Source organism: Phalangium opilio, unplaced genomic scaffold (genome assembly GCF_054372755.1).
Source record: "Phalangium opilio isolate 3A_F unplaced genomic scaffold, DU_Popi_V2 ptg001675l_1, whole genome shotgun sequence".
Taxonomy (NCBI): Eukaryota; Metazoa; Arthropoda; class Arachnida; order Opiliones; family Phalangiidae; genus Phalangium; species Phalangium opilio.
In genome coordinates this window covers 2111167-2233062 of record NW_028324261.1, presented here as the reverse complement: position 1 = coordinate 2233062, position 121896 = coordinate 2111167, and the positions used below count along the sequence as shown (strand labels likewise).

Here is a 121896-nt window from a genome sequence, read left to right as displayed (position 1 = left end):
AGATACGGAGATGTCGTTAGGATATGTTATAGTCCAAATTGTCCCCCATCTAACCATACTAAAAACTTTGGGCTACGACAAACAGGGGCCGAGTACTAAAGCAAAACGTAACGAAACAAACCCCCTCCATAGGAAATGCATTAGACTATACTTTGCAGGCTCGTAACTCTGTTTCTACTGGAGATACGGGGATGTCCTTTGAGTATGTTATAGTCCAATTTGTCCCGCATCTAACCATACTAAAAACATTGAGCTACGACAAACAGGGGCCGAGTAATTAAGCTAAACGTAAACAAACAACCCGTCCATAGGAAATGCATTAGACTATATTTTGCAGGCCCATAACTCTGTGTCTACTAGAGATACGGAGATGTCCTTAGGATATGATATAGTCCAAATTGTGCCCCATCTAACCATACTAAAAACATTGAGCTACGACAAACAGTAGTCGAGTAATTAAGCTAATCGTAAACAAACAAACCCCTCCATAGGAAATGCATTAGACTATACTTTGCAGGCCCATAACTCTGTGTCTACTAGAGATACGGGGATGTCGTTAGGATATGTTATAGTCCAAATTGTCCCCCATCTAACCATACTAAAAACTTTGGGCTACGACAAACAGGGGCCGAGTACTAAAGCAAAACGTAACGAAACAAACCCCCTCCATAGGAAATGCATTAGACTATACTTTGCAGGCTCGTAACTCTGTTTCTACTGGAGATACGGGGATGTCCTTTGAGTATGTTATAGTCCAATTTGTCCCCCATCTAACCATACTAAAAATATTGAGCTACGACAAACAGGGGCCGAGTAATTAAGCTAAACGTAAACAAACAACCCGTCCATAGGAAATGCATTAGACTATATTTTGCAGGCCCATAACTCTGTGTCTACTAGAGATACGGAGGTGTCCTTAGGATATGATAAAGTCCAAATTGTGCCCCATCTAACCATAATAAAAACATTGAGCTACGACAAACAGGGGCCGAGATATTAAGCAAAATGTTCGTCAACTTTGGTATCGTCTCACTTATTTTTATTATGTTACTTATGATTTTTGCACTAAACTTTGGAGGCTCATAACTCTTGTTCTACAAGAGGTACTGGGATCTCCTTTGGATATGTTATAGTATTCTTTGCTCCCCATACAAGGATACTTTAAACTTGAGGCTACCTCAATATCGTCGTCAACTTATTTTTTGTCTCACTTATTGTTAGAAGGTTACTTTTGATTTTTGAAAATAAACTTTGCAGGCTCGTAACTCTGGTTCTACCAGAGATACGGGGATGTAAATAATGTGACCTTGACACAAATGTTCGGATAATTATAAAGGTCTTTGCATGTTCCATGCAAAAAAAAAAAGCTTCGCGGTTTCGAACCTGTGGCCTTCCGGGAGTGAGGCGGATGCGATAACCGCTACACTAAAGATATGTTATTATTTTTAATCGAAAGAACAGGGTCAAGTAATTAAGCAATACGTGAACAAACAAACCCCTCCATAGAAAATGCATTAGACTATACTTTGCAAGGCCCATAACTCTGTGTCTACTAGACATACCGGGATGTCCTTAGGATATGTTATAGTCCAATTTGTCATTCATCTAACCATACTAAAAACTTTGGGCTACGACAAACAGGGGCCGAGTACTTAAGCGAAACGTAAAGAAACAAACCCCCTCCATAGGAAATGAGTTAGACTATACTTTGCAGGCTCGTAACTCTGTTTCCACTGGAGATACGGGGATGTCCTTTGAGTATGTTATAGTCCAATTTGTCCCGCATCTAACCATACTAAAAACATTGAGCTACGACAAACAGTAGTCGAGTAATTAAGCTAATCGTAAACAAACAAACCCCTCCATAGGAAATGCATTAGACTATACTTTGCAGGCCCATAACTCTGTGTCTACTAGAGATACGGGGATGTCGTTAGGATATGTTATAGTCCAAATTGTCCCCCATCTAACCATACTAAAAACTTTGGGCTACGACAAACAGGGGCCGAGTACTAAAGCAAAACGTAACGAAACAAACCCCCTCCATAGGAAATGCATTAGACTATACTTTGCAGGCTCGTAACTCTGTTTCTACTGGAGATACGGGGATGTCCTTTGAGTATGTTATAGTCCAATTTGTCCCGCATCTAACCATACTAAAAACATTGAGCTACGACAAACAGGGGCCGAGTAATTAAGCTAAACGTAAACAAACAACCCGTCCATAGGAAATGCATTAGACTATATTTTGCAGGCCCATAACTCTGTGTCTACTAGAGATACGGAGATGTCCTTAGGATATGATATAGTCCAAATTGTGCCCCATCTAACCATACTAAAAACATTGAGCTACGACAAACAGTAGTCGAGTAATTAAGCTAATCGTAAACAAACAAACCCCTCCATAGGAAATGCATTAGACTATACTTTGCAGGCCCATAACTCTGTGTCTACTAGAGATACGGGGATGTCGTTAGGATATGTTATAGTCCAAATTGTCCCCCATCTAACCATACTAAAAACTTTGGGCTACGACAAACAGGGGCCGAGTACTAAAGCAAAACGTAACGAAACAAACCCCCTCCATAGGAAATGCATTAGACTATACTTTGCAGGCTCGTAACTCTGTTTCTACTGGAGATACGGGGATGTCCTTTGAGTATGTTATAGTCCAATTTGTCCCCCATCTAACCATACTAAAAATATTGAGCTACGACAAACAGGGGCCGAGTAATTAAGCTAAACGTAAACAAACAACCCCTCCATAGGAAATGCATTAGATTATACTTTGCAGGCCCATAACTCTGTGTCTACTAGAGATACGGAGATGTCGTTAGGATATGTTATAGTCCAAATTGTCCCCCATCTAACCATACTAAAAACTTTGGGCTACGACAAACAGGGGCCGAGTACTAAAGCAAAACGTAACGAAACAAACCCCCTCCATAGGAAATGCATTAGACTATACTTTGCAGGCTCGTAACTCTGTTTCTACTGGAGATACGGGGATGTCCTTTGAGTATGTTATAGTCCAATTTGTCCCGCATCTAACCATACTAAAAACATTGAGCTACGACAAACAGGGGCCGAGTAATTAAGCTAAACGTAAACAAACAACCCGTCCATAGGAAATGCATTAGACTATATTTTGCAGGCCCATAACTCTGTGTCTACTAGAGATACGGAGATGTCCTTAGGATATGATATAGTCCAAATTGTGCCCCATCTAACCATACTAAAAACATTGAGCTACGACAAACAGTAGTCGAGTAATTAAGCTAATCGTAAACAAACAAACCCCTCCATAGGAAATGCATTAGACTATACTTTGCAGGCCCATAACTCTGTGTCTACTAGAGATACGGGGATGTCGTTAGGATATGTTATAGTCCAAATTGTCCCCCATCTAACCATACTAAAAACTTTGGGCTACGACAAACAGGGGCCGAGTACTAAAGCAAAACGTAACGAAACAAACCCCCTCCATAGGAAATGCATTAGACTATACTTTGCAGGCTCGTAACTCTGTTTCTACTGGAGATACGGGGATGTTCTTTGAGTATGTTATAGTCCAATTTGTCCCCCATCTAACCATACTAAAAATATTGAGCTACGACAAACAGGGGCCGAGTAATTAAGCTAAACGTAAACAAACAACCCGTCCATAGGAAATGCATTAGACTATATTTTGCAGGCCCATAACTCTGTGTCTACTAGAGATACGGAGGTGTCCTTAGGATATGATAAAGTCCAAATTGTGCCCCATCTAACCATACTAAAAACATTGAGCTACGACAAACAGGGGCCGAGATATTAAGCAAAATGTTCGTCAACTTTGGTATCGTCTCACTTATTTTTATTATGTTACTTATGATTTTTGCACTAAACTTTGGAGGCTCATAACTCTTGTTCTACAAGAGGTACTGGGATCTCCTTTGGATATGTTATAGTATTCTTTGCTCCCCATACAAGGATACTTTAAACTTGAGGCTACCTCAATATCGTCGTCAACTTATTTTTTGTCTCACTTATTGTTAGAAGGTTACTTTTGATTTTTGAAAATAAACTTTGCAGGCTCGTAACTCTGGTTCTACCAGAGATACGGGGATGTAAATAATGTGACCTTGACACAAATGTTCGGATAATTATAAAGGTCTTTGCATGTTCCATGCAAAAAAAAAAGCTTCGCGGTTTCGAACCTGTGGCCTTCCGGGAGTGAGGCGGATGCGATAACCGCTACACTAAAGATATGTTATTATTTTTAATCGAAAGAACAGGGTCAAGTAATTAAGCAATACGTGAACAAACAAACCCCTCCATAGAAAATGCATTAGACTATACTTTGCAAGGCCCATAACTCTGTGTCTACTAGACATACCGGGATGTCCTTAGGATATGTTATAGTCCAATTTGTCATTCATCTAACCATACTAAAAACTTTGGGCTACGACAAACAGGGGCCGAGTACTTAAGCGAAACGTAAAGAAACAAACCCCCTCCATAGGAAATGAGTTAGACTATACTTTGCAGGCTCGTAACTCTGTTTCCACTGGAGATACGGGGATGTCCTTTGAGTATGTTATAGTCCAATTTGTCCCGCATCTAACCATACTAAAAACATTGAGCTACGACAAACAGTAGTCGAGTAATTAAGCTAATCGTAAACAAACAAACCCCTCCATAGGAAATGCATTAGACTATACTTTGCAGGCCCATAACTCTGTGTCTACTAGAGATACGGGGATGTCGTTAGGATATGTTATAGTCCAAATTGTCCCCCATCTAACCATACTAAAAACTTTGGGCTACGACAAACAGGGGCCGAGTACTAAAGCAAAACGTAACGAAACAAACCCCCTCCATAGGAAATGCATTAGACTATACTTTGCAGGCTCGTAACTCTGTTTCTACTGGAGATACGGGGATGTCCTTTGAGTATGTTATAGTCCAATTTGTCCCGCATCTAACCATACTAAAAACATTGAGCTACGACAAACAGGGGCCGAGTAATTAAGCTAAACGTAAACAAACAACCCGTCCATAGGAAATGCATTAGACTATATTTTGCAGGCCCATAACTCTGTGTCTACTAGAGATACGGAGATGTCCTTAGGATATGATATAGTCCAAATTGTGCCCCATCTAACCATACTAAAAACATTGAGCTACGACAAACAGTAGTCGAGTAATTAAGCTAATCGTAAACAAACAAACCCCTCCATAGGAAATGCATTAGACTATACTTTGCAGGCCCATAACTCTGTGTCTACTAGAGATACGGGGATGTCGTTAGGATATGTTATAGTCCAAATTGTCCCCCATCTAACCATACTAAAAACTTTGGGCTACGACAAACAGGGGCCGAGTACTAAAGCAAAACGTAACGAAACAAACCCCCTCCATAGGAAATGCATTAGACTATACTTTGCAGGCTCGTAACTCTGTTTCTACTGGAGATACGGGGATGTCCTTTGAGTATGTTATAGTCCAATTTGTCCCCCATCTAACCATACTAAAAATATTGAGCTACGACAAACAGGGGCCGAGTAATTAAGCTAAACGTAAACAAACAACCCCTCCATAGGAAATGCATTAGATTATACTTTGCAGGCCCATAACTCTGTGTCTACTAGAGATACGGAGATGTCGTTAGGATATGTTATAGTCCAAATTGTCCCCCATCTAACCATACTAAAAACTTTGGGCTACGACAAACAGGGGCCGAGTACTAAAGCAAAACGTAACGAAACAAACCCCCTCCATAGGAAATGCATTAGACTATACTTTGCAGGCTCGTAACTCTGTTTCTACTGGAGATACGGGGATGTCCTTTGAGTATGTTATAGTCCAATTTGTCCCCCATCTAACCATACTAAAAACATTGAGCTACGACAAACAGGGGCCGAGTAATTAAGCTAAACGTAAACAAACAACCCGTCCATAGGAAATGCATTAGACTATATTTTGCAGGCCCATAACTCTGTGTCTACTAGAGATACGGAGATGTCCTTAGGATATGTTATAGTCTAAATTGTCCCTCATCTAACCATACTAAAAACATTGAGCTACGACAAACAGGGGCCGAGATATTAAGCAAAATGTTCGTCCACTTTGGTATCGTCTCACTTATTTTTATTATGTTACTTATGATTTTTGCACTAAACTTTGGAGGCTCATAACTCTTGTTCTACAAGAGATACTGGGATCTCCTTTGGATATGTTATAGTACTCTTTGCTCCCCATACAAGGATACTTTAAACTTGAGGCTACCTCAATATCGTCGTCAACTTATTTTTTGTCTCACTTATTGTTAGAAGGTTACTTTTGATTTTTGAAAATAAAGTTTGCAGGCTCGTAACTCTGGCTCTACCAGAGATACGGGGATGTAAATAATGTGACCTTGACACAAATGTTCGGATAATTATAAAGGTCTTTGCATGTTCCAAGCAAAAAAAAAAAGCTTCGCGGTTTCGAACCTGTGGCCTTCCGGGAGTGAGGCGGATGCGATAACCGCTACACTAAAGATATGTTATTATTTTTAATCGAAAGAACAGGGTCAAGTAATTAAGCAATACGTGAACAAACAAACCCCTCCATAGAAAATGCATTAGACTATATTTTGCAGGCCCATAACTCTGTGTCTATTAGAGATACCGGGATGTCCTTAGGATATGTTATAGTCCAATTTGTCCTTCATCTAAATATACTAAAAACTTTGGGCTACGACAAACAGGGGCCGAGTACTTAAGCAAAACGTAAAGAAACAAACCCCCTCCATAGGAAATGAGTTAGACTATACTTTGCAGGCTCGTAACTCTGTTTCCACTGGAGATACGGGGATGTCCTTTGAGTATGTTATAGTCCAATTTGTCCCCCATCTAACCATACTAAAAACATTGAGCTACGAAAAACAAGGGCCGAGTAATTAAGCTAAACGTAAACAAACAACCCGTCCAAAGGAAATGCATTAGACTATGCTTTGCAGGCCCATAACTCTGTGTTTACTAGAGATACGGGGATGTCCTTAGGATTGGTTATAGTCTAAATTGTCCCTTATCTAACCATACTAAAAACATTGAGCTACGACAAACAGGGGCCGAGATATTAAGCAAAATGTTCGTCAACTTTGGTATCGTCTCACTTATTTTTATTATGTTACTTATGATTTTTGCACTAAACTTTGGAGGCTCATAACTCTTGTTCTACAAGAGATACTGGGATCTCCTTTGGATATGTTATAGTACTCTTTGCTCCCCATACAAGGATACTTTAAACTTGAGGCTACCTCAATATCGTCGTCAACTTATTTTTTGTCTCACTTATTGTTAGAAGGTTACTTTTGATTTTTGAAAATAAAGTTTGCAGGCTCGTAACTCTGGCTCTACCAGAGATACGGGGATGTAAATAATGTGACCTTGACACAAATGTTCGGATAATTATAAAGGTCTTTGCATGTTCCAAGCAAAAAAAAAAAGCTTCGCGGTTTCGAACCTGTGGCCTTCCGGGAGTGAGGCGGATGCGATAACCGCTACACTAAAGATATGTTATTATTTTTAATCGAAAGAACAGGTCAAGTAATTAAGCAATACGTGAACAAACAAACCCCTCCATAGAAAATGCATTAGACTATATTTTGCAGGCCCATAACTCTGTGTCTATTAGAGATACCGGGATGTCCTTAGGATATGTTATAGTCCAATTTGTCCTTCATCTAAATATACTAAAAACTTTGGGCTACGACAAACAGGGGCCGAGTACTTAAGCAAAACGTAAAGAAACAAACCCCCTCCATAGGAAATGAGTTAGACTATACTTTGCAGGCTCGTAACTCTGTTTCTACTGGAGATACGAGGATGTCCTTTGAGTATTTTATAGTCCAATTTGTCCACCATCTAACCATACTAAAAACATTGAGCTACGAAAAACAGGGGCCGAGTAATTAAGCTAAACGTAAACAAACAACCCGTCCAAAGGAAATGCATTAGACTATGCTTTGCAGGCCCATAACTCTGTGTTTACTAGAGATACGGGGATGTCCTTAGGATATGTTATAGTCCAAATTGTCCCCCATCTAACCATACTAAAAACATTGAGCTACGACAAACAGGGGCCTAGATATTAAGCAAAATGTTCGTCAACTTTGGTATCGTCTCACTTACTTTTATTATGTTACTTATGATTTTTGCACTAAACTTTGGAGGCTCATAACTCTTGTTCTACAAGAGATACTGGGACCCCACAAAACCTCTCTCGTTTGGGCTCGAACCACCAAACTTTCGGTTAACAGCTGAACGCGCTGACCATTGCGCCACTGAAGCCCAAAAATTAAATTTTCGTCAGGTATTGAGGTAAAACTTTGACTTTTTACTTCACATCTGAGGCCTCACAACACCGCTCCCGGATGGGCTCGAACCACCAACCTTTCGGTTAACAGCCGAATGCGCTAACCATTCGCCACGGACGCCCAAAAATTAAATGGTCGTCAGGTATTGTGGAAAAATTTTGGCTATTTACGTTACATTTGAGATCCAAAAACACCGCTCCCGGGTGGGCTCGAACCACCAACCTATTGGTTAACAGCCGAACGCGCTAACCATTGAGCCACGAAAGCTCAGAAAATAAATGGTTGTCACGTATTGTGGAAAAGTTTTGACTTTTTACGCTACATATGAGACCCAACAACACCTCTCCCGGGTGGGCTCGAACCACCAACCTTTCGATTAACAGCTGAACGCGCTAACCATTGCGCCACGCAAGCCCAAAAATTAAATGTTCGTCAGGTATTGTGGAAAAACTCTGACATTTTACGTTACATCTGAGACGTCACAACACTTCTCCCGGATAGGCTCGAACCACCAACCAATTGGTTAACAGCCGAACGCGCTAACCATTGAGCCACAGAAGCTAAGAAATTAAATGGTTGTTAGGTTTTGTGGATAAGTTATGACTTTTTACGTTACATCTTAGACCCTACAACACCTCTCCCAGGTGGGCTCGAACCACCATCCTTTCGGTTAACAGCCGAACGCGCTAACCATTGCGCCAAGGAAGCCCAAAAATTAAATGGTTGTCACGTATTGTGGAAAAGTTTTGACTTTTAACGCTACATCTGAGACCCCACAACACCTCTTCCGGGTGGGCTCGAACCACCAACCTTTCGATTAAGAGCTGGACGCGCTAATTAATGCGCCACGGAAGCCCAAAAATTAAATGTTCGTCAGGTATTGTGGAAAAACTCTGACATTTTACGTAACATCTGAGACGTCACAACACCGCTCCCGGATGGGCTCGAACCACCAACCTTTCGGTTAACAGCCGAACGCGCTAGCCATTGCGCCACGGATGCCCAAAAATTAAATGGTTGTCAGGTATTTTTGAAAAGTTACGACTTTTCACGCTTCATCTGAGACCCCACAAATCCTCTCTCGTTTGGGCTCGAACCACCAACCTTTCGGTTAACAGCTGAACGCACTAACCATTGCGCCACGGAAGCCCAAAAATTGAATGGTCATCAGGTATTGTAGAAAAACTTTGGCTATTTACGTTACATTTGAGATCCAAAAACACCGCTCCCGGGTGGGCTCGAACCACCAAGCTATTGGTTAACAGCCTAACGCGCTAACCATTGAGCCACGAAAGATCAGAAAATAAATGGTTATCACGTATTATGGAAAAATTTTGACTTTTCACGCTACATCTGAGACCTAACAACACCTCTCCCGGGTGGGCTCGAACCACCAACCTTTCGGTTAACAGCTGAACGCGCTGACCATTGCGCCACTGAAGCCCAAAAATTAAATTTTCGTCAGGTATTGAGGTAAAACTTTGACTTTTTACTTCACATCCGAGACCTCACAACACCGCTCCCGGATGGGATCGAACCACCAACCTTTCGATTGACAGCCGAACGCGCTAACCATTGTGCCACGGAAGCTCAGAAATTAAATGGTTGTCAGGTATTGTGGAAAAACTCTGACATTTTACGTTACATCTGAGACATCACAACACCGCTCCCGGATGGGCTAGAAACTCCAACCTATAGGTTAACAGCCGAACGCGCTAACCATTGAGCCACGGAAGCCCAAAAATTAAATGCTCGTCAGGTATTGTGGAAAAACTCTCACATTTTACGTTACATCTGAGACGTCACAACACCGCTCCCGGGAGGGCTCGAACCACCAACCTTTCGGTTAACAGCTGAACGCGCTGACCATTGCGCCACTGAAGCCCAAAAATTAAATTTTCTTCATTTATTGAGGTAAAACTTTGACTTTTTACTTCACATCCGAGACCTCACAACTCCGCTCCCGGATGGGATCGAACCACCAACCTTTCGATTGACAGCCGAACGCGCTAACCATTGAGCCACGGAAGATCAGAAATTAAATGGTTGTCACGTATTGTGGAAAAGTTTTGACTTTTAACGCTACATCTGAGACCCCACAACACCTCTTCCGGGTGGGCTCAAACCACCAACCTTTCGATTAAGAGCTGGACGCGCTAATTACTGCGCCACGGAAGCCCAAAAATTAAATGTTCGTCAGGTATTGTGGAAAAACTCTGACATTTTACGTAACATCTGAGACGTCACAACACCGCTCCCGGATGGGCTCGAACCACCAACCTTTCGGTTAACAGCTGAACGCACTAACCATTGCGCCACGGAAGCCCAAAAATTAAATGGTCGTCAGGTATTGTAGAAAAACTTTGGCTATTTACGTTACATTTGAGATCCAAAAACACCGCTCCCGGGTGGGCTCGAACCACGTAGCTATTGGTTAACAGCCGAACGCGCTAACCATTGAGCCACGAAAGATCAGAAAATAAATGGTTATCACGTATTATGGAAAAAGTTTGACTTTTCACGCTACATCTGAGACCTCACAACACCTCTCACGGGTGGGCTCGAACAACCAACCTTTCGATTAACAGCTGAACGCGCTAACCATTGCGCCACGGAAGCCCAAAAATTAAATGCTCGTCAGGTATTGTGGAAAAATTCTCACATTTTACGTTACATCTGAGACGTCACAACACCGCTCCCGGGTGGGCTCGAACCACCAACCTTTCGGTTAACAGCTGAACGCGCTGACCATTGCGCCACTGAAGCCCAAAAATTAAATTTTCGTCAGGTATTGAGGTAAAACTTTGACTTTTTACTTCACATCCGAGACCTCACAACACCGCTCCCGGATGGGATCGAACCACCAACCTATCGATTGACAGCCGAACGCGCTAACCATTGAGCCACGGAAGCTCAGAAATTAAATGGTTGTCAGGTATTGTGGAAAAGTTACGACTTTTCAAGCTACATCTGAGACCCCACAAAACCTCTCTCGTTTGGGCTCGAACCACCAACCTTTCGGTTAACAGCTGAACGCGCTGACCATTGCGCCACTGAAGCCCAAAAATTAAATGTTCGTCAGGTATTGTGGAAAAACTCCGACATTTTACGTTACATCTGAGACGTCACAACACTTCTCCCGGATGGGCTCGAACCACCAACCTATTGGTTAATAGCCGAACGCGCTAACCATTGCGCCACTGAAGCCCAGAAATTAAATGGTTGTCAGGTATTGTTGAAAAGTTACGACTTTTCAAGCTACATCTGAGACCCCACAAAACCTCTCTCGTTTGGGCTCGAACCACCAACCTTTCGATTAACAGCTGAACGCGCTGACCATTGCGCCACTGAAGCCCAAAAATTAAATGTTCGTCAGGTATTGTGGAAAAACTCCGACATTTTACGTTACATCTGAGACGTCACAACACCGCTCCTGGATGGGCTCGAACCACCAACCTTTCGGTTAACAGCCGAACGCGCTAGCCATTGCGCCACGGACGCCCAAAAATTAAATGGTTGTCAGGTATTGTTGAAAAGTTACGACTTTTCACGCTACATCTGAGACCCCACAAATCCTCTCTCGTTTGGGCTCGAACCACCAACCTTTCGGTTAACAGCTGAACGCACTAACCATTGCGCCACGGAAGCCCAAAAATTAAATGGTCGTCAGGTATTGTAGAAAAACTTTGGCTATTTACGTTACATTTGAGATCCAAAAACACCGCTCCCGGGTGGGCTCGAACCACCAAGCTATTGGTTAACAGCCGAACGCGCTAACCATTGAGCCACGAAAGATCAGAAAATAAATGGTTATCACGTATTATGGAAAAAGTTTGACTTTTCACGCTACATCTGAGACCTCACAACACCTCTCCCGGGTGGGCTCGAACCACCAACCTTTCGATTAACAGCTGAACGCGCTAACCATTGCGCCACGGAAGCCCAAAAATTAAATGCTCGTCAGGTATTGTGGAAAAACTCTCACATTTTACGTTACATCTGAGACGTCACAACACCGCTCCCGGGTGGGCTCGAACCACCAACCTTTCGGTTAACAGCTGAACGCGCTGACCATTGCGCCACTGAAGCCCAAAAATTAAATTTTCGTCAGGTATTGAGGTAAAACTTTGACTTTTTACTTCACATCCGAGACCTCACAACACCGCTCCCGGATGGGATCGAACCACCAACCTTTCGATTGACAGCCGAACGCGCTAACCATTGAGCCACGGAAGCTCAGAAATTAAATGGTTGTCAGGTATTGTGGAAAAGTTACGACTTTTCAAGCTACATCTGAGACCCCACAAAACCTCTCTCGTTTGGGCTCGAACCACCAACCTTTCGGTTAACAGCTGAACGCGCTGACCATTGCGCCACTGAAGCCCAAAAATTAAATGTTCGTCAGGTATTGTGGAAAAACTCCGACATTTTACGTTACATCTGAGACGTCACAACACTTCTCCCGGATGGGCTCGAACCACCAACCTATTGGTTAATAGCCGAACGCGCTAACCATTGCGCCACTGAAGCCCAGAAATTAAATGGTTGTCAGGTATTGTTGAAAAGTTACGACTTTTCAAGCTACATCTGAGACCCCACAAAACCTCTCTCGTTTGGGCTCGAACCACCAACCTTTCGGTTAACAGCTGAACGCGCTGACCATTGCGCCACTGAAGCCCAAAAATTAAATGTTCGTCAGGTATTGTGGAAAAACTCCGACATTTTACGTTACATCTGAGACGTCACAACACTTCTCCCGGATGGGCTCGAACCACCAACCTATTGGTTAATAGCCGAACGCGCTAACCATTGCGCCACTGAAGCCCAAAAATTAAATTTTCGTCAGGTATTGAGGTAAAACTTTGACTTTTTACTTCACATCTGAGGCCTCACAACACCGCTCCCGGATGGGCTCGAACCACCAACCTTTCGGTTAACAGCCGAATGCGCTAACCATTCGCCACGGACGCCCAAAAATTAAATGGTCGTCAGGTATTGTGGAAAAATTTTGGCTATTTACGTTACATTTGAGATCCAAAAACACCGCTCCCGGGTGGGCTCGAACCACCAACCTATTGGTTAACAGCCGAACGCGCTAACCATTGAGCCACGAAAGCTCAGAAAATAAATGGTTGTCACGTATTGTGGAAAAGTTTTGACTTTTTACGCTACATATGAGACCCAACAACACCTCTCCCGGGTGGGCTCGAACCACCAACCTTTCGATTAACAGCTGAACGCGCTAACCATTGCGCCACGCAAGCCCAAAAATTAAATGTTCGTCAGGTATTGTGGAAAAACTCTGACATTTTACGTTACATCTGAGACGTCACAACACTTCTCCCGGATAGGCTCGAACCACCAACCAATTGGTTAACAGCCGAACGCGCTAACCATTGAGCCACAGAAGCTAAGAAATTAAATGGTTGTTAGGTTTTGTGGATAAGTTATGACTTTTTACGTTACATCTTAGACCCTACAACACCTCTCCCAGGTGGGCTCGAACCACCATCCTTTCGGTTAACAGCCGAACGCGCTAACCATTGCGCCAAGGAAGCCCAAAAATTAAATGGTTGTCACGTATTGTGGAAAAGTTTTGACTTTTAACGCTACATCTGAGACCCCACAACACCTCTTCCGGGTGGGCTCGAACCACCAACCTTTCGATTAAGAGCTGGACGCGCTAATTAATGCGCCACGGAAGCCCAAAAATTAAATGTTCGTCAGGTATTGTGGAAAAACTCTGACATTTTACGTAACATCTGAGACGTCACAACACCGCTCCCGGATGGGCTCGAACCACCAACCTTTCGGTTAACAGCCGAACGCGCTAGCCATTGCGCCACGGATGCCCAAAAATTAAATGGTTGTCAGGTATTTTTGAAAAGTTACGACTTTTCACGCTTCATCTGAGACCCCACAAATCCTCTCTCGTTTGGGCTCGAACCACCAACCTTTCGGTTAACAGCTGAACGCACTAACCATTGCGCCACGGAAGCCCAAAAATTGAATGGTCATCAGGTATTGTAGAAAAACTTTGGCTATTTACGTTACATTTGAGATCCAAAAACACCGCTCCCGGGTGGGCTCGAACCACCAAGCTATTGGTTAACAGCCTAACGCGCTAACCATTGAGCCACGAAAGATCAGAAAATAAATGGTTATCACGTATTATGGAAAAATTTTGACTTTTCACGCTACATCTGAGACCTAACAACACCTCTCCCGGGTGGGCTCGAACCACCAACCTTTCGGTTAACAGCTGAACGCGCTGACCATTGCGCCACTGAAGCCCAAAAATTAAATTTTCGTCAGGTATTGAGGTAAAACTTTGACTTTTTACTTCACATCCGAGACCTCACAACACCGCTCCCGGATGGGATCGAACCACCAACCTTTCGATTGACAGCCGAACGCGCTAACCATTGTGCCACGGAAGCTCAGAAATTAAATGGTTGTCAGGTATTGTGGAAAAACTCTGACATTTTACGTTACATCTGAGACATCACAACACCGCTCCCGGATGGGCTAGAAACTCCAACCTATAGGTTAACAGCCGAACGCGCTAACCATTGAGCCACGGAAGCCCAAAAATTAAATGCTCGTCAGGTATTGTGGAAAAACTCTCACATTTTACGTTACATCTGAGACGTCACAACACCGCTCCCGGGAGGGCTCGAACCACCAACCTTTCGGTTAACAGCTGAACGCGCTGACCATTGCGCCACTGAAGCCCAAAAATTAAATTTTCTTCAGGTATTGAGGTAAAACTTTGACTTTTTACTTCACATCCGAGACCTCACAACTCCGCTCCCGGATGGGATCGAACCACCAACCTTTCGATTGACAGCCGAACGCGCTAACCATTGAGCCACGGAAGATCAGAAATTAAATGGTTGTCACGTATTGTGGAAAAGTTTTGACTTTTAACGCTACATCTGAGACCCCACAACACCTCTTCCGGGTGGGCTCAAACCACCAACCTTTCGATTAAGAGCTGGACGCGCTAATTACTGCGCCACGGAAGCCCAAAAATTAAATGTTCGTCAGGTATTGTGGAAAAACTCTGACATTTTACGTAACATCTGAGACGTCACAACACCGCTCCCGGATGGGCTCGAACCACCAACCTTTCGGTTAACAGCTGAACGCACTAACCATTGCGCCACGGAAGCCCAAAAATTAAATGGTCGTCAGGTATTGTAGAAAAACTTTGGCTATTTACGTTACATTTGAGATCCAAAAACACCGCTCCCGGGTGGGCTCGAACCACGTAGCTATTGGTTAACAGCCGAACGCGCTAACCATTGAGCCACGAAAGATCAGAAAATAAATGGTTATCACGTATTATGGAAAAAGTTTGACTTTTCACGCTACATCTGAGACCTCACAACACCTCTCACGGGTGGGCTCGAACAACCAACCTTTCGATTAACAGCTGAACGCGCTAACCATTGCGCCACGGAAGCCCAAAAATTAAATGCTCGTCAGGTATTGTGGAAAAACTCTCACATTTTACGTTACATCTGAGACGTCACAACACCGCTCCCGGGTGGGCTCGAACCACCAACCTTTCGGTTAACAGCTGAACGCGCTGACCATTGCGCCACTGAAGCCCAAAAATTAAATTTTCGTCAGGTATTGAGGTAAAACTTTGACTTTTTACTTCACATCCGAGACCTCACAACACCGCTCCCGGATGGGATCGAACCACCAACCTATCGATTGACAGCCGAACGCGCTAACCATTGAGCCACGGAAGCTCAGAAATTAAATGGTTGTCAGGTATTGTGGAAAAGTTACGACTTTTCAAGCTACATCTGAGACCCCACAAAACCTCTCTCGTTTGGGCTCGAACCACCAACCTTTCGGTTAACAGCTGAACGCGCTGACCATTGCGCCACTGAAGCCCAAAAATTAAATGTTCGTCAGGTATTGTGGAAAAACTCCGACATTTTACGTTACATCTGAGACGTCACAACACTTCTCCCGGATGGGCTCGAACCACCAACCTATTGGTTAATAGCCGAACGCGCTAACCATTGCGCCACTGAAGCCCAGAAATTAAATGGTTGTCAGGTATTGTTGAAAAGTTACGACTTTTCAAGCTACATCTGAGACCCCACAAAACCTCTCTCGTTTGGGCTCGAACCACCAACCTTTCGATTAACAGCTGAACGCGCTGACCATTGCGCCACTGAAGCCCAAAAATTAAATGTTCGTCAGGTATTGTGGAAAAACTCCGACATTTTACGTTACATCTGAGACGTCACAACACCGCTCCTGGATGGGCTCGAACCACCAACCTTTCGGTTAACAGCCGAACGCGCTAGCCATTGCGCCACGGACGCCCAAAAATTAAATGGTTGTCAGGTATTGTTGAAAAGTTACGACTTTTCACGCTACATCTGAGACCCCACAAATCCTCTCTCGTTTGGGCTCGAACCACCAACCTTTCGGTTAACAGCTGAACGCACTAACCATTGCGCCACGGAAGCCCAAAAATTAAATGTTCGTCAGGTATTGTGGAAAAACTCCGACATTTTACGTTACATCTGAGACGTCACAACACTTCTCCCGGATGGGCTCGAACCACCAACCTATTGGTTAATAGCCGAACGCGCTAACCATTGCGCCACTGAAGCCCAAAAATTAAATTTTCGTCAGGTATTGAGGTAAAACTTTGACTTTTTACTTCACATCTGAGGCCTCACAACACCGCTCCCGGATGGGCTAGAACCTCCAACCTGTAGGTTAACAGCCGAACGCGCTAACCATTGAGCCACGGAAGCCCAGAAATTAAATGGTTGTCAGGTATTGTTGAAAAGTTACGACTTTTCAAGCTACATCTGAGACCCCACAAAACCTCTCTCGTTTGGGCTCGAACCACCAACCTTTCAGTTAACAGCTGAACGCGCTGACCATTGCGCCACTGAAGCCCAAAAATTAAATGTTCGTCAGGTATTGTGGAAAAACTCCGACATTTTACGTTACATCTGAGACGTCACAACACCGCTCCCGGATGGGCTCGAACCACCAACCTTTCGGTTAACAGCCGAACGCGCTAGCCATTGCGCCACGGACGCCCAAAAATTAAATGGTTGTCAGGTATTGTTGAAAAGTTACGACTTTTCACGCTACATCTGAGGAGGTATTCCAAGAGTCAAATATCGACCACAATGATCATTCTCGTAATGCACTGCCAAAGGCTGGCTGTTCTTTAGGCGGGTTATACTCCCCAACTTCCTGTTTAAATAAATAAAAAAGATGGCTGCCTTCGAATCGTACTCGTAGTAGCTCGTAGAATTAATTTAGATGCAGTTTGAAGATTTTATATTTAATTCTATGCGACTAATGTTTTTCAGAACTATATGTTTCAACCTTCTATAGTTTAATTTATTTGTTTTAACATCACCGAAGCGAGAGAAACGTAAGTATTTTGAATAACAATTGTTTTTCATGATAATCGACTAAGGCTTAGGATTGTTTTCCTTGCGGTTTCGCGTTATTAAATACATATTTTGCATTTTTAATTAAGGGGAATCATTCTTAAATGCATAGTTCCATTGTTAATTTAATTAAAATTGAAAAAAACTACATAATTTCAGATTTTTCTTAACTACGGAGCACTGAAAGCCGTTGCTTATTGCAGTTTCAAGGAACATCAAGAAGATTAGGAGTTAATCATTACACCCCCCCCGCCTTAATCAAGTCAAATTAACTCAAATAACGGTAAATAAACGTCATAGTAATTGAAACTAATCTCATTTTTATCTGAAACTCCCGTCAGAACATACTAACCTTGCATGTTTTTTTTAGGCTAAAAGATCTTCATCCCGTTCCGTTTCCACTGAAAATTTGTAAATAATTGTTATTAATTGGAGCATATCGGTAGCGGCAATATGTAACATGATTGATAGCCACCATTGTCATTATGACTTGATGATAAGGGGTGGGGCGAGAGCCTTTCGCCGCAAAAACGTCTCTCAATGGCGTAGGCTGTCTATTTAGCGCAAGTAGACATGGTAGTTTCCTATTTGATGATAGACAAAGCCCCGCCCATACCTTACCTTTTGTAGTTGTAAATAGACCATGCCCCGCCCTTACCTTACCTTTTGTAGTTGTAAATAGACCATGCCCCGCCCTTACCTTACCTTTTGTAGTTGTAAATAGACCATGCCCCGCCCTTACCTTACCTTTTGTAGTTGTAAATAGACCATGCCCCGCCCTTACCTTACCTTTTGTAGTTGTAAATAGACCACGCCCCGGCCATACCTTACCTTTTGTAGTTGTAAATAGACGAAGCCCCGCCCATACCTTACCTTTTGTAGCTGTAAATAGACCACGCCCCGCCCATACCGTCTGTAGTTTTAAATGCTCCACGCCCCCATGACTTCAACCCTCTTTAATTGGAAATGATGAAGCGCAATTAGTACTATCGTGGGCTTTAGCTATTTAGTTCAAGGATGCACGGGAGGTTCTTATTTTCTGTTAGACGATGAAGCCCCGCCCATAGCTTCTGTAGTTAGTACTAGACCACGCCCCTAGATTTCGAGCCACTTTAATTGGAAACGATGAAGCGTTGTTAACGATTATTGTTTAAAAGTTCCCTATTTCCCTCTTAAAGGGACACGAAATTTGAGTATGACACAGTCAATTAGAATAACGTCACAGACTTTTGCGAAATCATTATACTCATTTAATTCCAATTCTTGCTCTATAGACTAAAATTGCAACCTCAAATTTTCAGAAAAGTGGCCAACTTATTGCGTTTCTCATCATTGGTATATTGCAAAAGAGAGCCGAGTGTAGTTGAAGGAACACTCTAGACGAAGCTGAAAACTCTTTGAAAGGAGGTAACGCGGTCGAAAAGGTTGGTATTTAAAGGGACACGAAATAGAATAAGAATTAATGTTCAAATGTTGGAAATTAATTGGAACCAAAAAGAAGCAAATCATATTTTATTTCCTGCAGTTTCTTTTGCAAAGAAGGCTTCACCGGTGAATAAGAATTCTTTGGAATATGTCAAAGGCACCACGTGACTCCATGATACAAAGACTACCCAAGGAGTGAGATGGACAACAAAGTCCTTGTTATTCACGAGATTGCAACGCCGATTCTCCGAAGTATTAGTTTTTCGAAATAAAACTAACCAAGCTTCTTTGAACCAAGACTTTCTTTCGTCACGTCCTTATCATTATTTTCAACTCGCTGATGTCTTCTTTTCAGACCATTTAATACAACTACGGTGAGGTTTTTATTATTTTTAAAGTGTACATAATAGCTTAACCGTTAATTTGAATAATCTTAAATTGTTTTAGGTTTCCTTTTACAAAGGGTTTCACCGCAACACAATCCCAACCAGAAAATCCAGTTTTTCCCACTAATCTTGTGATTGATAAAAATTTATGGAACATTAATCGTTATTTTTAATTCTGTTTGTTTCAACCCCTTATGAGCCTGATTAAATGAATTTATTATAAGATTAAAATTAAAGAAATTTTAAAATAGTAGAAATTTTCCGTTTTCTTGCAAAATAATGAATCTAGAGTTTTCAATAAAATATTTAGAGTGAAAAGAGAACGCTGTAATTGTTTCGAGGTAATAAAAATCTTTATTTTCTATTTAATTACAGGATTTGCTTCAATTAAAAATGAGAAATCAACATTAGCGACTTGGGGGAATTAGGCAACGGAAAACGAGTCTGTGAATAGGAGACGTCTTCATGGGGGACATGGACGTCTCGTTGATTATATCTATCAAAATAGTTATTATGAGAGGCTAAAAAACCATTTCCGCACTAAATCAAGGTAGATTTCAAGTTTTAAAAGAGTTAAAACAGCCATAATTGCATCCTGAAGCAGTACAGTAAGCAGACGACAAGACAAGAACAGCTGAGCTAGCCCTAGCAGCGATGAAAAACTTATTTACAGCCCGCCTTAATTACAATCTGTAATCGCTGTCTGCAACGTCGCCTGCTAGCGTGGAGATTCCTGAAAAACACTTTAGTTTACTTATTTATCTATTTTAAATTAAACTGGATTTGCGAATTGAACTATTACACTCGCGCTAGTTAATTACTTACGTCTTTAATGTTTAATTTTTATATTACGTCAAATCAGACTTAGAAATAGCACACGTCCACTGGTCCAAAACCAAGCCTTGACTAGTTTTTTAATTCAAAAAGTGGGGGTTACTGGTCCTCGGGACCAGTTTATTAATTACAAATCTATAGGAGAACAAAGGCTGGGACCACTCCGGAGACCGGTTTATTATTTAGGACAATAGGGGGGTCACTGGTCCCAAGGACTAGTTTAAAAATTATCCTTATTTCTAAGTCTGCGTCAAATATCTTCAAAATCATTTGCCGGTTACTGTTAGTCTGCAACGTCGTCTGCTAGCGTGGAGATTCCTTAAAGACACTTTAATATACTTGTTTATCTATTTAAAATTAAACTGGATTTGCCAATTAAACTAATTACACACGCGCTAGTTAATTCCTTGCGTATTTAATGTTTAATTTTTTTTATATTGCCTCAAATTTCAATAAAATCAATTGCCTGTTGAAAATAATTTTGATTTATTTACAGCCCGCCTTAATTACAATCTGTAATCGCAGTCTGCAACGTCGTCTGCTAGCGTGGAGATTCCTGAAAGACACTTAAATTTACTTGTTTACCTATCTTAAATTAAACTGGATTTGCCAATTAAACTAATTACACACGCGCTAGTTAATTCCTTGCGTATTTAATGTTTAATTTTTATATTACGTCAAATATCTTCTAAACATTTGCTTGTTAGTCTGCAACGTCGTCTGCTAGCGTGGAGATTCCTTAAAGACACTTTAATTTACTTGTTTACCTATCTTAAATTAAACTGGATTTGCCAATTAAACTAATTACACACGCGCTAGTTAATTCCTTGCGTTTTTAATGTTTAATTTTTATATTACGTCAAATATCTTCAAAATCATTTGCCTGTTGAAAATCATTTTGATTTATTTACAGCCCTCTTAACTTCGGGGTTTAAAAATAAATTACGCGATGTCTGAATCGTCGTCTGCTAGGAAAGTGATTCCCGAAAAACGTTTAATTTTTTAATTAAGAAATTAAAGTTAAAATAAAAGAAATATTTCAGATTTCTAAAGTGAATTCGTTGATTATTAACAGATTTAGGTTTTATATTTCATCTATATTGTACAAAGGTTCTCAACGCCCTAAACCCTGTCTATCCAATAAGCGATAGACTGAATATTCTTTATAGAAGTGCACTAACTAAAGTTAATATATTTTGTCTTGTTTTTTACCTACTTTCTAATTGCAATTTTCCCCTTTAATTTACTGTAGCCGTTCATAGTATTTATGTTCAGACTATTTCGAGTGAAATATATTTAATTTATTTAGTGAAATAGCTCAACAAGCGCTTGTCTTATGATCCTGGGACTACTTCCATTGGATTCCTCTTAGGCTTTTTAAGACAGATTAGACTAAACAAATTTAATTTAATTGCTGTTTTAATGCTAAATATACGTTGAAAACATGAATGTTATACAAATCCCGCTTTAGTTTTGGACATTTAGTATAATAATTAATTAACGCTTAGTTGTAGAGGGGTGAAATTGGCTCCATTGGAACTGTGAGGTCCGATTCATCCAGATTTCATGTAATTCAATAACTATCGAAGCTAATTACTATGACAACAAAATAAAATAACCGTAAAGCTACATTATGAAAAGTTCTCCCAAAAATACTCTTCGATCGAGATTTTATTCCAGTGTTGTAGCCCTAGAGGTTTCATGCATTTGGAAAGTTAAGGTTTTTATGGATTTATTTTGCGTTTCTTTCTTAATTACGGCTCGTATTTAGGGTCATTTAACAAGAAAAAGATTTTTCCTGATTAAATTCAGGCTCAGGAATCCGAAAAAAATGGTTTTAATTGCGTACGGTTTTTTCACGTACTTTTTTTGCATAAACTCGCGTGTTACAGTTCAATAACTTGCTCCAATATACCCAAAAACACATCACTTTAATTAAGATAAAACTAATTAAAGTCATTAAAGAAGAAACACCATATCAGGCGTTCAAGGGGCTAACCAACACAAATCAAACTCCATTGTAAGATATAAAACATAACTAACATTATTCTACCTAAAAAATCGTTGTGAAAATTAATTAAACTAATTTTAGACAGCAAATAATGTGTTTGAATTTTCCATCATTTCGAGCATTGGCAGCGTATGTTATTTTCCAATAGATATTAATACTTCTTTGCCACAGCCATGCTACTACTCGCATTCTGTTAAAAAAAAAGATATATGTATATTTTTCTTTCTCCGTACCCCCGTTGCGACTTCCAACTGGTTTTTTCCAGTTCAACAACCAACCCTAGTTGACAGTAAACACATTAGGTTTATAATTCCCTCCTTCCTTTCCTAGGACTCCCAGGATGAATACTTTACTACCCTTCAGAGGCAAAAATATTTCTCGAAAGAGAAAAAATATCAGAGTTACGAACCTGCAAAGTTTAGTGTGAAAATTATAAGTAACAGTCTAACCCCAAGTTGAGCATTTTCCTTAATTAAGGCGTCTAATTACGGTATATTAACAAGGAAAATATATTACCTGATAAATGTTAAGTCGAGGAATAGGAAAAAAATGCTTTCAGAACCGAATTAAAAAATTTCACCGAGTTTTCCTTCAATTTTATTAAAAAAATACAAATTTGAATGAGTTTTCATAGACTTTCATCCGCGAGTATTTTTGAAACTTCATAGACTTTCCCTTGGTGAGTAGTTTTGAAACTGGCCTTCTTAGACTGCCCCGTTGGACTATAGGATAGAAACAGAGTTACGAGCCTGCAAAGTATAATCTAACGCTATTTCTATTGCTCACGTTTTTTGCTTAATTACTCGGCCCCTGTTTGTCTCTAGCCTTAAGTTTATAGTACGCTTAGATGGGGACAAATTGGACTCAAAGGGCATCCCCGTATCTCTTGTAGAACAAGAGTTACGAGCCATAAAACCTAAGCCTAACGTAAACCATTTGGAGTTAGTTCAAGGTAGGATTGCACTTTACGTGACCCACCCAACTAACAATGGTTTCTAGTTAATTAGACTGTGGGGAGTCCGAAAAAAATAGTTAAAAAATTATTTGGCCGCCGCAAGTTAGTTAAAAATTTTTTTGAAAATTTCAAAATCCACTCACTTACCCTCATTGAAGCCGCTATCCGCTTAACGCATTCTGCACTCAATCTTGCAAAATAAGCCAGAGGGGACTGTGAAAAGTTGCCGGACTCGCGCCGGAAACATTTACGTACTCGCGCCGGAGATATAGCTATGGAATTTTTTAAGCTTACTGAAACTGTTCATTTCTGATAAAAGGACGGAAATATAATGCGAGAAAAACTGCGATGTTTTGGGAAAATCGTTGAATTTTTGGGGAATTCGATAAATGATAACGGTAAATTTTGGTAAATGCCGTCAAATTATTCTTGAATTTGATAAATCTGAAGGACAATATTTTGGAAAAGGTGTCAAATTATTCGGGAATTTGATAAATGTGAAGGACGATATCATGGAAAAAAGTGTCAAATTAATCTGAATTTGATAAATCTGGCGGACGTTATTTTGGAAAAGGTGTCAAATTATTTGGGTGTTTGATAAATGTGAAGGATGATATTTTGGAAAAGGTGTCAAATTATTTGGGAATTTGATAAATGTGAATGACGATATTTTGGAAAAGGTGTCAAATTATTTGGGAATTTGATAAATGTGAAGGATGATATTTTGGAATAGGTGTCAAATTATTTGGGAATTTGATAAATGTGAATGACGATATTTTGGAAAAGGTGTCAAATTATTTGGGAATTTGATAAATGTGAATGACGATATTTTGGAAAAGGTGTCAAATTATTTGGGAATTTGATAAATGTGAATGACGATATTTTGGAAAAGGTGTCAAATTATTTGGGAATTTGATAAATGTAAGGGACGATATTTTGGAAAATGTGCCAAATTATTCGGGAATTTGATAAATGTGAAGGACGATACTTTGGAAAAGGCATCAAATTATTCGGGAATTTGATAAATGTGAAGGACGATACTTTGGAAAAGGCATCAAATTATTCCCGAATTTGGTAAATGTAAAGGACGATATTTTGGAAAAGGTGTTTACATTTATCAAATTGCCGAAAAATAGGCACTCTTTCCAAAATATAGTTGCAATGACTTCCAAAATATTGCTGAAATAACTAGACGCCTTTTCCAAAATATTGCTGAAATAACTAGACGCCTTTTCCAAAATATTGAAATAAATTGACGCCTTTTCCAAAATATTGAAATAAATTGACGCCTTTCCAAAATATTGAAATAAATTGACGCCTTTTTCAAAATATAGTTGAAATAAATTGACGCCTTTTCCAAAATATGGTTGAAATAAATTGACGCCTTTTCCAAAATATAGTTGAAATAAATTGACGCCTTTTCCAAAACATAGTTGAAATAAATTGGCGCCTTTTCCGAAATATAGTTGAAATAAATTGACGCCTTTTCCGAAATAATGTTGAAATAAATTGACGTCTTTTCCAAAATATAGTTGAAATAAATTGACCAAAATATAGTTGAAATAAATTGACCAAAATATAGTTGAAATAAATTGACCAAAATATAGTTGAAATAAATTGACCAAATTTAGTTGAAATAAATTGGCGCCTTTTCCGAAATATAGTTGAAATAAATTGACGCCTTTTCCGAAATATAGTTGAAATAAATTGACGCCTTTTCCGAAATATAGTTGAAATAAATTGACGCCTTTTCCGAAATATAGTTGAAATAAATTGACGCCTTTTCCGAAATGTAGTTGAAATAAATTGACGCCTTTTCCAAAATATAGTTGAAATAAATTGACGCCTTTTCCAAAATATAGTTGAAATAAATTGACGCCTTTTCCAAAACATAGTTGAAATAAATTGGCGCCTTTTCCGAAATATAGTTGAAATAAATTGACGCCTTTTCCGAAATAATGTTGAAATAAATTGACGTCTTTTCCAAAATATAGTTGAAATAAATTGACCAAAATATAGTTGAAATAAATTGACCAAAATATAGTTGAAATAAATTGACCAAAATATAGTTGAAATAAATTGACCAAATTTAGTTGAAATAAATTGGCGCCTTTTCCGAAATATAGTTGAAATAAATTGACGCCTTTTCCGAAATATAGTTGAAATAAATTGACGCCTTTTCCGAAATATAGTTGAAATAAATTGACGCCTTTTCCGAAATATAGTTGAAATAAATTGACGCCTTTTCCGAAATGTAGTTGAAATAAATTGACGCCTTTTCCAAAATACAGGGTGATTCTAAAATGGTGGTATAACCGAACTACTGCGGGTTCTATGAGCGATTTTAAGTCGAAAATGTTCTATGGCATTTTGTCATCCAGGCCACCGTTTAAAAGTTATGATAAGAATCATTTACGGATGACCCCTTTAAAATTAATTAAATTAATCAAAAGCCCAGCGGGTTGAATACATTTTTTTAAGGGGACTCACGTGTTTAGTAATCGCGCTCGCGATTTACTTCCCCGTGAACTCCATAAAGAAGTCCTCCACCAATGTAAGCTTGAAAATGGGTTCAAATGGGAAGATTCATGCCGAATTGAGAAAAACCTAACCCAATGGGGAAATGCATTGAAAATTTAATAAAAAAGGACCAAATGGAAAGATTCTTGCCGGATTGAGAAAAAACTAACAAACAATCAACAAAGGTTCAATGTTTTATTTCCACTCTCTACTGAGAATCGCAAAAAGAAGTGAAGCTTTTCAAGCAAAATTACACGTATTTTTGTTTAAAGCGGATCAAAACTTAATTTTAACAATTTGATCGTCAATGGAGTAAGAAGTTACGGATCACATGGGCTCTACTGCAATGTAACGTAAAAATTGTAAAGTCAGAAGCCAAATTAAGAAATCAACTAAATGTCAGTTTTTGGCGGTGTACCGTGTTTTGCCTCATGGAATGAGAGTCTGTTTAGATGTTCTCACATTCGATTCTCAAAACTTGATGAATCGCTGGCTTTTGATTGCTATCGTGTCTGTAAAGTCAGTTGGAATTTGGAAGGGTTTTAAAGCTGCAAAACGCGCAAGAGTTCAAATTGTAGTGGTTTTCTTTCATCTTTGGCGGTAATTTGGAAATGTTTATGAATTTGGAAAGTTTATGAAGAGTGGACGTAATAACCCGCCAATGCTTTTCTGTGATGAATCCAAGAGTGGCCATTATCAGAGCCCTCGAATCGCTTTTTACTCTCTGTCCATCGGGCGCAATACAGCAGTCTCATATGGTTCCAGTAATGTAACCGCGGCAATCAGAAGTAATGCAGGAAGCTAGGAATGAACCAAAGCATTTCCCAGGCGAGGGCGAAGTGGTCGAGCATACCTATCGTTCTAGGCTCAAAAAGCGGTTTTCTAAAACTTGGTTTTTAAAAAGCGGGTTGGTTTCGTTCACTGTCTGCGCTGTTTAAATCTAATTTGAAATAGGCTTAAGAATTGTTGGGAAGATGGTAGTCACGAGACTTTAGCACAGTAAAAGGCTGCACGTGCCATTACAAAATTTACAAATGTTGGCGCGCGACTCAGTTTTAAATTTCAAGAAAACCAAGGCTTTCTAAACACGTGAGTCCCCTGGGCTTTCGATTAATTTAATTAATTTTAAGGGGTCATCAGTAAATGATCCTTATCATAACTTTTAAACGGTGGCCTGGATGACAAAATGCCATAGAACATTTTCGTCTTAAAATCGCTCATAGAACCCGCAGTAGTTCGGTTATACCACCATTTTAGAATCACCCTGTATAGTTGAAATAAATTGACCAAAATATAGTTGAAATAAATTGACGCCTTTTCCAAAATATAGTTGAAATAAATTGACGCCTTTTCCAAAATATAGTTGAAATAAATTGACGCCTTTTCCAAAATATAGTTGAAATAAATTGACGCCTTTTACAAAATATAGTTGAAATAAATTGACGCCTTTTCCAAAATATAGTTGAAATAAATTGACGCCTTTTCCAAAATATAGTTGAAATAAATTGACGCCTTATCCAAAATATAGTTGAAATAAATTGACGCATTTTCCAAAATATAGTTGAAATAAATTGACGCCTTTTCCAAAATCTAGTTGAAATAAATTGACGCCTTTTCCAAAATATAGTTGAAATAAATTGACGCCTTTTCCAAAATATAGTTGAAATAAATTGACGCCTTTTCCAAAATATAGTTGAAATAAATTGACGCCTTTTCCAAAATATAGTTGAAATAAATTGACGCCTTTTCCAAAATCTAGTTGAAATAAATTGACGCCTTTTCCAAAATATAGTTGAAATAAATTGACGCCTTTTCCAAAATATAGTTGATATAAATTGACGCCTTTTCCAAAATATAGTTGAAATAAATTGACGCCTTTTCCAAAATATAGTTGAAATAAATTGACGCCTTTTCCAAAATAAAGTTGAAATAAATTGACGCCTCATATATATTGATGTTGACATTTGCTAACTGCCCAATAATTTGCCGCCTTTTCCGAAATATTGTTGAAATAAATTGACGCCTTTTCCAAAATATTGATGTTGACATTTGGTTCTTTCTCAATAATTTGTCGCCTTTCCCAAAATATAGTTGCAAAAAAACTAGACTCCTTTTCTGAAATATTGACGTTGACATTTGCTAATTTCCCTATATTTTGACACCTTTTCTCTACGCCTTTTATTTAAATTTTTTTTTTTACAAAAAATCATGTTTACCAAGGATTTGACACATTTTCCCAAAAATAATGTTGAGTGAATTAAAAAAAATCCCGAATAATTTGACGGTTTTTTTTCAAAATTTACCGTTATCAATTATTGAATTCCCAAAAAATTCAACGATTTTCCCAAAACATTTCAGTTTTTCTCGCATTTATATTTCCCTCCTTTTATCAGAAATAAATGTTTCCGTAAGCTTAAAAAAATCCATAGCTATAAAACTCCGGCGCGAGTCCGGCAACTTTTCACAGTCCCCTCTGGCTTATTTTGCAAGATTGAGTGCAGAATGCGTTAAGGGGATAGCGGCTTCAATGGCGGTAAGTGCATGGATTTTAAAATTTTCAAAAATTATTTTGACCAACTTGCGGCGGCCAAATAATTTTTTAACTATTTTTTTCGGACTCCTCATGGTCCAATTAACTAGAAACCATTGTTAGTTGGGTGGGTCACGTAAAGTGCAATCCTACCTTAGTTCAATTTTAATGCTATAATAATTGGACACCATAATTAATTAAAGAGGTACTTACCAGGCATTAAGCGAACAGTTTCTCGAGTTTCTTAAAACTGCGTGAGCCCCCACCAAGTTATCTTTCAGCAGAGAAAGCTGTACAGCTCCTTGCCAAGTGCCAACTCGCCACGCATGTCTCTCGAGTTTGACTGAAGATAACAGCTTCTACTCGCATAACACGACGCCCCAAGCACTTCCGAGGGGTTGTTTACATCCATTATAGCAGCGGGTTGCCCCTAATATTAAATTAAAATGTCTTAATTACACTTAAATAGGCCTATCTTCCGTTCTAACTAAGCCTTGGCCCTACTGTCATTGCTTAAACCTTGGTCCTTCTTTTCCTTAATCATTGCTTTTTCGATTACCTTTGGTCTATAGATCTGAATAAAACACGAGAGTTTCTTTCACGGAATCGTGGTTTGTACACTTCTTAACCATTTTTAATTGCAATTAACGCGAGAACTTGGTTAAATTAAACTAAATACAAGCGCAAACACGTAAGGAACATGACCTTAATACCACAGCGTACGACAGGCTGCCAGGCAGGCAGCTCGGCCGCGGATAAGACCGGAAATAAGCACAGAGCATAAAGCGTCGTATTAATTAATTTTTAATGTCCAATAATGCTTTTTAAAACTAAAGGGGTGTCACTGGACATTTTAACTAATAAATGTTTTTAGTTTTTATAGGTTACCACGTCACGACGACAGTTACGATACAATGAAGGCGATTCCGGTGATGTAGTTTTCCATTCTCGCTCAAGCTATACTTGTGGCGGTATTTTTGAATTTGAGATTTCTGTAATTTTTTTATTTTCTATTTTAAACCCTAATTAAACTTACATTATGGCTCAAATTTGATTGCATTAACTAAACAGAGGTCGAGAAATCCGAAAATGTTGGTTTTGAGTTCGTACATCTGATATGTTTTGAAATATTGACCTCCGAACTTGTAACATTAAAAGTTAAATTATGCAAATTCTATAAACAATTTTTAAACTTTCTCTACGTCATTTTGTAGATATTTTGATGCTGAATTCAACTCGAGTAACCCCGTACAGATCGGGTTAGTAGTTTAGGCCCTATCTCACTCACTAGTTTCCCGCCATTTTGAAAAATGGCGGCAAAAGCACAAAGAGGCTGTAAATGGATAAATCAGTCGAAATGAGTAAATAATCGCAATCAGTTTCATCGAAATCGGCGGAATTTAAATCAGGAACATTAATAATCAGTTTTAAACCTCGTTTCTAACGCCATTAATCTGATTTTTCAATATGACACTCTAAACGGGTCACGTGACAATACGCGATAAAAATATTCCGTTAAAAATCAAGATAATTAAGGTTTAAACTCTATTTAACGAATATCAACGTAACTCGATACCAAGGATCTACTGCCAGACCTTAGGCTATAGCGTTTATAGTCGCAACACAGTTAGGTTGAAACCAAAAACGGACATGGCCTTAATTAGCGCAATAACGAATGAACCGCTAGTCGCACGATATTTGGACCACTTTCATTCGATTCCTCACAGTTTTCTACGTCAGAATCGGTTAATTAAGATTAAAGTAATGTTAATTAGAAACGCAAAAAGACGTTGGAAAGAAAAAAAACTGAAAAAACCGGCTGCGTTTCGAGACGTTTAATGGCGTAGTTAATTAACGCTTAGTCGTAGAGAGACGCGATTAGCACCATCGGAATCAGGAGGTTTTAATCATTCAGATTAAGTGTATTTAATTTAATTAATTAAGTTAATTTCGATGGGAAATTAAAAATAACCGAAAATTGAAATTGCGAAAAATTCTCTCTCACCTAGCGTTTCAACCGAGTCTGTCATCCATAGACTTCTGATGCGTTTGCATAGGCTTAAATTTGGAGTTTTAAAAATTGGTTTTTCCCTTAATTAAGGCGTCTAATTAAGGTATATTAACAAGGAAAATATATTTCCTGATTAACTTTAAGGCGAGGAATCGGAAAAAAATGGTTTCAGAACTGTACAGCCACGTTTTTGGCCACCTCGTTCATTGTAGGCCAATTCGCGTATCACCAATCGATTCGTCGGCTAAAACTACCCCGAACTCGATATCGGAATAATTAATATAGGCCTAATTACAGCCATAAAACGAGAAAAACCCTCCTTATCCGCCCTTCTAAGGTTCAAAATGTCTCTAAATGAACCCTATCCTACGCTGGACTTCGTAACTAACGGTAATCAGTAAAAAATTGCGGTTAAAATTAATTAAAATGATTTTTTAAGCCCAAATAACGAATTTCGTTCGATTTCGTTTTCGAGTAATGGCACCCAGTTTTACTTTGCTGTAAGGTTAACGCTAGTAAGTCACGGCGCTGCCACTACCGCTGGACGAAGTAAAAAAAAGATTATTTTTCCAACTTTTTCCTCTCTAGTCTAGGACGCGACTAAGCAGATAGCGCCAGCAAGCGCAGGGAGGAATAAGAGAGGCTAACGCGTTCACTTTTAAGTTGAGTTGGTATCGTACGTCTGTGTTCTTAAAGTTTGCGTAAAAAGAGGGGGGCAGACAGCGGTAACGGGAGGGATAAGCAGTGTTGAAAAAACTGAGGTCAATAATCGCGAGACCCTCCGTAAAACAAGTCGTACCACCGCGAGAAAACCGAAGCGAAGTTTGTCTGTCCGATTTGGGACGAGGGGTTTTCAAATTATTCATATCACCTGCTATTTACTTCTGATATCACACGAATCACTTCCCGAATCTAGCAAATCACTTAAATCGCTATGAAATCAATCAAATCGTTCAACTCGCGGCACGTATCAGTGAAATAGATAGTAAATCATTCAAATCACTATAAAAACCAGTGAAATTACTATACAAAGCAGGCAAATCAAGAAATCATCAATTCAATCAAATTATTATTAAAATCACTAGCAAATCCATCAAATCCTCGTTTAGTCCCAGCCATTATAATTCAAATCAATTCCAAATACTTAAAATCACATAAATCACACCGAAGAAGACGCATTTGACTCGATTAAACACCATTTATTTCATAAAATACAAATAATTTTAAGGGACAAATTAATTTTCAATTTGTTCTATCCTTTATTACTTACCGTTCACTAATTAACAGCCTCGTAAGTTATTAAAGGGCAAGTTTGAAGCCAGCCAGACAAGAAATTGACGTTAAAGGAGAGATCTAATTTCCAGAGCTAAAACTAATTTATTTAACTTTATCTTTTGAAAATAATTTTCTAAAAATACTAAACTTAGAGCAATTAATTTTAAACTTTTCCACATTAATTTAAATGTATCAGCTCAAGTTTCAGGCTAATCGAATTTCTGGTTCCGAAGATACCTTTCAGATGAGATGGTTCACTATTTTCAAAGGAGAGAAAAAATATTTTGTTAGTATTATATCTTTCTTTCTCCGTACCCCCGTTGCGACTTCCAACTGGTTTTTTCCAGTTCAACAACCAACCCTAGTTGAATTTTACGCTTTTAGCTCGATATTTAGAGTTAAAAGGCTCGTTATAAAAATTGAGGACGCTTCCCCTCATCTGGTTTGTATTGTGGTGTGGGAACCAATGTAAAATGAAGTTCGGAGCAATGTTATTTTTTACTTTAAACATAAATGTCAGAATATCTAGGTAATAACCATATTCTACATTTGCCGTAATTCTTGCAGCCGTGGCTGATTCATATTTATGGGACCAAGCTATTACTTTTGCACACCGGTTATGCAGTTTTCCTAATCTGGTCTGATTTTCCTTGCTGGAGTTCCCTCCTTCCTTTCCTAGGACTCCCAGGATGAATACTTTAGTACCCTTCAGAGGCAAAAATATTTCTCGAAAGAGAAAAAATATCTTTTTTTTTTAACAGAATGCGAGTAGTAGCATGGCTGTGGCAAAGAAGTATTAATATCTATTGGAAAATAACATACGCTGCCAATGCTCGAAATGATGGAAAATTCAAACACATTATTTGCTGTCTAAAATTAGTTTAATTAATTTTCACAACGATTTTTTAGGTAGAATAATGTTAGTTATGTTTTATATCTTACAATGGAGTTTGATTTGTGTTGGTTAGCCCCTTGAACGCCTGATATGGTGTTTCTTCTTTAATGACTTTAATTAGTTTTATCTTAATTAAAGTGATGTGTTTTTGGGTATATTGGAGCAAGTTATTGAACTGTAACACGCGAGTTTATGCAAAAAAAGTACGTGAAAAAACCGTACGCAATTAAAACCATTTTTTTCGGATTCCTGAGCCTGAATTTAATCAGGAAAAATCTTTTTCTTGTTAAATGACCCTAAATACGAGCCGTAATTAAGAAAGAAACGCAAAATAAATCCATAAAAACCTTAACTTTCCAAATGCATGAAACCTCTAGGGCTACAACACTGGAATAAAATCTCGATCGAAGAGTATTTTTGGGAGAACTTTTCATAATGTAGCTTTACGGTTATTTTATTTTGTTGTCATAGTAATTAGCTTCGATAGTTATTGAATTACATGAAATCTGGATGAATCGGACCTCACAGTTCCAATGGAGCCAATTTCACCCCTCTACAACTAAGCGTTAATTAATTATTATACTAAATGTCCAAAACTAAAGCGGGATTTGTATAACATTCATGTTTTCAACGTATATTTAGCATTAAAACAGCAATTAAATTAAATTTGTTTAGTCTAATCTGTCTTAAAAAGCCTAAGAGGAATCCAATGGAAGTAGTCCCAGGATCATAAGACAAGCGCTTGTTGAGCTATTTCACTAAATAAATTAAATATATTTCACTCGAAATAGTCTGAACATAAATACTATGAACGGCTACAGTAAATTAAAGGGGAAAATTGCAATTAGAAAGTAGGTAAAAAACAAGACAAAATATATTAACTTTAGTTAGTGCACTTCTATAAAGAATATTCAGTCTATCGCTTATTGGATAGACAGGGTTTAGGGCGTTGAGAACCTTTGTACAATATAGATGAAATATAAAACCTAAATCTGTTAATAATCAACGAATTCACTTTAGAAATCTGAAATATTTCTTTTATTTTAACTTTAATTTCTTAATTTAAAAATTAAACGTTTTTCGGAAATCACTTTCCTAGCAGACGACGATTCAGACATCGCGTAATTTATTTTTAAACCCCGAAGTTAAGAGGGCTGTAAATAAATCAAAATGATTTTCAACAGGCAAATGATTTTGAAGATATTTGACGTAATATAAAAATTAAACATTAAATACGCAAGGAATTAACTAGCGCGTGTGTAATTAGTTTAATTGGCAAATCCAGTTTAATTTAAGATAGGTAAACAAGTAAATTAAAGTGTCTTTAAGGAATCTCCACGCTAGCAGACGACGTTGCAGACTAACAAGCAAATGTTTAGAAGATATTTGACGTAATATAAAAATTAAACATTAAATACGCAAGGAATTAACTAGCGCGTGTGTAATTAGTTTAATTGGCAAATCCAGTTTAATTTAAGATAGGTAAACAAGTAAATTTAAGTGTCTTTCAGGAATCTCCACGCTAGCAGACGACGTTGCAGACTGCGATTACAGATTGTAATTAAGGCGGGCTGTAAATAAATCAAAATTATTTTCAACAGGCAATTGATTTTATTGAAATTTGAGGCAATATAAAAAAAATTAAACATTAAATACGCAAGGAATTAACTAGCGCGTGTGTAATTAGTTTAATTGGCAAATCCAGTTTAATTTTAAATAGATAAACAAGTATATTAAAGTGTCTTTAAGGAATCTCCACGCTAGCAGACGACGTTGCAGACTAACAGTAACCGGCAAATGATTTTGAAGATATTTGACGCAGACTTAGAAATAAGGATAATTTTTAAACTAGTCCTTGGGACCAGTGACCCCCCTATTGTCCTAAATAATAAACCGGTCTCCGGAGTGGTCCCAGCCTTTGTTCTCCTATAGATTTGTAATTAATAAACTGGTCCCGAGGACCAGTAACCCCCACTTTTTGAATTAAAAAACTAGTCAAGGCTTGGTTTTGGACCAGTGGACGTGTGCTATTTCTAAGTCTGATTTGACGTAATATAAAAATTAAACATTAAAGACGTAAGTAATTAACTAGCGCGAGTGTAATAGTTCAATTCGCAAATCCAGTTTAATTTAAAATAGATAAATAAGTAAACTAAAGTGTTTTTCAGGAATCTCCACGCTAGCAGGCGACGTTGCAGACAGCGATTACAGATTGTAATTAAGGCGGGCTGTAAATAAGTTTTTCATCGCTGCTAGGGCTAGCTCAGCTGTTCTTGTCTTGTCGTCTGCTTACTGTACTGCTTCAGGATGCAATTATGGCTGTTTTAACTCTTTTAAAACTTGAAATCTACCTTGATTTAGTGCGGAAATGGTTTTTTAGCCTCTCATAATAACTATTTTGATAGATATAATCAACGAGACGTCCATGTCCCCCATGAAGACGTCTCCAATTCACAGACTCGTTTTCCGTTGCCTAATTCCCCCAAGTCGCTAATGTTGATTTCTCATTTTTAATTGAAGCAAATCCTGTAATTAAATAGAAAATAAAGATTTTTATTACCTCGAAACAATTACAGCGTTCTCTTTTCACTCTAAATATTTTATTGAAAACTCTAGATTCATTATTTTGCAAGAAAACGGAAAATTTCTACTATTTTAAAATTTCTTTAATTTTAATCTTATAATAAATTCATTTAATCAGGCTCATAAGGGGTTGAAACAAACAGAATTAAAAATAACGATTAATGTTCCATAAATTTTTATCAATCACAAGATTAGTGGGAAAAACTGGATTTTCTGGTTGGGATTGTGTTGCGGTGAAACCCTTTGTAAAAGGAAACCTAAAACAATTTAAGATTATTCAAATTAACGGTTAAGCTATTATGTACACTTTAAAAATAATAAAAACCTCACCGTAGTTGTATTAAATGGTCTGAAAAGAAGACATCAGCGAGTTGAAAATAATGATAAGGACGTGACGAAAGAAAGTCTTGGTTCAAAGAAGCTTGGTTAGTTTTATTTCGAAAAACTAATACTTCGGAGAATCGGCGTTGCAATCTCGTGAATAACAAGGACTTTGTTGTCCATCTCACTCCTTGGGTAGTCTTTGTATCATGGAGTCACGTGGTGCCTTTGACATATTCCAAAGAATTCTTATTCACCGGTGAAGCCTTCTTTGCAAAAGAAACTGCAGGAAATAAAATATGATTTGCTTCTTTTTGGTTCCAATTAATTTCCAACATTTGAACATTAATTCTTATTCTATTTCGTGTCCCTTTAAATACCAACCTTTTCGACCGCGTTACCTCCTTTCAAAGAGTTTTCAGCTTCGTCTAGAGTGTTCCTTCAACTACACTCGGCTCTCTTTTGCAATATACCAATGATGAGAAACGCAATAAGTTGGCCACTTTTCTGAAAATTTGAGGTTGCAATTTTAGTCTATAGAGCAAGAATTGGAATTAAATGAGTATAATGATTTCGCAAAAGTCTGTGACGTTATTCTAATTGACTGTGTCATACTCAAATTTCGTGTCCCTTTAAGAGGGAAATAGGGAACTTTTAAACAATAATCGTTAACAACGCTTCATCGTTTCCAATTAAAGTGGCTCGAAATCTAGGGGCGTGGTCTAGTACTAACTACAGAAGCTATGGGCGGGGCTTCATCGTCTAACAGAAAATAAGAACCTCCCGTGCATCCTTGAACTAAATAGCTAAAGCCCACGATAGTACTAATTGCGCTTCATCATTTCCAATTAAAGAGGGTTGAAGTCATGGGGGCGTGGAGCATTTAAAACTACAGACGGTATGGGCGGGGCGTGGTCTATTTACAGCTACAAAAGGTAAGGTATGGGCGGGGCTTCGTCTATTTACAACTACAAAAGGTAAGGTATGGCCGGGGCGTGGTCTATTTACAACTACAAAAGGTAAGGTAAGGGCGGGGCATGGTCTATTTACAACTACAAAAGGTAAGGTAAGGGCGGGGCATGGTCTATTTACAACTACAAAAGGTAAGGTAAGGGCGGGGCATGGTCTATTTACAACTACAAAAGGTAAGGTAAGGGCGGGGCATGGTCTATTTACAACTACAAAAGGTAAGGTATGGGCGGGGCTTTGTCTATCATCAAATAGGAAACTACCATGTCTACTTGCGCTAAATAGACAGCCTACGCCATTGAGAGACGTTTTTGCGGCGAAAGGCTCTCGCCCCACCCCTTATCATCAAGTCATAATGACAATGGTGGCTATCAATCATGTTACATATTGCCGCTACCGATATGCTCCAATTAATAACAATTATTTACAAATTTTCAGTGGAAACGGAACGGGATGAAGATCTTTTAGCCTAAAAAAAACATGCAAGGTTAGTATGTTCTGACGGGAGTTTCAGATAAAAATGAGATTAGTTTCAATTACTATGACGTTTATTTACCGTTATTTGAGTTAATTTGACTTGATTAAGGCGGGGGGGGGGTGTAATGATTAACTCCTAATCTTCTTGATGTTCGTTGAAACTGCAATAAGCAACGGCTTTCAGTGCTCCGTAGTTAAGAAAAATCTGAAATTATGTAGTTTTTTTCAATTTTAATTAAATTAACAATGGAACTATGCATTTAAGAATGATTCCCCTTAATTAAAAATGCAAAATATGTATTTAATAACGCGAAACCGCAAGGAAAACAATCCTAAGCCTTAGTCGATTATCATGAAAAACAATTGTTATTCAAAATACTTACGTTTCTCTCGCTTCGGTGATGTTAAAACAAATAAATTAAACTATAGAAGGTTGAAACATATAGTTCTGAAAAACATTAGTCGCATAGAATTAAATATAAAATCTTCAAACTGCATCTAAATTAATTCTACGAGCTACTACGAGTACGATTCGAAGGCAGCCATCTTTTTTATTTATTTAAACAGGAAGTTGGGGAGTATAACCCGCCTAAAGAACAGCCAGCCTTTGGCAGTGCATTACGAGAATGATCATTGTGGTCGATATTTGACTCTTGGAATACCTCATCTGAGACCCCACAAATCCTCTCTCGTTTGGGCTCGAACCACCAACCTTTCGGTTAACAGCTGAACGCACTAACCATTGCGCCACGGAAGCCCAAAAATTAAATGGTCGTCAGGTATTGTAGAAAAACTTTGGCTATTTACGTTACATTTGAGATCCAAAAACACCGCTCCCGGGTGGGCTCGAACCACCAAGCTATTGGTTAACAGCCGAACGCGCTAACCATTGAGCCACGAAAGATCAGAAAATAAATGGTTATCACGTATTATGGAAAAAGTTTGACTTTTCACGCTACATCTGAGACCTCACAACACCTCTCACGGGTGGGCTCGAACCACCAACCTTTCGATTAACAGCTGAACGCGCTAACCATTGCGCCACGGAAGCCCAAAAATTAAATGCTCGTCAGGTATTGTGGAAAAACTCTCACATTTTACGTTACATCTGAGACGTCATAACACCGCTCCCGGGTGGGCTCGAACCACCAACCTTTCGGTTAACAGCTGAACGCGCTGACCATTGCGCCACTGAAGCCCAAAAATTAAATTTTCGTCAGGTATTGAGGTAAAACCTTGACTTTTTACTTCACATCCGAGACCTCACAACACCGCTCCCGGATGGGATCGAACCACCAACCTTTCGATTGACAGCCGAACGCGCTAACCATTGAGCCACGGAAGCTCAGAAATTAAATGGTTGTCAGGTATTGTGGAAAAGTTACGACTTTTCAAGCTACATCTGAGACCCCACAAAACCTCTCTCGTTTGGGCTCGAACCACCAACCTTTCGGTTAACAGCTGAACGCGCTGACCATTGCGCCACTGAAGCCCAAAAATTAAATGTTCGTCAGGTATTGTGGAAAAACTCCGACATTTTACGTTACATCTGAGACGTCACAACACTTCTCCCGGATGGGCTCGAACCACCAACCTATTGGTTAATAGCCGAACGCGCTAACCATTGCGCCACTGAAGCCCAGAAATTAAATGGTTGTCAGGTATTGTTGAAAAGTTACGACTTTTCAAGCTACATCTGAGACCCCACAAAACCTCTCTCGTTTGGGCTCGAACCACCAACCTTTCGGTTAACAGCTGAACGCGCTGACCATTGCGCCACTGAAGCCCAAAAATTAAATGTTCGTCAGGTATTGTGGAAAAACTCCGACATTTTACGTTACATCTGAGACGTCACAACACCGCTCCTGGATGGGCTCGAACCACCAACCTTTCGGTTAACAGCCGAACGCGCTAGCCATTGCGCCACGGACGCCCAAAAATTAAATGGTTGTCAGGTATTGTTGAAAAGTTACGACTTTTTACGCTACATCTGAGACCCCACAAATCCTCTCTCGTTTGGGCTCGAACCACCAACCTTTCGGTTAACAGCTGAACGCACTAACCATTGCGCCACGGAAGCCCAAAAATTAAATGGTCGTCAGGTATTGTAGAAAAACTTTGGCTATTTACGTTACATTTGAGATCCAAAAACACCGCTCCTGGGTGGGCTCGAACCACCAAGCTATTGGTTAACAGCCGAACGCGCTAACCATTGAGCCACGAAAGATCAGAAAATAAATGGTTATCACGTATTATGGAAAAAGTTTGACTTTTCACGCTACATCTGAGACCTCACAACACCTCTCCCGGGTGGGCTCGAACCACCAACCTTTCGATTAACAGCTGAACGCGCTAACCATTGCGCCACGGAAGCCCAAAAATTAAATGCTCGTCAGGTATTGTGGAAAAACTCTCACATTTTACGTTACATCTGAGACGTCACAACACCGCTCCCGGGTGGGCTCGAACCACCAACCTTTCGGTTAACAGCTGAACGCGCTGACCATTGCGCCACTGAAGCCCAAAAATTAAATGTTCGTCAGGTATTGTGGAAAAACTCCGACATTTTACGTTACATCTGAGACGTCACAACACTTCTCCCGGATGGGCTCGAACCACCAACCTATTGGTTAATAGCCGAACGCGCTAACCATTGCGCCACTGAAGCCCAGAAATTAAATGGTTGTCAGGTATTGTTGAAAAGTTACGACTTTTCAAGCTACATCTGAGACCCCACAAAACCTCTCTCGTTTGGGCTCGAACCACCAACCTTTCGGTTAACAGCTGAACGCGCTGACCATTGCGCCACTGAAGCCCAAAAATTAAATGTTCGTCAGGTATTGTGGAAAAACTCCGACATTTTACGTTACATCTGAGACGTCACAACACCGCTCCTGGATGGGCTCGAACCACCAACCTTTCGGTTAACAGCCGAACGCGCTAGCCATTGCGCCACGGACGCCCAAAAATTAAATGGTTGTCAGGTATTGTTGAAAAGTTACGACTTTTTACGCTACATCTGAGACCCCACAAATCCTCTCTCGTTTGGGCTCGAACCACCAACCTTTCGGTTAACAGCTGAACGCACTAACCATTGCGCCACGGAAGCCCAAAAATTAAATGGTCGTCAGGTATTGTAGAAAAACTTTGGCTATTTACGTTACATTTGAGATCCAAAAACACCGCTCCCGGGTGGGCTCGAACCACCAAGCTATTGGTTAACAGCCGAACGCGCTAACCATTGAGCCACGAAAGATCAGAAAATAAATGGTTATCACGTATTATGGAAAAAGTTTGACTTTTCACGCTACATCTGAGACCTCACAACACCTCTCCCGGGTGGGCTCGAACCACCAACCTTTCGATTAACAGCTGAACGCGCTAACCATTGCGCCACGGAAGCCCAAAAATTAAATGCTCGTCAGGTATTGTGGAAAAACTCTCACATTTTACGTTACATCTGAGACGTCACAACACCGCTCCCGGGTGGGCTCGAACCACCAACCTTTCGGTTAACAGCTGAACGCGCTGACCATTGCGCCACTGAAGCCCAAAAATTAAATTTTCGTCATGTATTGAGGTAAAACTTTGACTTTTTACTTCACATCCGAGACCTCACAACACCGCTCCCGGATGGGATCGAACCACCAACCTTTCGATTGACAGCCGAACGCGCTAACCATTGAGCCACGGAAGCTCAGAAATTAAATGGTTGTCAGGTATTGTGGAAAAGTTACGACTTTTCAAGCTACATCTGAGACCCCACAAAACCTCTCTCGTTTGGGCTCGAACCACCAACCTTTCGGTTAACAGCTGAACGCGCTGACCATTGCGCCACTGAAGCCCAAAAATTAAATGTTCGTCAGGTATTGTGGAAAAACTCCGACATTTTACGTTACATCTGAGACGTCACAACACTTCTCCCGGATGGGCTCGAACCACCAACCTATTGGTTAATAGCCGAACGCGCTAACCATTGCGCCACTGAAGCCCAGAAATTAAATGGTTGTCAGGTATTGTTGAAAAGTTACGACTTTTCAAGCTACATCTGAGACCCCACAAAACCTCTCTCGTTTGGGCTCGAACCACCAACCTTTCGGTTAACAGCTGAACGCGCTGACCATTGCGCCACTGAAGCCCAAAAATTAAATGTTCGTCAGGTATTGTGGAAAAACTCCGACATTTTACGTTACATCTGAGACGTCACAACACCGCTCCTGGATGGGCTCGAACCACCAACCTTTCGGTTAACAGCCGAACGCGCTAGCCATTGCGCCACGGACGCCCAAAAATTAAATGGTTGTCAGGTATTGTTGAAAAGTTACGACTTTTTACGCTACATCTGAGACCCCACAAATCCTCTCTCGTTTGGGCTCGAACCACCAACCTTTCGGTTAACAGCTGAACGCACTAACCATTGCGCCACGGAAGCCCAAAAATTAAATGGTCGTCAGGTATTGTAGAAAAACTTTGGCTATTTACGTTACATTTGAGATCCAAAAACACCGCTCCTGGGTGGGCTCGAACCACCAAGCTATTGGTTAACAGCCGAACGCGCTAACCATTGAGCCACGAAAGATCAGAAAATAAATGGTTATCACGTATTATGGAAAAAGTTTGACTTTTCACGCTACATCTGAGACCTCACAACACCTCTCCCGGGTGGGCTCGAACCACCAACCTTTCGATTAACAGCTGAACGCGCTAACCATTGCGCCACGGAAGCCCAAAAATTAAATGCTCGTCAGGTATTGTGGAAAAACTCTCACATTTTACGTTACATCTGAGACGTCACAACACCGCTCCCGGGTGGGCTCGAACCACCAACCTTTCGGTTAACAGCTGAACGCGCTGACCATTGCGCCACTGAAGCCCAAAAATTAAATGTTCGTCAGGTATTGTGGAAAAACTCCGACATTTTACGTTACATCTGAGACGTCACAACACTTCTCCCGGATGGGCTCGAACCACCAACCTATTGGTTAATAGCCGAACGCGCTAACCATTGCGCCACTGAAGCCCAGAAATTAAATGGTTGTCAGGTATTGTTGAAAAGTTACGACTTTTCAAGCTACATCTGAGACCCCACAAAACCTCTCTCGTTTGGGCTCGAACCACCAACCTTTCGGTTAACAGCTGAACGCGCTGACCATTGCGCCACTGAAGCCCAAAAATTAAATGTTCGTCAGGTATTGTGGAAAAACTCCGACATTTTACGTTACATCTGAGACGTCACAACACCGCTCCTGGATGGGCTCGAACCACCAACCTTTCGGTTAACAGCCGAACGCGCTAGCCATTGCGCCACGGACGCCCAAAAATTAAATGGTTGTCAGGTATTGTTGAAAAGTTACGACTTTTTACGCTACATCTGAGACCCCACAAATCCTCTCTCGTTTGGGCTCGAACCACCAACCTTTCGGTTAACAGCTGAACGCACTAACCATTGCGCCACGGAAGCCCAAAAATTAAATGGTCGTCAGGTATTGTAGAAAAACTTTGGCTATTTACGTTACATTTGAGATCCAAAAACACCGCTCCCGGGTGGGCTCGAACCACCAAGCTATTGGTTAACAGCCGAACGCGCTAACCATTGAGCCACGAAAGATCAGAAAATAAATGGTTATCACGTATTATGGAAAAAGTTTGACTTTTCACGCTACATCTGAGACCTCACAACACCTCTCCCGGGTGGGCTCGAACCACCAACCTTTCGATTAACAGCTGAACGCGCTAACCATTGCGCCACGGAAGCCCAAAAATTAAATGCTCGTCAGGTATTGTGGAAAAACTCTCACATTTTACGTTACATCTGAGACGTCACAACACCGCTCCCGGGTGGGCTCGAACCACCAACCTTTCGGTTAACAGCTGAACGCGCTGACCATTGCGCCACTGAAGCCCAAAAATTAAATTTTCGTCATGTATTGAGGTAAAACTTTGACTTTTTACTTCACATCCGAGACCTCACAACACCGCTCCCGGATGGGATCGAACCACCAACCTTTCGATTGACAGCCGAACGCGCTAACCATTGAGCCACGGAAGCTCAGAAATTAAATGGTTGTCAGGTATTGTGGAAAAGTTACGACTTTTCAAGCTACATCTGAGACCCCACAAAACCTCTCTCGTTTGGGCTCGAACCACCAACCTTTCGGTTAACAGCTGAACGCGCTGACCATTGCGCCACTGAAGCCCAAAAATTAAATGTTCGTCAGGTATTGTGGAAAAACTCCGACATTTTACGTTACATCTGAGACGTCACAACACTTCTCCCGGATGGGCTCGAACCACCAACCTATTGGTTAATAGCCGAACGCGCTAACCATTGCGCCACTGAAGCCCAAAAATTAAATTTTCGTCAGGTATTGAGGTAAAACTTTGACTTTTTACTTCACATCTGAGGCCTCACAACACCGCTCCCGGATGGGCTAGAACCTCCAACCTATAGGTTAACAGCCGAACGCGCTAACCATTGAGCCACGGAAGCTCAGAAATTAAATGGTTGTCAGGTATTGTGGAAAAGTTACGACTTTTCAAGCTACATCTGAGACCCCACAAAACCTCTCTCGTTTGGGCTCGAACCACCAACCTTTCGGTTAACAGCTGAACGCGCTGACCATTGCGCCACTGAAGCCCAAAAATTAAATGTTCGTCAGGTATTGTGGAAAAACTCCGACATTTTACGTTACATCTGAGACGTCACAACACTTCTCCCGGATGGGCTCGAACCACCAACCTATTGGTTAATAGCCGAACGCGCTAACCATTGCGCCACTGAAGCCCAGAAATTAAATGGTTGTCAGGTATTGTTGAAAAGTTACGACTTTTCAAGCTACATCTGAGACCCCACAAAACCTCTCTCGTTTGGGCTCGAACCACCAACCTTTCGGTTAACAGCTGAACGCGCTGACCATTGCGCCACTGAAGCCCAAAAATTAAATGTTCGTCAGGTATTGTGGAAAAACTCCGACATTTTACGTTACATCTGAGACGTCACAACACCGCTCCTGGATGGGCTCGAACCACCAACCTTTCGGTTAACAGCCGAACGCGCTAGCCATTGCGCCACGGACGCCCAAAAATTAAATGGTTGTCAGGTATTGTTGAAAAGTTACGACTTTTCACGCTACATCTGAGACCCCACAAATCCTCTCTCGTTTGGGCTCGAACCACCAACCTTTCGGTTAACAGCTGAACGCACTAACCATTGCGCCACGGAAGCCCAAAAATTAAATGGTCGTCAGGTATTGTAGAAAAACTTTGGCTATTTACGTTACATTTGAGATCCAAAAACACCGCTCCCGGGTGGGCTCGAACCACCAAGCTATTGGTTAACAGCCGAACGCGCTAACCATTGAGCCACGAAAGATCAGAAAATAAATGGTTATCACGTATTATGGAAAAAGTTTGACTTTTCACGCTACATCTGAGACCTCACAACACCTCTCCCGGGTGGGCTCGAACCACCAACCTTTCGATTAACAGCTGAACGCGCTAACCATTGCGCCACGGAAGCCCAAAAATTAAATGCTCGTCAGGTATTGTGGAAAAACTCTCACATTTTACGTTACATCTGAGACGTCACAACACCGCTCCCGGGTGGGCTCGAACCACCAACCTTTCGGTTAACAGCTGAACGCGCTGACCATTGCGCCACTGAAGCCCAAAAATTAAATTTTCGTCAGGTATTGAGGTAAAACTTTGACTTTTTACTTCACATCCGAGACCTCACAACACCGCTCCCGGATGGGATCGAACCACCAACCTTTCGATTGACCGCCGAACGCGCTAACCATTGAGCCACGGAAGCTCAGAAATTAAATGGTTGTCAGGTATTGTGGAAAAGTTACGACTTTTCAAGCTACATCTGAGACCCCACAAAACCTCTCTCGTTTGGGCTCGAACCACCAACCTTTCGGTTAACAGCTGAACGCGCTGACCATTGCGCCACTGAAGCCCAAAAATTAAATGTTCGTCAGGTATTGTGGAAAAACTCCGACATTTTACGTTACATCTGAGACGTCACAACACTTCTCCCGGATGGGCTCGAACCACCAACCTATTGGTTAATAGCCGAACGCGCTAACCATTGCGCCACTGAAGCCCAGAAATTAAATGGTTGTCAGGTATTGTTGAAAAGTTACGACTTTTCAAGCTACATCTGAGACCCCACAAAACCTCTCTCGTTTGGGCTCGAACCACCAACCTTTCGGTTAACAGCTGAACGCGCTGACCATTGCGCCACTGAAGCCCAAAAATTAAATGTTCGTCAGGTATTGTGGAAAAACTCCGACATTTTACGTTACATCTGAGACGTCACAACACTTCTCCCGGATGGGCTCGAACCACCAACCTATTGGTTAATAGCCGAACGCGCTAACCATTGCGCCACTGAAGCCCAAAAATTAAATTTTCGTCAGGTATTGAGGTAAAACTTTGACTTTTTACTTCACATCTGAGGCCTCACAACACCGCTCCCGGATGGGCTAGAACCTCCAACCTATAGGTTAACAGCCGAACGCGCTAACCATTGAGCCACGGAAGCTCAGAAATTAAATGGTTGTCAGGTATTGTGGAAAAGTTACGACTTTTCAAGCTACATCTGAGACCCCACAAAACCTCTCTCGTTTGGGCTCGAACCACCAACCTTTCGGTTAACAGCTGAACGCGCTGACCATTGCGCCACTGAAGCCCAAAAATTAAATGTTCGTCAGGTATTGTGGAAAAACTCCGACATTTTACGTTACATCTGAGACGTCACAACACCGCTCCTGGATGGGCTCGAACCACCAACCTTTCGGTTAACAGCCGAACGCGCTAGCCATTGCGCCACGGACGCCCAAAAATTAAATGGTTGTCAGGTATTGTTGAAAAGTTACGACTTTTCACGCTACATCTGAGACCCCACAAATCCTCTCTCGTTTGGGCTCGAACCACCAACCTTTCGGTTAACAGCTGAACGCACTAACCATTGCGCCACGGAAGCCCAAAAATTAAATGGTCGTCAGGTATTGTAGAAAAACTTTGGCTATTTACGTTACATTTGAGATCCAAAAACACCGCTCCCGGGTGGGCTCGAACCACCAAGCTATTGGTTAACAGCCGAACGCGCTAACCATTGAGCCACGAAAGATCAGAAAATAAATGGTTATCACGTATTATGGAAAAAGTTTGACTTTTCACGCTACATCTGAGACCTCACAACACCTCTCCCGGGTGGGCTCGAACCACCAACCTTTCGATTAACAGCTGAACGCGCTAACCATTGCGCCACGGAAGCCCAAAAATTAAATGCTCGTCAGGTATTGTGGAAAAACTCTCACATTTTACGTTACATCTGAGACGTCACAACACCGCTCCCGGGTGGGCTCGAACCACCAACCTTTCGGTTAACAGCTGAACGCGCTGACCATTGCGCCACTGAAGCCCAAAAATTAAATTTTCGTCAGGTATTGAGGTAAAACTTTGACTTTTTACTTCACATCCGAGACCTCACAACACCGCTCCCGGATGGGATCGAACCACCAACCTTTCGATTGACAGCCGAACGCGCTAACCATTGAGCCACGGAAGCTCAGAAATTAAAAGGTTGTCAGGTATTGTGGAAAAGTTACGACTTTTCAAGCTACATCTGAGACCCCACAAAACCTCTCTCGTTTGGGCTCGAACCACCAACCTTTCGGTTAACAGCTGAACGCGCTGACCATTGCGCCACTGAAGCCCAAAAATTAAATGTTCGTCAGGTATTGTGGAAAAACTCCGACATTTTACGTTACATCTGAGACGTCACAACACTTCTCCCGGATGGGCTCGAACCACCAACCTATTGGTTAATAGCCGAACGCGCTAACCATTGCGCCACTGAAGCCCAGAAATTAAATGGTTGTCAGGTATTGTTGAAAAGTTACGACTTTTCAAGCTACATCTGAGACCCCACAAAACCTCTCTCGTTTGGGCTCGAACCACCAACCTTTCGGTTAACAGCTGAACGCGCTGACCATTGCGCCACTGAAGCCCAAAAATTAAATGTTCGTCAGGTATTGTGGAAAAACTCCGACATTTTACGTTACATCTGAGACGTCACAACACTTCTCCCGGATGGGCTCGAACCACCAACCTATTGGTTAATAGCCGAACGCGCTAACCATTGCGCCACTGAAGCCCAAGAATTAAATTTTCGTCAGGTATTGAGGTAAAACTTTGACTTTTTACTTCACATCTGAGGCCTCACAACACCGCTCCCGGATGGGCTAGAACCTCCAACCTATAGGTTAACAGCCGAACGCGCTAACCATTGAGCCACGGAAGCTCAGAAATTAAATGGTTGTCAGGTATTGTGGAAAAGTTACGACTTTTCAAGCTACATCTGAGACCCCACAAAACCTCTCTCGTTTGGGCTCGAACCACCAACCTTTCGGTTAACAGCTGAACGCGCTGACCATTGCGCCACTGAAGCCCAAAAATTAAATGTTTGTCAGGTATTGTGGAAAAACTCCGACATTTTACGTTACATCTGAGACGTCACAACACTTCTCCCGGATGGGCTCGAACCACCAACCTATTGGTTAATAGCCGAACGCGCTAACCATTGCGCCACTGAAGCCCAGAAATTAAATGGTTGTCAGGTATTGTTGAAAAGTTACGACTTTTCAAGCTACATCTGAGACCCCACAAAACCTCTCTCGTTTGGGCTCGAACCACCAACCTTTCGGTTAACAGCTGAACGCGCTGACCATTGCGCCACTGAAGCCCAAAAATTAAATGTTCGTCAGGTATTGTGGAAAAACTCCGACATTTTACGTTACATCTGAGACGTCACAACACCGCTCCTGGATGGGCTCGAACCACCAACCTTTCGGTTAACAGCCGAACGCGCTAGCCATTGCGCCACGGACGCCCAAAAATTAAATGGTTGTCAGGTATTGTTGAAAAGTTACGACTTTTCACGCTACATCTGAGACCCCACAAATCCTCTCTCGTTTGGGCTCGAACCACCAACCTTTCGGTTAACAGCTGAACGCACTAACCATTGCGCCACGGAAGCCCAAAAATTAAATGGTCGTCAGGTATTGTAGAAAAACTTTGGCTATTTACGTTACATTTGAGATCCAAAAACACCGCTCCCGGGTGGGCTCGAACCACCAAGCTATTGGTTAACAGCCGAACGCGCTAACCATTGAGCCACGAAAGATCAGAAAATAAATGGTTATCACGTATTATGGAAAAAGTTTGACTTTTCACGCTACATCTGAGACCTCACAACACCTCTCCCGGGTGGGCTCGAACCACCAACCTTTCGATTAACAGCTGAACGCGCTAACCATTGCGCCACGGAAGCCCAAAAATTAAATGCTCGTCAGGTATTGTGGAAAAACTCTCACATTTTACGTTACATCTGAGACGTCACAACACCGCTCCCGGGTGGGCTCGAACCACCAACCTTTCGGTTAACAGCTGAACGCGCTGACCATTGCGCCACTGAAGCCCAAAAATTAAATTTTCGTCAGGTATTGAGGTAAAACTTTGACTTTTTACTTCACATCCGAGACCTCACAACACCGCTCCCGGATGGGATCGAACCACCAACCTTTCGATTGACAGCCGAACGCGCTAACCATTGAGCCACGGAAGCTCAGAAATTAAATGGTTGTCAGGTATTGTGGAAAAGTTACGACTTTTCAAGCTACATCTGAGACCCCACAAAACCTCTCTCGTTTGGGCTCGAACCACCAACCTTTCGGTTAACAGCTGAACGCGCTGACCATTGCGCCACTGAAGCCCAAAAATTAAATGTTCGTCAGGTATTGTGGAAAAACTCCGACATTTTACGTTACATCTGAGACGTCACAACACTTCTCCCGGATGGGCTCGAACCACCAACCTATTGGTTAATAGCCGAACGCGCTAACCATTGCGCCACTGAAGCCCAGAAATTAAATGGTTGTCAGGTATTGTTGAAAAGTTACGACTTTTCAAGCTACATCTGAGACCCCACAAAACCTCTCTCGTTTGGGCTCGAACCACCAACCTTTCGGTTAACAGCTGAACGCGCTGACCATTGCGCCACTGAAGCCCAAAAATTAAATGTTCGTCAGGTATTGTGGAAAAACTCCGACATTTTACGTTACATCTGAGACGTCACAACACTTCTCCCGGATGGGCTCGAACCACCAACCTATTGGTTAATAGCCGAACGCGCTAACCATTGCGCCACTGAAGCCCAAAAATTAAATTTTCGTCAGGTATTGAGGTAAAACTTTGACTTTTTACTTCACATCTGAGGCCTCACAACACCGCTCCCGGATGGGCTAGAACCTCCAACCTATAGGTTAACAGCCGAACGCGCTAACCATTGAGCCACGGAAGCCCAGAAATTAAATGGTTGTCAGGTATTGTTGAAAAGTTACGACTTTTCAAGCTACATCTGAGACCCCACAAAACCTCTCTCGTTTGGGCTCGAACCACCAACCTTTCGGTTAACAGCTGAACGCGCTGACCATTGCGCCACTGAAGCCCAAAAATTAAATGTTCGTCAGGTATTGTGGAAAAACTCCGACATTTTACGTTACATCTGAGACGTCACAACACTTCTCCCGGATGGGCTCGAACCACCAACCTATTGGTTAATAGCCGAACGCGCTAACCATTGCGCCACTGAAGCCCAAAAATTAAATTTTCGTCAGGTATTGAGGTAAAACTTTGACTTTTTACTTCACATCTGAGGCCTCACAACACCGCTCCCGGATGGGCTCGAACCACCAACCTTTCGGTTAACAGCCGAACGCGCTAACCATTGCGCCACGGACGCCCAAAAATTAAATTTTCGTCAGGTATTGAGGTAAAACTTTGACTTTTTACTTCACATCTGAGGCCTCACAACACCGCTCCCGGATGGGCTCGAACCACCAACCTTTCGGTTAACAGCCGAACGCGCTAACCATTGCGCCACGGACGCCCAAAAAAAATGGTCGTCAGGTATTGCGGAAAAACTTTGGCTATTTACGTTACATTTGAGATCCAAAAACACCGCTCCCGGGTGGGCTCGAACCACCAAGCTATTGGTTAACAGCCGAACGCGCTAACCATTGAGCCACGAATGATCAGAAAATAAATGGTTATCACGTATTATGGAAAAAGTTTGACTTTTCACGCTTCATCTGAGACCTCACAACACCTCTCCCGGGTGGGCTCGAATACCAACCTTTCGATTAACAGCTGAACGCGCTAACCATTGCGCCACGGAAGCCCAAAAATTAAATGCTCGTCAGGTATTGTGGAAAAACTCTGACATTTTACGTTACATCTGAGACGTCACAACACCGCTCCCGGGAGGGCTCGAACCATTAACCTTTCGGTTAACAGCTGAACGCGCTGACCATTGCGCCACTGAAGCCCAAAAATTAAATTTTCGTCAGGTATTGAGGTAAAACCTTGTCTTTTTACTTCACATCTGAGACCTCACAACACCGCTCCCGGATGGGCTCGAACCACCAACCTTTCGGTTAACAGCCGAACGCGCTAACCATTCGCCACGGACGCCCAAAAATTAAATGGTCGTCAGGTATTGTGGAAAAACTTTGGCTATTTACGTTACATTTGAGATCCAAAAACACCGCTCCCGGGTGGGCTCGAACCACCAACCTATTGGTTAACAGCCGAATGCGCTAACCATTGAGCCACGGAAGATCAGAAATTAAATGGTTGTCACGTATTGTGGAAAAGTTTTGACTTTTAACGCTACATCTGAGACCCCACAACACCTCTTCCGGGTTGGCTCGAACCACCAACCTTTCGATTAAGTGCTCGACGCGCTAATTATTGTGCCACGGAAGGCCAAAAATTAAATGTTCGTCAGGTATTGTGGAAAAACTCTGACATTTTACGTAACATCTGAGACGTCACAACACCGCTCCCAGATGGGCTCGAACCACCAACCTTTCGGTTAACAGCCGAACGCGCTAGCCATTGCGCCACGGACGCCCAAAAATTAAATGGTTGTCAGGTTTTGTTGAAAAGTTACGACTTTTCACGCTACATCTGAGACCCCACAAAACCTCTCTTTTGGGCTCGAACCACCAACCTTTCGGTTAACAGCTGAACGCGCTAACCATTGCGCCACGGAAGCCCAAAAATTAAATGGTCGTCAGGTATTGTGGAAAAACTTTGGCTATTTACGTTACATTTGAGATCCAAAAACACCGCTCCCGGGTGGGCTCGAACCACCAAGCTATTGGTTAACAGCCGAACGCGCTAACCATTGAGCCACGGAAGATCAGAAATTAAATGGTTGTCACGTATTGTGGAAAAGTTTTGACTTTTAACGCTACATCTGAGACCCCACAACACCTCTTCCGGGTGGGCTCGAACCACCAACCTTTCGATTAAGTGCTCGACGCGCTAATTATTGCGCCACGGAAGGCCAAAAATTAAATGTTCGTCAGGTATTGTGGAAAAACTCTGACATTTTATGTAACATCTGAGACGTCACAACACCGCTCCCAGATGGGCTCGAACCACCAACCTTTCGGTTAACAGCCGAACGCGCTAGCCATTGCGCCACGGACGCCCAAAAATTAAATGGTTGTCAGGTTTTGTTGAAAAGTTACGACTTTTCACGCTACATCTGAGACCCCACAAAACCTCTCTTTTGGGCTCGAACCACCAACCTTTCGGTTAACAGCTGAACGCGCTAACCATTGCGCCACGGAAGCCCAAAAATTAAATGGTCGTCAGGTATTGTGGAAAAACTTTGGCTATTTACGTTACATTTGAGATCCAAAAACACCGCTCCCGGGTGGGCTCGAACCACCAAGCTATTGGTTAACAGCCGACCGCGCTAACCATTGAGCCACGGAAGATCAGAAATTAAATGGTTGTCACGTATTGTGGAAAGGTTTTGACTTTTAACGCTACATCTGAGACCCCACAACACCTCTTCCGGGTGGGCTCGAACCACCAACCTTTCGATTAAGTGCTCGACGCGCTAATTATTGCGCCACGGAAGGCCAAAAATTAAATGTTCGTCAGGTATTGTGGAAAAACTCTGACATTTTTCGTAACATCTGAGACGTCACAACACCGCTCCCAGATGGGCTCGAACCACCAACCTTTCGGTTAACAGCCGAACGCGCTAGCCATTGCGCCACGGACGCCCAAAAATTAAATGGTTGTCAGGTTTTGTTGAAAAGTTACGACTTTTCACGCTACATCTGAGACCCCACAAAACCTCTCTTTTGGGCTCGAACCACCAACCTTTCGGTTAACAGCTGAACGCGCTAACCATTGCGCCACGGAAGCCCAAAAATTAAATGGTCGTCAGGTATTGTGGAAAAACTTTGGCTATTTACGTTACATTTGAGATCCAAAAACACCGCTCCCGGGTGGGCTCGAACCACCAAGCTATTGGTTAACAGCCGAACGCGCTAACCATTGAGCCACGGAAGATCAGAAATTAAATGGTTGTCACGTATTGTGGAAAAGTTTTGACTTTTAACGCTACATCTGAGACCCCACAACACCTCTTCCGGGTGGGCTCGAACCACCAACCTTTCGATTAAGTGCTCGACGCGCTAATTATTGCGCCACGGAAGGCCAAAAATTAAATGTTCGTCAGGTATTGTGGAAAAACTCTGACATTTTACGTAACATCTGAGACGTCACAACACCGCTCCCAGATGGGCTCGAACCACCAACCTTTCGGTTAACAGCCGAACGCGCTAGCCATTGCGCCACGGACGCCCAAAAATTAAATGGTTGTCAGGTTTTGTTGAAAAGTTACGACTTTTCACGCTACATCTGAGACCCCACAAAACCTCTCTTTTGGGCTCGAACCACCAACCTTTCGGTTAACAGCTGAACGCGCTAACCATTGCGCCACGGAAGCCCAAAAATTAAATGGTCGTCAGGTATTGTGGAAAAACTTTGGCTATTTACGTTACATTTGAGATCCAAAAACACCGCTCCCGGGTGGGCTCGAACCACCAAGCTATTGGTTAACAGCCGACCGCGCTAACCATTGAGCCACGGAAGATCAGAAATTAAATGGTTGTCACGTATTGTGGAAAAGTTTTGACTTTTAACGCTACATCTGAGACCCCACAACACCTCTTCCGGGTGGGCTCGAACCACCAACCTTTCGATTAAGTGCTCGACGCGCTAATTATTGCGCCACGGAAGGCCAAAAATTAAATGTTCGTCAGGTATTGTGGAAAAACTCTGACATTTTTCGTAACATCTGAGACGTCACAACACCGCTCCCAGATGGGCTCGAACCACCAACCTTTCGGTTAACAGCCGAACGCGGTAGCCATTGCGCCACGGACGCCCAAAAATTAAATGGTTGTCAGGTTTTGTTGAAAAGTTACGACTTTTCACGCTACATCTGAGACCCCACAAAACCTCTCTTTTGGGCTCGAACCACCAACCTTTCGGTTAACAGCTGAACGCGCTAACCATTGCGCCACGGAAGCCCAAAAATTAAATGGTCGTCAGGTATTGTGGAAAAACTTTGGCTATTTACGTTACATTTGAGATCCAAAAACACCGCTCCCGGGTGGGCTCGAACCACCAAGCTATTGGTTAACAGCCGACCGCGCTAACCATTGAGCCACGGAAGATCAGAAATTAAATGGTTGTCACGTATTGTGGAAAAGTTTTGACTTTTAACGCTACATCTGAGACCCCACAACACCTCTTCCGGGTGGGCTCGAACCACCAACCTTTCGATTAAGTGCTCGACGCGCTAATTATTGCGCCACGGAAGGCCAAAAATTAAATGTTCGTCAGGTATTGTGGAAAAACTCTGACATTTTTCGTAACATCTGAGACGTCACAACACCGCTCCCAGATGGGCTCGAACCACCAACCTTTCGGTTAACAGCCGAACGCGCTAGCCATTGCGCCACGGACGCCCAAAAATTAAATGGTTGTCAGGTTTTGTTGAAAAGTTACGACTTTTCACGCTATATCTGAGACCCCACAAAACCTCTCTTTTGGGCTCGAACCACCAACCTTTCGGTTAACAGCTGAACGCGCTAACCATTGCGCCACGGAAGCCCAAAAATTAAATGGTCGTCAGGTATTGTGGAAAAACTTTGGCTATTTACGTTACATTTGAGATCCAAAAACACCGCTCCCGGGTGGGCTCGAACCACCAAGCTATTGGTTAACAGCCGAACGCGCTAACCATTGAGCCACGGAAGATCAGAAATTAAATGGTTGTCACGTATTGTGGAAAAGTTTTGACTTTTAACGCTACATCTGAGACCCCACAACACCTCTTCCGGGTGGGCTCGAACCACCAACCTTTCGATTAAGTGCTCGACGCGCTAATTATTGCGCCACGGAAGGCCAAAAATTAAATGTTCGTCAGGTATTGTGGAAAAACTCTGACATTTTACGTAACATCTGAGACGTCACAACACCGCTCCCAGATGGGCTCGAACCACCAACCTTTCGGTTAACAGCCGAACGCGCTAGCCATTGCGCCACGGACGCCCAAAAATTAAATGGTTGTCAGGTTTTGTTGAAAAGTTACGACTTTTCACGCTACATCTGAGACCCCACAAAACCTCTCTTTTGGGCTCGAACCACCAACCTTTCGGTTAACAGCTGAACGCGCTAACCATTGCGCCACGGAAGCCCAAAAATTAAATGGTCGTCAGGTATTGTGGAAAAACTTTGGCTATTTACGTTACATTTGAGATCCAAAAACACCGCTCCCGGGTGGGCTCGAACCACCAAGCTATTGGTTAACAGCCGACCGCGCTAACCATTGAGCCACGGAAGATCAGAAATTAAATGGTTGTCACGTATTGTGGAAAAGTTTTGACTTTTAACGCTACATCTGAGACCCCACAACACCTCTTCCGGGTGGGCTCGAACCACCAACCTTTCGATTAAGTGCTCGACGCGCTAATTATTGCGCCACGGAAGGCCAAAAATTAAATGTTCGTCAGGTATTGTGGAAAAACTCTGACATTTTTCGTAACATCTGAGACGTCACAACACCGCTCCCAGATGGGCTCGAACCACCAACCTTTCGGTTAACAGCCGAACGCGGTAGCCATTGCGCCACGGACGCCCAAAAATTAAATGGTTGTCAGGTTTTGTTGAAAAGTTACGACTTTTCACGCTACATCTGAGACCCCACAAAACCTCTCTTTTGGGCTCGAACCACCAACCTTTCGGTTAACAGCTGAACGCGCTAACCATTGCGCCACGGAAGCCCAAAAATTAAATGGTCGTCAGGTATTGTGGAAAAACTTTGGCTATTTACGTTACATTTGAGATCCAAAAACACCGCTCCCGGGTGGGCTCGAACCACCAAGCTATTGGTTAACAGCCGACCGCGCTAACCATTGAGCCACGGAAGATCAGAAATTAAATGGTTGTCACGTATTGTGGAAAAGTTTTGACTTTTAACGCTACATCTGAGACCCCACAACACCTCTTCCGGGTGGGCTCGAACCACCAACCTTTCGATTAAGTGCTCGACGCGCTAATTATTGCGCCACGGAAGGCCAAAAATTAAATGTTCGTCAGGTATTGTGGAAAAACTCTGACATTTTTCGTAACATCTGAGACGTCACAACACCGCTCCCAGATGGGCTCGAACCACCAACCTTTCGGTTAACAGCCGAACGCGCTAGCCATTGCGCCACGGACGCCCAAAAATTAAATGGTTGTCAGGTTTTGTTGAAAAGTTACGACTTTTCACGCTACATCTGAGACCCCACAAAACCTCTCTTTTGGGCTCGAACCACCAACCTTTCGGTTAACAGCTGAACGCGCTAACCATTGCGCCACGGAAGCCCAAAAATTAAATGGTCGTCAGGTATTGTGGAAAAACTTTGGCTATTTACGTTACATTTGAGATCCAAAAACACCGCTCCCGGGTGGGCTCGAACCACCAAGCTATTGGTTAACAGCCGAACGCGCTAACCATTGAGCCACGAAAGATCAGAAAATAAATGGTTATAACGTATTATGGAAAAAGTTTGACTTTTCACGCTACATATGAGACCTCACAACACCTCTCCCGGGTGGGCTCGAACCACCAACCTTTCGATTAACAGCTGAACGCGCTAACCATTGCGCCACGGAAGCCCAAAAAATAAATGCTCGTCAGGTATTGAGGTAAAACTCTGACATTTTACGTTACATCTGAGACATCACAACACCGCTCCCGGATGGGCTAGAACCACCAACCTATTGGTTAACAGCCGAAAGCGCTAACCATTGAGCCACGGAAGCTCAGAAATTAAATGGTTGTCAGGTATTGTTGAAAAGTTACGACTTTTCACGCTACATCTGAGACCCCACAAAACCTCTCTCGTTTGGGCTCGAACCACCAACCTTTCGGTTAACAGCTGAACGCGCTGACCATTCGCCACATCTGAGACGTCACAACACTTCTCCCGGATGGGCTCGAACCACCAACCTATTGGTTAATAGCCGAACGCGCTAACCATTGCGCCACTGAAGCCCAAAAATTAAATTTTCGTCAGGTATTGAGGTAAAACTTTGACTTTTTACTTCACATCTGAGGCCTCACAACACCGCTCCCGGATGGGCTCGAACCACCAACCTTTCGGTTAACAGCCGAATGCGCTAACCATTCGCCACGGACGCCCAAAAATTAAATGGTCGTCAGGTATTGTGGAAAAACTTTGGCTATTTACGTTACATTTGAGATCCAAAAACACCGCTCCCGGGTGGGCTCGAACCACCAACCTATTGGTTATTAGCCGAACGCGCTAACCATTGAGCCACGAAAGCTCAGAAAATAAATGGTTGTCACGTATTGTGGAAAAGTTTTGACTTTTTACGCTACATATGAGACCCAACAACACCTCTCCCGGGTGGGCTCGAACCACCAACCTTTCGATTAACAGCTGAACGCGCTAACCATTGCGCCACGCAAGCCCAAAAATTAAATGTTCGTCAGTTATTGTGGAAAAACTCTGACATTTTACGTTACATCTGAGACGTCACAACACTTCTCCCGGATAGGCTCGAACCACCAACCAATTGGTTAACAGCCGAACGCGCTAACCATTGAGCCACAGAAGCTCAGAAATTAAATGGTTGTTAGGTTTTGTGGATAAGTGTGACATTATGCTTTGTATTATTAGTAGGCCAGTTTATGAACAGCCCCATATTAGCTTAATGTCTATTATTTATCTAATCTCTCGTGTATAAAAAGGCCCCCTCTCTGTGTTAAAAATTCAGTCTATCTCGGACCTCGATCATGTATAAATCATTGTAAATAAAACCATAGTTTTAAAGTATCAACTCCTGTGTAGTCGTACAAACACACAACATGGTGTCAGAAGTTCGTTAATGTGGTATTTAGTCGCGCGATATCACGGTTAGCTTTAATTCGTTAATCAGTAATCGACTAGATTTGCGGTCTACCTCGACACGGAAAATGCAGAACGCCGCAGCCTTTCAAGTGCAACCGCCTTGCCAATTCAATTTTTCGAATTCCAATGAGTGGCCCCGATGGAGGAGGAGGTTCGAGAGATTCAGATCCGCGTCCGGTCTTAGTTCCAAGACAGGAGAGGAACAAGTCAACGCGTTAATATACATGATGGGCGACAAAGATGATGACGTATTCTTGTCATTTACGTTTGCCACCGATGCAGAGAAGTCTGACTTCAATGTCGTTATGAATAAATTCGAAGGACATTTCATTCTCCGGAGGAACGTTATCTACGAGCGAGCAACCTTCAACTCACGAGTTCAGCAAGATGGCGAACCGGTAGAATGGTTTATCACCGCGTGTCGAGCCCAGATTGAGAAATGTGCCTACGGAACTCTCCAAGACGAATTGCTGAGAGACCGAATAGTAGTCGGGGTGCGAGACAAAGCCCTGTCGGAAAAAATGCAATTAGACGGAAACCTTACACTGGAGAAAGCGATCTCAACCGCCCGCCATGCCGAAGAAGTTCGCCGACAACAACAAGAATTAAACGCAGGAAGTTATAAAAACGGAACTCCGGCTGTTGTCGAAAAGCTTGGCTCTCGAAACACCTCTCCGACGAAGGAGAACAGGCGACCAAGAGCAACTCATCCTTCAAGACCAATTCAACGCGATCAAAAGGTTACTTCAGATACCTGCAAGAAATGCGGAATGTTCGAGAAACACAATCGAGAGCGATGCCCAGCATATAGAGCAGTTTGCAGGAAGTGTAAGAAGATTGGCCGCTACGAGCGTGTGTGTCAAAGGTCAACCACCAACTACAATCGTGAGGTCACATCGCAAATGATCTCTGTGGATGATGATGACTCAACGCCAATGGATACGTTCTTGGGAAAAGTCAGCAGCGACGAGATACAAGATCGTTGGATGGTAAACATTAGGATTAATGCAAAACAAGTTCAATTCAAGATAGATACCGGCGCGGACGTTTGCGTATTACCAGACTCGCTGTACAAGGCGAAATTTCAAGACTTAGCACTGAATAAATCTGACCGACGTCTTTTTGGACCAGGGAAGACCTTGATTAACTGCAAAGGTTTCATTGAAGCCTACCTGTCAAGTAGAGATACCACCATCCATGACAAGGTCTATGTCATCGACCAATTGCAAGTTCCACTTCTAAGCCTCAGAGCAAGTGAAGACCTGAAAATAGTTCAAAGAATCGATGAGCTGCAACTCACGGAGACGAGTATAAGACCAAAGGACCATTATCCTCAACTTTTTACCGGCTTAGGACGAGTCAAACGAAGCTACAAACTGAAGCTGAAACCGAACGCAGTACCGTATGCAGTGACGACTCCACGTCGAGTTGCGATTCCTTTGATGTCACAAGTCGAAGCTGAATTGAAACGAATGGTGGACTTGGGAGTAATCCGGAGAGTCGAGGACCCCACAGACTGGTGCGCTCCCATGGTGGTCGTGAGAAAGGATTCTGGCGAATTAAGGATATGCGTGGATTATACGCAACTGAATAACTACGTACAACGTGAACGGTACCAGATACCGGCTGTAGACCATACGCTTGGACGACTGGCTGGAGCCGAGATCTTCTCAAAACTTGATTGTAATTCCGGTTATTGGCAGATACCGCTACATCCGGACTCCATATTACTAACGACTTTCATGACGCCATTTGGAAGATATTGCTGCAATTGCCTGCCCTTTGGTTTAACATCTGCATCCGAGCACTACCAAAGCCAAATGTCTTCGTATATTGAAGGCGTCAAGAACACAGTTTGTCATCAGGACGACATTCTAGTATGGGGCAAGGACATGGCCGAACATGATGAAAACCTAAAGGAAGTTCTCGAAAGATTGAAAGACCAAGGAGTCACGCTCAATGAAAGGAAATGCCTCTTTGGAGTCAAAATTCAAATTCAAATTCAAATTCAAAATGTTTATTTTTTACTTATCATTACATATACAGTTTGCAACGGGGCTAAGTCACATTGTGACTTGTAAGCCCCGTGCCTATCTGCTTAATTTAATACAACAATTTAATTTAAAAAATAGATTTAACAATGGTGTATTATAATAATTAGTGTTAAAGATTCATGAAAAAAGAATTAATGAATTTATGTTATATCCACTTAAAATTGAACAGTGGCATGGTATATTATAAAAAATTTAACAAAAGGATCAAGTTTTTGGGGCACGTAATAGACAGTGCCGGGATCAGTCCAGACGAGGAGAAGGTTCGAGCCATAGTCGAGATGAAATCACCATCTGATGTCGCAGAGCTACGTCGTCTATTAGGAATGGTAAATTATCTTGGAAAGTTCATTCCCCGAATGGCCGAGCAGCTTAAACCACTAAGTAGTCTATTGAGCACCAAGAACAGCTGGATTTGGGGCCCAAGTCAAGAAATGGCCTTCAAATACCTCAAGACGACACTCACAAGCAAGCCTGTTTTGGGTATCTTCGATCCGAGGAAGCCAACAGTAGTATCCGCCGATGCGTCAAGCTATGGGATTGGAGCAATACTTCGACAAGAACAAGCCAATGGAACTTACAAAGTCATTGCCTATGCCTCGAAGACGTTATCCTCGACAGAACAACGCTATGCGCAGATCGAGAAGGAGGCGTATGCATTAACGTGGGCATGCCAGCGATTTGAGGATTTCATAACGGGTATAACAATAAAGCTAGAAACTGATCATCAGCCCCTTGTTTCCATATTGCATTCGAAACAACTGGACGATTTATCTCCGAGACTGCAAAGGCTACGTCTACGCATGATGCGATACTCGTACAAGGTCTCCTACGTGCCTGGAAAATCCTTAGTTGCCGCTGATACATTGTCTAGAGCTCCGTTGATAGACGTTGACGACAACGAGCTACAACAAGAAATTTCTGCTCACGTACAGTTAGTAATGATGAACCTACCCACTACAGATCCAAAGCTTGCGGAAATTCTTCATAAACAACAGGAAGATGCTACATGCAGAACATTACAACGTTACCTCGAACATGGATGGCCGGAGAAAAAACTCGTACACAGTAGTTGTAATGACTACTTCAGCTACAGGCATGAAATCACCATCCAAGACGGAATCATCATGAAAGGCAGCAGACTGCTCATTCCAAGTTCCATGCGTCCAGAAATAATGGATCGAATTCATCAAGGTCACATGGGAATCGTCAAATGTCGAGAAAGAGCCAAACAATCCGTCTGGTGGCCTGGAATTTCACGGGAAATCGAAGATAAGGTGAAAAGATGCGAACGATGTCTCAAAGAATCAGTCAACTTTCATGAGCCCTTAAAGCCAACAAGCTTACCCGAACGACCATGGCAAGCAGTTGCCATAGATATGCTACATCATGGGAGAAAATGGTACCTGGTCATGATGGACTACTACTCAAAATATCTGGAATTGGCTCGAATGAAAGATCAAACTACAAAAACTGTCATCGAGATCATCGAAGATATATTTGCACGACACGGAATTCCAGAGGTGGTCCGCAGCGATAATGGCACTAATTTATCAGCGACAAGAACCTTGGAATTCATCGCATTCTCCAAGAAATATGGATTTCGATCTATCACGAGCAGCCTAAGATATCCTCAAAGTAATGGGTTCGCAGAAGCAGCAGTAAAGACAGCGAAATCCATTTTAAAGAAATCTGACAACATCCCTTTGGCACTGTTGGCGTACCGATCTACACCGACGTCCAATGGTTTCAGTCCAGCACAAATGCTTATGAGTCGCCATCTCCGAACAACGCTCCCATTACCGTCAAACATGCTTGTCCCGACGATCTTATCAGCAGAACGTATCAAAGAAACATCACTAACGCAGAAAAAAACTCAGAAACGAAATTACGACCAACGCCATAGAGTCAGAGAGCTACACAAATTAGATCTTGGGAAAAGGGTATGGATAACCGATTTACGCAAAGAAGGAACCGTTTTCGAGAAAGCAGAGGAGCCCCGATCATATATAATCGAGACGTCTAAAGGAAGGATTCGAAGAAACCGGTTCCATCTAGTTCCCCTACCGGACAGTCATCAAAATCACGGAATCAAGTCTTTCACTCCGTAATCGAGTATTGGCCCAGAGGACGTCATAGATCCACCAAACATCATTGATCGAGAGGAACCTGTCTCTGAGCCAGCCCACGACAATCATCCATGCAATGCTGAAAACCTTCAAGATACCGACAGAGAGAACTTGCGAGCTGATCCATCTGAGTCCAATACCACGAGGTCACCGGAAAGTACGAATAAGAGAAAGACAAGAAGCAAATTGCCAAAAGACGACAAAGGGACAGTAACACGATCCGGAAGAATCTCAAAGCCATCGACTAAGTTAAATTTATAAAACGCATTCTTATTTGTATAAAAAAAGGGGATGTGACATTATGCTTTGTATTATTAGTAGGCCAGTTTATGAACAGCCCCATATTAGCTTAATGTCTATTATTTATCTAATCTCTCGTGTATAAAAAGGCCTTCTCTCTGTGTTAAAAATTCAGTCTATCTCGGACCTCGATCATGTATAAATCATTGTAAATAAAACCATAGTTTTAAAGTATCAACTCCTGTGTAGTCGTACAAACACACAACAATAAGTTATGACTTTTTACGTTACATCTGAGACCCTACAACACCTCTCCCAGGTGGGCTCGAACCACCATCCTTTCGGTTAACAGCCGAACGCGCTAACCATTGCGCCAAGGAAGCCCAAAAATTAAATGGTAGTCAGGTATTGTGGAAAAACTTTGGCTTTCTACGTTACATTTGAGATCCCACAACACCGCTCCCGGGTGGGCTCGAACCACCAACCTTTCGATTAACAGCTGGACGCGCTAATTATTGCGCCACGGAAGCCCAAAAATTAAGTGTTCGTCAGGTATTGTGGAAAAACTCTGACATTTTACGTAACATCTGAGACGTCACAACACCGCTCCCGGATGGGCTCGAACCACCAACCTTTTGGTTAACAGCCGAACGCGCTAACCATTACGCCACGGACGCCCAAAAAAAAATGGTCGTCAGGTATTGTGGAAAAACTTTGGCTTTCTACGTTACATTTGAGACCCCACAACACCTTTCCCGGGTGGGCTCGAACCACCAACCTTTCGATTAACAGCTGAACGCGCTAACCATAGCGCCACGGGAGCCCAAAAATTAAATGCTCGTCAGGTATTGTGTAAAAACCTTGACTTTTAACGTCACATCTGAGACCTCACAACACCACTCCCGGATGGGCTCGAACCACCAACCTATTGGTTAACAGCCAAACGCGCTAACCATTGCGCCACGGAAGCCCAAAAGTTAAATGCTCGTCAGGTATTATGTAAAAACCTTGACTTTTTACGTCACATCTGAGACCTCACAACACCGCTCCCGGATGGGGTCGAACCACCAACCTATTGGTTAACAGCCGAACGCGCTAACCATTGCGCCACGGAAGCCCAAAAATTAAATGGTCGTCATTTATTGTGCAAAAACTTTGGCTTTCTACGTTACATTTCAGATCCCACAACACCGCTCCCGGGTGGGCTCGAACCACCAACCTATTGGTTAACAGCCGAACGCGCTAACCATTGAGCCACGGAAGCTCCGAAATTAAATGGTTGTCAGGTATTGTGGAAAACCTTGACTTTTTACGTCACATCTGAGACCTCACAACACGGCTCCCGGATGGGCTCGAACCACCAACCTATTGGTTAACAGCCGAACGCGCTAACCATTGAGCCACGGAAGCTCAGAAATTAAATGGTTGTCAGCTATTGTGGAAAAACTTTAGCTTTCTACGTTACATTTGAGACCCCACAACACCTTTCCCGGGTGGGCTCGAACCACCAACCTTTCGATTAACAGCTGAACGCGCTAACCATAGCGCCACGGGAGCCCAAAAATTAAATGCTCGTCAGGTATTGTGTAAAAACCTTGACTTTTAACGTCACATCTGAGACCTCACAACACCACTCCCGGATGGGCTCGAACCACCAACCTATTGGTTAACAGCCGAACGCGCTAACCATTGCGCCACGGAAGCCCAAAAGTTAAATGCTCGTCAGGTATTATGTAAAAACCTTGACTTTTTACGTCACGTCTGAGACCTCACAACACCGCTCCCGGATGGGGTCGAACCACCAACCTATTGGTTAACAGCCGAACGCGCTAACCATTGCGCCACGGAAGCCCAAAAATAAAATGGTCGTCATTTATTGTGCAAAAACTTTGGCTTTCTACGTTACATTTCAGATCCCACAACACCGCTCCCGGGTGGGCTCGAACCACCAACCTATTGGTTAACAGCCGAACGCGCTAACCATTGAGCCACGGAAGCTCCGAAATTAAATGGTTGTCAGGTATTGTGGAAAACCTTGACTTTTTACGTCACATCTGAGACCTCACAACACGGCTCCCGGATGGGCTCGAACCACCAACCTATTGGTTAACAGCCGAACGTGCTAACCATTGCGCCACGGAAGCCCAAAAATTAAATGGTCGTCAAGTATTGTGGAAAAACTTTGGCTTTCTACGTTACATTTGTGATCACACAACACCGCTCCCGGATGGGCTCGAACCACCAACCTATTGGTTAACAGCCGAACGCGCTAACCATTGAGCCACGGAAGCTCAGAAATTAAATGGTTGTCAGCTATTGTGGAAAAACTTTAGCTTTCTACGTTACATTTGAGACCCCACAACACCTTTCCCGGGTGGGCTCGAACCACCAACCTTTCGATTAACAGCTGAACGTGCTAACCATTGCGCCACGGGAGCCCAAAAATTAAATGCTCGTCAGGTATTGTGTAAAAACCTTGACTTTTTACGTCACATCTGAGACCTCACAACACCGCTCCCGGATGGGCTCGAACCACCAACCTATTGGTTAACAGCCGAACGCGCTAAACATAGCGCCACGGAAGACCAAAAGTTAAATGCTCGTCAGGTATTGTGTAAAAACCTTGACTTTTTACGTCACATCTGAGACCTCACAACACCGCTCCCGGATGGGCTCGAACCACCAACCTATTGGTTAACAGCCGAACGCGCTAACCATTGCGCCACGGAAGCCCAAAAATTAAATGGTCGTCATTTATTGTGCAAAAACTTTGGCTTTCTACGTTACATTTGAGATCCCACAACACCGCTCCCGGGTGGGCTCGAACCACCAACCTATTGGTTAACAGCCGAACGCGCTAACCATTGAGCCACGGAGGCTCAGAAATTAAATGGTTGTCAGGTATTGTGGAAAAACTTTGGCTTTCTACGTTACATTTGAGATCACACAACACCGCTCCCGGGTGGGCTCGAACCACCAACCTATTGGTTAACAGCCGAACGCGCTAACCATTGCGCCACGGAAGCCCAAAAGCTAAATGCTCGTCAGGTATTGTGCAAAAAACTTGACTTTTTACGTCACATCTGAGACCTCACAACACCGCTCCCGGATGGGCTCGAACCACCAACCTATTGGTTAACAGCCGAACGCGCTAACCATTGCGCCACGGAAGCCCAAAAGTTAAATGCTCGTCAGGTATTGTGCAAAAACTTTGGCTTTCTACGTTACATTTCAGATCCCTCAACACCGCTCTCGGGTGGGCTCGAACCACCAACCTATTGGTTAACAGCCGAACGCGCTAACCATTGCGCCACGGAAGCCCAAAAGTTAAATGCTCGTCAGGTATTGTGTAAAAACCTTGACTTTTTACGTCACATCTGAGACCTCACAACACCGCTCCCGGAGGGGCTCGAACCACCAACCTATTGGTTAACAGCCGAACGCGCTAACCATTGCCCCACGGAAGCCCAAAAGTTAAATGATCGTTAGGTATTGTGTAAAAACCTTGACTTTTTACGTCACATCTGAGACCTCACAACACCGCTCCCGGATGGGCTCGAACCACCAACCTATTGGTTAACAGCCGAACGCGCTAACCAATGCGCCACGGAAGCCCAAAAGTTGAATGCTCGTCAGGTATTATGTAAAAACCTTGACTTTTTACGTCACATCTGAGACCTCACAACACCGCTCCCGGATGGGGTCGAACCACCAACCTATTGGTTAACAGCCGAACGCGCTAACCATTGCGCCACGGAAGCCCAAAAATTAAATGGTCGTCATTTATTGTGCAAAAACTTTGGCTTTCTACGTTACATTTCAGATCCCACAACACCGCTCCCGGGTGGGCTCGAACCACGTACCTATTGGTTAACAGCCGAACGCGCTAACCATTGAGCCACGGAAGCTCCGAAATTAAATGGTTGTCAGGTATTGTGGAAAACCTTGACTTTTTACGTCACATCTGAGACCTCACAACACGGCTCCCGGATGGGCTCGAACCACCAACCTATTGGTTAACAGCCGAACGTGCTAACCATTGCGCCACGGAAGCCCAAAAATTAAATGGTCGTCAAGTATTGTGGAAAAACTTTGGCTTTCTACGTTACATTTGAGATCACACAACACCGCTCCCGGATGGGCTCGAACCACCAACCTATTGGTTAATAGCCGAACGCGCTAACCATTGAGCCACGGAAGCTCAGAAATTAAATGGTTGTCAGCTATTGTGGAAAAACTTTAGCTTTCTACGTTACATTTGAGACCCCACAACACCTTTCCCGGGTGGGCTCGAACCACCAACCTTTCGATTAACAGCTGAACGCGCTAACCATAGCGCCACGGGAGCCCAAAAATTAAATGCTCGTCAGGTATTGTGTAAAAACCTTGACTTTTAACGTCACATCTGAGACCTCACAACACCGCTCCCGGATGGGCTCGAACCACTAACCTATTGGTTAACAGCCGAACGCGCTAACCATTGCGCCACGGAAGCCCAAAATTTAAATGCTCGTCAGGTATTATGTAAAAACCTTGACTTTTTACGTCACATCTGAGACCTCACAACACCGCTCCCGGATGGGGTCGAACCACCAACCTATTGGTTAACAGCCGAACGCGCTAACCATTGCGCCACGGAAGCCCAAAAATTAAATGGTCGTCATTTATTGTGCAAAAACTTTGGCTTTCTACGTTACATTTCAGATCCCACAAAACCGCTCCCGGGTGGGCTCGAACCACCAACCTATTGGTTAACAGCCGAACGCGCTAACCATTGAGCCACGGAAGCTCCGAAATTAAATGGTTGTCAGGTATTGTGGAAAACCTTGACTTTTTACGTCACATCTGAGACCTCACAACACGGCTCCCGGATGGGCTCGAACCACCAACCCATTGGTTAACAGCCGAACGTGCTAACCATTGCGCCACGGAAGCCCAAAAATTAAATGGTCGTCAAGTATTGTGGAAAAACTTTGGCTTTCTACGTTACATTTGAGATCACACAACACCGCTCCCGGATGGGCTCGAACCACCAACCTATTGGTTAACAGCCGAACGCGCTAACCATTGAGCCACGGAAGCTCAGAAATTAAATGGTTGTCAGCTATTGTGGAAAAACTTTAGCTTTCTACGTTACATTTGAGACCCCACAACACCTTTCCCGGGTGGGCTCGAACCACCAACCTTTCGATTAACAGCTGAACGCGCTAACCATAACGCCACGGGAGCCCAAAAATTAAATGCTCGTCAGGTATTGTGTAAAAACCTTGACTTTTAACGTCACATCTGAGACCTCACAACACCTCTTCCGGGTGGGCTCGAACCACCAACCTTTCGATTAAGAGCTAGACGCGCTAATTACTGCGCCACGGAAGCCCAAAAATTAAATGGTCGTCAGGTATTGTGGAAAAACTTTGGCTTTCTACGTTACACTTGAGATCACACAACACCGCTCCCGGGTGGGCTCGAACCACCAACCTATTGGTTAACAGCTGAACGCGCTAACCATTGCGCCACGGACGCCCAAAAATTAAATGGTCGTCAGGTATTGTGGAAAAACTTTGGCTTTCTACGTTACACTTGAGATCACACAACACCGCTCCCGGGTGGGCTCGAACCACCAACCTATTGGTTAACAGCTGAACGCGCTAACCATTGAGCCACGGAAGCTCAGAAATTAAACGGTTGTCAGGTATTGTGGAAAAACTTTGGCTTTCTACGTTACATTTGAGACCCCACAACACCTCTCCCTGGTGGGCTCGAACCACCAACCTTTCGATTAACAGCTGAACGCGCTAACCATTGCGCCACGGAAGCCCAAAAATTAGATGCTCGTCAGATATTGTGTAAAAACCTTGACTTTTTACGTCACATCTAAGACCTCACAACACCGCTCCCGGATAGGCTCGAACCACCAACCTATTGGATAACAGCCGAACGCGCTAACCATTGCGCCACGGACGCCCAATAATTAAATGGTTGTCAGGTATTGTTGAAAAGTTACGACTTTTCACGCTTTTTCTGAGACCCCACAAATCCTCTCTCGTTTGAGCTCGAACCACCAACCTATTGGTTAACAGCTGAACGCGCTAACCATTGAGCCACGGAAGCTCAGAAATTAAACGGTTGTCAGGTATTGTGGAAAAACTTTGGCTTTCTACGTTACATTTGAGACCCCACAACACCTCTCCCGGGTGGGCTCGAACCACCAACCTTTCGGTTAACAGCTGAACGCGCTAACCATTGCGCCACTGAGGCCCAAAAATTAAATGGTCGTCAGGTATTGTGGAAAAACTTTGGCTATTTACGTTACATTTGAGATCCCAAAACACCGCTCCCGGGTGGGCTCGAACCACCAACCTATTGGTTAACAGCCGAACGCGCTAACCATTGAGCCACGGAAGCTCAGAAAATAAATGGTTATCACGTATTATGGAAAAGTTTGACTTTTCACGCTACATCTGAGACCACACAATACCTCTTCCGGGCGGGCTCGAACCACCAACCTTTCGATTAACAGCTGAACGCGCTACCCATTGCGCCACGGAAGCCCAAAAGTTAAATGTTCGTCAGGTGTTTTGGAAAAACTCTGACATTTTACGTTACATCTGAGACGTCACCACACCGCTCCCGGGAGGGCTCGAACCACCAACCTTTCGATTAACAGCTGAACGCGCTGACCATTGCGCCACTGTAGCCCAAAAATTAAATTTTCGTCAGGTATTGAGATAAAACCTTGACTTTTTACTTCACATCTGAGACCTCACAACACCGCTCCCGGGTGGGCTCGAACCACCAACCTTTCGATTAACAGCTGAACACGCTAACCATAGCGCCACGGGAGCCCAAAAATTAAATGCTCGTCAGGTATTGTGTAAAAACCTTGACTTTTAACGTCACATCTGAGACCTCACAACACCACTCCCGGATGGGCTCGAACCACCAACCTATTGGTTAACAGCCGAACGCGCTAACCATTATGTAAAAACCTTGACTTTTTACGTCACATCTGAGACCTCACAACACCGCTCCCGGATGGGGTCGAACCACCAACCTATTGGTTAACAGCCGAACGCGCTAACCATTGCGCCACGGAAGCCCAAAAATTAAATGGTCGTCATTTATTGTGCAAAAACTTTGGCTTTCTACGTTACATTTCAGATCCCACAACACCGCTCCCGGGTGGGCTCGAACCACCAACCTATTGGTTAACAGCTGAACGCGCTAACCATTGCGCCACGGACGCCCAAAAATTAAATGGTCGTCAGGTATTGTGGAAAAACTTTGGCTTTCTACGTTACACTTGAGATCACACAACACCGCTCCCGGGTGGGCTCGAACCACCAACCTATTGGTTAACAGCTGAACGCGCTAACCATTGAGCCACGGAAGCTCAGAAATTAAACGGTTGTCAGGTATTGTGGAAAAACTTTGGCTTTCTACGTTACATTTGAGACCCCACAACACCTCTCCCTGGTGGGCTCGAACCACCAACCTTTCGATTAACAGCTGAACGCGCTAACCATTGCGCCACGGAAGCCCAAAAATTAGATGCTCGTCAGATATTGTGTAAAAACCTTGACTTTTTACGTCACATCTAAGACCTCACAACACCGCTCCCGGATAGGCTCGAACCACCAACCTATTGGATAACAGCCGAACGCGCTAACCATTGCGCCACGGACGCCCAATAATTAAATGGTTGTCAGGTATTGTTGAAAAGTTACGACTTTTCACGCTTTTTCTGAGACCCCACAAATCCTCTCTCGTTTGAGCTCGAACCACCAACCTATTGGTTAACAGCCGAACGCGCTAACCATTGCGCCACGGAAGCCCAAAAATTAAATGGTCGTCATTTATTGTGCAAAAACTTTGGCTTTCTACGTTACATTTCAGATCCCACAACACCGCTCCCGGGTGGGCTCGAACCACCAACCTATTGGTTAACAGCTGAACGCGCTAACCATTGCGCCACGGACGCCCAAAAATTAAATGGTCGTCAGGTATTGTGGAAAAACTTTGGCTTTCTACGTTACACTTGAGATCACACAACACCGCTCCCGGGTGGGCTCGAACCACCAACCTATTGGTTAACAGCTGAACGCGCTAACCATTGAGCCACGGAAGCTCAGAAATTAAACGGTTGTCAGGTATTGTGGAAAAACTTTGGCTTTCTACGTTACATTTGAGACCCCACAACACCTCTCCCTGGTGGGCTCGAACCACCAACCTTTCGATTAACAGCTGAACGCGCTAACCATTGCGCCACGGAAGCCCAAAAATTAGATGCTCGTCAGATATTGTGTAAAAACCTTGACTTTTTACGTCACATCTAAGACCTCACAACACCGCTCCCGGATAGGCTCGAACCACCAACCTATTGGATAACAGCCGAACGCGCTAACCATTGCGCCACGGACGCCCAATAATTAAATGGTTGTCAGGTATTGTTGAAAAGTTACGACTTTTCACGCTTTTTCTGAGACCCCACAAATCCTCTCTCGTTTGAGCTCGAACCACCAACCTATTGGTTAACAGCTTAACGCGCTAACCATTGAGCCACGGAAGCTCAGAAATTAAACGGTTGTCAGGTATTGTGGAAAAACTTTGGCTTTCTACGTTACATTTGAGACCCCACAACACCTCTCCCGGGTGGGCTCGAACCACCAACCTTTCGGTTAACAGCTGAACGCGCTAACCATTGCGCCACTGAGGCCCAAAAATTAAATGGTCGTCAGGTATTGTGGAAAAACTTTGGCTATTTACGTTACATTTGAGATCCCAAAACACCGCTCCCGGGTGGGCTCGAACCACCAACCTATTGGTTAACAGCTGAACGCGCTAACCATTGAGCCACGGAAGCTCAGAAATTAAACGGTTGTCAGGTATTGTGGAAAAACTTTGGCTTTCTACGTTACATTTGAGACCCCACAACACCTCTCCCTGGTGGGCTCGAACCACCAACCTTTCGATTAACAGCTGAACGCGCTGACCATTGCGCCACTGTAGCCCAAAAATTAAATTTTCGTCAGGTATTGAGATAAAACCTTGACTTTTTACTTCACATCTGAGACCTCACAACACCGCTCCCGGGTGGGCTCGAACCACCAACCTTTCGATTAACAGCTGAACACGCTAACCATAGCGCCACGGGAGCCCAAAAATTAAATGCTCGTCAGGTATTGTGTAAAAACCTTGACTTTTAACGTCACATCTGAGACCTCACAACACCACTCCCGGATGGGCTCGAACCACCAACCTATTGGTTAACAGCCGAACGCGCTAACCATTATGTAAAAACCTTGACTTTTTACGTCACATCTGAGACCTCACAACACCGCTCCCGGATGGGGTCGAACCACCAACCTATTGGTTAACAGCCGAACGCGCTAACCATTGCGCCACGGAAGCCCAAAAATTAAATGGTCGTCATTTATTGTGCAAAAACTTTGGCTTTCTACGTTACATTTCAGATCCCACAACACCGCTCCCGGGTGGGCTCGAACCACCAACCTATTGGTTAACAGCTGAACGCGCTAACCATTGCGCCACGGACGCCCAAAAATTAAATGGTCGTCAGGTATTGTGGAAAAACTTTGGCTTTCTACGTTACACTTGAGATCACACAACACCGCTCCCGGGTGGGCTCGAACCACCAACCTATTGGTTAACAGCTGAACGCGCTAACCATTGAGCCACGGAAGCTCAGAAATTAAACGGTTGTCAGGTATTGTGGAAAAACTTTGGCTTTCTACGTTACATTTGAGACCCCACAACACCTCTCCCTGGTGGGCTCGAACCACCAACCTTTCGATTAACAGCTGAACGCGCTAACCATTGCGCCACGGAAGCCCAAAAATTAGATGCTCGTCAGATATTGTGTAAAAACCTTGACTTTTTACGTCACATCTAAGACCTCACAACACCGCTCCCGGATAGGCTCGAACCACCAACCTATTGGATAACAGCCGAACGCGCTAACCATTGCGCCACGGACGCCCAATAATTAAATGGTTGTCAGGTATTGTTGAAAAGTTACGACTTTTCACGCTTTTTCTGAGACCCCACAAATCCTCTCTCGTTTGAGCTCGAACCACCAACCTATTGGTTAACAGCTTAACGCGCTAACCATTGAGCCACGGAAGCTCAGAAATTAAACGGTTGTCAGGTATTGTGGAAAAACTTTGGCTTTCTACGTTACATTTGAGACCCCACAACACCTCTCCCGGGTGGGCTCGAACCACCAACCTTTCGGTTAACAGCTGAACGCGCTAACCATTGCGCCACTGAGGCCCAAAAATTAAATGGTCGTCAGGTATTGTGGAAAAACTTTGGCTATTTACGTTACATTTGAGATCCCAAAACACCGCTCCCGGGTGGGCTCGAACCACCAACCTATTGGTTAACAGCCGAACGCGCTAACCATTGAGCCACGGAAGCTCAGAAAATAAATGGTTATCACGTATTATGGAAAAGTTTGACTTTTCACGCTACATCTGAGACCACACAATACCTCTTCCGGGCGGGCTCGAACCACCAACCTTTCGATTAACAGCTGAACGCGCTACCCATTGCGCCACGGAAGCCCAAAAGTTAAATGTTCGTCAGGTGTTTTGGAAAAACTCTGACATTTTACGTTACATCTGAGACGTCACCACACCGCTCCCGGGAGGGCTCGAACCACCAACCTTTCGGTTAACAGCTGAACGCGCTGACCATTGCGCCACTGTAGCCCAAAAATTAAATTTTCGTCAGGTATTGAGGTAAAACCTTGACTTTTTACTTCACATCTGAGACCTCACAACACCGCTCCCGGGTGGGCTCGAACCACCAACCTTTCGATTAACAGCTGAACACGCTAACCATAGCGCCACGGGAGCCCAAAAATTAAATGCTCGTCAGGTATTGTGTAAAAACCTTGACTTTTAACGTCACATCTGAGACCTCACAACACCACTCCCGGATGGGCTCGAACCACCAACCTATTGGTTAACAGCCGAACGCGCTAACCATTATGTAAAAACCTTGACTTTTTACGTCACATCTGAGACCTCACAACACCGCTCCCGGATGGGGTCGAACCACCAACCTATTGGTTAACAGCCGAACGCGCTAACCATTGCGCCACGGAAGCCCAAAAATTAAATGGTCGTCATTTATTGTGCAAAAACTTTGGCTTTCTACGTTACATTTCAGATCCCACAACACCGCTCCCGGGTGGGCTCGAACCACCAACCTATTGGTTAACAGCCGAACGCGCTAACCATTGAGCCACGGAAGCTCCGAAATTAAATGGTTGTCAGGTATTGTGGAAAACCTTGACTTTTTACGTCACATCTGAGACCTCACAACACGGCTCCCGGATGGGCTCGAACCACCAACCTATTGGTTAACAGCCGAACGTGCTAACCATTGCGCCACGGAAGCCCAAAAATTAAATGGTCGTCAAGTATTGTGGAAAAACTTTGGCTTTCTACGTTTCATTTGAGATCACACAACACCGCTCCCGGATGGGCTCGAACCACCAACCTATTGGTTAACAGCCGAACGCGCTAACCATTGAGCCACGGAAGCTCAGAAATTAAATGGTTGTCAGCTATTGTGGAAAAACTTTAGCTTTCTACGTTACATTTGAGACCCCACAACACCTTTCCCGGGTGGGCTCGAACCACCAACCTTTCGATTAACAGCTGAACGTGCTAACCATTGCGCCACGGGAGCCCAAAAATTAAATGCTCGTCAGGTATTGTGTAAAAACCTTGACTTTTTACGTCACATCTGAGACCTCACAACACCGCTCCCGGATGGGCTCGAACCACCAACCTATTGGTTAACAGCCGAACGCGCTAAACATAGCGCCACGGAAGCCCAAAAGTTAAATGCTCGTCAGGTATTGTGTAAAAACCTTGACTTTTTACGTCACATCTGAGACCTCAAAACACCGCTCCCGGATGGGCTCGAACCACCAACCTATTGGTTAACAGCCGAACGCGCTAACCATTGCGCCACGGAAGCCCAAAAATTAAATGGTCGTCATTTATTGTGCAAAAACTTTGGCTTTCTACGTTACATTTGAGATCCCACAACACCGCTCCCGGGTGGGCTCGAACCACCAACCTATTGGTTAACAGCCGAACGCGCTAACCATTGAGCCACGGAAGCTCAGAAATTAAATGGTTGTCAGGTATTGTGGAAAAACTTTGGCTTTCTACGTTACATTTGAGATCACACAACACCGCTCCCGGGTGGGCTCGAACCACCAATCTATTGGTTAACAGCCGAACGCGCTAACCATTGCGCCACGGAAGCCCAAAAGCTAAATGCTCGTCAGGTATTGTGCAAAAAACTTGACTTTTTACGTCACATCTGAGACCTCACAACACCGCTCCCGGATGGGCTCGAACCACCAACCTATTGGTTAACAGCCAAACGCGCTAACCATTGCGCCACGGAAGCCCAAAAGTTAAATGCTCGTCAGGTATTGTGCAAAAACTTTGGCTTTCTACGTTACATTTCAGATCCCTCAACACCGCTCTCGGGTGGGCTCGAACCACCAACCTATTGGTTAACAGCCGAACGCGCTAACCATTGCGCCACGGAAGCCCAAAAGTTAAATGCTCGTCAGGTATTGTGTAAAAACCTTGACTTTTTACGTCACATCTGAGACCTCACAACACCGCTCCCGGATGGGCTCGAACCACCAACCTATTGGTTAACAGCCGAACGCGCTAACCACTGCCCCACGGAAGCCCAAAAGTTAAATGATCGTTAGGTATTGTGTAAAAACCTTGACTTTCTACGTCACATCTGAGACCTCACAACACCGCTCCCGGATGGGCTCGAACCACCAACCTATTGGTTAACAGCCGAACGCGCTAGCCAATGCGCCACGGAAGCCCAAAAGTTGAATGCTCGTCAGGTATTATGTAAAAACCTTGACTTTTAACGTCACATCTGAGACCTCACAACACCGCTCCCGGATGGGGTCGAACCACCAACCTATTGGTTAACAGCCGAACGCGCTAACCATTGCGCCACGGAAGCCCAAAAATTAAATGGTCGTCATTTATTGTGCAAAAACTTTGGCTTTCTACGTTACATTTCAGATCCCACAACACCGCTCCCGGGTGGGCTCGAACCACCAACCTATTGGTTAATAGCCGAACGCGCTAACCATTGAGCCACGGAAGCTCAGAAATTAAATGGTTGTCAGCTATTGTGGAAAAACTTTAGCTTTCTACGTTACATTTGAGACCCCACAACACCTTTCCCGGGTGGGCTCGAACCACCAACCTTTCGATTAACAGCTGAACGCGCTAACCATAGCGCCACGGGAGCCCAAAAATTAAATGCTCGTCAGGTATTGTGTAAAAACCTTGACTTTTAACGTCACATCTGAGACCTCACAACACCGCTCCCGGATGGGCTCGAACCACCAACCTATTGGTTAACAGCCGAACGCGCTAACCATTGCGCCACGGAAGCCCAAAAGTTAAATGCTCGTCCGGTATTATGTAAAAACCTTGACTTTTTACGTCACATCTGAGACCTCACAACACCGCTCCCGGATGGGGTCGAACCACCAACCTATTGGTTAACAGCCGAACGCGCTAACCATTGCGCCACGGAAGCCCAAAAATTAAATGGTCGTCATTTATTGTGCAAAAACTTTGGCTTTCTACGTTACATTTCAGATCCCACAAAACCGCTCCCGGGTGGGCTCGAACCACCAACCTATTGGTTAACAGCCGAACGCGCTAACCATTGAGCCACGGAAGCTCCGAAATTAAATGGTTGTCAGGTATTGTGGAAAACCTTGACTTTTTACGTCACATCTGAGACCTCACAACACGGCTCCCGGATGGGCTCGAACCACCAACCCATTGGTTAACAGCCGAACGTGCTAACCATTGCGCCACGGAAGCCCAAAAATTAAATGGTCGTCATGTATTGTGGAAAAACTTTGGCTTTCTACGTTACATTTGAGATCACACAACACCGCTCCCGGATGGGCTCGAACCACCAACCTATTGGTTAACAGCCGAACGCGCTAACCATTGAGCCACGGAAGCTCAGAAATTAAATGGTTGTCAGCTATTGTGGAAAAACTTTAGCTTTCTACGTTACATTTGAGACCCCACAACACCTTTCCCGGGTGGGCTCGAACCACCAACCTTTCGATTAACAGCTGAACGCGCTAACCATAACGCCACGGGAGCCCAAAAATTAAATGCTCGTCAGGTATTGTGTAAAAACCTTGACTTTTAACGTCACATCTGAGACCTCACAACACCTCTTCCGGGTGGGCTCGAACCACCAACCTTTCGATTAAGAGCTAGACGCGCTAATTACTGCGCCACGGAAGCCCAAAAATTAAATTGTCGTCAGGTATTGTGGAAAAACTTTGGCTTTCTACGTTACACTTGAGATCACACAAAACCGCTCCCGGGTGGGCTCGAACCACCAACCTATTGGTTAACAGCTGAACGCGCTAACCATTGAGCCACGGAAGCTCAGAAATTAAATGGTTGTCAGCTATTGTGGAAAAACTTTAGCTTTCTACGTTACATTTGAGACCCCACAACACCTTTCCCGGGTGGGCTCGAACCACCAACCTTTCGATTAACAGCTGAACGCGCTAACCATAACGCCACGGGAGCCCAAAAATTAAATGCTCGTCAGGTATTGTGTAAAAACCTTGACTTTTAACGTCACATCTGAGACCTCACAACACCGCTCCCGGATGGGCTCGAACCACCAACCTATTGGTTAACAGCCGAACGCGCTAACCATTGCGCCACGGAAGCCCAAAAATTAAATGGTCGTCAGGTATTGTGGAAAAACTTTGGCTTTCTACGTTACACTTGAGATCACACAACACCGCTCCCGGGTGGGCTCGAACCACCAACCTATTGGTTAACAGCTGAACGCGCTAACCATTGAGCCACGGAAGCTCAGAAATTAAACGGTTGTCAGGTATTGTGGAAAAACTTTGGCTTTCTACGTTACATTTGAGACCCCACAACACCTCTCCCTGGTGGGCTCGAACCACCAACCTTTCGATTAACAGCTGAACGCGCTTACCATTGCGCCACGGAAGCCCAAAAATTAGATGCTCGTCAGATATTGTGTAAAAACCTTGACTTTTTACGTCACATCTAAGACCTCACAACACCGCTCCCGGATAGGCTCGAACCACCAACCTATTGGATAACAGCCGAACGCGCTAACCATTGCGCCACGGACGCCCAATAATTAAATGGTTGTCAGGTATTGTTGAAAAGTTACGACTTTTCACGCTTTTTCTGAGACCCCACAAATCCTCTCTCGTTTGGGCTCGAACCACCAACCTATTGGTTAACAGCTGAACGCGCTAACCATTGAGCCACGGAAGCTCAGAAATTAAACGGTTGTCAGGTATTGTGGAAAAACTTTGGCTTTCTACGTTACATTTGAGACCCCACAACACCTCTCCCGGGTGGGCTCGAACCACCAACCTTTCGGTTAACAGCTGAACGCGCTAACCATTGCGCCACTGAGGCCCAAAAATTAAATGGTCGTCAGGTATTGTGGAAAAACTTTGGCTATTTACGTTACATTTGAGATCCCAAAACACCGCTCCCGGGTGGGCTCGAACCACCAACCTATTGGTTAACAGCCGAACGCGCTAACCATTGAGCCACGGAAGCTCAGAAAATAAATGGTTATCACGTATTATGGAAAGGTTTTGACTTTTTACGCTACATCTGAGACCACACAATACCTCTTCCGGGCGGGCTCGAACCACCAACCTTTCGATTAACAGCTGAACGCGCTACCCATTGCGCCACGGAAGCCCAAAAGTTAAATGTTCGTCAGGTGTTTTGGAAAAACTCTGACATTTTACGTTACATCTGAGACGTCACCACACCGCTCCCGGGAGGGCTCGAACCACCAACCTTTCGGTTAACAGCTGAACGCGCTGACCATTGCGCCACTGTAGCCCAAAAATTAAATTTTCGTCAGGTATTGAGGTAAAACCTTGACTTTTTACTTCACATCTGAGACCTCACAACACCGCTCCCGGATGGGCTCGAACCACCAACCTTTCGGTTAACAGCCGAACGCGCTAACCATTCGCCACTGAGGCCCAAAAATTAAATGGTCGTCAGGTATTGTGGAAAAACTTTGGCTATTTACGTTACATTTGAGATCCAAAAACACCGCTCCCGGGTGGGCTCGAACCACCAACCTATTGGTTAACAGCCGAACGCGCTAACCATTGAGCCACGGAAGATCAGAAATTAAATGGTTGTCACGTATTGTGGAAAAGTTTTGACTTTTAACGCTACATCTGAGACCCCACAACACCTCTTCCGGGTGGGCTCGAACCACCAACCTTTCGATTAAGAGCTAGACGCGCTAATTACTGCGCCACGGAAGCCCAAAAATTAAATGGTCGTCAGGTATTGTGGAAAAACTTTGGCTTTCTACGTTACACTTGAGATCACACAACACCGCTCCCGGGTGGGCTCGAACCACCAACCTATTGGTTAACAGCTGAACGCGCTAACCATTGAGCCACGGAAGCTCAGAAATTAAACGGTTGTCAGGTATTGTGGAAAAACTTTGGCTTTCTAAGTTACATTTGAGACCCCACAACACCTCTCCCTGGTGGGCTCGAACCACCAACCTTTCGATTAACAGCTGAACGCGCTAACCATTGCGCCACGGAAGCCCAAAAATTAGATGCTCGTCAGATATTGTGTAAAAACCTTGACTTTTTACGTCACATCTAAGACCTCACAACACCGCTCCCGGATGGGCTCGAACCACCAACCTATTGGTTAACAGCCAAACGCGCTAACCATTGCGCCACGGACGCCCAATAATTAAATGGTTGTCAGGTATTGTTGAAAAGTTACTTTTCACGCTACTTCTGAGACCCCACAAATCCTCTCTCGTTTGGGCTCGAACCACCAACCTTTCGGTTAACAGCTGAACGCGCTAACCATTGCGCCACTGAGGCCCAAAAATTAAATGGTCGTCAGGTATTGTGGAAAGAATTTGGCTATTTACGTTACATTTGAGATCCCAAAACACCGCTCCCGGGTGGGCTCGAACCACAAACCTATTGGTTAACAGCCGAACGCGCTAACCATTGAGCCACGGAAGTTCAGAAAATAAATGGTTATCACGTATTATGGAAAAAGTTTGACTTTTCACGCTACATCTGAGACCTCACAACACCGCTCCCGGATGGGCTCGAACCACCAACCTTTCGATTAACAGCCGAACGCGCTAACCATTGAGCCACGGAAGCTCAGAAATTAAATGGTTGTCACGTATTATGGAAAAGTTTTGACTTTTTACGCTACATCTGAGACCACACAATACCTCTTCCGGGCGGGCTCGAACCACCAACCTTTCGATTAACAGCTGAACGCGCTAACCATTGCGCCACGGAAGCCCAAAAGTTAAATGTTCGTCAGGTGTTTTGGAAAAACTCTGACATTTAACGTTACATCTGAGACGTCACAACACCATTCCCGGGAGGGCTCGAACCACCAACCTTTCGGTTAACAGCTGAACACGCTGACCATTGCGCCACTGTAGCCCAAAAATTAAATTTTCGTCAGGTATTGAGGTAAAACCTTGACTTTTTACTTACCATCTGAGACCTCACAACACCGCTCCCGGATGGGCTCGAACCACCAACCTTTCGGTTAACAGCCGAACGCGCTAACCATTCGCCACTGAGGCCTAAAAATTAAATGGTCGTCAGGTATTGTGGAAAAACTTTGGCTATTTACGTTACATTTGAGATCCAAAAACACCGCTCCCGGGTGGGCTCGAACCACCAACCTATTGGTTAACAGCCGAACGCGCTAACCATTGAGCCACGGAAGATCAGAAATTAAATGGTTGTCACGTATTGTGGAAAAGTTTTGACTTTTAACGCTACATCTGAGACCCCACAACACCTCTTCTGGGTGGGCTCGAACCACCAACCTTTCGATTAAGAGCTGGACGCGCTAATTACTGCGCCACGGAAGCCCAAAAATTAAATGTTCGTCAGGTATTGTGGAAAAACTCTGACATTTTACGTAACATCTGAGACGTCACAACACCGCTCCCGGATGGGCTCGAACCACCAACCTTTCGGTTAACAGCCGAACGCGCTAAAAAATTGCGCCACGGACACCCAAAAATTAAATGGTTGTCAGGTATTGTTGAAAAGTTACGAATTTTCACGCTACATCTGAGACCCCACAAAACCTCTCTCGTTTGGGCTCGAACCACCAACCTTTCGGTTAACAGCTGAACGCGCTGACCATTGCGCCACTGAAGCCCAAAAATTAAATGTTCGTCAGGTATTGTGGAAAAACCTTGACTTTTTACGTCACATCTAAGACCTCACAACACCGCTCCCGGATGGGCTCGAACCACCAACCTATTGGTTAACAGCCAAACGCGCTAACCATTGCGCCACGGACGCCCAATAATTAAATGGTTGTCAGGTATTGTTGAAAAGTTACTTTTCACGCTACTTCTGAGACCCCACAAATCCTCTCTCGTTTGGGCTCGAACCACCAACCTTTCGGTTAACAGCTGAACGCGCTAACCATTGCGCCACTGAGGCCCAAAAATTAAATGGTCGTCAGGTATTGTGGAAAGAATTTGGCTATTTACGTTACATTTGAGATCCCAAAACACCGCTCCCGGGTGGGCTCGAACCACAAACCTATTGGTTAACAGCCGAACGCGCTAACCATTGAGCCACGGAAGTTCAGAAAATAAATGGTTATCACGTATTATGGAAAAAGTTTGACTTTTCACGCTACATCTGAGACCTCACAACACCGCTCCCGGATGGGCTCGAACCACCAACCTTTCGATTAACAGCCGAACGCGCTAACCATTGAGCCACGGAAGCTCAGAAATTAAATGGTTGTCACGTATTATGGAAAAGTTTTGACTTTTTACGCTACATCTGAGACCACACAATACCTCTTCCGGGCGGGCTCGAACCACCAACCTTTCGATTAACAGCTGAACGCGCTAACCATTGCGCCACGGAAGCCCAAAAGTTAAATGTTCGTCAGGTGTTTTGGAAAAACTCTGACATTTAACGTTACATCTGAGACGTCACAACACCATTCCCGGGAGGGCTCGAACCACCAACCTTTCGGTTAACAGCTGAACACGCTGACCATTGCGCCACTGTAGCCCAAAAATTAAATTTTCGTCAGGTATTGAGGTAAAACCTTGACTTTTTACTTACCATCTGAGACCTCACAACACCGCTCCCGGATGGGCTCGAACCACCAACCTTTCGGTTAACAGCCGAACGCGCTAACCATTCGCCACTGAGGCCTAAAAATTAAATGGTCGTCAGGTATTGTGGAAAAACTTTGGCTATTTACGTTACATTTGAGATCCAAAAACACCGCTCCCGGGTGGGCTCGAACCACCAACCTATTGGTTAACAGCCGAACGCGCTAACCATTGAGCCACGGAAGATCAGAAATTAAATGGTTGTCACGTATTGTGGAAAAGTTTTGACTTTTAACGCTACATCTGAGACCCCACAACACCTCTTCTGGGTGGGCTCGAACCACCAACCTTTCGATTAAGAGCTGGACGCGCTAATTACTGCGCCACGGAAGCCCAAAAATTAAATGTTCGTCAGGTATTGTGGAAAAACTCTGACATTTTACGTAACATCTGAGACGTCACAACACCGCTCCCGGATGGGCTCGAACCACCAACCTTTCGGTTAACAGCCGAACGCGCTAAAAAATTGCGCCACGGACACCCAAAAATTAAATGGTTGTCAGGTATTGTTGAAAAGTTACGAATTTTCACGCTACATCTGAGACCCCACACAACCTCTCTCGTTTGGGCTCGAACCACCAACCTTTCGGTTAACAGCTGAACGCGCTGACCATTGCGCCACTGAAGCCCAAAAATTAAATGTTCGTCAGGTATTGTGGAAAAACTCCGACATTTTACGTTACATCTGAGACGTCACAACACTTCTCCCGAATGGGCTCGAACCACCAACCTATTGGTTAATAGCCGAACGCGCTAACCATTGCGCCACTGAAGCCCAAAAAATAATGGTCGTCAGGTATTGCGGAAAAACCTTGGCTATTTACGTTACATTTGAGATCCAAAAACACCGCTCCCGGGTGGGGTCGAACCACCAACCTATTGCTTAACAGCCGAACGCGCTAACCATTGAACCACGGAAGCTCAGAAAATAAATGGTTATCACGTATTATGGAAAAAGTTTGACTTTTCACGCTACATCTGAGACCTCACAACACCGCTCCCGGATGGGCTCGAACCACCAACCTTTCGATTAACAGCCGAACGCGCTAACATTGAGCCACGGAAGCCCAAAAATTAAATGTTCGTCAGGACAATAAATAAAAATGTACCTCGATTTTTATTAACATTTTCAAAATCGACGTTTCACGGCCAAAGAAGCATATTTTGAGTATTTCTTCACTATTTTCAAATATAACCACTGAAACCATTATTTTTATACTTTTTGCTTTAATTCAAGCAATGTAACGATATTCATTCAAAAAACTGTTAAAATTCAATTTTCAATAAGAAATCGTATTCACGGATTTTGTGTCTTGAAGAAGAAAAACCTGCGATTTTTTCGGTACTTTTTTGAATGCATTTTTTGACTGAATTCAGCTTAATTCCCTATAAAACACTAATTAAAAGTGATATCATCTCCAGAAAAAAAAAATTTCTCCAGAAAAAAAATCATTCAAAAAAGTACCGAAAAAATCGCAGGTTTTTCTTCTTCAAGACATAAAATCCGTGAATACGATTTCTTATTGAAAATTGAATTTTAACAGTTTTTTGAATGAATATCGTTACATTGCTTGAATTAAAGCAAAAAGTATAAAAATAATGGTTTCAGTGGTTATATTTGAAAATAGTGAAGAAATACTCAAAATATGCTTCTTTGGCCGTGAAACGTCGATTTTGAAAATGTTATTAAAAATAGAGGTACATTTTTATTTATTGTTCAATCGAGATGAAATCACTTTTATTGAGTGTTTTATAGGGAATTAAGCTGAATTCGGTCAAACATTTCTCCAGAAAAGAATGCAATCAAAAGTGTACCGAAAAAATCGCATGTTTTTCTTCTTCAAGATACAAAATCCGTGACAACGATTTCTTATTGAAAAATTTAATTTTAACAGTTTTTTGGTTGAATATCGTTACATTTGCTTGAATTAAAGCAAAAAGTATAAAAATAATGGTTTCAGTGGTTATATTTGAAAACAGTGAACAAATACTCAAAATGTTTTTCTTAGGCCGAGTTACGTCGATTTTGAAAATGTTATTAAAAATCAAGGTACATTTTTATTTATTGTTCAATCGAGATGACATCACTTTTAATGAGTGTTTTATAGGGAATTTAGCTGAATTCGGTCAAAAATTTCTCCAGAAAAAAATGCATTCAAAAAAGTACCGAAAAAATCGCATGTTTTTCTTCTTCAAGATACAAAATCCGTGACAACGATTTCTTATTGAAAAATTTAATTTTAACAGTTTTTTGATTGAATATCGTTACATTTGCTTAAATTAAAGCAAAAAGTATAAAAATAATGGTTTCAGTGAATATATTTGTAAATAGTGAAGAAATACTCAAAATATGCTTCGTTGGCGGTGAAACGTCGATTTTTAAAATGTTATTAAAAATCGAGGTACATTTTTAATTATTGTTCAATCGAGATGAAATCACTTTTAATGAGTGTTTTATAGGGAATTAAGCTGAATTCGGTCAAACATTTCTCCAGAAAAAAATCCATTTAAAAGTGTACCGAAAAAATCGCATGTTTTTTTTTTCAAGATACAAAATCCGTGACAACGATTTCTTATTTAAAATTGAATTTTAACGGTTTGTTGAATGAATATCGTTACATTTGCTTGAATTAAAGCAAAAAGTATAAAAATAATGGTTTCAGTGAACATATTTGAAAATAGTGAAGAAATACTCAAAGTAAGCTTCTTTGGCCGTGAAACGTCGATTTTGAAAATGTTATTAAAAATCGAGGTAAATTTTTAATTATTGTTCAATCGAGATGAAATCACTTTCAATGAGTGTTTTATAGGGAATTAAGCTGAATTCGGTCAAACATTTCTCCAGAAAAAAATGCGTTCAAAAGTGTACCGAAAAAATCGCATGTTTTTTTTCTTCAAGATACAAAATCCGTGACAACGATTTCTTATTTAAAATTGAATTTTAACAGTTTGTTGAATGAATATCGTTACATTTGCTTGAATTAACGCAAAAATTACAAAAATAATGGTTTCAGTGGTTATATTTGAAAACAGTGAACAAATACTCAAAATGTTTTCCTTAGGCCGAGTTACGTCGATTTTGAAAATGTTATTAAAAATCGAGGTACATATTTATTTATTGTTCAATCGAGATGAAATCACTTTCAATGAGTGTTTTATAGGGAATTAAGCTGAATTCGGTCAAAAATTTCTCCAGAAAAAATTCATTCAAAAAAGTACCGAAAAAATCGCAGGTTTTTCTTCTTCAAGACACAAAATCCGTGAATACGATTTCTTACTGAAAATTGAATTTTAACAGTTTTTTGAATGAATATCGTTACATTGCTTGAATTAAAGCAAAAAGTATAAAAATAATGGTTTCAGTGAACATATTTGAAAATAGTGAAGAAATACTCAAAATATGCTTCTTTGGCCGTGAAACGTCGATTTTGAAAATGTTATTAAAAATCGAGGTAAATTTTTATTTATTGTTCAATCGAGATGAAATCACTTTTAATGAGTGTTTTATAGGGAATTAAGCTGAATTCGGTCAAAAATTTCTCCAGAAAAAAATTCATTCAAAAAAGTACCGAAAACATCGCAGGTTTTTCTTCTTCAAGACACAAAATCCGTGAATACGATTTCTTACTGAAAATTGAATTTTAACAGTTTTTTGAATGAATATCGTTACATTGCTTGAATTAAAGCAAAAAGTATAAAAATAATGGTTTCAGTGAACATATTTGAAAATAGGGAAGAAATACTCAAAGTATGCTTCTTTGGCCGTGAAACGTCGATTTTGAAAATGTTATTAAAAATCGAGGTAAATTTTTAATTATTGTTCAATCAAGATGAAATCACTTTCAAAGAGTGTTTTATAGGGAATTAAGCTGAATTCGGTCAAACATTTCTCAAAAAAAAATGCATTCAAAAGTGTACCGAAAAAATCGCATGTTTTTTTTCTTCAAGATACAATATCCGTGACAACGATTTCTTATTGAAAATTGAATTTTAACAGTTTTTTGAATGAATATCGTTACATTGCTTGAATTAAAGCAAAAAGTATAAAAATAATGGTTTCAGTGGTTATATTTGAAAATAGTGAAGAAATACTCAAAATATGCTTCTTTGGCCGTGAAACGTCGATTTTGGAAATGTTATTAAAAATCGAGGTACATTTTTATTTATTGTTCAATCGAGATGAAATCACTTTTAATGAGTGTTTTATACGGAATTAAGCTGAATTCGGTCAAAAATTTCTCCAGAAAAAAAATGCATTCAAAAAAGTACCGAAAAAATCGCATGTTTTTCTTCTTCAAGATACAAAATCCGTGACAACGATTTCTTATTGAAAAATTGAATTTTAACAGTTTTTTGAATGAATATCGTTACATTTGCTTGAATTAAAGCAAAAAGTATAAAAATAATGGTTTCAGTGAATATTTTTGTAAATAGTGAACAAATACTCAAAATGTTTTTCTTAGGCCGAGTTACGTCGATTTTGAAAATGTTATTAAAAATCGAGGTACATTTTTATTTATTGTTCAATCGAGATGAAATCACTTTCAATGAGTGTTTTATAGGGAATTAAGCTGAATTGGGTCAAAAATTTCTCCAGAAAAAAATGCATTCAAAAAAGTTTAGAAAAAATCGCATGTTTTTCTTCTTCAAGATACAAAATCCGTGACAACGATTTCTTATTGAAAAATTGAATTTTAACAGTTTTTTGAATGAATATCGTTACATTTGCTTGAATTAAAGCAAAAAGTATAAAAATAATGGTTTCAGTGGTTATTTTTGAAAATAGTGAAGAAATACTCAAAATATGCTTCTTTGGCCGTGAAACGTCGATTTTGAAAATGTTATTAAAAATCGAGGTAAATTTTTAATTATTGTTCAATCGAGATGAAATCACTTTCAATGAGTGTTTTATAGGGAATTAAGATGAATTCGGTCAAACATTTCTCCAGAAAAAAATGCATTCAAAAGTGTACCGAAAAAATCGCATGTTTTTTTTCTTCAAGATACAAAATCCGTGACAACGATTTCTTATTTAAAATTGAATTTTAACAGTTTGTTGAATGAATATCGTTACATTTGCTTGAATTAACGCAAAAATTACAAAAATAATGGTTTCAGTGGTTATATTTGAAAACAGTGAACAAATACTCAAAATGTTTTTCTTAGGCCGAGTTACGTCGATTTTGAAAATGTTATTAAAAATCGAGGTACATTTTTATTTATTGTTCAATCGAGATGAAATCACCTTCAATGAGTGTTTTATAGGGAATTAAGCTGAATTGGGTCAAAAATTTCTCCAGAAAAAAATTCATTCAAAAAAGTACCGAAAAAATCGCATGTTTTTCTTCTTCAAGATACAAAATCCGTGACAACGATTTCTTATTGAAAAATTTAATTTTAACAGTTTTTTGATTGAATATCGTTACATTTGCTTGAATTAAAGCAAAAAGTATAAAAATAATGGTTTCAGGGGTTATTTTTGAAAATAGTGAAGAAATACTCAAAATATGCTTCTTTGGCCGTGAAACGTCGATTTTGAAAATGTTATTAAAAATCGAGGTACATTTTTATTTATTGTTCAATCGAGATGAAATCACTTTTAATGAGTGTTTTATAGGGAATTAAGCTGAATTCGGTCAAAAATTTCTCCAGAAAAAAATTCATTCAAAAAAGTACCGAAAACATCGCAGGTTTTTCTTCTTCAAGACACAAAATCCGTGAATACGATTTCTTACTGAAAATTGAATTTTAACAGTTTTTTGAATGAATATCGTTACATTGCTTGAATTAAAGCAAAAAGTATAAAAATAATGGTTTCAGTGAACATATTTGAAAATAGGGAAGAAATACTCAAAGTATGCTTCTTTGGCCGTGAAACGTCGATTTTGAAAATGTTATTAAAAATCGAGGTAAATTTTTAATTATTGTTCAATCAAGATGAAATCACTTTCAAAGAGTGTTTTATAGGGAATTAAGCTGAATTCGGTCAAACATTTCTCAAAAAAAAAATGCATTCAAAAGTGTACCGAAAAAATCGCATGTTTTTTTTCTTCAAGATACAATATCCGTGACAACGATTTCTTATTGAAAATTGAATTTTAACAGTTTTTTGAATGAATATCGTTACATTGCTTGAATTAAAGCAAAAAGTATAAAAATAATGGTTTCAGTGGTTATATTTGAAAATAGTGAAGAGATACTCAAAATATGCTTCTTTGGCCGTGAAACGTCGATTTTGGAAATGTTATTAAAAATCGAGGTACATTTTTATTTATTGTTCAATCGAGATGAAATCACTTTTAATGAGTGTTTTATACGGAATTAAGCTGAATTCGGTCAAAAATTTCTCCAGAAAAAAATGCATTCAAAAAAGTACCGAAAAAATCGCATGTTTTTCTTCTTCAAGATACAAAATCCGTGACAACGATTTCTTATTGAAAAATTGAATTTTAACAGTTTTTTGAATGAATATCGTTACATTTGCTTGAATTAAAGCAAAAAGTATAAAAATAATGGTTTCAGTGAATATTTTTGTAAATAGTGAACAAATACTCAAAATGTTTTTCTTAGGCCGAGTTATTTCGATTTTGAAAATGTTATTAAAAATCGAGGTACATTTTTATTTATTGTTCAATCGAGATGAAATCACTTTCAATGAGTGTTTTATAGGGAATTAAGCTGAATTGGGTCAAAAATTTCTCCAGAAAAAAATGCATTCAAAAAAGTTTAGAAAAAATCGCATGTTTTTCTTCTTCAAGATACAAATTCCGTGACAACGATTTCTTATTGAAAAATTGAATTTTAACAGTTTTTTGAATGAATATCGTTACATTTGCTTGAATTAAAGCAAAAAGTATAAAAATAATGGTTTCAGTGGTTATTTTTGAAAATAGTGAAGAAATACTCAAAATATGCTTCTTTGGCCGTGAAACGTCGATTTTGAAAATGTTATTAAAAATCGAGGTAAATTTTTAATTATTGTTCAATCGAGATGAAATCACTTTTAATGAGTGTTTTATACGGAATTAAGCTGAATTCGGTCAAAAATTTCTCCAGAAAAAAATGCATTCAAAAAAGTACCGAAAAAATCGCATGTTTTTCTTCTTCAAGATACAAAATCCGTGACAACGATTTCTTATTGAAAAATTGAATTTTAACAGTTTTTTGAATGAATATCGTTACATTTGCTTGAATTAAAGCAAAAAGTATAAAAATAATGGTTTCAGTGAATATTTTTGTAAATAGTGAACAAATACTCAAAATGTTTTTCTTAGGCCGAGTTATTTCGATTTTGAAAATGTTATTAAAAATCGAGGTACATTTTTATTTATTGTTCAATCGAGATGAAATCACTTTCAATGAGTGTTTTATAGGGAATTAAGCTGAATTGGGTCAAAAATTTCTCCAGAAAAAAATGCATTCAAAAAAGTTTAGAAAAAATCGCATGTTTTTCTTCTTCAAGATACAAATTCCGTGACAACGATTTCTTATTGAAAAATTGAATTTTAACAGTTTTTTGAATGAATATCGTTACATTTGCTTGAATTAAAGCAAAAAGTATAAAAATGATGGTTTCAGTGGTTATTTTTGAAAATAGTGAAGAAATACTCAAAATATGCTTCTTTGGCCGTGAAACGTCGATTTTGAAAATGTTATTAAAAATCGAGGTAAATTTTTAATTATTGTTCAATCGAGATGAAATCACTTTCAATGAGTGTTTTATAGGGAATTAAGATGAATTCGGTCAAACATTTCTCCAGAAAAAAATGCATTCAAAAGTGTACCGAAAAAATCGCATGTTTTTTTTCTTCAAGATACAAAATCCGTGACAACGATTTCTTATTTAAAATTGAATTTTAACAGTTTGTTGAATGAATATCGTTACATTTGCTTGAATTAACGCAAAAATTACAAAAATAATGGTTTCAGTGGTTATATTTGAAAACAGTGAACAAATACTCAAAATGTTTTTCTTAGGCCGAGTTACGTCGATTTTGAAAATGTTATTAAAAATCGAGGTACATTTTTATTTATTGTTCAATCGAGATGAAATCACCTTCAATGAGTGTTTTATAGGGAATTAAGCTGAATTGGGTCAAAAATTTCTCCAGAAAAAAATGCATTCAAAAAAGTTTAGAAAAAATCGCATGTTTTTCTTCTTCAAGATACAAAATCCGTGACAACGATTTCTTATTGAAAAAATTGAATTTTAACAGTTTTTTGAATGAATATCGTTACATTTGCTTGAATTAAAGCAAAAAGTATAAAAATAATGGTTTCAGTGAATATATTTGTAAATAGTGAACAAATACTCAAAATGTTTTTCTTAGGCCTAGTTACGTCGATTTTGAAAATGTTATTAAAAATCGAGGTACATTTTTATTTATTGTTCAATCGAGATGAAATCACTTTTATTGAGTGTTTTATAGGGAATTAAGCTGAATTCGGTCAAAAATTTCTCCAGAAAAAAATGCATTCAAAAAAGTACCGAAAAAATCGCATGTTTTTTTTCTTCAAGATACAAAATCCGTGACAACGATTTCTTATTTAAAATTGAATTTTAACGGTTTGTTGAATGAATATCGTTACATTTGCTTGAATTAACGCAAAAATTACAAAAATAATGGTTTCAGTGGTTATATTTGAAAACAGTGAACAAATACTCAAAGTAAGCTTCTTTGGCCGTGAAACGTCGATTTTGAAAATGTTATTAAAAATCGAGGTAAATTTTTAATTATTGTTCAATCGAGATGAAATCAATTTCAATGAGTGTTTTATAGGGAATTAAGATGAATTCGGTCAAACATTTCTCCAGAAAAAAATGCATTCAAAAGTGTACCGAAAAAATCGCATGTTTTTTTTCTTCAAGATACAAAATCCGTGACAACGATTTCTTATTTAAAATTGAATTTTAACAGTTTGTTGAATGAATATCGTTACATTTGCTTGAATTAACGCCAAAATTACAAAAATAATGGTTTCAGTGGTTATATTTGAAAACAGTGAACAAATACTCAAAATGTTTTTCTTAGGCCGAGTTACGTCGATTTTGAAAATGTTATTAAAAATCGAGGTACATTTTTATTTATTGTTCAATCGAGATGAAATCACTTTCAATGAGTGTTTTATAGGGAATTAAGCTGAATTGGGTCAAAAATTTCTCCAGAAAAAAATGCATTCAAAAAAGTTTAGAAAAAATCGCATGTTTTTCTTTTTCAAGATACAAAATCCGTGACAACGATTTCTTATTGAAAAATTGAATTTTAACAGTTTTTTGAATGAATATCGTTACATTTGCTTGAATTAAAGCAAAAAGTATAAAAATAATGGTTTCAGTGAATATATTTGTAAATAGTGAACAAATACTCAAAATGTTTTTCTTAGGCCTAGTTACGTCGATTTTGAAAATGTTATTAAAAATCGAGGTACATTTTTATTTATTGTTCAATCGAGATGAAATCACTTTTATTGAGTGTTTTATAGGGAATTAAGCTGAATTCGGTCAAAAATTTCTCCAGAAAAAAATGCATTCAAAAAAGTACCGAAAAAATCGCATGTTTTTTTCTTCAAGATACAAAATCCGTGACAACGATTTCTTATTTAAAATTGAATTTTAACGGTTTGTTGAATGAATATCGTTACATTTGCTTGAATTAACGCAAAAATTACAAAAATAATGGTTTCAGTGGTTATATTTGAAAACAGTGAACAAATACTCAAAGTAAGCTTCTTTGGCCGTGAAACGTCGATTTTGAAAATGTTATTAAAAATCGAGGTAAATTTTTAATTATTGTTCAATCGAGATGAAATCAATTTCAATGAGTGTTTTATAGGGAATTAAGCTGAATTCGGTCAAACATTTCTCCAGAAAAAAATGCATTCAAAAGTGTACCGAAAAAATCGCATGTTTTTTTTCTTCAAGATAGAAAATCCGTGACAACGATTTCTTATTTAAAATTGAATTTTAACAGTTTGTTGAACGAATATCGTTACATTTGCTTGAATTAAAGCAAAAAGTATAAAAATAATGGTTTCAGTGAATATATTTGTAAATAGTGAACAAATACTCAAAATGTTTTTCTTAGGCCGAGTTACGTCGATTTTGAAAATGTTATTAAAAATCGAGGTACATTTTTATTTATTGTTCAATCGAGATGAAATCACTTTTATTGAGTGTTTTATAGGGAATTAAGCTGAATTCGGTCAAAAATTTCTCCAGAAAAAAATGAATTCAAAAAAGTACCGAAAAAATCGCATGTTTTTCTTCTTCAAGATACAAAATCCGTGACAACGATTTCTTATTGAAAAATTGAATTTTAACAGTTTTTTGAATGAATATCGTTACATTTGCTTGAATTAAAGCAAAAAGTATAAAAATAATGGTTTCAGTGAATATATTTGTAAATAGTGAACAAATACTCAAAATGTTTTTCTTAGGCCTAGTTACGTCGATTTTGAAAATGTTATTAAAAATCGAGGTACATTTTTATTTATTGTTCAATCGAGATGAAATCACTTTTATTGAGTGTTTTATAGGGAATTAAGCTGAATACGGTCAAAAATTTCTCCAGAAAAAAATGCATTCAAAAAAGTACCGAAAAAAATCGCATGTTTTTTTTCTTCAAGATACAAAATCCGTGACAACGATTTCTTATTTAAAATTGAATTTTAACGGTTTGTTGAATGAATATCGTTACATTTGCTTGAATTAACGCAAAAATTACAAAAATAATGGTTTCAGTGGTTATATTTGAAAACAGTGAACAAATACTCAAAGTAAGCTTCTTTGGCCGTGAAACGTCGATTTTGAAAATGTTATTAAAAATCGAGGTAAATTTTTAATTATTGTTCAATCGAGATGAAATCAATTTCAATGAGTGTTTTATAGGGAATTAAGCTGAATTCGGTCAAACATTTCTCCAGAAAAAAATGCATTCAAAAGTGTACCGAAAAAATCGCATGTTTTTTTTCTTCAAGATACAAAATCCGTGACGATTTCTTATTTAAAATTGAATTTTAACAGTTTGTTGAATGAATATCGTTACATTTGCTTGAGTTAACGCAAAAATTACAAAAATAATGGTTTCAGTGGTTATATTTGAAAATAGTGAACAAATACTCAAAATGTTTTTCTTAGGCCTAGTTACGTCGATTTTGAAAATGTTATTAAAAATCGAGGTACATTTTTATTTATTGTTCAATCGAGATGAAATCACTTTTATTGAGTGTTTTATAGGGAATTAAGCTGAATTCGGTCAAAAATTTCTCCAGAAAAAAATGCATTCAAAAAAGTACCGAAAAAATCGCATGTTTTTTTCTTCAAGATACAAAATCCGTGACAACGATTTCTTATTTAAAATTGAATTTTAACGGTTTGTTGAATGAATATCGTTACATTTGCTTGAATTAACGCAAAAATTACAAAAATAATGGTTTCAGTGGTTATATTTGAAAACAGTGAACAAATACTCAAAGTAAGCTTCTTTGGCCGTGAAACGTCGATTTTGAAAATGTTATTAAAAATCGAGGTAAATTTTTAATTATTGTTCAATCGAGATGAAATCAATTTCAATGAGTGTTTTATAGGGAATTAAGATGAATTCGGTCAAACATTTCTCCAGAAAAAAATGCATTCAAAAGTGTACCGAAAAAATCGCATGTTTTTTTTCTTCAAGGTACAAAATCCGTGACAACGATTTCTTATTTAAAATTGAATTTTAACAGTTTTTTGAATGAATATCGTTACATTTGCTTGAATTAAAGCAAAAAGTATAAAAATAATGGTTTCAGTGAATATATTTGTAAATAGTGAACAAATACTCAAAATGTTTTTCTTAGGCCTAGTTACGTCGATTTTGAAAATGTTATTAAAAATCGAGGTACATTTTTATTTATTGTTCAATCGAGATGAAATCACTTTTATTGAGTGTTTTATAGGGAATTAAGCTGAATTCGGTCAAACATTTCTCCAGAAAAAAATGCATTCAAAAAAGTACCGAAAAAATCGCATGTTTTTTTTCTTCAAGATACAAAATCCGTGACAACGATTTCTTATTTAAAATTGAATTTTAACGGTTTGTTGAATGAATATCGTTACATTTGCTTGAATTAACGCAAAAATTACAAAAATAATGGTTTCAGTGGTTATATTTGAAAACAGTGAACAAATACTCAAAGTAAGCTTCTTTGGCCGTGAAACGTCGATTTTGAAAATGTTATTAAAAATCGAGGTAAATTTTTAATTATTGTTCAATCGAGATGAAATCAATTTCAATGAGTGTTTTATAGGGAATTAAGCTGAATTCGGTCAAACATTTCTCCAGAAAAAAATGCATTCAAAAGTGTACCGAAAAAATCGCATGTTTTTTTTCTTCAAGATACAAAATCCGTGACAACGATTTCTTATTTAAAATTGAATTTTAACAGTTTGTTGAACGAATATCGTTACATTTGCTTGAATTAAAGCAAAAAGTATAAAAATAATGGTTTCAGTGAATATATTTGTAAATAGTGAACAAATACTCAAAATGTTTTTCTTAGGCCGAGTTACGTCGATTTTGAAAATGTTATTAAAAATCGAGGTACATTTTTATTTATTGTTCAATCGAGATGAAATCACTTTTATTGAGTGTTTTATAGGGAATTAAGCTGAATTCGGTCAAAAATTTCTCCAGAAAAAAATGAATTCAAAAAAGTACCGAAAAAATCGCATGTTTTTCTTCTTCAAGATACAAAATCCGTGACAACGATTTCTTATTGAAAAATTGAATTTTAACAGTTTTTTGAATGAATATCGTTACATTTGCTTGAATTAAAGCAAAAAGTATAAAAATAATGGTTTCAGTGAATATATTTGTAAATAGTGAACAAATACTCAAAATGTTTTTCTTAGGCCTAGTTACGTCGATTTTGAAAATGTTATTAAAAATCGAGGTACATTTTTATTTATTGTTCAATCGAGATGAAATCACTTTTATTGAGTGTTTTATAGGGAATTAAGCTGAATACGGTCAAAAATTTCTCCAGAAAAAAATGCATTCAAAAAAGTACCGAAAAAAATCGCATGTTTTTTTTCTTCAAGATACAAAATCCGTGACAACGATTTCTTATTTAAAATTGAATTTTAACGGTTTGTTGAATGAATATCGTTACATTTGCTTGAATTAACGCAAAAATTACAAAAATAATGGTTTCAGTGGTTATATTTGAAAACAGTGAACAAATACTCAAAGTAAGCTTCTTTGGCCGTGAAACGTCGATTTTGAAAATGTTATTAAAAATCGAGGTAAATTTTTAATTATTGTTCAATCGAGATGAAATCAATTTCAATGAGTGTTTTATAGGGAATTAAGCTGAATTCGGTCAAACATTTCTCCAGAAAAAAATGCATTCAAAAGTGTACCGAAAAAATCGCATGTTTTTTTCTTCAAGATACAAAATCCGTGACGATTTCTTATTTAAAATTGAATTTTAACAGTTTGTTGAATGAATATCGTTACATTTGCTTGAGTTAACGCAAAAATTACAAAAATAATGGTTTCAGTGGTTATATTTGAAAATAGTGAACAAATACTCAAAATGTTTTTCTTAGGCCGAGTTACGTCGATTTTGAAAATGTTATTAAAAATCGAGGTACATTTTTATTTATTGTTCAATCGAGATGAAATCACTTTTATTGAGTGTTTTATAGGCAATTAAGCTGAATTCGGTCAAAAATTTATCCAGAAAAAAATGCATTCAAAAAAGTACCGAAAAAATCGCATGTTTTTCTTCTTCAAGATACAAAATCCGTGACAACGATTTCTTATGGAAAAATTGAATTTTAACAGTTTTTTGAATGATTATCGTTACATTTGCTTGAATTAAGGCAAAAAGTATAAAAATAATGGTTTCAGTGGTTATATTTGAAAATAGTGAAGAAATACTCAAAATATGCTTCTTTGGCCGTGAAACGTCGATTTTGAAAATGTTATTAAAAATCGAGGTACATTTTTATTTATTGTTCAATCGAGATGAAATCACTTTTAATGAGTGTTTTATAGGGAATTAAGCTGAATTCGGTCAAAAATTTCTCCAGAAAAAAATGCATTCAAAAAAGTACCGAAAAAATCGCATGTTTTTCTTCTTCAAGATACAAAATCCGTGACAACGATTTCTTATTTAAAATTGAATTTTAACAGTTTGTTGAATGATTATCGTTACATTTGCTTGAATTAAAGCAAAAAGTATAAAAATAATGGTTTCAGTGAATATATTTGTAAATAGTGAACAAATACTCAAAATGTTTTTCTTAGGCCGAGTTACGTCGATTTTGAAAATGTTATTAAAAATCGAGGTACATTTTTATTTATTGTTCAATCGAGATGAAATCAATTTCAATGAGTGTTTTATAGGGAATTAAGCTGAATTCGGTCAAAAATTTCTCCAGAAAAAAATGAATTCAAAAAAGTACCGAAAAAATCGCATGTTTTTCTTCTTCAAGATACAAAATCCGTGACAACGATTTCTTATTGAAAAATTGAATTTTAACAGTTTGTTGAATGAATATCGTTACATTTGCTTGAATTAAAGCAAAAAGTATAAAAATAATGGTTTCAGTGAATATATTTGTAAATAGTGAACAAATACTCAAAATGTTTTTCTTAGGCCTAGTTACGTCGATTTTGAAAATGTTATTAAAAATCGAGGTACATTTTTATTTATTGTTCAATCGAGATGAAATCACTTTTATTGAGTGTTTTATAGGGAATTAAGCTGAATTCGGTCAAACATTTCTCCAGAAAAAAATGCATTCAAAAAAGTACCGAAAAAATCGCATGTTTTTTTTCTTCAAGATACAAAATCCGTGACAACGATTTCTTATTTAAAATTGAATTTTAACGGTTTGTTGAATGAATATCGTTACATTTGCTTGAATTAACGCAAAAATTACAAAAATAATGGTTTCAGTGGTTATATTTGAAAACAGTGAACAAATACTCAAAGTAAGCTTCTTTGGCCGTGAAACGTCGATTTTGAAAATGTTATTAAAAATCGAGGTAAATTTTTAATTATTGTTCAATCGAGATGAAATCAATTTCAATGAGTGTTTTATAGGGAATTAAGCTGAATTCGGTCAAACATTTCTCCAGAAAAAAATGCATTCAAAAGTGTACCGAAAAAATCGCATGTTTTTTTTCTTCAAGATACAAAATCCGTGACAACGATTTCTTATTTAAAATTGAATTTTAACAGTTTGTTGAACGAATATCGTTACATTTGCTTGAATTAAAGCAAAAAGTATAAAAATAATGGTTTCAGTGAATATATTTGTAAATAGTGAACAAATACTCAAAATGTTTTTCTTAGGCCGAGTTACGTCGATTTTGAAAATGTTATTAAAAATCGAGGTACATTTTTATTTATTGTTCAATCGAGATGAAATCACTTTTATTGAGTGTTTTATAGGGAATTAAGCTGAATTCGGTCAAAAATTTCTCCAGAAAAAAATGAATTCAAAAAAGTACCGAAAAAATCGCATGTTTTTCTTCTTCAAGATACAAAATCCGTGACAACGATTTCTTATTGAAAAATTGAATTTTAACAGTTTTTTGAATGAATATCGTTACATTTGCTTGAATTAAAGCAAAAAGTATAAAAATAATGGTTTCAGTGAATATATTTGTAAATAGTGAACAAATACTCAAAATGTTTTTCTTAGGCCTAGTTACGTCGATTTTGAAAATGTTATTAAAAATCGAGGTACATTTTTATTTATTGTTCAATCGAGATGAAATCACTTTTATTGAGTGTTTTATAGGGAATTAAGCTGAATACGGTCAAAAATTTCTCCAGAAAAAAATGCATTCAAAAAAGTACCGAAAAAAATCGCATGTTTTTTTTCTTCAAGATACAAAATCCGTGACAACGATTTCTTATTTAAAATTGAATTTTAACGGTTTGTTGAATGAATATCGTTACATTTGCTTGAATTAACGCAAAAATTACAAAAATAATGGTTTCAGTGGTTATATTTGAAAACAGTGAACAAATACTCAAAGTAAGCTTCTTTGGCCGTGAAACGTCGATTTTGAAAATGTTATTAAAAATCGAGGTAAATTTTTAATTATTGTTCAATCGAGATGAAATCAATTTCAATGAGTGTTTTATAGGGAATTAAGCTGAATTCGGTCAAACATTTCTCCAGAAAAAAATGCATTCAAAAGTGTACCGAAAAAATCGCATGTTTTTTTTCTTCAAGATACAAAATCCGTGACGATTTCTTATTTAAAATTGAATTTTAACAGTTTGTTGAATGAATATCGTTACATTTGCTTGAGTTAACGCAAAAATTACAAAAATAATGGTTTCAGTGGTTATATTTGAAAATAGTGAACAAATACTCAAAATGTTTTTCTTAGGCCTAGTTACGTCGATTTTGAAAATGTTATTAAAAATCGAGGTACATTTTTATTTATTGTTCAATCGAGATGAAATCACTTTTATTGAGTGTTTTATAGGGAATTAAGCTGAATTCGGTCAAAAATTTCTCCAGAAAAAAATGCATTCAAAAAAGTACCGAAAAAATCGCATGTTTTTTTCTTCAAGATACAAAATCCGTGACAACGATTTCTTATTTAAAATTGAATTTTAACGGTTTGTTGAATGAATATCGTTACATTTGCTTGAATTAACGCAAAAATTACAAAAATAATGGTTTCAGTGGTTATATTTGAAAACAGTGAACAAATACTTAAAGTAAGCTTCTTTGGCCGTGAAACGTCGATTTTGAAAATGTTATTAAAAATCGAGGTAAATTTTTAATTATTGTTCAATCGAGATGAAATCAATTTCAATGAGTGTTTTATAGGGAATTAAGATGAATTCGGTCAAACATTTCTCCAGAAAAAAATGCATTCAAAAGTGTACCGAAAAAATCGCATGTTTTTTTTCTTCAAGGTACAAAATCCGTGACAACGATTTCTTATTTAAAATTGAATTTTAACAGTTTTTTGAATGAATATCGTTACATTTGCTTGAATTAAAGCAAAAAGTATAAAAATAATGGTTTCAGTGAATATATTTGTAAATAGTGAACAAATACTCAAAATGTTTTTCTTAGGCCTAGTTACGTCGATTTTGAAAATGTTATTAAAAATCGAGGTACATTTTTATTTATTGTTCAATCGAGATGAAATCACTTTTATTGAGTGTTTTATAGGGAATTAAGCTGAATTCGGTCAAACATTTCTCCAGAAAAAAATGCATTCAAAAAAGTACCGAAAAAATCGCATGTTTTTTTTCTTCAAGATACAAAATCCGTGACAACGATTTCTTATTTAAAATTGAATTTTAACGGTTTGTTGAATGAATATCGTTACATTTGCTTGAATTAACGCAAAAATTACAAAAATAATGGTTTCAGTGGTTATATTTGAAAACAGTGAACAAATACTCAAAGTAAGCTTCTTTGGCCGTGAAACGTCGATTTTGAAAATGTTATTAAAAATCGAGGTAAATTTTTAATTATTGTTCTATCGAGATGAAATCAATTTCAATGAGTGTTTTATAGGGAATTAAGCTGAATTCGGTCAAACATTTCTCCAGAAAAAAATGCATTCAAAAGTGTACCGAAAAAATCGCATGTTTTTTTTCTTCAAGATACAAAATCCGTGACAACGATTTCTTATTTAAAATTGAATTTTAACAGTTTGTTGAACGAATATCGTTACATTTGCTTGAATTAAAGCAAAAAGTATAAAAATAATGGTTTCAGTGAATATATTTGTAAATAGTGAACAAATACTCAAAATGTTTTTCTTAGGCCGAGTTACGTCGATTTTGAAAATGTTATTAAAAATCGAGGTACATTTTTATTTATTGTTCAATCGAGATGAAATCACTTTTATTGAGTGTTTTATAGGGAATTAAGCTGAATTCGGTCAAAAATTTCTCCAGAAAAAAATGAATTCAAAAAAGTACCGAAAAAATCGCATGTTTTTCTTCTTCAAGATACAAAATCCGTGACAACGATTTCTTATTGAAAAATTGAATTTTAACAGTTTTTTGAATGAATATCGTTACATTTGCTTGAATTAAAGCAAAAAGTATAAAAATAATGGTTTCAGTGAATATATTTGTAAATAGTGAACAAATACTCAAAATGTTTTTCTTAGGCCTAGTTACGTCGATTTTGAAAATGTTATTAAAAATCGAGGTACATTTTTATTTATTGTTCAATCGAGATGAAATCACTTTTATTGAGTGTTTTATAGGGAATTAAGCTGAATACGGTCAAAAATTTCTCCAGAAAAAAATGCATTCAAAAAAGTACCGAAAAAAATCGCATGTTTTTTTTCTTCAAGATACAAAATCCGTGACAACGATTTCTTATTTAAAATTGAATTTTAACGGTTTGTTGAATGAATATCGTTACATTTGCTTGAATTAACGCAAAAATTACAAAAATAATGGTTTCAGTGGTTATATTTGAAAACAGTGAACAAATACTCAAAGTAAGCTTCTTTGGCCGTGAAACGTCGATTTTGAAAATGTTATTAAAAATCGAGGTAAATTTTTAATTATTGTTCAATCGAGATGAAATCAATTTCAATGAGTGTTTTATAGGGAATTAAGCTGAATTCGGTCAAACATTTCTCCAGAAAAAAATGCATTCAAAAGTGTACCGAAAAAATCGCATGTTTTTTTTCTTCAAGATACAAAATCCGTGACGATTTCTTATTTAAAATTGAATTTTAACAGTTTGTTGAATGAATATCGTTACATTTGCTTGAGTTAACGCAAAAATTACAAAAATAATGGTTTCAGTGGTTATATTTGAAAATAGTGAACAAATACTCAAAATGTTTTTCTTAGGCCGAGTTACGTCGATTTTGAAAATGTTATTAAAAATCGAGGTACATTTTTATTTATTGTTCAATCGAGATGAAATCACTTTTATTGAGTGTTTTATAGGCAATTAAGCTGAATTCGGTCAAAAATTTATCCAGAAAAAAATGCATTCAAAAAAGTACCGAAAAAATCGCATGTTTTTCTTCTTCAAGATACAAAATCCGTGACAACGATTTCTTATGGAAAAATTGAATTTTAACAGTTTTTTGAATGATTATCGTTACATTTGCTTGAATTAAAGCAAAAAGTATAAAAATAATGGTTTCAGTGGTTATATTTGAAAATAGTGAAGAAATACTCAAAATATGCTTCTTTGGCCGTGAAACGTCGATTTTGAAAATGTTATTAAAAATCGAGGTACATTTTTATTTATTGTTCAATCGAGATGAAATCACTTTTAATGAGTGTTTTATAGGGAATTAAGCTGAATTCGGTCAAAAATTTCTCCAGAAAAAAATGCATTCAAAAAAGTACCGAAAAAATCGCATGTTTTTCTTCTTCAAGATACAAAATCCGTGACAACGATTTCTTATTTAAAATTGAATTTTAACAGTTTGTTGAATGATTATCGTTACATTTGCTTGAATTAAAGCAAAAAGTATAAAAATAATGGTTTCAGTGAATATATTTGTAAATAGTGAACAAATACTCAAAATGTTTTTCTTAGGCCGAGTTACGTCGATTTTGAAAATGTTATTAAAAATCGAGGTACATTTTTATTTATTGTTCAATCGAGATGAAATCAATTTCAATGAGTGTTTTATAGGGAATTAAGCTGAATTCGGTCAAAAATTTCTCCAGAAAAAAATGAATTAAAAAAAGTACCGAAAAAATCGCATGTTTTTCTTCTTCAAGATACAAAATCCGTGACAACGATTTCTTATTTAAAATTGAATTTTAACAGTTTGTTGAATGAATATCGTTACATTTGCTTGAATTAACGCAAAAATTACAAAAATAATGGTTTCAGTGGTTATATTTGAAAACAGTGAACAAATACTCAAAATGTTTTTCTTAGGCCGAGTTACGTCGATTTTGAAAATGTTATTAAAAATCGAGGTACATTTTTATTTATTGTTCAATCGAGATGAAATCACTTTCAATGAGTGTTTTATAGGGAATTAAGCTGAATTGGGTCAAAAATTTCTCCAGAAAAAAATGCATTCAAAAAAGTTTAGAAAAAATCGCATGTTTTTCTTCTTCAAGATACAAAATCCGTGACAACGATTTCTTATTGAAAAATTGAATTTTAACAGTTTTTTGAATGAATATCGTTACATTTGCTTGAATTAAAGCAAAAAGTATAAAAATAATGGTTTCAGTGAATATATTTGTAAATAGTGAACAAATACTCAAAATGTTTTTCTTAGGCCTAGTTACGTCGATTTTGAAAATGTTATTAAAAATCGAGGTACATTTTTATTTATTGTTCAATCGAGATGAAATCACTTTTATTGAGTGTTTTATAGGGAATTAAGCTGAATTCGGTCAAAAATGTCTCCAGAAAAAAATGCATTCAAAAAAGTACCGAAAAAATCGCATGTTTTTTTCTTCAAGATACAAAATCCGTGACAACGATTTCTTATTTAAAATTGAATTTTAACGGTTTGTTGAATGAATATCGTTACATTTGCTTGAATTAAAGCAAAAAGTATAAAAATAATGGTTTCAGTGTGGATAAACTTTGGGTTTTTACGTTACATTAGAGATCCCACAACACCGCTCCCGGGTGGGCTCGAACCACCAACCTTTCGGTTAACAGCCGAACGCGCTAACCATTGCGCCACGGACGCCCAAAAATTAAATGGTCGTCAGGTATTGTGGGAAAATTTGGGTTTTTACGTTACATTAGAGATCCCACAACACCGCTCCCGGGTGGGCTCGAACCACCAACCTTTCGGTTAACAGCCGAACGCGCTAACCATAGCGCAACGGAAGCCCAAATATTAAATGGTCGTCAGGTATTGAGGTAAAACTTTGACTTTTTACTTCACATCTGAGACCTCACAGCACCGCTCCCGGATGGGCTCGAACCACCACCGTTTCGGTTAACAGCCGAACGCGCTAACCATTGCGCCACGGACGCCCAAAAATTAAATGGTCGTCAGGTATTGTGGAAAAACTTTGGGTTTTTACGTTACATTTGAGATCCCAAAACACCGCTCCCGGGTGGGCTCGAACCACCAACCTATTGGTTAACAGCCGAACGCGCTAACAATTGAGCCACGGAAGCTCAGAAAATAAATGGTTATCACGTATTATGGAAAAAGTTTGACTTTTCACGCTACATCTGAGACCTCACAACACCGCTCCCGGGAGGGCCCGAACCACCAACCTATTGGTTAACAGCCGAACGCTCTAACCATTGAGCCACGGAAGCCCAAAAATTAAATGTTCGTCAGGTATTGTGGAAAAACTCTGACATTTTACGTTACATCTGAGACGTCACAACACCTCTCCCGGATTTGCTCGAACCACCAACCTATTGGTTAACAGCCGAACGCGCTAACAATTGAGCCACGGAAGCTAAGAAAATAAATGGTTATCACGTATTATGGAAAAAGTTTGACTTTTCACGCTACATCTGAGACCTCACAACACCGCTCCCGGATGGCCTCGAACCACCAACCTTTCGATTAACAGCCGAACGCGCTAACCATTGAGCCACGGAAGCCCAAAAATTAAATGTTCGTCAGGTATTGTGGAAAAACTCTGACATTTTACGTTACATCTGAGACGTCACAACACCGCTCCCGGGAGGGCCCGAACCACCAACCTATTGGTTAACAGCCGAACGCTCTAACCATTGAGCCACGGAAGCCCAAAAATTAAATGTTCGTCAGGTATTGTGGAAAAACTCTGACATTTTACGTTACATCTGAGACGTCACAACACCGCTCCCAGGAGGGCCCGAACCACCAACCTATTGGTTAACAGCCGAACGCTCTAACCATTGAGCCACGGAAGCCCAAAAATTAAATGTTCGTCAGGTATTGTAGAAAAACTCTGACATTTTACGTTACATCTGAGACGTCACAACACCGCTCCCGGATGGCCTCGAACCACCAACCTTTCGATTAACAGCCGAACGCGCTAACCATTGAGCCACAGAAGCCCAAAAATTAAATGTTCGTCAGGTATTGTGGAAAAACTCTGACATTTTACGTTACATCTGAGACGTCACAACACCGCTCCCGGGAGGGCCCGAACCACCAACCTATTGGTTAACAGCCGAACGCTCTAACCATTGAGCCACGGAAGCCCAAAAATTAAATGTTCGTCAGGTATTGTGGAAAAACTCTGACATTTTACGTTACATCTGAGACGTCACAACACCGCTCCCGGGAGGGCCCGAACCACCAACCTATTGGTTAACAGCCGAACGCTCTAACCATTGAGCCACGGAAGCCCAAAAATTAAATGTTCGTCAGGTATTGTAGAAAAACTCTGACATTTTACGTTACATCTGAGACCTCACAACCCCGCTCCCGGATGGCCTCGAACCACCAACCTTTCGATTAACAGCCGAACGCGCTAACCATTGAGCCACAGAAGCCCAAAAATTAAATGTTCGTCAGGTATTGTGGAAAAACTCTGACATTTTACGTTACATCTGAGACGTCACAACACCGCTCCCGGGAGGGCCCGAACCACCAACCTATTGGTTAACAGCCGAACGCTCTGACCATTGAGCCACGGAAGCCCAAAAATTAAATGTTCGTCAGGTATTGTGGAAAAACTCTGACATTTTACGTTACATCTGAGACGTCACAACACCGCTCCCGGGAGGGCCCGAACCACCAACCTATTGGTTAACAGCCGAAAGCTCTAACCATTGAGCCACGGAAGCCCAAAAATTAAATGTTCGTCAGGTATTGTGGAAAAACTCTGACATTTTACGTTACATCTGAGACGTCACAACACCTCTCCCGGATGGGCTCGAACCACCAACCTATTGGTTAACAGCCGAACGCGCTAACAATTGAGCCACGGAAGCTAAGAAAATAAATGGTTATCACGTATTATGGAAAAAGTTTGACTTTTCACGCTACATCTGAGACCTCACAACACCGCTCCCGGATGGCCTCGAACCACCAACCTTTCGATTAACAGCCGAACGCGCTAACCATTGAGCCACGGAAGCCCAAAAATTAAATGTTCGTCAGGTATTGTGGAAAAACTCTGACATTTTACGTTACATCTGAGACGTCACAACACCGCTCCCGGGAGGGCCCGAACCACCAACCTATTGGTTAACAGCCGAACGCTCTAATCATTGAGCCACGGAAGCCCAAAAATTAAATGTTCGTCAGGTATTGTGGAAAAACTCTGACATTTTACGTTACATCTGAGACGTCACAACACCGCTCCCGGGAGGGCCCGAACCACCAACCTATTGGTTAACAGCCGAACGCTCTAACCATTGAGCCACGGAAGCCCAAAAATTAAATGTTCGTCAGGTATTGTAGAAAAACTCTGACATTTTACGTTACATCTGAGACGTCACAACACCGCTCCCGGGAGGGCCCGAACCACCAACCTATTGGTTAACAGCCGAACGCTCTAACCATTGAGCCACGGAAGCCCAAAAATTAAATGTTCGTCAGGTATTGTGGAAAAACTCTGACATTTTACGTTACATCTGAGACGTCACAACACCTCTCCCGGATGGGCTCGAACCACCAACCTATTGGTTAACAGCCGAACGCGCTAACCATTGCGCCACTGAAGCCCAAAAATTAAATTTTCGTCAGGTATTGAGGTAAAACTTTGACTTTTTACTTCACATCTGAGACCTCACAACACCGCTCCCGGATGGGCTCGAACCACCAACCTTTCGGTTAACAGCCGAACGCGCTAACCATTCGCCACGGACGCCCAAAAATTAAATGGTCGTCAGGTATTGTGGAAAAACTTTGGCTATTTACGTTACATTTGAGATCCAAAAACACCGCTCCCGGGTGGGCTCGAACCACCAACCTTTCGGTTAACAGCTGAACGCGCTGACCATTGCGCCACTGAAGCCCAAAAATTAAATTTTCGTCAGGTATTGAGGTAAAACTTTGACTTTTTACTTCACATCTGAGACCACACAACACCGCTCCCGGATGGGCTCGAACCACCAACCTTTCGGTTAACAGCCGAACGCGCTAACCATTGCGCCACGGACGCCCAAAAATTAAATGGTCGTCAGGTATTGTGGGAAAATTTGGGTTTTTACGTTACATTAGAGATCCCACAACACCGCTCCCGGGTGGGCTCGAACCACCAACCTTTCGGTTAACAGCCGAACGCGCTAACCATAGCGCAACGGAAGCCCAAATATTAAATGGTCGTCAGGTATTGAGGTAAAACTTTGACTTTTTACTTCACATCTGAGACCTCACAGCACCGCTCCCGGATGGGCTCGAACCACCAACCTTTCGGTTAACAGCCGAACGCGCTAACCATTGCGCCACGGACGCCCAAAAATTAAATGGTCGTCAGGTATTGTGGAAAAACTTTGGCTATTTACGTTACATTTGAGATCCCAAAACACCGCTCCCGGGTGGGCTCGAACCACCAACCTATTGGTTAACAGCTGAACGCGCTGACCATTGCGCCACTGAAGCCCAAAAATTAAATTTTCGTCAGGTATTGAGGTAAAACTTTGACTTTTTACTTCACATCTGAGACCACACAACACCGCTCCCGGATGGGCTCGAACCACCAACCTTTCGATTAACAGCTGAACGCGCTAACCATTGCGCCACGGAAGCCCAAAAATTAAATGCTCGTCAGGTATTGTGGAAAAACTCTGACATTTTACGTTACATCTGAGACGTCACAACACCGCTCCCGGGAGGGCTCGAACCACCAACCTATTGGTTAACAGCCGAACGCTCTAACCATTGAGCCACGGAAGCCCAAAAATTAAATGCTCGTCAGGTATTGTGGAAAAACTCTGACATTTTACGTTACATCTGAGACGTCACAACACTTCTCCCGGATGGGCTCGAACCACCAACCTATTGGTTAACAGCCGAACGCGCTAACCAGTGAGCCCCAGAAGCTCAGAAATTAAATGGTTGTTAGGTATTGTGGATAAGTTATGACTTTTTACGTTACATCTGAGACCCTACAGCACCTCTCCCAGGTGGGCTCGAACCACCAACCTTTCGGTCAACAGCCGAACGCGCTAACCATTGCGCCAAGGAAGCCCAAAAATTAAATGGTAGTCAGGTATTGTGGAAAAACTTTGGCTTTCTACGTTACATTTGAGATCCCACAACACCGCTCCCGGATGGGCTCGAAACACCAACCTTTCGATTAATAGCTGGACGCGCTAATTATTGCGCCACGGAAGCCCAAAAATTAAATGTTCGTCACGTATTGTGGAAAAACTCTGACATTTTACGTAACATTTGAGACGTCACAACACGGCTCCCGGATGGGCTCGAACCACCAACCTTTCTGTTAACAGCCGAACGCGCTAACCATTGCGCCACGGACGCCCAAAAATTAAATGGTCGTCAGGTATTGTGGAAGAACTTTGGCTTTTTACGTTACATTAGAGATCCAACAACAACGCTCCCGGGTGGGCTCGAACCACCAACCTTTCGGTTAACAGCCGAACGCGCTAACCATTGCGCAACGGAAGCCCAAATATTAAAAGGTCGTCAGTTATTGTGGAAAATCCTTGACTTTTTACGTCACATTTGCGACCTCACAACACCGCTCCCGGAAGGGCTCAAACCACCAGTCTTTTGAATAACAGCTGAACGCGCTAACCATTGCGCCACGGAAGCCCAAAATTTAAATGGTCGTCAGGTGCTGTGGAAAAACTATGACATTTTACGTTACATCTGAGACCTCACAACACCGCTCCCGGATGGGCTCGAACCACCAACCTATTGGTTATCAGCCGAACGCGCTAACCATTGAGCCACGGAAGCTCAGTAATTAATTGGTTGTCAGGTATTGTGGAGAAACTCTGACTTTTTACGTTATATCTGAGACCCCACAAAACGCTCCCGGAGGGGCTCGAACCACCAACCTTTTGAATAACAGCTGAGCGCACTAACCATTGCGCCACGGAAGCCCAAAAATTAAATGTTCGTCAGGTATTGTGGAAAAACTCTGACTTTTCACGTTACATCTGAGACACCACAAAACGCTCCCGGATGGGCTCGAACCACCAAACTTTCGGTTCGTCAGTTATTGTGGAAAACGTTTGACTTTTTACGTTACATCTGAGACCTCACAACACCGCTCCCAGATGGGCTCGAACCACCAACCTATTGGTTAACAGACGAACGCGCTAACCATTGAGCCACGGAAGTTCAGAAATTAATGTTTGTCCCGTATTGTGAAAATGTTTTGACTTTTTACGCTACATCTGAGACCCCACAACACCTCTCCTGGGTGGGCTCGAAACACCAACCTTTCAGTTAACTGCTGAACGCGCTAACCATTGCGCCACGGAAGCCCAAATATTAAATGGTCGTCAGGTATTGTGGTAAAACTTTGACTTTTTACTTCACATCTGAGACCTCACAGCACCGCTCCCGGATGGGCTCGAACCACCAACCTTTCGGTTAACAGCCGAACGCGCTAACCATTGCGCCACGGACGCCCAGAAATTAAATGGTCGTCAGGTATTGAGGTAAAACTTTGACTTTTTACTTCACATCTGAGACCACACAACACCGCTCCCGGATGGGCTCGAACCACCAACCTATTGGTTAACAGCTGAACGCTCTAACCATTGAGCCACGGAAGCCCAAAAATTAAATGCTCGTCAGGTATTGTGGAAAAACTCTGACATTTTACGTTACATCTGAGATCCCAAAACACCGCTCCCGGGTGGGCTCGAACCACCAACCTATTGGTTAACAGCTGAACGCGCTGACCATTGCGCCACTGAAGCCCAAAAATTAAATTTTCGTCAGGTATTGAGGTAAAACTTTGACTTTTTACTTCACATCTGAGACCACACAACACCGCTCCCGGATGGGCTCGAACCACCAACCTTTCGATTAACAGCTGAACGCGCTAACCATTGCGCCACGGAAGCCCAAAAATTAAATGCTCGTCAGGTATTGTGGAAAAACTCTGACATTTTACGTTACATCTGAGACGTCACAACACCGCTCCCGGGAGGACTTGAACCACCAACCTATTGGTTAACAGCCGAACGCTCTAACCATTGAGCCACGGAAGCCCAAAAATTAAATGCTCGTCAGGTATTGTGGAAAAACTCTGACTTTTCACGTTACACCTGAGATACCACAAAACGCTCCCGTATGGGCTCGAACCACCAAACTTTCGGTTCGTCAGTTATTGTGGAAAACGTTTGACTTTTTACGTTACATCTGAGACCTCACAACACCGCTCCCAGATGGGCTCGAACCACCAACCTATTGGTTAACAGCCGAACGCGCTAACCATTGAGCCACGGAAGTTCAGAAATTAAATGTTTGTCCCGTATTGTGAAAAAGTTTTGACTTTTTACGCTACATCTGAGACCCCACAACACCTCTCCTGGTTGGGCTCGAAACACCAACCTTTCGGTTAACTGCTGAACGCGCTAACCATTGCGCCACGGAAGCCCAAATATTAAATGGTCGTCAGGTATTGTGGAAAAACCTCGACTTTTTACGTCACATCTGAGACATCACAACACCGCTCCCGGGTACGCTCGAACCACCAACCTTTCGGTTAACAGCCGAACGCGCTAACCTTTGCGCCACGGAAGCCCAAATATTAAATGGTCGTCAGGTATTGTGGAAAACCCTCGACTTTTTACGTCACATCTGAGACATCACAACACCGCTCCCGGGTACGCTCGAACCACCAACCTTTTGAATAACAGTTGAGCGCGCTAACCATTGCGCCACGGAAGCCCAAAAATTAAATGTTCGTCAGGTATTGTGGAAAAACTCTGACTTTTTACGTCACATCTGAGACCTCACAACACCGCTCCCGGATGGGCACGAACCACCAACCTTTCGGTTAACAGCCGAACGCGCTAACCATTGCGCCACGGACGCCCAAAAATTAAATGGTCGTCAGGTATTGTGGGAAAATTTGGGTTTTTACGTTACATTACAGATCCCACAACACCGCTCCCGGGTGGGCTCGAACCACCAACCTTTTCGATTAACAGCTGGACGCGCTAATTATTGCGCCACGGAAGCCCAAAAATGAAATGTTCGTCAGGTATTGTGGAAAAACTCTGACATTTTACGTAACATCTGAGACGTCACAACACCGCTCCCGGATGGGCTCGAACCACCAACCTCTCGGTTAACAGCCGAACGCGCTAACCATTGCGCCACGGACGCCCAAAAATGAAATGTTCGTCAGGTATTGAGGTAAAACTTAGGCTATTTACGTTACATTTGAGATCCCAAAACACCGCTCCCGGGTGGGCTCGAACCACCAACCTATTGGTTAAAAGCCGAACGCGCTAACAATTGAGCCACGGAAGCTCAGAAAATAAATGGTTATCACGTATTATGGAAAAGTTTGACTTTTCACGCTACATCTGAGACCTCACAACACCGCTCCCGGATGGGCTCGAACCACCAACCTTTCGATTAACAGCCGAACGCGCTAACCATTCGCCACGGACGCCCAAAAATTAAATGGTCGTCAGGTATTGTGGAAAAACTCTGACATTTTACGTTACATCTGAGACGTCACAACACCTCTCCCGGATGAGCTCGAACCACCAACCTATTGGTTAACAGCCAAACGCGCTAACCATTGCGCCACTGAAGCCCAAAAATTAAATTTTCGTCAGGTATTGAGGTAAAACTTTGACTTTTTACTTCACATCTGAGACCTCACAACACCGCTCCCGGATAGGCTCGAACCACCAACCTTTCGGTTCATAGCAGAACGCGCTAACCAATGCGCTACGGAAACCCAAAAATTAAATGTTCGTCAGGTATTGTGGAGAAACTTTGGTTTTTACGTTACATTTGAGATCCCACAACACCGGTCCCGGGTGGGCTCGAACCACCAACCTATTGGTTAACAGCCGAACGCGCTAACAATTAAGCCACGGAAGCTCAGAAATTAAATGGTTATCACGTATTGTGGAAAAGTTTTGAATTTTTATGCTACATCTGAGACCTTACAACACCGCTCCCGGGTGGGCTCGAACCACCAACCTATTGGTTAACAGCCGAACGCGCTAACCATTGAGCCACGGAAGCTCAGGAATTAAATGGTTGTCCCGTATTGTGGAAAAGTTTTGACTTTTTACGCTACATCTGGGACCCCACAACACCTCTCCCGGGTGGGCTCGAACCACCCACCTTTCGGTTAACTGCTGAACGCACTAACCATTGCGCCACGGAAGCCCAAAAATTAAATGTTCGTCAGTTATTGTGGAAAAACTCTGACATTTTACGTTACATCTGAGACCTCACAGCACCGCTCCCGAGAGGGCTCAAACCACCACTCTTTTGAATAACAGCTGAACGCGCTAACCATTGCGCCACGGAAGCCCAAAAATTGAATGGTCGTCAGGTATTGTGGAAAAACCTTGACTTTTTACGCCACATCTGAGACCTCACAACACCGATTTCGGGTGGGCTCGAACCACCAACTTACTGGTTAACAGCCGAACGCGCTAACCATTGAGCCACGGAAGTTCAGAAATTATATGGTTGTCTCGTATTGTGGAAAAACTCTGACTTTCTACGTCACATCTGAGACCTCACAACACCGCTCCCGGGAGGGCTTAAACCACCAGCTTTTGAATAACAGCTGAACGCGCTAACCATTGCGCCACGGAAGCCCAAATATTAAACGGTCGTCAGGTATTGTGGAAAACTCTTGACTTTTACGTCACATCTGAGATCTCACAACACCGCTCCCGGATGGGCTCGAACCACCAACCTTTCGGTTAACAGCCGAACGCGCCAACCATTGAGCCACGGAAGCTCAGTAATTAAATGGTTGTCAGGTATTGTGGAGAAACCTTGACTTTTTACGCCACATCTGAGACCTCACAACACCGGTTTCGGGTGGGCTCGAACCACCAACTTACTGGTTAACAGCCGAACGCGCTAACCATTGAGCCACGGAAGTTCAGAAATTATATGGTTGTCTCGTATTGTGGAAAAACTCTGACTTTTTACGTTACATCTGAGACCCCACAAAACGCTCCCGGAGGGGCTCGAACCACCAACCTTTAGAATAACAGCTGAGCGCACTAACCATTGCGCCACGGAAGCCCAAAAATTAAATGTTCGTCAGGTATTGTGGAAAAACTCTGACTTTTCACGTTACATCTGAGACACCACAAAACGCTCCCGGATGGGCTCGAACCACCAAACTTTCGGTTCGTCAGTTATTGTGGAAAACGTTTGACTTTTTACGTTACATCTGAGACCTCACAACACCGCTCCCAGATGGGCTCGAACCACCAACCTATTGGTTAACAGCCGAACGCGCTAACCATTGAGCCACGGAAGTTCAGAAATTAAATGTTCGTCAGTTATTGTGGAAAAACTATGACATTTTACGTTACATCTGAGACCTCACAACACCGCTTTCGGGTGGGCTCGAACCACCAACCTTTCGGTTAACAGCCGAACGCGCTAACCATAGCGCAACGGAAGCCCAAATATTAAATGGTCGTCAGGTATTGAGGTAAAACTTTGACTTTTTACTTCACATCTGAGACCTCACAGCACCGCTCCCGGATGGGCTCGAACCACCACCGTTTCGGTTAACAGCCGAACGCGCTAACCATTGCGCCACGGACGCCCAAAAATTAAATGGTCGTCAGGTATTGTGGAAAAACTTTGGGTTTTTACGTTACATTTGAGATCCCAAAACACCGCTCCCGGGTGGGCTCGAACCACCAACCTATTGGTTAACAGCCGAACGCGCTAACAATTGAGCCACGGAAGCTCAGAAAATAAATGGTTATCACGTATTATGGAAAAAGTTTGACTTTTCACGCTACATCTGAGACCTCACAACACCGCTCCCGGGAGGGCCCGAACCACCAACCTATTGGTTAACAGCCGAACGCTCTAACCATTGAGCCACGGAAGCCCAAAAATTAAATGTTCGTCAGGTATTGTGGAAAAACTCTGAGATTTTACGTTACATCTGAGACGTCACAACACCTCTCCCGGATGGGCTCGAACCACCAACCTATTGGTTAACAGCCGAACGCGCTAACAATTGAGCCACGGAAGCTAAGAAAATAAATGGTTATCACGTATTATGGAAAAAGTTTGACTTTTCACGCTACATCTGAGACCTCACAACACCGCTCCCGGATGGCCTCGAACCACCAACCTTTCGATTAACAGCCGAACGCGCTAACCATTGAGCCACGGAAGCCCAAAAATTAAATGTTCGTCAGGTATTGTGGAAAAACTCTGACATTTTACGTTACATCTGAGACGTCACAACACCGCTCCCGGGAGGGCCCGAACCACCAACCTATTGGTTAACAGCCGAACGCTCTAACCATTGAGCCACGGAAGCCCAAAAATTAAATGTTCGTCAGGTATTGTGGAAAAACTCTGACATTTTACGTTACATCTGAGACGTCACAACACCGCTCCCGGGAGGGCCCGAACCACCAACCTATTGGTTAACAGCCGAACGCTCTAACCATTGAGCCACGGAAGCCCAAAAATTAAATGTTCGTCAGGTATTGTAGAAAAACTCTGACATTTTACGTTACATCTGAGACGTCACAACACCGCTCCCGGATGGCCTCGAACCACCAACCTTTCGATTAACAGCCGAACGCGCTAACCATTGAGCCACAGAAGCCCAAAAATTAAATGTTCGTCAGGTATTGTGGAAAAACTCTGACATTTTACGTTACATCTGAGACGTCACAACACCGCTCCCGGGAGGGCCCGAACCACCAACCTATTGGTTAACAGCCGAACGCTCTAACCATTGAGCCACGGAAGCCCAAAAATTAAATGTTCGTCAGGTATTGTGGAAAAACTCTGACATTTTACGTTACATCTGAGACGTCACAACACCGCTCCCGGGAGGGCCCGAACCACCAACCTATTGGTTAACAGCCGAACGCTCTAACCATTGAGCCACGGAAGCCCAAAAATTAAATGTTCGTCAGGTATTGTAGAAAAACTCTGACATTTTACGTTACATCTGAGACCTCACAACACCGCTCCCGGATGGCCTCGAACCACCAACCTTTCGATTAACAGCCGAACGCGCTAACCATTGAGCCACAGAAGCCCAAAAATTAAATGTTCGTCAGGTATTGTGGAAAAACTCTGACATTTTACGTTACATCTGAGACGTCACAACACCGCTCCCGGGAGGGCCCGAACCACCAACCTATTGGTTAACAGCCGAACGCTCTGACCATTGAGCCACGGAAGCCCAAAAATTAAATGTTCGTCAGGTATTGTGGAAAAACTCTGACATTTTACGTTACATCTGAGACGTCACAACACCGCTCCCGGGAGGGCCCGAACCACCAACCTATTGGTTAACAGCCGAAAGCTCTAACCATTGAGCCACGGAAGCCCAAAAATTAAATGTTCGTCAGGTATTGTGGAAAAACTCTGACATTTTACGTTACATCTGAGACGTCACAACACCTCTCCCGGATGGGCTCGAACCACCAACCTATTGGTTAACAGCCGAACGCGCTAACAATTGAGCCACGGAAGCTAAGAAAATAAATGGTTATCACGTATTATGGAAAAAGTTTGACTTTTCACGCTACATCTGAGACCTCACAACACCGCTCCCGGATGGCCTCGAACCACCAACCTTTCGATTAACAGCCGAACGCGCTAACCATTGAGCCACGGAAGCCCAAAAATTAAATGTTCGTCAGGTATTGTGGAAAAACTCTGACATTTTACGTTACATCTGAGACGTCACAACACCGCTCCCGGGAGGGCCCGAACCACCAACCTATTGGTTAACAGCCGAACGCTCTAATCATTGAGCCACGGAAGCCCAAAAATTAAATGTTCGTCAGGTATTGTGGAAAAACTCTGACATTTTACGTTACATCTGAGACGTCACAACACCGCTCCCGGGAGGGCCCGAACCACCAACCTATTGGTTAACAGCCGAACGCTCTAACCATTGAGCCACGGAAGCCCAAAAATTAAATGTTCGTCAGGTATTGTAGAAAAACTCTGACATTTTACGTTACATCTGAGACGTCACAACACCGCTCCCGGGAGGGCCCGAACCACCAACCTATTGGTTAACAGCCGAACGCTCTAACCATTGAGCCACGGAAGCCCAAAAATTAAATGTTCGTCAGGTATTGTAGAAAAACTCTGACATTTTACGTTACATCTGAGACGTCACAACACCGCTCCCGGGAGGGCCCGAACCACCAACCTATTGGTTAACAGCAGAACGCTCTAACCATTGAGCCACGGAAGCCCAAAAATTAAATGTTCGTCAGGTATTGTGGAAAAACTCTGACATTTTACGTTACATCTGAGACGTCACAACACCTCTCCCGGATGGGCTCGATCCACCAACCTATTGGTTAACAGCCGAACGCGCTAACCATTGCGCCACTGAAGCCCAAAAATTAAATTTTCGTCAGGTATTGAGGTAAAACTTTGGCTATTTACGTTACATTTGAGATCCAAAAACACCGCTCCCGGGTGGGCTCGAACCACCAACCTTTCGGTTAACAGCTGAACGCGCTGACCATTGCGCCACTGAAGCCCAAAAATTAAATTTTCGTCAGGTATTGAGGTAAAACTTTGACTTTTTACTTCACATCTGAGACCACACAACACCGCTCCCGGATGGGCTCGAACCACCAACCTTTCGGTTAACAGCCGAACGCGCTAACCATTGCGCCACGGACGCCCAAAAATTAAATGGTCGTCAGGTATTGTGGGAAAGTTTGGGTTTTTACGTTACATTAGAGATCCCACAACACCGCTCCCGGGTGGGCTCGAACCACCAACCTTTCGGTTAACAGCCGAACGCGCTAACCATAGCGCAACGGAAGCCCAAAAATTAAATGTTCGTCAGGTATTGTGGAAAAACTCTGACATTTTACGTTACATCTGAGACGTCACAACACCTCTCCCGGATGGGCTCGAACCACCAACCTATTGGTTAACAGCCGAACGCGCTAACATTTGAGCCACGGAAGCTAAGAAAATAAATGGTTATCACGTATTATGGAAAAAGTTTGACTTTTCACGCTACATCTGAGACCTCACAACACCGCTCCCGGATGGCCTCGAACCACCAACCTTTCGATTAACAGCCGAACGCGCTAACCATTGAGCCACGGAAGCCCAAAAATTAAATGTTCGTCAGGTATTGTGGAAAAACTCTGACATTTTACGTTACATCTGAGACGTCACAACACCGCTCCCGGGAGGGCCCGAACCACCAACCTATTGGTTAACAGCCGAACGCTCTAATCATTGAGCCACGGAAGCCCAAAAATTAAATGTTCGTCAGGTATTGTGGAAAAACTCTGACATTTTACGTTACATCTGAGACGTCACAACACCGCTCCCGGGAGGGCCCGAACCACCAACCTATTGGTTAACAGCCGAACGCTCTAACCATTGAGCCACGGAAGCCCAAAAATTAAATGTTCGTCAGGTATTGTAGAAAAACTCTGACATTTTACGTTACATCTGAGACGTCACAACACCGCTCCCGGGAGGGCCCGAACCACCAACCTATTGGTTAACAGCCGAACGCTCTAACCATTGAGCCACGGAAGCCCAAAAATTAAATGTTCGTCAGGTATTGTAGAAAAACTCTGACATTTTACGTTACATCTGAGACGTCACAACACCGCTCCCGGGAGGGCCCGAACCACCAACCTATTGGTTAACAGCAGAACGCTCTAACCATTGAGCCACGGAAGCCCAAAAATTAAATGTTCGTCAGGTATTGTGGAAAAACTCTGACATTTTACGTTACATCTGAGACGTCACAACACCTCTCCCGGATGGGCTCGATCCACCAACCTATTGGTTAACAGCCGAACGCGCTAACCATTGCGCCACTGAAGCCCAAAAATTAAATTTTCGTCAGGTATTGAGGTAAAACTTTGGCTATTTACGTTACATTTGAGATCCAAAAACACCGCTCCCGGGTGGGCTCGAACCACCAACCTTTCGGTTAACAGCTGAACGCGCTGACCATTGCGCCACTGAAGCCCAAAAATTAAATTTTCGTCAGGTATTGAGGTAAAACTTTGACTTTTTACTTCACATCTGAGACCACACAACACCGCTCCCGGATGGGCTCGAACCACCAACCTTTCGGTTAACAGCCGAACGCGCTAACCATTGCGCCACGGACGCCCAAAAATTAAATGGTCGTCAGGTATTGTGGGAAAGTTTGGGTTTTTACGTTACATTAGAGATCCCACAACACCGCTCCCGGGTGGGCTCGAACCACCAACCTTTCGGTTAACAGCCGAACGCGCTAACCATAGCGCAACGGAAGCCCAAAAATTAAATGTTCGTCAGGTATTGTGGAAAAACTCTGACATTTTACGTTACATCTGAGACGTCACAACACCTCTCCCGGATGGGCTCGAACCACCAACCTATTGGTTAACAGCCGAACGCGCTAACAATTGAGCCACGGAAGCTAAGAAAATAAATGGTTATCACGTATTATGGAAAAAGTTTGACTTTTCACGCTACATCTGAGACCTCACAACACCGCTCCCGGATGGCCTCGAACCACCAACCTTTCGATTAACAGCCGAACGCGCTAACCATTGAGCCACGGAAGCCCAAAAATTAAATGTTCGTCAGGTATTGTGGAAAAACTCTGACATTTTACGTTACATCTGAGACGTCACAACACCGCTCCCGGGAGGGCCCGAACCACCAACCTATTGGTTAACAGCCGAACGCTCTAATCATTGAGCCACGGAAGCCCAAAAATTAAATGTTCGTCAGGTATTGTGGAAAAACTCTGACATTTTACGTTACATCTGAGACGTCACAACACCGCTCCCGGGAGGGCCCGAACCACCAACCTATTGGTTAACAGCCGAACGCTCTAACCATTGAGCCACGGAAGCCCAAAAATTAAATGTTCGTCAGGTATTGTAGAAAAACTCTGACATTTTACGTTACATCTGAGACGTCACAACACCGCTCCCGGGAGGGCCCGAACCACCAACCTATTGGTTAACAGCCGAACGCTCTAACCATTGAGCCACGGAAGCCCAAAAATTAAATGTTCGTCAGGTATTGTAGAAAAACTCTGACATTTTACGTTACATCTGAGACGTCACAACACCGCTCCCGGGAGGGCCCGAACCACCAACCTATTGGTTAACAGCAGAACGCTCTAACCATTGAGCCACGGAAGCCCAAAAATTAAATGTTCGTCAGGTATTGTGGAAAAACTCTGACATTTTACGTTACATCTGAGACGTCACAACACCTCTCCCGGATGGGCTCGATCCACCAACCTATTGGTTAACAGCCGAACGCGCTAACCATTGCGCCACTGAAGCCCAAAAATTAAATTTTCGTCAGGTATTGAGGTAAAACTTTGGCTATTTACGTTACATTTGAGATCCAAAAACACCGCTCCCGGGTGGGCTCGAACCACCAACCTTTCGGTTAACAGCTGAACGCGCTGACCATTGCGCCACTGAAGCCCAAAAATTAAATTTTCGTCAGGTATTGAGGTAAAACTTTGACTTTTTACTTCACATCTGAGACCACACAACACCGCTCCCGGATGGGCTCGAACCACCAACCTTTCGGTTAACAGCCGAACGCGCTAACCATTGCGCCACGGACGCCCAAAAATTAAATGGTCGTCAGGTATTGTGGGAAAGTTTGGGTTTTTACGTTACATTAGAGATCCCACAACACCGCTCCCGGGTGGGCTCGAACCACCAACCTTTCGGTTAACAGCCGAACGCGCTAACCATAGCGCAACGGAAGCCCAAATATTAAATGGTCGTCAGGTATTGAGGTAAAACTTTGACTTTTTACTTCACATCTGAGACCTCACAGCACCGCTCCCGGATGGGCTCGAACCACCAACCTTTCGGTTAACAGCCGAACGCGCTAACCATTGCGCCACGGACGCCCAAAAATTAAATGGTCGTCAGGTATTGTGGAAAAACTTTGGCTATTTACGTTACATTTGAGATCCCAAAACACCGCTCCCGGGTGGGCTCGAACCACCAACCTATTGGTTAACAGCTGAACGTGCTGACCATTGCGCCACTGAAGCCCAAAAATTAAATTTTCGTCAGGTATTGAGGTAAAACTTTGACTTTTTACTTCACATCTGAGACCACACAACACCGCTCCCGGATGGGCTCGAACCACCAACCTTTCGATTAACAGCTGAACGCGCTAACCATTGCGCCACGGAAGCCCAAAAATTAAATGCTCGTCAGGTATTGTGGAAAAACTCTGACATTTTACGTTACATCTGAGACGTCACAACACCGCTCCCGGGAGGGCTCGAACCACCAACCTATTGGTTAACAGCCGAACGCGCTAACCATTGAGCCACGGAAGCCCAAAAATTAAATGCTCGTCAGGTATTGTGGAAAAACTCTGACATTTTACGTTACATCTGAGACGTCACAACACTTCTCCCGGATGGGCTCGAACCACCAACCTATTGGTTAACAGCCGAACGCGCTAACCAGTGAGCCCCAGAAGCTCAGAAATTAAATGGTTGTTAGGTATTGTGGTTAAGTTATGACTTTTTACGTTACATCTGAGACCCTACAGCACCTCTCCCAGGTGGGCTCGAACCACCAACCTTTCGGTCAACAGCCGAACGCGCTAACCATTGCGCCAAGGAAGCCCAAAAATTAAATGGTAGTCAGGTATTGTGGAAAAACTTTGGCTTTCTACGTTACATTTGAGATCCCACAACACCGCTCCCGGATGGGCTCGAAACACCAACCTTTCGATTAATAGCTGGACGCGCTAATTATTGCGCCACGGAAGCCCAAAAATTAAATGTTCGTCAGGTATTGTGGAAAAACTCTGACATTTTACGTAACATTTGAGACGTCACAACACGGCTCCCGGATGGGCTCGAACCACCAACCTTTCGGTTAACAGCCGAACGCGCTAACCATTGCGCCACGGACGCCCAAAAATTAAATGGTCGTCAGGTATTGTGGAAGAACTTTGGCTTTTTACGTTACATTAGAGATCCAACAACAACGCTCCCGGGTGGGCTCGAACCACCAACCTTTCGGTTAACAGCCGAACGCGCTAACCATTGCGCAACGGAAGCCCAAATATTAAAAGGTCGTCAGTTATTGTGGAAAATCCTTGACTTTTTACGTCACATTTGCGACCTCACAACACCGCTCCCGGAAGGGCTCAAACCACCAGTCTTTTGAATAACAGCTGAACGCGCTAACCATTGCGCCACGGAAGCCCAAAATTTAAATGGTCGTCAGGTGCTGTGGAAAAACTCTGACTTTTCACGTTACATCTGAGACACCACAAAACGCTCCCGGATGGGCTCGAACCACCAACCTATTGGTTATCAGCCGAACGCGCTAACCATTGAGCCACGGAAGCTCAGTAATTAATTGGTTGTCAGGTATTGTGGAGAAACTCTGACTTTTTACGTTATATCTGAGACCCCACAAAACGCTCCCGGAGGGGCTCGAACCACCAACCTTTTGAATAACAGCTGAGCGCACTAACCATTGCGCCACGGAAGCCCAAAAATTAAATGTTCGTCAGGTATTGTGGAAAAACTCTGACTTTTCACGTTACATCTGAGACACCACAAAACGCTCCCGGATGGGCTCGAACCACCAAACTTTCGGTTCGTCAGTTATTGTGGAAAACGTTTGACTTTTTACGTTACATCTGAGACCTCACAACACCGCTCCCAGATGGGCTCGAACCACCAACCTATTGGTTAACAGACGAACGCGCTAACCATTGAGCCACGAAGTTCAGAAATTAATGTTTGTCCGGTATTGTGAAAATGTTTTGACTTTTTACGCTACATCTGAGACCCCACAACACCTCTCCTGGGTGGGCTCGAAACACCAACCTTTCAGTTAACTGCTGAACGCGCTAACCATTGCGCCACGGAAGCCCAAATATTAAATGGTCGTCAGGTATTGTCGTAAAACTTTGACTTTTTACTTCACATCTGAGACCTCACAGCACCGCTCCCGGATGGGCTCGAACCACCAACCTTTCGGTTAACAGCCGAACGCGCTAACCATTGCGCCACGGACGCCCAGAAATTAAATGGTCGTCAGGTATTGAGGTAAAACTTTGACTTTTTACTTCACATCTGAGACCACACAACACCGCTCCCGGATGGGCTCGAACCACCAACCTATTGGTTAACAGCTGAACGCTCTAACCATTGAGCCACGGAAGCCCAAAAATTAAATGCTCGTCAGGTATTGTGGAAAAACTCTGACATTTTACGTTACATCTGAGATCCCAAAACACCGCTCCCGGGTGGGCTCGAACCACCAACCTATTGGTTAACAGCTGAACGCGCTGACCATTGCGCCACTGAAGCCCAAAAATTAAATTTTCGTCAGGTATTGAGGTAAAACTTTGACTTTTTACTTCACATCTGAGACCACACAACACCGCTCCCGGGTACGCTCGAACCACCAACGTTTTGAATAACAGTTGAGCGCGCTAACCATTGCGCCACGGAAGCCCAAAAATTAAATGTTCGTCAGGTATTGTGGAAAAACTCTGATTTTTACGTCACATCTGAGACCTCACAACACCGCTCCCGGATGGGCACGAACCACCAACCTTTCGGTTCATATTCGAGGGAATTAAGATGAATTCGGTCAAACATTTCTCCAGAAAAAAATGCATTCAAAAGTGTACCGAAAAAATCGCATGTTTTTCTTCTTCAAGATACAAAATCCGTGACAACGATTTCTTATTGAAAAATTGAATTTTAACAGTTTTTTGAATGAATATCGTTACATTTGCTTGAATTAAAGCAAAAAGTATAAAAATAATGGTTTCAGTGAATATATTTGTAAATAGTGAACAAATACTCAAAATGTTTTTCTTAGGCCTAGTTACGTCGATTTTGAAAATGTTATTAAAAATCGAGGTACATTTTTATTTATTGTTCAATCGAGATGAAATCACTTTTATTGAGTGTTTTATAGGGAATTAAGCTGAATTCGGTCAAAAATTTCTCCAGAAAAAAATGCATTCAAAAAAGTACCGAAAAAATCGCATGTTTTTTTTCTTCAAGATACAAAATCCGTGACAACGATTTCTTATTTAAAATTGAATTTTAACGGTTTGTTGAATGAATATCGTTACATTTGCTTGAATTAACGCAAAAATTACAAAAATAATGGTTTCAGTGGTTATATTTGAAAACAGTGAACAAATACTCAAAGTAAGCTTCTTTGGCCGTGAAACGTCGATTTTGAAAATGTTATTAAAAATCGAGGTAAATTTTTAATTATTGTTCAATCGAGATGAAATCAATTTCAATGAGTGTTTTATAGGGAATTAAGCTGAATTCGGTCAAACATTTCTCCAGAAAAAAATGCATTCAAAAGTGTACCGAAAAAATCGCATGTTTTTTTTCTTCAAGATACAAAATCCGTGACAACGATTTCTTATTTAAAATTGAATTTTAACAGTTTGTTGAATGAATATCGTTACATTTGCTTGAATTAAAGCAAAAAGTATAAAAATAATGGTTTCAGTGAATATATTTGTAAATAGTGAACAAATACTCAAAATGTTTTTCTTAGGCCGAGTTACGTCGATTTTGAAAATGTTATTAAAAATCGAGGTACATTTTTATTTATTGTTCAATCGAGATGAAATCACTTTTATTGAGTGTTTTATAGGGAATTAAGCTGAATTCGGTCAAAAATTTCTCCAGAAAAAAATGCATTCAAAAAAGTACCGAAAAAA

At 41.2% G+C, this 121896-nt stretch overlaps 5 long non-coding RNA genes and 18 other non-coding genes across 33 annotated transcripts; 2 read left to right on the top strand and 21 right to left on the bottom strand.

The window, feature by feature from the left end:
- Window positions 1–9861: 9861 nt before the first annotated feature.
- On the bottom strand, window positions 9862–9934 carry TRNAD-GUC (transfer RNA aspartic acid (anticodon GUC)). The gene has a single exon. It is a non-coding gene; the product is annotated as a tRNA-Asp (tRNA).
- Window positions 9935–10302: 368 nt separating this feature from the next.
- Window positions 10303–10375, bottom strand: TRNAD-GUC (transfer RNA aspartic acid (anticodon GUC)). The gene has a single exon. It is a non-coding gene; the product is annotated as a tRNA-Asp (tRNA).
- Window positions 10376–11184: 809 nt separating this feature from the next.
- TRNAD-GUC (transfer RNA aspartic acid (anticodon GUC)) lies at window positions 11185–11257 on the bottom strand. The gene has a single exon. It is a non-coding gene; the product is annotated as a tRNA-Asp (tRNA).
- Window positions 11258–12507: 1250 nt separating this feature from the next.
- TRNAD-GUC (transfer RNA aspartic acid (anticodon GUC)) lies at window positions 12508–12580 on the bottom strand. Its single transcript has one exon. It is a non-coding gene; the product is annotated as a tRNA-Asp (tRNA).
- A 2131-nt stretch (window positions 12581–14711) lies between these two features.
- Window positions 14712–14784, bottom strand: TRNAD-GUC (transfer RNA aspartic acid (anticodon GUC)). Its single transcript has one exon. It is a non-coding gene; the product is annotated as a tRNA-Asp (tRNA).
- Window positions 14785–15152: 368 nt separating this feature from the next.
- TRNAD-GUC (transfer RNA aspartic acid (anticodon GUC)) lies at window positions 15153–15225 on the bottom strand. Its single transcript has one exon. It is a non-coding gene; the product is annotated as a tRNA-Asp (tRNA).
- Window positions 15226–16034: 809 nt separating this feature from the next.
- TRNAD-GUC (transfer RNA aspartic acid (anticodon GUC)) lies at window positions 16035–16107 on the bottom strand. Its single transcript has one exon. It is a non-coding gene; the product is annotated as a tRNA-Asp (tRNA).
- Window positions 16108–17496: 1389 nt separating this feature from the next.
- On the top strand, window positions 17497–19861 carry LOC149582539 (uncharacterized). Of its 4 annotated transcripts, none has more exons than XR_016380604.1 (6): window positions 17502–17774; window positions 17953–18076; window positions 18164–18369; window positions 19095–19217; window positions 19319–19592; window positions 19666–19861. It is a non-coding gene; the product is annotated as an uncharacterized LOC149582539 (long non-coding RNA). The 4 variants fall into 4 exon arrangements; XR_016380605.1 differs by having other exon boundaries at window positions 17507–17774; window positions 18164–18204; XR_016380603.1 differs by having other exon boundaries at window positions 17497–17774; window positions 18164–19217.
- Window positions 19862–19935: 74 nt separating this feature from the next.
- LOC149582538 (uncharacterized) lies at window positions 19936–23600 on the bottom strand. 3 transcript variants are annotated; one of them, XR_016380609.1, is made up of 6 exons: window positions 23236–23600; window positions 22966–23171; window positions 22728–22858; window positions 21069–22639; window positions 20430–20994; window positions 19936–20337 (listed from the first exon to the last, which is right to left on the bottom strand). It is a non-coding gene; the product is annotated as an uncharacterized LOC149582538 (long non-coding RNA). The 3 variants fall into 3 exon arrangements; XR_016380608.1 differs by having other exon boundaries at window positions 20430–22639; window positions 23236–23457; window positions 23552–23576; XR_016380607.1 differs by having other exon boundaries at window positions 20430–22639.
- A 4172-nt stretch (window positions 23601–27772) lies between these two features.
- LOC149582537 (uncharacterized) lies at window positions 27773–30782 on the bottom strand. 2 transcript variants are annotated; one of them, XR_016380602.1, is made up of 3 exons: window positions 29014–30224; window positions 28228–28884; window positions 27773–28039 (listed from the first exon to the last, which is right to left on the bottom strand). It is a non-coding gene; the product is annotated as an uncharacterized LOC149582537 (long non-coding RNA). The 2 variants fall into 2 exon arrangements; XR_016380601.1 differs by lacking the exon at window positions 27773–28039 and adding an exon at window positions 30460–30782 and having other exon boundaries at window positions 28601–28884; window positions 29014–29787.
- Window positions 30783–33733: 2951 nt separating this feature from the next.
- On the top strand, window positions 33734–37086 carry LOC149582536 (uncharacterized). Of its 2 annotated transcripts, XR_016380600.1 has the most exons (3): window positions 33737–34072; window positions 34147–34711; window positions 34804–37086. It is a non-coding gene; the product is annotated as an uncharacterized LOC149582536 (long non-coding RNA). The 2 variants fall into 2 exon arrangements; XR_016380599.1 differs by having other exon boundaries at window positions 33734–34711.
- Window positions 35280–37653, bottom strand: LOC149582535 (uncharacterized). Of its 4 annotated transcripts, none has more exons than XR_016380597.1 (6): window positions 37369–37647; window positions 37065–37190; window positions 36772–36977; window positions 35924–36046; window positions 35549–35822; window positions 35280–35475 (listed from the first exon to the last, which is right to left on the bottom strand). It is a non-coding gene; the product is annotated as an uncharacterized LOC149582535 (long non-coding RNA). The 4 variants fall into 4 exon arrangements; XR_016380598.1 differs by having other exon boundaries at window positions 36937–36977; window positions 37369–37642; XR_016380595.1 differs by having other exon boundaries at window positions 35924–36977; window positions 37369–37653.
- Window positions 37654–38257: 604 nt separating this feature from the next.
- On the bottom strand, window positions 38258–38330 carry TRNAD-GUC (transfer RNA aspartic acid (anticodon GUC)). Its single transcript has one exon. It is a non-coding gene; the product is annotated as a tRNA-Asp (tRNA).
- A 2279-nt stretch (window positions 38331–40609) lies between these two features.
- On the bottom strand, window positions 40610–40682 carry TRNAD-GUC (transfer RNA aspartic acid (anticodon GUC)). Its single transcript has one exon. It is a non-coding gene; the product is annotated as a tRNA-Asp (tRNA).
- Window positions 40683–42961: 2279 nt separating this feature from the next.
- TRNAD-GUC (transfer RNA aspartic acid (anticodon GUC)) lies at window positions 42962–43034 on the bottom strand. The gene has a single exon. It is a non-coding gene; the product is annotated as a tRNA-Asp (tRNA).
- A 1691-nt stretch (window positions 43035–44725) lies between these two features.
- Window positions 44726–44798, bottom strand: TRNAD-GUC (transfer RNA aspartic acid (anticodon GUC)). Its single transcript has one exon. It is a non-coding gene; the product is annotated as a tRNA-Asp (tRNA).
- A 1691-nt stretch (window positions 44799–46489) lies between these two features.
- On the bottom strand, window positions 46490–46562 carry TRNAD-GUC (transfer RNA aspartic acid (anticodon GUC)). Its single transcript has one exon. It is a non-coding gene; the product is annotated as a tRNA-Asp (tRNA).
- Window positions 46563–48547: 1985 nt separating this feature from the next.
- Window positions 48548–48620, bottom strand: TRNAD-GUC (transfer RNA aspartic acid (anticodon GUC)). Its single transcript has one exon. It is a non-coding gene; the product is annotated as a tRNA-Asp (tRNA).
- Window positions 48621–56694: 8074 nt separating this feature from the next.
- TRNAI-AAU (transfer RNA isoleucine (anticodon AAU)) lies at window positions 56695–56767 on the bottom strand. Its single transcript has one exon. It is a non-coding gene; the product is annotated as a tRNA-Ile (tRNA).
- Window positions 56768–65902: 9135 nt separating this feature from the next.
- TRNAN-AUU (transfer RNA asparagine (anticodon AUU)) lies at window positions 65903–65975 on the bottom strand. The gene has a single exon. It is a non-coding gene; the product is annotated as a tRNA-Asn (tRNA).
- An 8917-nt stretch (window positions 65976–74892) lies between these two features.
- TRNAN-AUU (transfer RNA asparagine (anticodon AUU)) lies at window positions 74893–74965 on the bottom strand. The gene has a single exon. It is a non-coding gene; the product is annotated as a tRNA-Asn (tRNA).
- A 31879-nt stretch (window positions 74966–106844) lies between these two features.
- Window positions 106845–106917, bottom strand: TRNAI-GAU (transfer RNA isoleucine (anticodon GAU)). Its single transcript has one exon. It is a non-coding gene; the product is annotated as a tRNA-Ile (tRNA).
- A 12545-nt stretch (window positions 106918–119462) lies between these two features.
- TRNAI-GAU (transfer RNA isoleucine (anticodon GAU)) lies at window positions 119463–119535 on the bottom strand. Its single transcript has one exon. It is a non-coding gene; the product is annotated as a tRNA-Ile (tRNA).
- Between the last annotated feature and the right edge of the window lie 2361 nt (window positions 119536–121896).